General features: G+C 37.8%; 5 protein-coding genes across 8 annotated transcripts; 2 read left to right on the top strand and 3 right to left on the bottom strand.

The window, feature by feature from the left end:
• Positions 1 to 1,581: 1,581 nt before the first annotated feature.
• On the bottom strand, positions 1,582 to 28,242 carry LOC306869123 (synaptic vesicle membrane protein VAT-1 homolog). Its single transcript, XM_079415737.1, has 6 exons — positions 27,551 to 28,242; positions 19,765 to 19,972; positions 13,464 to 13,634; positions 11,225 to 11,314; positions 8,153 to 8,394; positions 1,582 to 4,277 (listed from the first exon to the last, which is right to left on the bottom strand). The coding sequence occupies exons 1-6, from the start codon at positions 28,001 to 28,003 to the stop codon at positions 4,020 to 4,022; spliced, it is 1,422 nt and encodes a 473-aa protein (XP_079271863.1). The 5' UTR covers positions 28,004 to 28,242; the 3' UTR covers positions 1,582 to 4,019.
• A 6,596-nt stretch (positions 28,243 to 34,838) lies between these two features.
• On the top strand, positions 34,839 to 56,964 carry rnd2 (Rho family GTPase 2). Its single transcript, XM_079409620.1, has 5 exons — positions 34,839 to 35,168; positions 41,421 to 41,508; positions 51,244 to 51,353; positions 55,258 to 55,392; positions 56,456 to 56,964. The coding sequence occupies exons 1-5, from the start codon at positions 35,064 to 35,066 to the stop codon at positions 56,723 to 56,725; spliced, it is 708 nt and encodes a 235-aa protein (XP_079265746.1). The 5' UTR covers positions 34,839 to 35,063; the 3' UTR covers positions 56,726 to 56,964.
• Positions 56,965 to 69,512: 12,548 nt separating this feature from the next.
• LOC306868979 (uncharacterized protein) lies at positions 69,513 to 73,419 on the top strand. Its single transcript, XM_079415491.1, has 4 exons — positions 69,513 to 70,283; positions 70,752 to 70,893; positions 71,058 to 71,182; positions 72,515 to 73,419. Exons 1-4 carry the CDS (start codon positions 70,119 to 70,121, stop codon positions 72,842 to 72,844), a joined length of 762 nt encoding a protein of 253 aa, XP_079271617.1. The 5' UTR covers positions 69,513 to 70,118; the 3' UTR covers positions 72,845 to 73,419.
• A 6,348-nt stretch (positions 73,420 to 79,767) lies between these two features.
• On the bottom strand, positions 79,768 to 112,141 carry mrc2 (mannose receptor, C-type 2). 2 transcript variants are annotated; one of them, XM_079402577.1, is made up of 28 exons: positions 111,690 to 112,141; positions 102,472 to 102,906; positions 98,628 to 98,801; positions 98,305 to 98,469; positions 98,013 to 98,126; positions 96,558 to 96,701; positions 96,082 to 96,273; positions 95,663 to 95,817; positions 93,318 to 93,422; positions 90,599 to 90,714; positions 90,340 to 90,488; positions 89,980 to 90,194; positions 88,485 to 88,627; positions 88,141 to 88,228; positions 87,556 to 87,718; positions 87,264 to 87,427; positions 86,332 to 86,500; positions 85,989 to 86,131; positions 85,247 to 85,361; positions 84,832 to 84,989; positions 84,607 to 84,715; positions 84,274 to 84,512; positions 84,031 to 84,196; positions 82,405 to 82,554; positions 82,161 to 82,280; positions 81,887 to 82,066; positions 80,791 to 80,820; positions 79,768 to 80,671 (listed from the first exon to the last, which is right to left on the bottom strand). In XM_079402577.1, exons 1-28 carry the CDS (start codon positions 111,808 to 111,810, stop codon positions 80,451 to 80,453), a joined length of 4,443 nt encoding a protein of 1,480 aa, XP_079258703.1. In that variant the 5' UTR covers positions 111,811 to 112,141; the 3' UTR covers positions 79,768 to 80,450. The 2 variants fall into 2 exon arrangements, with proteins under 2 accessions (XP_079258703.1, XP_079258704.1); XM_079402578.1 differs by having other exon boundaries at positions 80,041 to 80,671; positions 80,791 to 80,817.
• A 3,355-nt stretch (positions 112,142 to 115,496) lies between these two features.
• tlk2 (tousled-like kinase 2) lies at positions 115,497 to 141,777 on the bottom strand. 3 transcript variants are annotated; one of them, XM_079415080.1, is made up of 28 exons: positions 141,521 to 141,777; positions 140,822 to 140,910; positions 140,267 to 140,493; positions 139,870 to 139,919; positions 139,722 to 139,782; positions 139,482 to 139,621; positions 137,312 to 137,418; positions 136,518 to 136,583; positions 133,734 to 133,816; positions 129,259 to 129,330; positions 128,122 to 128,188; positions 127,951 to 127,994; positions 127,729 to 127,827; positions 125,575 to 125,682; positions 125,384 to 125,476; positions 124,790 to 124,900; positions 124,481 to 124,617; positions 122,843 to 122,995; positions 122,692 to 122,758; positions 122,498 to 122,595; positions 122,269 to 122,350; positions 121,796 to 121,887; positions 121,165 to 121,254; positions 120,811 to 120,980; positions 120,580 to 120,715; positions 120,313 to 120,424; positions 120,093 to 120,200; positions 115,497 to 116,972 (listed from the first exon to the last, which is right to left on the bottom strand). In XM_079415080.1, exons 1-28 carry the CDS (start codon positions 141,679 to 141,681, stop codon positions 116,799 to 116,801), a joined length of 2,997 nt encoding a protein of 998 aa, XP_079271206.1. In that variant the 5' UTR covers positions 141,682 to 141,777; the 3' UTR covers positions 115,497 to 116,798. The 3 variants fall into 3 exon arrangements, with proteins under 3 accessions (XP_079271206.1, XP_079271205.1, XP_079271204.1); XM_079415079.1 differs by lacking the exons at positions 136,518 to 136,583; positions 137,312 to 137,418; positions 139,482 to 139,621; ... (3 more) ...; positions 140,822 to 140,910; positions 141,521 to 141,777 and adding exons at positions 134,701 to 135,125; positions 135,312 to 135,335; XM_079415078.1 differs by lacking the exons at positions 136,518 to 136,583; positions 137,312 to 137,418; positions 139,482 to 139,621; ... (3 more) ...; positions 140,822 to 140,910; positions 141,521 to 141,777 and adding an exon at positions 134,701 to 135,270.
• Between the last annotated feature and the right edge of the window lie 2,402 nt (positions 141,778 to 144,179).

Here is a 144,179-nt window from a genome sequence, read left to right as displayed (position 1 = left end):
GGAAACGGTCCACAATGACTCACTGTTTCTCATGTGTGCCAGACAAAGAGGAGGCAAATACATCTGCTATATAAATTTAGAGCTAAAAGCCTTCCCAAACTTAATTTCATTAGTGGTTTCATTAACGCATAAATTAATAAATACATTTACGTATCTAACATCGTAAATAACGTTTAAGTGTGATGCGATTCAGCGCTGGTTAAGGCTGCATTTGCAGCAGGAATTCTGCACTCTGCAAACCTGAGGGGCGTTTCCGGTTCTGGCAAAGCTATTGGATTGAGAGACTGAGGAAGGAAGCAGCTTGGCTCGATCAGAGCCTCTCTCTGGCTCCCAGTCGCACAATTCCATATCCACGAGGGACACTCGCACCTGCAACTGAGCTCATTGTGGAGCCGTTGTGAGCTCCACCAAAAAAAAAAAAAAAAAAAAAAAAAAAAAAAAAAAAAAAGGGGGGGGGGGGGGGAATACTCCAAACCATTACACTATAATAATGTCTTAAACCTTGAGAGATTTAAAGTGAGCATTCCCAGCCCAGATGTCATTGTTTTTGGGTGTGGGTGCTCCGAACGGTCTCTGAATGGACCCAGCGGCCCGTAACGCTAGCCAATGCAAGACAAAACCGAATCGACAGCCGCTCTGATGTCATAAGCAGCCAAGATGAGTTCCAGAACCGGAATGTCGCTGCTGGATCGTCTGGAAATGAAAACACAGCAGGGCTTGCTCGTGAACGGACCTCTAAGACTAGATGTTACAGGCATAGTTCACCCAAAAATGAAAATTCTATGATTTACTCACCTTCATGCCGTTCCAAATCTGCATGACTCTTTTGCACAAAAATATATTTTAAAGAATGATGGGAACAAATCCTCTTTTGGTTACCATTGACTTCCATTGCATGAACAAATCTTATGCTTCACAGATAAAGTCTCCCAGGTTTGAAACGACACAAGGGTGAGTAAATGACAATTTTCATGTTTGGGTAAACCATCCTTTCAGGATCGCCATTAATTACGGTACATTTACTGAGAAACAAAACGACGAATAGCCAGCAAATCCTGAAACCGCTTGGAAAACTACACAGACATGAATCGTTCGTTCTGACTGCTGCAGGATCTTTTTGTCGGGTTATCAGGTCATAGGTTAGAAAATACGCCCGATTTCCTATTAACACCCACATGATACAAGAGTGCATCCGTAAACAACAGTACACCTGATCTTTTCCGATCAGTGGGAATGAGATTCCAGCCCTTCAGGACAGCAGAGCTGAGACGGCGTTAGGGATGAACTGTCTACGTGCGTGAATATGCATTCGCGTGTAAACATGCGTGGAGGCAATCTGGTGTTGGTCTGCGACTGAGGCACAGTGAGAACGAGAGGTTTTGCATGGATTCGAACGTTAGCGGAAAACAAAATTCAGAAATCAGTCAGCACCAATAATATTCAGGGCATAGTCGACCACACACGACAGGAGCGAATTCAGAATCTCAAGATCTTTTACTGCAAGGTCATTGACAAACCACAGACGATTAGGTTTTTTTTCTTCATCTTTCATTCTTTGTTTTTTTGTTTTTCCTTCAGTACAGAAAGCACAGTTATAGCGAAGGTCATGCCTTCACAAAAGTTTGGCACACTTGGTCAGGACCAACAAAATCACAATTCATCACATTTTAGAGGAACTGCAGCAAGCCTTTTGAACTCAAACTACTTAAATGCAGACCACAAAAACAAACAAACATACAACAACAAAAAAAAAAAAAACCAGAGAGGACGGATATTTTTCACTGAAGTGTTAGTTAGGGTCACTTGGTGCTCCGAGTCACCATCCACAGAAACACAGGAAGAGAAACAGAGGAACAAGAAACTTAAACTCAATCCCTCGGATACAGAACTCAAAACCGGATCGGGATTCAGCAAGTTGGAACACGGTGACTCCTCAGACTAGTATGGCTGTTCCACACCCACCCCAGTGCATTCTGGGCCTGAACGGTTATCTGCACTCATAGTGATTATGTAAACACGAGCATGCATCGAACAATGCGGCCTTCTGAGCATCTCCATGCACGTTCAAACACTTGTTTCTCGGTTTTAGAGGCGCATACAGAGCGAGTGCGTGTTGGGAGAATGAGAATGTGAAAACCCGGACGGGAGCCAGAGAGACGCTGGATCGGGTGTGGAACCGCCATTCTCTAAGTGCAAGCTGAGTGCAAATGATAGCAAACCAATGCAGGCCGTTCACAGGGGCTGGAATATTCAAGAGTGACTGTGAGAGTTAGAAACTGATGGAGAAGGAGAGAAAGAGACTGTTAAAATGCCAGACGGTAGCATAAGGTTGCATGAGGGAGGTAGAGAGACAGGAAGAAAGAACATTTGAATCCAATTCAGACAACAAACCTGAGGACAGACGGTCAAATACAGAAACACATACCTTGCACACAAACGCACATAAGAGGGGATCTGGTTTTGTTTCACAAACACTCACTGAAATGAACCAGACTCACAGTGTGAAAAGAAAGCGAGGTCAGCAGGTGTCTTGATTACTTGAATGATAGCACTGCAATGCATATAAATCACCAGCGGAGGCAGTAGACTACAGCTCTCTGAGAAATGGGAGGGGGAGGAGCCAGAGGGATTGACTGACATGTCTAAGAGGGTGTAGCCACATTCCTAAATGCATTCAAATAAAACCAAAGTTTATGGTATAAAAGAAGCTGTGAGTGCTTGTATGTTTGCGTCCGTCTGCAGTGTGGGGGGTGAGACCTAACGGTCTTCCCCAACTAGACTAACTGCTGTTGCTATGCCAACCACAATGACGAAATGGGTAGAGAGCGGAGTTAGAAAAGCCAGACGGAGCAGAGATCATATTTAAATGTGAGGTGTGGGTCAGCACGGTCGTGTGGTAAGCAGTCACGGGAACGAGGGGCAGAAAGCGTCAGGATCCTGAGGAATCCTGGAGAAGGTTCTGGAATGAAAGGCCACTCCTGTCTTTAGGAGTACACATCTGATACAAGAGAAACGATGGGAAAAACGCTGGGAGATTGTTCTCTATAATTGGTCCTGCTTGCCAAGCTAGACTCATTAAAACCCTGGTGCTTGCCCTGTTTCAATGACATGGCGCATTGATCAGCTGAAGCCTAAAACACCCTTGTTAGTTTTTGGGGTATCGTCTACGCAGTGCACATGTGTACACAAAAGAAGCCCGTTGTCCGTCTCGGCCAATCAGAAACCACCCTGACTCCTCCAGAGGGGCGGGGCTTGAGTGCATGTCAGTGAGTCTGGCCCAATGAGGGGAAAACAAACCATGGGAGTGTAGGTGGGTGCTCTCGTTTTTTGCATGCCATGGTGGGCAGAAAAAAATAAATAAAAATAAAATAAAAAGCTTTAACTTTTTATAACGTATGCAAATCAAACAAGTGCACCCACTTCAGAACAGAGACGGAAAGGGAACAGAAAAGCCAATCACACGGAGGGGTGTAGAGAGTGAATAAGGTGGTTTTTGGTTTGCGTCTACAAAAAAATATTTCAGTGGTATACAATAATTTTATAGTGCATTAGTTTGGCAGGAATAACGTTAGAGGATATGGTAGTACGATTTTAAAGGGTGCAGAGTAAGGTTATTTTGTTATATAATTAAAGACGTTGGTTGAGTAAACACTGCAGTGATAGTTATAAAAAGGATAATACTGTCCTAACACGCCTTGGTGGCATGCAGTCATAAGAAATAGTTAGAAAGGATGCAGCAGAACCGGGAATAAATACTACCGGGTAACAATAGAACGATAAAGTGGTGTGTTCCCTTGGTGTATAAAGTGTGTGTGTGAGTGTGTGTGTGGGTGAACATAAGTGGTGTGCGAATTCTGTTGATTGAATGATTGCAGAAATGCAGGTCTAATGTCAGGAATCAACTGGGGTTAAGCTAATTACACTATACACCCCTCCATACACACACACACACACACACACACAGACCACTCCCAAACCTCTGACACAGACACAAAAGCACATCCACAATGTTTCTCCACTCAGTCCTCCTCTTTCTTGGCTTCTTCCTTTTCTTCTGCTTTCTTGTCATCCTTCTTGGCCTCTTCCTTCTCCTTTTTCTCCTTCTTGGCATCGTCCTTCTTGTCTTCCTTCTTGTCATCCTTTTTCTTGTCATCTTTCTTCTTCTCCTCGTCTTTCTTGGCCTCCTCTTTCTTCTCCTCTTCCTTCATGGGCTCGGTGGTGAGGATGATTTTACCAATGTTGTTCCTCTCTTGCATCCTACGCATGGCATCACCAACCTGAGCAGGAGAGAGAGCGAGAGAGACTGGTGAGGATGCGGAACGCCAGAGAGAGCAGCCTGACTGGCCATTTGCAGTGGTAAGAATATCTAACAAGCTGTTGACAGTTTACTGCAACCAAAAGAAAAAAAGTTTGAAAACAAATTTTAGGCTGTCAGTTTATTTCAGAACCAACAATAGGCAAAATTATAATTTCTTTCAACTGGCAAATCAGACATTTATTTACAAATAGCAATAATCTCAACATGTCTGAATATCAGCGAATATTGTTCTATGTATTGTCCATCACTGTTCCTCAATGGCCAGGTCTCAAATCTAGATGGCGGTACGGCTTTAGTTTTAATAACATATGTATAACATTTTAGAATATAATGTATACAATTTTTATTTTATTATAAATTAATGACAATTACAGCTTCATAAAAAGTGTTAAATTTATTTTATATAATAAATGTTTTTTATATTCTAAAACTGATGAACATCTATTTACAGACAGATAGATGTGTGCATCTCTCTCTCACTCATATATAAATGGCAGTGTGGGCAGGTGCCAAGTCCTGCTGGAAAATGAAATCAGCATCTCCATAAAGCTTGTCAGCAGAAGGAAGCATAAAGTGCTATAAAATTTCCTGGTAGATGGCTGCGTTGACTGGACTTAAGAAAAAAAAAATATATATATATATATATATAGATCTGCTTCCAGTTCCTCACACATACACCACTCAAACCTTCCGTAAAATAATCTTTCATAAAGTTTGAAAAGGTTGAAGCGAATTACAACGACATTCACGGGCTTCATTGCACAGGATCGCTCGTCGGTATTTTCCTTCCAAATGCTCTACGAAGTCATCATTTATGTGGTTTGGAATGCAGTGGACTTTTTTAAAATATGAACCTCACTAACAGAAGGCTGCTTTCAATTTCAAACGCGGATGCGCGCTTTGTGTAGACTGCTCGCGACTCCGTGTAACGCCGGTTTCACACTGCAAGCGTAAGTGGTTTAATGTACTTGCGTCTCAAAATGGTTTTGACGCAAAATTCATGTAAACACAGCCAGTTATGTCTTAAGGGATTAAACGGACAGGACAAAGCACATTACTTCTCATATTTCAAGAGAGATCCGTGCGTGAATGCAGCTTAATAGATCTCCCGCGGTCTATGATGTCATAGTTCTTGAATGCAAAACCTTCAGATAATCTTAAATACTGAAAGCACTTGGTTTCTATGCTCCTCTTTATTATTTGCTACTTGCTTGTATGTTTTGAAGTTAGTTTAAAATTGTTAACATACAACTGTTAATTATTTTTTTATTTGTAATTATTTTTAAAAAGTAGGCTACTTAATTACTTCTGTAAGGATATGTAAATGTAAGGATTTTAAAATTCTTAAGTAGGTAAACTAATTAATAAGGGGGGGAAAGGTAGATCACAAATAGTTCTGGAATTGGATCGTGACTCCCAGAATCGGATCCGGATCAAATCGTGAGGTGACTAAAGATTCCCACCCTCTACACAGACAGACACAGAATATTTTTTGTCACTCATTTCAGAAAGTGAAACCCATATATTATATAGGATTACACAGAGTGAAATATTTCAAGCCTTTATTTCTTGAAATTGATTATTATGGCTTACAGATAATGAAACCCCAAAATTCAGAGTGTCAGAAAATGTAAATATTACATAAGATTAATAAAACAAAAGGATATTTTAAACAAATGTCAGGTTTCTGAAAAGTATGTTCATTTCTATGCACTCAATACATGGTAGGGCCTCCTTTTTCATGAATTACTGCATCAATGCGGCGTGGCATGGAGGCAATCAGCCTGTGGCACTGCTCAGGTGTAATGGAAGCCCAGGTTGCTTTGATAGCGGCCTTCAGGTCATCTGCATTGTTGGGTCTGGTGTCTCATCTTCCTCTTGACAATACCCCAGATTCTCTATGGGGTTCAGGTCAGGCGAGTTTGCTGGCCAATCAAGCACAGTAACACCATGGTCACTGAACCAGCTTTTGGTATCTTTGGCAGTGTGGACAGGTGCCAAGTCCTGCTGGAAAATAAAATGAGCATCTCCATAAAGCTTGTCAGCAGGAGGAAGCATGAAGTGCTCTAAAATTTCCTGGTAGATGGCTGCGTTGACTGTGGACTTCAGAAAACACAGTGGACCAACACCAGCAGATGACATGGCAGACCAAATCAGCACTGACTGTGGAAACTTCACACTGGACTTCAAGCAACATGGATTCTGTGCCTCTCCACTCTTCCTCCAGACTCTGGGACCTTGATTTCCAAATGAAATGCTAAATTTACTATAATCTGAAAAGAGGACTTTGGACCACTGAGCAACAGTCCAGTTCTTTTTCTCTTTAAGACGCATCTGACGTTGTTTCTGGTTCAGAAGTGGCTTGGTAGCCCTTTTCCTGAAGACGTCTGAGCTGGTGACTCTTGATGCACTGACTCCAGCTTCAGTCCACTCCTTGTGAAGCTCTCCTAAGTGTTTGAATCAGCTTTGCTTGACAATATTCTCAAGCTTGCGGTCATTCCTGTTGCTTGTGCACCTTTTCCAACCCAAATTCTTCCTTCCAGTCAACTTTACATTTAATATGCTTTGATACAGCACTCTGTGAACAGCCACACCTTTCAGTAATGACCCTCTGTGACTTACCCTCTTTGTGGAGGGCGTCAATGTTCGTCTTCTGGATCATTGCCAAGTCAGCAGTCTTCTCCATTATCGTGGTTTCAAAGAACAAGAGTTACCCTGAATTTATACTGTAGAGATGGTCATTAATAGAAACTCAAATGTAAATATTCTAATATTTTGAGATACTGATTTTTGACTTTCATGAGCTGTAATCTCTAAATCAAAAAAAAAAAAAAAACGAAATGTTTTACTTTACATGCAATGAATCTAAAATAAATTAAAGTTTCACTTTTTGAAATAAGTTACAAAAAAAAAAAAAAAAACACATTTTTTAGCTGTACCTGTATATACACATACACACACACACACACACACACACACAGGACAAGACTAGATAAAATAACGGCAATCATAATGGATTAACATGGACAATTGCATAGAAATGAAAACTATGTTTAATTAGCTAAGCAACTATAGTTTGATGTCAATATAGCCACCTATCAAACATATAATGCTAAAATGAAGATGACGATGAGTTGGTGTTCTTCCTCTTTCAGTGTTCAGTATCTCAGCTAGTCTCTGGTTAGTCCACCTGTCTCCCGCTGTTTTTCCCCCCAGTTCACCTCTCCTTTATCACTCTACCTAACAACCAGTGCCACGGCAACAGCGAGCCATCTCCTAGCAACGGGGAAAAGCAACCTGGCCCTGACGATTGACTTGTGGACAGATTGAGGAAAGAGAATGAGACAGGAAATGAGAGCGAAGGACAGGGAGATCAACATACACAGCAGCGCTTCAAACAGCTCTTCTGAAATCTTCAGTCTTGTGAAATATTTGCTTCAGTTGAATGCGAAAGCACTTAATTCCTTTTACGAATTTTCAATAACACCAAAGTCTGACGAGGCTGATAAAAGCCCGCATCGTCATAAAAGCATTAGCTCACAGTCGCACTCACTTACTGCAAGCAGGAAGAGACGTCTCCATAGCAACAGGAGAGATAAGAAAGAAGAAATAATAGGGAAAGATGGATGAAAGAACAAGTGAGGGATGAGGCAAGAAGGATTGATCAAAGTGTGGAGTACAAGGCATGGGTGGTGGTTGAGGTGACCCCCGCATATTTAATCTCAATGGATTTCATCTTCCTGGCATAAATACACTTCCAGATACAGTTATACTCATGTTCTTTTGCCCACACACAAACACATACGCGTGCTCCCATCCGACACATTCATTCACCTGTTCTAGATGGTAGGTGGAGTCAATTCGGGGCTTGATCTTGCCCTCTCTGTACAGGTCCAGAACGGCTGCCATGGCCTGAGCGATGAGCTCGGTCTCAGAGTCCAGGTACCCCAGGTGAAATCCACACACCGAGCGGTTTCCCTGGATCAGGCTCAGGGTGTGTACGGAGAACTGCTGGTACCAGGTCTTAGCCACCGCAAACAGGTTCTTCTTCTGACCTGCCAACATGTTAGCGGCACCTGTAGGGTGCAAACACAAACATCAAGTTGACACAGAAGACAGATATACATCAGTGCATTAACATCTGGATTTTGGATCCATTCCCACCAGATGTTACTATAATTTATGGGATGGGAGGCATGACAACTATTACAGCATGAGTAATATTCTATAAAAGTAACAGAAAATATCATAACACTAATATATACACGCGCACACATATACATTAGTCCATTGAGTTTTAATAGACCCCCAATGGCATGCGATGAGTTTGGTGGGGGATAGCTGAGAATGAATGGGAGAATGTTACGAGAGAGGAGACAATGCCTCCAATCGCGATATGACTGGATTATTTTGGCTGTAATTGGTTCATGTGATAAATCCTGCCTCTTGTGATCGCGAACACGCACGAATCAGTCTGAATGAACAATATAATGAAGTTAATGGGAAGACCAATTAAAAAAAAAACAAAAAAAAAAAAACACAGATGACCACTATGTCAACATATGATTTGAAATGTATGGTGGCCAAGAGAGCTCAACGCGTTGCAAATAGAAAAAACACCAGCAAATTAAGAAAACTACTTCCTCAATTTGACAAGGCACGCGCTGCAAATACTCCAACACAACCAAACAAAGAAACGCGCTGCAAATAAAACACTTCATTTGGTTGTGTTGTGAGCATTTGCAGCACCTGCTGTCAAATGGATGAGGTTTTCTTGATTTGCTGGTGCTTTTTCTATTTGCATGCGTTTTCTGAAGTTGCAGCCATTGAGCTCTCTCGGCCACCGCAGAAACGGCCCGAAAACTTGATCTGTGGGAATTTTTTGTAAGTAGTCAACTTAAATCTCCTATTGGTCTGTGACTGATGTCCCGAGAAATTCAGAAATAGTCAAGTTAACTTAAAAAGAACAGCTGAACATAAATTCACAAATAAAATATATTGTATAAATTGTTACTACCTTGAGTTATTTAGAATGTAAAATGTTAAAAACACGAACTTGAAGAGATTCATATTTGGCTTTGATAAATAGAATATTGATTACATTGTTAAAAGTAAAATTATAAAATTGCTTATTTTATTTTTCCTGAATGTAATTAACGTTTATTTAAAAACAAGAAAATGTGAGAGTGACATGAATTTATAATGTATATTTTTTGTTCAGCAAGGACGAATTGATCACAAGTGACAGTAAAAACATGTTAAAAAAAATCTCTAATCCAAATAAAATGCTGCTCTTTTGAATTTAAGAATCGTGAAATAGTTTCATGGTTCCTAAAATAGTGTTGTAAACTGCTTTCAACACTTATAAAAAGAAATGCATCTTGAGCACCAAATCAGCATATTAGAATGACTTCTGAATGATCATGTGACACTGAAGACTGGAGTAATGGCTACTGAAAATTAAATTGTAATATTTCACAACATTACCATTTTACTGTATTAAATACCCTGGAGAGTGCAAGAGACCTATTTCAAGAATATTAATCAACAAAAACAAATGGGAATGGTTTTATATTTTAGATAACAGTTTGTCAATGGCTGCTTTAAATCAGTCAATTAAATACTTAAGGCATTTTGTCTCCAATTCAATTAGAAAAGAAAGATTTAACAAAAGAATGGTATGTTTCTGAAGCATAAAATAAGCTTCTTAAGTTTAAAACTTTGTTTAATAGCTGCACTAGTAAACAAACCCAAACATTTTAGCACCAATTAATAAGTTATTCCTTGTGTAAATCCTAATTTTCTTTGTATTTTTCCATGCATCTTCTCTGCCCTTACATGTAGGCTAAATAACAAACCGCCAAACATAAGGCAGAATAAACATCGTTTCACAAAATCTCTCAACACATTTCTACCATCATACCACCCATTCCTACATCCTATAGCATGTAAAAATCTTTGTGTGTGTGTGTGTGTGTGTGTGTATATATGTGCGCATGAATAGATATTTGTGTGAGTTTTCTGCATGTAAAATGTGTGTGTGGTTGACCGAAGGGTGAATTACTGCTTAAATGGCTCCCACAGTGAGCGTTCTTCATTTACAGAGGAATGACATGCCTCTCTGGCCCTCCTTCTCGCTCTTTCTCCCTTTTCCAACACTGCACTCTTTGATCCGTCTTCATTTCGCTCACTGGCCGCAAATCCTCTCGCGACGCTTCCCATGTCTGTCACTCCCTCGCTTGTTTTCTCCCTCTCGTTTTAGCATCTCTCCACACGTTTATCCCCTTCATTTCGCACATCTTCCCTTTCATTTCCTAACAGTCTTACTATAATTCTCTTAGTTCACTTCAAAAGGTGGCTTATTAGCATGAAATAAGTTCAAAACGCCACATATTGGGACGACAAAGGGTATTAGAGTAAATTACACTATTGTACCATTAGAGAGGGAGAAATGTACACAAAGCAATGACAACCCTCTCTGTCTCACACACATATATTCACACAAAGCGAGCTCTGAGTTGGCCTGTGATTTGGACCTGACCCAGTCTGCTACATTCGGACACATTCTGGGTTCTGTCTCAGATAGAGGAGCCATTGTTCTGATAAAGCAGGATAGAGGAAGAGAGTGAGCTAGAGAGAGAGACGGGACAACGACAGTTGGGTGGGACTTCAGGACGCCATGTTTAAGGGGTCTTGTTCCAGGTATTGTGTTTCTGAAGTTGATTTACTGTAATACGTCAGTCAAGCTACTCCGATTTGTCTGCTGGGCTTTATTCAATTTACCCAGCAAAACCTCAGCCCTACAGATTGAAACTGTAGCATTTGGTCGAAGTGACATGAAAAAAAAAAAAAAAACATAAGCGGAGTGAACGCAAACTGATGCTCAGTGTGTCCATCAAGGCTCACCGTAGCTGATGAGCTTGCCCATTGGTTTCAGTAGGTTGTAGCCCTTTTGGGTGTCAGAGCCTCCCAGAGGATCCAGAACAATATCCAAGCCTAAAACACACAAGAAAAGACATAGATGGTGAAGAACCAAATCAAAATGTTGTTCTTGCATTTATTCATATACACTGAATCTATAAGACTAACTGCTTAGCCAATTAACAGAGGTCTTAGATTAAATGAGTGCATCAGTTTTCGGTTTTAATATATTGTGAGAATTACAAGTGAATATTGTGTAAATTAAATGAACATTTAATTTTCGCTATTTTGTGGCTTTCATTAACATGGTAAAAAAAAAAATATATATATATATATATATATATATACACACATACATATACACACACACACTCTTTAAAATAAATCAGCATGTTTATTTTGCAAGGATACATTAATTTCATTTTATATAAAAAAAAAAAAACAAAAAAAAAAAAACACACAACACTTTAAAACTAAGACTTGAACTGTTACAAAAGCACCAAATCAGCATACTAGAATGATTTCTGAAAGATCATGCAACATTAAAGATGGAAAAAAAAAAAAAAAAAAAAAATTACGTATCAAAGAATCTTTATTTTATAAGAATGTTTATTTTATTATTTTGATGTTCTCAGCAATGCATGTTGATTATGCTGTGTTTTAGAGGTTAGATTGAAGTTCCTTATTCAACAGTTCTTTATGGGTTAACCCTGTTCTCCTGTTGACTGGAGTGGAATGTCATCGATGTGATACAGTGTTTCTAAATGTCTAAGACTGTTATGGTCAGAGGAGTACAGCAAATAAAATGTTCCGTCATGGAAAAGAGCTAAAAAAAAAAAAAAGGAATCGTTTTGTACATTATGATAAGATAAGAGTAAACAATGTTTTATCAGACACTGTGTTAGGGGTTACAGCTGACAAAAAAAAAAAAAAAAAAAAAAAAAAAAAAAAAAAAAAAACTCAGATATACAACCAAAAACACATGTGAAAAGGCAGAGTGGACAGATGGACTTCAAGGTTTAAGAAACACAAACGGTCTGCTAACAGCAAAGCAGAAAACCTTAAAGTCTTGTTAGATTTCCATTTCTGGCACTATATTTACTAGGCTATTTGCGCAAATAGCACCCAAAAGCAAAAACAACAAACAAACAATTTACATAGATTTATGTGTGGTGAAAGTCTTTTATGCTCACTAAGGCGGCATTTATTTGATAAAAAAAAAAAAAAAAAAAAAAATCAGTAAGAACTGTAATACTGTGAAATGCTATTACAAATACTACAATTTAAATAATTTTCCATTTAAGCATAATTTAAAATGTAATTTATTCCTGTGGTGGCAAAGCTGAATTGTCAGCATCATTACTCCAGTCTTCAGAGTCACATGATCCTTCAGAAATCATAACATGCTGATTTGCTGCACAAGAAACAATTATCAAGGTTTAAATCAGCTGTGCTGCTTATTACTTGTGGAAACATTTTTCCAGGATTCTTTGATCAATAGAAAGCTCAAATATTTAGTCTCAGTGTTTAGCGCATTTGCCGTTGCTAGGAAACGCTTATTTTGTTTACTAGGATGAGAGTTGCTGAAATCGCGTTTGGTCTCGTACTGTATCGTGTATCTTGTCAGTGTGTGCACTTGCTTGGCCATTTGTAGTTGATAAACAGGAAAGTGGGTCCAGCTGAATTGAAATGATCATTTGTTGGTTTGGTATAATAAAGGTTATTATACCGCGGCAGCGGTCGCGGCAGTCGTCGTGTGAAGCCCTCTTAGTGTGAAGACCAAAGAGTGTAAAGACCATCGACTCTACCGTGCGACTCCACCGGGCAGGGACACCGGCAAGGGATAGTAGTAGCTTTTTATTTAATTTTTTCATTGATGTGTTTATTATTGAAATGTTGTTGTTATATGCATGTGTTAATTTTATTTAATTTCTTTATTTTCTTAAATATGTGGGTATATAGTATTTATAGAGTTGTAACTTTTTAGTTTTAGTTACTTTTTCTTATTTGTAAGTTGCTTTGGACAAAAGCGTCTGCTAAATGACAAAAGTAAAGTAAGTAAAGTAAATATCTTCACGGATATCTTTACGGTCACTTTGATCATTTGAATTTGAAAGAAATTTACACTTATTCAGTAAGGACAAAAAAAAATAAAAATCTTGACCCCAAACTTGGTCAATGGTTGATTATGTTGATAAAGCTGGTTTACTGTGTCAGTGCTCACCTTTGGAGCTGATTTTTCGGATCTCCTCCACATAATCACGTGTCCGGTAGTCAATGGGGTGCGTGACTCCGCCCTGGCTGATGACCTCGTGCTTGCTGGCCGAGGCGGTGCCAAACACTGTGACATCATTTACAGTTTTACACAACTGAGTGGCAGCGATGCCCACCCCACCTAGACAGGAAACAAGTTATGAAATGAGAAGAGCTCTGAACAACTTATTTTCAGCATTCATCTCAAAACAAAAACAGAACCATGTAAGAAGGGTACGGCAGGACAAAACTCAGTGCAGCCATGACCTTAAAGACAAGCACCCACCCACCCACGTACAAACATTAGGACCACTGTAGCAACGCCATTATCCTTGTTTAACTTACAAGTGCTTTCAAAAGACAAATAACTTGATCAACTTAATGGATTTTTTATTTTTTCTGTCGAGAAACAAATGAATCAGAAAGAATCTCAGACTCTTGAACATAAAGAGCCTAATGTTTAAGTGTGGTGGTTTATGGTGAAAGTTTTATGAGAACCGTTTACTGCATACACAGTCTGCTACCGTTACTACTGAAAAACAGCAACAGCAAACATCTTTAAATCATTTCAAAGCATAGTATTTTTGGTGACAAGATTTAACTTCAAGACAGAGGCTCAAGGACAGCAGGTCACCAATCATGAGCTCTGTCTGGGGTTTTAAAGATGCCATTTACATCAGACATAGATTGTGAGCAGATCCATTTAATCTCAATGTATTTCAAAGCGTTTCAAAGGGAGACGCAGAGCTCTGTCTTGAAAGGTCACTAGTGCATGAACCTATAAAGGGTAAAGCTTATCCAATGACAAAATTAATAGAGCGCACATACAGTGATATTCATAAAATGTGATCAAGTGCTCTAGGCTTTGGATTGTGAGAAAGTCATCATACGTACTGGCACTTGTAATGAATAGGATACAAAATTAGAGGCTTGATACTTTTAAAAAAAAAAAAAAAAAAAAGCCAGAATGAGTAACAGCATGCAAAAACAGCTTAGTCCAGAAACAATCTATTAAAAAGGTAAAAATAAAAATCCATGGATATGATACAAAATAAAGCCTGATGCTCTTAAGTAAATTCAGTAGCTTAAACAAAAAAAAAAAAGCCTGAATAAGTCAGTCAATTTTCAGAGACTTAATAAAAAGTAAAAAAAAATAAACCCAATGACAGTGTGCAAATATAAGGTAGATGAGACCAAATTCAGTAAAAAAAAAAAACCCAAACGGTAGCAGGCATGCAAAATTAGCCTAAAATAATTGTACATCCCTAACTCTGTACAGGCTACCTAGTTTGTAAAAAAAAAAAAATTTGTTCTTGATAAACTTTGTACAATAACACTAATAGCAGTTGCATGGTCAAACTATTTGCGTAAAAATTAAGAATATTTACTTTTCTTCCCACTATGCTGTAGAAAGGTACAAATTGTTAATCTGTCCACAACATAGCTAAATAAAACCATGTACACTGCAAGTTAATTAGCTTTTACTCGGCCAGAGTAAATCAAATGAGTTCAGAATGGGGCGACACTGAATCTCTGTAGTGCTCATATACAGTATCTTCTTCTGTTCCATCACTTCATTAAACTGGCCCTCTCTTCCTCTCGCTAGTGAATGAAGTTTGTGTTGCCATGGTGACTCAACGGGGCTGCCATTTTCTCTGTCAGAGAGCTCACAATGCATGAGAACACACGTCTTTCACATCACGCTTTTAACCTGCTGTCTCTCCAGTCTCGTCTCCTGGACCTCGTGTGGGGGGTGCAGTGCCAGGCTGCCCCATGACCACTGCGCTCCGATCACAAGACCTGTAGTAGAGCTGCCAAGAGATCCCCTGAACCTCACACATACAAAATGAGCCTCTTTCATGGGTGCTCATATCTGCTAATCTCCAAAAATATGTGCACTTTACTCTCCCTCACTCAGTCTCGAGCACTCGCTAAATCTTTTGCATGAATTTGACCATTTCTGCACAGGTACAAAAGCCACACTAAGCTTTGGCCATGGCAAATTACATCGGATCAAAGGTCTAATAACTGGCGTGTATTATATAATTTATTCATTCAAATAAAAAATAAAGAATAAAAAAAAATTATCTTCTTCTAACAGTAATGTTTGCGCCATACTAATTGTGTTCACAAAACATCAGTGGTAAGGAAGAGTCTTATTAATTTCATTTAATTTTTGAAACTCTCTTCACTGGTCTATTATGGTGTTATATTACAGATAAACCCACCCCTAAATAGCATGCTAAATCAAAAACTGTAGTTGTCACTTCAGGCGGTCTCTTTCGATCCAAGTGGGCAGTTCTTGGCCAGAATAAGCTGCAGCGAGGACCAGACCATATGTAGTTTAGTCAAAGGTCTGGCTATAAGGGAGACGACTTCTGCAACACTGCTATTGAAAAGTAATCCAAACAAAGTGTTTCTGAATAAAATATAAGTGCACTGATCAAACTGACTCAGGGCTTGTGGAGAGCAAGAGAACATAGGAGAATCTGCTTCTTTGTTTAATTCCATTTGTTGCGCTTGGGACTGTGTGGCATTTTTATTTAAGAAAATTAAATACAATGTTCATCTAAATCAGGCCGTTTTACACAAGGGCAAACCAGGGTGAAACGCATGCACAGTGAACTCTTTATGCTTGCTTCCATCCACATTCAAACACGCGCACACACAGACTCGGCAGCCAACAATCTCGGCCACAACAATATTACCCTCCCAGTATCACCCTCCTCTAGCAAGAGGGAATTTTCCCCCCAAAACACTGAGGAATTCTGCAGATTCCCAACATACAAGCACTCAGCCCACACCCTCAGTGCAAATAGAGGACAGAGAGACAGCTGTTTGACAGGATTCTAAGTCGAGGCAGTAAATTGGTGCTAATCTATAAACAGTTTCTTGTATCTGATTCTTACGGTTGAATTCTTCAAAACGGATCTCAAATCAGCACTAAAGGCAAAGGTCCAGCAACCCAAATAAAACAGATTGTGACCGGTCAGGCAGCTAATGGTGTAGTATTTGGCATGAGGTGCGGTCACAATGAAGAGGCTGTACTCTGCTCTGATTTGTTCTGGCCGTTTATAAAATCAGCAATAAGCTACTATATCATTTCCAACCTTATAGGGGAGTGAGCTTATGCTAACAAACTGGAATGCTAGAGATGTAAATGTAATAAGGAAAATTTCACCGAAAAGTGAAAGTGTCAATTCCGACACATCAAGTTTAAAATGTAAAAGGTGCAAGTAAAAACTTGACAGCTGTGCAGTGTTGTCATTGTGAACTAAAACTACATCGGTTATATTAGATAAAAAGCATACACAAATTCAATGAAAAAAAAAAAAAAATAAACTGAAAATATTTAAAAAAATAAAAAAAAGAGTTAATTCAAAACATTAACACTGTGGTTATTTTCCTCACAAAAGGCTATTGCATGACTTTAGAAGACTAGAAGAATTGAACCCACAAGTCATGCAGTCTACTTTGACAAAAGGACACTGTGTGGAAAAGAGCAGAGTGAATATTCAACATCTTGTGTGTTCCATACAAGAAACCAAGGTCTAAAGTGACATGAGGGTGAATAAATGACTAATTATTTTGATTAATCTCTTAAATTACAGTGGAAGTGGACAGTAAAAGATCATTAGAAAATCGACTTCATAAACCGTAGCAGATGGCGACTGCTCTTCCTGGATGCTGTAATCCTGGAATGCTGTTTTATTTTACAAGCGAAGTGCCCATTGACATCCGTGGCTTTCCTTTAAGGCTTTCCAGATACAAACTATTATAACAAGTAGGCGGTTCTTTACAGTTTATCACTCTTTAAGCACTTACACTACAAATGCACTATTTATACGCACTTTCAAACACCTTTGATCCGGTCACACCTGTATTTATCAATGTCTGTTTGTGATCAGATACTTTCATGCAGCCTTATAGCCAGACCGCTTCAGTTCCCTTGCTCGGTTACTGAATGGAAAAGAGTGACAAGCATCAACTAATAACTAAAAACAATTGAGGAAAGTTATTCCTTTGAAGAAAACACTTCAGTATTTGCCTAAAATCATGCACCACATATGAAGGTGCAGTGTCATTCCTCACTCTCAGTGAAACTCAGGAAACACATTTCCATTTTTACAGCAAATTCAAAAAACATCCTGTGCACTGAGATACCATGGGCTTCCTGAGCACCCACACACACACACACGAGAATTCACACGCACAAACAATCTTAACAAGAAAACATACAAGCTGAAACAAAGACTGATGGTTATAATTACGAGAAACACGATGTGCTACATAACTACAGACTACTCATCTGTGGTTGACGCCCCCACTCCAGAAGTGACAGACCAGAGACCTCCATTTATTATGGGGGTTTTGGTTTGATTTCTCTTAAGTAGATCATAAGTAGTTTGTTTACATTACCTAAAATGTGTAATGTAGTGGATAACATTAACTACAATTTTTGTTGTGAAACTTGGAATCAGAAATGGACTACCGTTTCAAAATAATGTACCCAGCTCTGCATGTAACATCAAGCCAGGCATTGTAAGCCAAAATGACAATTGTCTTTTTTACCAGTAGTTAGTGCGGTGAACATGGGGTGCTTGGCTCTAATTACACTTACAATCAATGGCTTTAACAGTTCTCTTACAATCTATCAATCTCTTTAGCGGGTTCAAACAGTACCAAGCATAAATACTTAGACATCGAATACTTCAATTATGAACAATGTTTGCCATTTTTCATTATTAAAATACTTGAAGTGGATGAATTTGAGTTGTCTGTATGGTTTCGAAGCAGTGCTGTCAGACAGGAAACGGCTGCGTGTTAGGCCTACTTTTCATTATGACGTTGGCATTTTAAATGCTAGTATTTCTTGAGTATATGGAGGGCATACCATACCAGAGCAGTTTGGTCAAGGTTTACAGATTTTTATCAGCAATTGATGCATTTACTCCCCTCAGTCTAATTCCAGCTACTTCACTAGCTTCCCCAACATTTTCTCTCACAGGCAGATGTGAGATCACCTAGGATTTTTAGAAGCGTATTTTTTCATATTGATACCACAAATGTTCACTTTGAAACAGTTTTTCCCCTCACTTTGGCTATTAAATAACTAAAAAAAAAAAAAAAAAAAAAAAGACCCTCATTAATAAAAATGCTCACTTAAAAACCCAACACCGCAAAATACACACGCCATTCTATTCCGACTAGAAAACCCTTAAACGTTGCATAATTAAATGAATGGTGTAAACCAAATAACTATCCTAAAATCTGTCACTGTTTTCTAAGGCCGGATTACACTAGTGCGTTTACCTTTAAAACGCATTACTTGTGTAACGAATAAGCCTAATCGTTTAAACTACTCCGGCGTTTTCAACCCTCGAAAACGCTGCAGACCCAGTTTTAGTTTGAAAATTCTGGGGTAGTGTTTCAGTGTAAACGGACCAAAACAGAGTCTTTTGACGTGGCTGCCCACATTTGGCTCTGTGTATCCTTGATGACTGTAAACAATTACATCATGCTCATTGTTGTATGACAATTCGACCTCTCCAAGCACGCAGACGCGTCTCCCCCCCCCCCCCCCATCTAAATATGGAATCTACCTATACATATCTATGGTTGCACCTGCATGAATGGTTTCGGTTGTGTAGTGTAGACTAGGATCATTTTCATTCTAAAACGCCTTTTTAAAACTAAAGTGCACTAGTGTAAACGGGGCCTAATAAAGCCAGAGCGCAGTCTTCACTGCGAGCAGAACAAGGCCTAAAAGTTTATACGCCAAACAGCTGCCAAGGGACTCGCTCGTATCGATAAGAGATGTTTGACACCTACAGGAATATCCTCTGAGAAATAATAAACTATTCAATCCTGCACTTACAGTGTCTCCCAAAGTTCATTATTTAGAGAGCACGGATTCCCAACACACCCCCATACATACACACACCTGCACAGCGAGTAAGAAATCCCTCTGGGTCGACACTTGGAAACAGTTAATTGCCACAAGGGACTCGCTGATCCACTCCCACGAATGACGATGGGAGCGCGCAAGTAAAATGTAAGCCACTGCTGTACTCCCTCGCCGCTGTAAAAAGCCCCAAGGCTCCCTTTTGGACAGCTGCAAGAAGCGTATATACACAAACACTAACGCACACCTGCACATGGTGTCCATTGTGCTGTAGCTCATGAAAATATAACTACATTAGCCTGCATGTAATCCCAGTTGTGAAGCCTGTAATAGATTTGCATAATCTCCACAGTGCATGCACACTTACCTGCAGCCATATGGACGAGTACGCTCTGGTTCGGACGCAGGTGCCCAAAGTCAAAAAGCATCAAGTAGGCGGTGATGTAATTGACAGGAATTGCCGCTGCCTCCTCAAAGCTCATGCCCTCAGGCATCAGGAAGGTGTGTGTGGTCGCCACCACTACTACTTCCTGCCACATACTGCTCCTGTTCAGAACCAGGACCTTATCACCCACCTACAGACAAGGAAACAGAAACGTTCAAGGAACATTTGGACAACAGCCCTGGAATGTTTCAGCAACAATGTGCCCTTCAGTGTTTCATCCCAAAGTCACTATAGCAGTGCTGCAGCAATGTTGAATATACATCAATAAACATTAAGAGTGCATCCGAGAAGATGTGATAATGATCAGCAGATCTGTATGGTTATTTATTCATTTGCTGTTTTGCGTAGCAGTTTTTTTTTTTTTTAAACAGTTTTTTGGCAAGACAATCGCCCAGCTGCACAGATCTGGGGGATCTCTTATGTATGTTTTGTTGTCATTATCCTTCAAGACAGTTAGCATACCTCAACAAAATATTTGAACCTGTACTGTTGGCAAGCTGGACTGTTTTGCTAATCTTTATCTTGGAGCAGATAAATGTGCTCCGTTTAGAGTTGTTTGAAGGATTTTCAGTTACAACTGATATTATCAATTACCTTGGCGAAGCGCACACACACACACAGGAAAACTCGAACAGACTTCCACTAATTCCTTTGGAATGAAGAGATATAAAAAGGAATGCAAACACATTTGTAGCACATAAATCTGAACCACCATAAGGGAGTTTGGGCAGTTGAAATTGAGCTAAAGTGGTTTGTTGCACAGCCAAACCTATACAAGACAATGCATAATCGAATATTACATGAACTGGAAATTCACTGTTTCCTGCACGCTATTAGAAGCAAATCTATGCCTTTTTTTTTTTTTTTTTAAATTGAGCTTGTGATTTTTAGTCAAAATTGACTTTCAAAACTTGACCTCCCAATGAAAGGATAGATTTCTTTTTGGTGTAGTATGCTGGACTTCTTCATTCAGGTATTTTAAGACCTCAATCCAATCAACAACCGATGGATAGAACCAAATCCCCACCCTATTTATTTATTTTTTTCAATAAGCCGTTTCTTTCGGTTGTATGTTACAATTCAGAAGAAAAGGTCTGACACGAATTCCATTACATCTCAATTTTAGGTGTACACATGTCGGACAAAGCCAAGTTACAATTGTATTATCTAGGTCTGTTAGTCTGACCTCACAAAAACCTGACCAATACCATTTTAACTGGACTAATGCATTTACGTGGCATTTTATGGTCACATCTTTTACTTTTACTCCAGTATTATTTTGGACCCCATTGCCTTTCACTGTATTGGCAAAAACAGTTAAAATATTCAAAATATCTTCGTGTTCCACAGAAGAAAATGACAGCTTTGGAGCTACATGAAGCAGAGTAAATGACAATTTTCATTTTTGGGTGAACTATCCCTTTAAATACAGTATGATCAATAGGAGCTACCACTAGTAAACCTCTAAAAGGAATTGCACCGTATAATAACTGCACCACTAATGGTCCATGTTTTCAAATCAATGGTTGAGCCAGTGTTATATCCAACCCAGTCAAGCCGCTCAAAAAACAGACAAACGGCACACTTCACCTTTAAGCGGTTTACAAAATTCATAAAATGCAGTGACACTGACTGGTCCGACCTTTGCAAAATGCACAAAAACTCAACACTTATGTCCCCTCCTCCACTTGTGCATTTTCTCAATCACTAGCATCACAAACATCCCACTTCCTCCACCACTCTCTCCATCCATCCCTCATCTCCCCCTCTACCGTAGTCGCTCTTTATTTCTAAAAGATCAGTTCCTCTCAACGGGGGGCAGGCAGATCCTTCAGCCTCAATGAGTTGAGAGAGGACAACGCACACCCAGAAAAACATCCTCTCTCTTTAGTTCTCTGAGGACACACAAACTTGGCATAAATGTCTAACAGAGCTTCAGGAACCACACACACATAAGCTTTTCGCAAAAGCAAAATCTAATATACCCAGCGCTTCCCTCACAGACAGGAAGAGACACACAGTCTAATAGGCCCAAGGGACGCATAGGCATCTTTGTCTATACGGTCCAATTAGAGAGCGGGACTACTCCCAAGCCAATACGTCTGTGCCCCACTTCATCTCTCCTCACGGTTTGCAGTCTCGCTTCTCGTCTTCCACGTCTCAGTCTTGCTTTCTGCCATTCCTCTTCTTTCTCCTTTAATTGGACTTTCTGCACATCACAGATCAAGGGACATTTAAGTCATTAATTAAGGGTGGTGATGGCGCAGTGGATAAGACACATGCCTTTGGTGTGAGAGACCCGGGTTCGAATCCACTGTGAGACACCAATGTGTCCCTGAGCAAGACACTTAACCCCTAGTTGCTCCAGAGGCGTGCGACCTCTGACATATATAGCAATTGTAAGTCGCTTTGGATAAAAGCGTCAGCTAAATGAATAAATGTAGATGTAAGTCTCGGCCAGGAACTCTGATCATGACTCATCATACGGCGAAAATCAGCCCTCTTCCCCCTCCTTTTTTCTCTCCCTCTCTCCTTCTTCGTCAGACTTGCAAAACAGTCACTTGTGTCACTAACTCATCATACTTTGTATTCTGTGCTTGCGCTGAACAAACACTTTTCAGCTGAGATTTCAAAGATCAAGGCCAGCTGAAGGTCTTGCGAGATGTCTGTCACTGGCTGTGATCCTCTCCCATGTCTCTCTAGTCTCTTCCTGTCCTGTATGCATGCACGTACACACAGACTTTGAAGGGTAAAGTGGCTCTCGCTAATGCATTTGGCTCGTGGCAATACATCTATTGGTGAACTTCTAATCTTGTTGCTGTGGAAATGAGCAGGATTCTGCTCCATAAAACTTTGCTGTCTCCCAGCACTGATTCTGTCTATTTTATCTGTTTGTTTGTTTTGTATGTGGTGGCAGTAGATCTGTGGTTGAGGCTCTGGGCTGCTAACACAAAGGACGGCAGCTCAAAATCCCACATGGGGCAGAGAGATATTGAGATCACAATCCTGTTTTATCACCACTGTGCCTTTGAGCAAGACACTTAACCCCATTGCGCAGTCCATGCAAAAATACACTGTTGCTTTAAATTGGAAGCATCTATGAATTATTATTAATTACTAAATTATTACTAAACATTTCTGCTATATATTTTAGCTATACTTTATTCTGATTGATTATCTAATGATCATTTTTTTTTATATTAATATGAAAAAAAGCTTATTTTCCACCAAGCGTTGTAAAGAAAAGAGTAAAACATGGGGAAAAAGTTATTGTACTGACATGTCCCGTTATGTGAACATGCTTTACTCTACTTTTTTTACTAAAAGTTATTTTAAATAGCTTTATTTTTAATAGCACAATTTTATAATTACTATTCGTGCAGCTTAATGACCTCATATTAATGGAGCGGTTACATGGAATACTTTTTTTTTTTTTGGACCTGCAGAGATCCTAACCCTAACACTATGAACTAGAAAAGGCAACAAAGCGACAAATTGTGACCAGTACAAGACTTAAGATATACAATGTCCCCATTATAGATTAATATTACATATTGCGCATTTTTCCATTAATAAATTCCTATAAAAGAAAAATTGACCACCGACTTGCCATTTAGCAACAATGCTACCATCATTTAATGGGAAATAATAGGTGCTATTTTTGGAACTTTTTCCCCCCCACGTACAAATATAAAAGCTCTTTTTATACTTTAAGCTATTAAAGTATTAAATGTTTAAAAAAAAAAAAAAAAAAAAAAAAAAAAAAAAACGACATTTAAATAATGTTAAAATACTTCACGCACAGCAACTTCATCCACTTATTATTGCTTGTTTTTACGCTGCACTGGATAAAACTGAGCTTCTAGAGTCATTTTATTCTCAGCCGCATTGTTTATACCCCACAATTGTCAAATTAGGTCATACTTCCATCACAGCACCAGTACGGTTTCCATTTCTGTAACCACTCTCTACACATTGTGCAACACGGTTACCTCTCGTTGTATTGTGACATTACGGCTCAGTAAATGTTTGTTATTTTTCCACATTGATGCAGCTCTGTTGATCAATCTAATAGTACCACTAACTGAACAGATCTCAGCCTACGACTCAAACCCATAACTCTTCCTTTATGGCGCCGTTAAACTGCTCTTAAATGCTGCTACTTGAAACCACGTCAGGTTTCCATGTCAAAAACATTTATGGTTAAAACGTTTTTTTCAATCAGAAGTTACACTGCACCAACAGATTCAGCTATAGAGGCTCGTGTCCTTGCTGTTCACTTACTGATATTCACTGCATCGCTGTTTATCATCGACCCGTCAAATCTCACACACACACACAGAGAGAGAGAGAGCCAGAGAGAGAGACACAGAGACTCTCGTCAACATTTACATCAACCAATTGGCCAACATATTAGAACACGCTCCCTTTCAAGGTCTCACTCTACACGACACAGAGATCAAGTGTCTTCTCTACGCAGATGACCTGATCCTCCTGTCGCCCACTGAAGAGGGGCTTCAGGACAGTCTGAATCTGCTGGAGGATTACGGTCAGACCTGGGCCCTGACGGTCAACCTCCTAAAAACTAGAGTAATGATGTTCCAGAAACGCTCCAGATCTCAGGGACCAACACACACATTCACATTATCACACAGAACCATTGAAACCACAAAAACACACACTTACCTCGGCCTGAAAATAACTCCAACCGGTAATTTTGCTTTGGCTATGATTGATCTCAAAGAGAAAGCTCAAAGGGGTTTCTATGCCATAAAAAGATCCATTAAAATCGACATCCCAATCCAAATCTGGCTCAAACTTATAATTGAACCAATTGTTTTATATGGCAGGGAAGTGTGGGGTCCTATAAAATTTGACTTCTTAAATTGGGAAAAACACCCGATCGAAACTCTACATTTAGATTTCTGTAAAAGAATACTCAAAGTCCAAAGAAAAACTCCAAACAACGGATGCAGAGCAGAATTAGGCCAATACCCTCTGCTTCTAAACATTCAAAAAAGAGCCCTGAAATTCTGGAAACACCTAAAAACAAGTGACCCCAACACATACCATTACAAAGCCCTAAAACACCAAGAGCTGAGCGCAAGTAAGAGTCCCCTGTGCCAGCTGGTGCTGAGACTGACTGAGCTCACACACACAGAGATCAGCCAGCCTCAGGACACACACACACAGAAAAAAAACAAGTACATCACCCATTGGACAAACACCATTAAAAACCAGCACAAACTGGAATGTTATTCAGCCTTAAATCGAGAATACACTGTTGCAATCTACCCGAGCGCCGTGAGTGATGTGAGACTCAGGAAAACACTGACGATGTACAGACTCCCTGAACACAGTCTGCCGTAGAGACGGGCCGGCGCAGACAGACCTGGCTCTCTCGTGAGGACAGCCTCTGCTCGCACTGCATCCTGGGAGTGACGGAGACAGAGCTGCACTTCCTCACAGAATGCACAAAATATAAAGTTATCAGAGACCACTACTACCCCAAAATTAATAAAATATTCCCCCAGTTTAGCACCTGTAATCCAACCCAAAAACTCGGTTTCATTCTTGGCGAAGAAGCCAAATGTTCTAATATAGCTGCAAGATTTGTAGCATCTTGTCATCTCCTGAGGGACAGCCAGAGAGAAACAAACAGCCAATAAACACTCACAGCCCAAACACACACCCATTAGAGCTACACACATCTATATAGTGTATACAATGTTCAAATTTCTAAGTTCAGTTGTTACATGTCTGTAGTATAATCTTTTTTTATTATTATAATTATTTATTTTATTAACACTATTAGCATTTTTTTTTTTTTTTTTGCTATAACTAGCCATGCGTTTACGTAATAATGCCTTTAGTTTCATTATTACTATTAATTTTCTCTAGGCTTTACTAAATGTTCAGATATTCTAAATCACTTTCTATGCATGTTTTAATGCTTTGGCAATACAAAATGTATGTTTTTGTCATGCCAATAAAGCTTTCTGAATTGAATTGAGAGGAAATTCCAGGCTGACAATGTGGTCCAGAGGAAGATAATTGTGAACAGATGCATCTGATCCACACAGCAGAACTGATAAATATTGTGTGTGTGCACAAGCAACAAGTTACATTAATTATTCATGAGAAAAGTGCTAATATAGACAGAGAGTGGGCACAAGAGAGCAGTTTCAGAATAACATCTGTCAGGTCATGTGAGAGGATGTCACGGCCTTTAGCATCCACCTCTACAGCATCTCCATCTCTTCCTCCAAGAAAGAGTCAATCAGCAGATTCCTCTCCTCACATGCTCACCAAACAATGTCTGCTTTGCCAAGCACTATCAGGTCTCCCAATGTGAGAAGCAGCAATTGTTTGCTTGCTGACATGGTAATACACACACAGCCGGTGACCTTTTAAATTCAATATCGGTGACAGAGGAGGCTGAGGAAGGGCTGGACCATTATCTTCCTCTGCATCACCCACCAGCCAACGCCTAGTGCTAGCTCCATCTTTCCCTCTCTGGCGTTAACACGCGCTCAGGCTTTAATCTGCATTTCACACAATTCTTCAACATCTTACCTCGACTGGTTCTCATTAAACGCGTTTATTCTGGGAATACAACCATCAAACCCTTTCAACAAACTCCCACAGAGAGCCGGTGCATGACGTTGCCATGATACGTTGCCATGGAGACCAGCGCAGCTACCACCAGGCATGACTCATTGATTTGTTCATATGGAGCACATAGAAAGTCAATAAGTGCACATCACACTAGACTCCGCCGTTTTCTATGGAGCTGAAAAAGTAACCCGAGAATTAGATTGATCATTTAATTGCGTAGATATCCGCCGGCCAACTGTATCAAATATGGTAATAAGAAATTGTATTGCATTGGCGCCGTGCCTACAGAAACAGGCGTTGACGTTTATATGAAGGGAAGTAAAACTTTAATTATTGTTTAGAACGAAGAGAGAGAAAATCTGGCATGAATGATGAATGTTACAGTATGTCGGTGTCACAATGCTTGAGGCAGATGACAAAGGGCGCGTGCGATTAGCATTTCCCCCTCTCGCGCCTCGCCCTTTTTTTCTGCGCGTGGTGAGTCTTCCACGCGCCCACTTGACACCGCTCGCACACACACCGCTAAAAGTGCATTAAACCCATCGAGAGCATAATTTCGCTACTTTTTAGAAAGTCCAGAATCAAACGCGCACGTGCGCGGATGCGGCGCGTCTCCGGTGCGACTTCGCGAGCGCTGAGAGAAAGAGGGGCGGTGGTTCATCCACACGGACGAGATAAACGCAACGCTTCCAGTCTAGGAAACGATGGAAGCTGTGAACGCTGTGTTTGCATAACTGTGTACAAACAGTATCATAGGGCGGTGTGTTACTTTCAGCTCGCCGCGTACAGAAGCAAAGCTCGCTCTCCGGTGAACGGTTAGCGTTGCGGCCCATTGCTCGGGTCAGCGCGACAAGAGCCCCGGTGATTCTGAAATGAGGCTGTCGGTGCCCCTCCCGTTCCTCTTTTGTCTCCGGTGGCGAGTGAATGTGACAGGAGTTGGAGTACGAGCTGTCTCTTTGAACGACTGACATTATTTTTGCACAGAGTATGAACTGGAAACATTTTCATAACAAACGCGTTAAATGGGCAATGAAATGAACACGGTTAATGAATAAATGGCTATATACATGAAAGCGATGAGTTTACTCACTTTTCTGTCGGTCACGTCTTCGCCGACAGCCTCGATGATCCCGGAGCACTCCATGCCCGGGGTTACCGGCGGGGACGGGAGACGGTCGTACAGTCCCTGTCTCGCCATCAGATCGGCGAAGTTCAGCCCGCACATTTTTACGCGCACCATCACCTCGCCACTCTTGAGAGCTGGCTTCCCCTTCTTCACTTGGAGCTTCACCTTATCATAGCCGCCGTAGCCGGTGAGCACCAGAGCCCGGTAGCTGAACGTGTCCTCCTCTGGGACTTTCTCCGCGGCGGGCGCTGGGGTGTCGGCGGCGGCGGCGGCGGCCTCGGTGGAGGCGCTGCTGGGCGGTGGGTCTGGTTTGCTCTCGGTTTTTGGGGACTCGGCGGGCGTCTTGGTCTCTTGCTGCTGCTGCTGCTTCTGCTCCTCGGCGTTTTGCTGCTGGGCAGGTGCGTCCTCGCCGGACATGGTCGGAGTTTGAGTCGAGTACTTTAGAGGAGAAAAGACTTTGCGTTTGTTTTCCTGCCTCGGGTAATGCAGCGCTCAAACGATCTCGAGTATACGAGCTGCTTCGCGGTCCACTGTTTTCTCAGCCTTTGCAAAAAAGGATGCTGGAGCCTGAGAAGGTGGAGGACAGGGAGACAGAGAGAGAGAAAGAAAGTGAATGGAAGATGCCTCACGACGACTATTGAGTGACCCGAAGCTCTGACAACTATTGAGAAAAAACGAGGCGTGGCGTGGCGAGCTGCAAAGCCCGGAGAAATGGATTTAAGGGTGTGGGGAGAGCATAATGGATTGAAGAGTCCAATGAGGGAGCTTGTGTGCTGACAGACAGCTGTGCTGACTTCAATTTAGTAAATGCAGTAAAGCTGTTTTTACTACTCAGCTGAAATTCACACAAGAGAATGAGAGGAATTCTGGCTGATTGTTAAATACACTTTCACAAATTAATCTTTTTCTTCATTAGGAATGTGTGGCGTTAGTATTAAATAAGCAGAAGCTGTTTTTTATCATAATTTTTTTAATATATGCTTCGTGATATTTTAGTAGTATACATTTATGCATTTAGCAGACGCTTTTATCCAAAGCGACTTACATTGCATTCAAGTTACAGTTTTTCCATTTCATCAGCAGTAAAGTGGTTTGTTGCTTTTAATTAAGCTTTAGAAATTAATCTGTTTTGTTTAAAGATCTATCAAAAAAAATTAATAAAATAAATTTGGTAACAAAATCATTTAAAAAAATCTTCCATCCCCTTATGTCACTTCATAAAATAACTGTTTTAGTTATTGACGTTAAAACAAAAATAAATAAACATAATCAAAATCACACAAGCAAGAATTCAGTGATTCAGCCGCAAACAGGAGGCTGGATAAGTAAATATAGAGTCGTTTAAATTTCATACAACATTTTGTCCAGTTAAATGGTTTATTTCTTCTCTGGAAAAATAAATATAGTTCCAAGAGAAGCCAAAGCATTTGATTTTTATGTTGCTATAGCTACACATGGACTGGAACAATTTATGTACATGAAGCTCCAATTGAAGTCAAAGTGTATAATCATATTTTATTATATTTTAAGACAATACACGACACAGCATTACAATTACTAGCTTAAGGCCATTTTTAAAAATGCAAATATGGTACTTAGGTCTTGATGTATTGACATTGCATGTTTTTTTTTTCCTCAAGCCATCAGTGCAAACCTGATATTCCTCCCAATAAAACTTAAACTCAATTTAATGTAAACCCAAACCAATAAAGCTTTTTATTGGCTAACTCAATCATCTGCCAACAAATCAGAGCAGACTGTGACAAACAGTTTCGTTATCTTTTTGTTAGAGCAGGGGTGCCAAACCCAGTCCCTGGAGGGCCGCAGCCCTGCAGAGTTTAGTTCCAACCCTGCTCCAACACACAAACCATGTAGTTTTCAATTAAACCTGAAGGACGTGATTAGCTGGATCAGGTGTGTTTAATTAGGGTTGCATCTAAACTCTGCAGGGCTGTGACCCTCCAGGAACTGAGTTTGACACCTCTGAGTTAGAGGTTAGTATTTGTTTCAGTTTTGTGTAGGCTAGGGGTTTTCAAACCTGTCCTGGAGGAGCCCCTGCCCTGCACATTTTGTATGTCTCCCTTATCAGACACAGCCAATTCAGGTTTTGCAGTGTCTACTAATGAGCTAATGAGTGGAATCAGGTGTGACATGCAAAATGCGCAGGGTTGGAGGTCCTCCAAGACAGGTTTGTTGGCAATCAGCACTGTGATTGACCAACGAAATCCTCAGAATCAGATGTGGGGCGGGTTTTGTGCTGGTTTGAGGGGGGGAGTCACATATTCATATTTCTGTCAATGTGAGGAGAGAAAAAATATGCTTTCATATTAATCAAAATGGTGCACAATGCCGGGGTGTTATTTGTGTAAAAAAATGAGGTGTGATTGTGCACAGCTCATAGCAGCTACACTGTCTAAGTTTCAAGTGTTATTTTTGTTAGCATGAATGTAGCAGAACGGATGTGTGCATCTGCTAGCATGTGTTTAGAGGCGTGTACATCCTTCTCATGGCTGTGGAGGCATGCTTATGAGCATGTTTGTGTGCAACCAGAAGGCCAAGAGGAAATGTCTATTTATTCCTTCTATTCTCCAAGACCGATCTGGAAATCACAGTAAATTCACAAACCATTGTTAACACTTGAAGGTGGTGCTTTGGACTCATGTGTTTGTGAGTGCTCTGACAGAAAATAACCGTGCTTGGAACAACTCTGGCCAAAGCAGGCATGCTTTTTCACTCTAAATCAACCTCCACACCCCATCACACTCACACAAACATGCATACAGCCTAACACTGCAATAATAAAGGTCACTGAAACTGCACTCTGACTCATCTACAAGCGCAAAGGAAGTGCTTTAAGAGAAACAGGAAGTGAACTCTGGGTCACGGGGCTGAATGAGTTTAGAAGCTATGCGTATCACGCTATAAGAAAAAGATTAAATACGTGGAATTCTATTTCCTTTTATCACTTCACTGGCAAATGCTGGCAAAAATATACATTGCTTTAGAAATCTGAAAACTAGTGATCTTGGAAAACACCCAATGTCTTGCTAACTGCGGCTTAGCTGCTTGAGCTCTGGTCCTAAATCTTTGCAAATAATGTCTGGTGTTTGTGTGCCAGTCTTGCCGTACCCGCCAATGGTGACATAAATCCTCTAATGGCTAAAGAGTCAGGCAAACCCTGCTTGCCAAATGATATGAAAGTCAATTGCCTCAAGCAGTAAAATATAAACAACTAGTAAATGGATGTCTCATATATACTGGATTTCATTCTTTTTTTTCATTTTTATAAACCATGCTTTTATCAACATCTGTCTACATTTAATCATAAATATAATCGTTTTAATCATAAATGTAATAAATTATCATTTTAATTATGCTTATTTTATTTATTATCTATCAATGCAAAATAATTGTTAATCATAATTTTATTATGCTTATTTTAACACTATGCAAAATAATTATTAATCATACATATAATTGCAATTTATTATTATAATTTTAATTATACTTATTTTAACAATATGCATAATAATTGTTTCAATTATAAATACAATCATAAATTAATTGCATTTAATAATAATTGTTTTATTAATATTTTTTCTATGCAATATAATTAATAATAAACAGAATCGCAAAATGCAAAAATTATTGTTTTAATTCTAAATGTGATCATAAATTATCATTTTATTTCATTATGCTTATTTTGTCAATATTTATATTTTCAAATAATGGTGATTCAATCCTAAAGATAATTATTAATTATTATTATCGTTGTTCTTATTTTATCAATATCTATGCAAAATAATTGTGTTATAATCATAAATTAAATTCTAAATGCTAAAGCCTAAGTGCTGTTTGAAATTTTCCTCTAAAATGAGCATTTTTATCAGGTTGCTATAGGTTCAGTCATTTTATTCTAATGGCAATGTATAGGTCCTATATGCAATTAATCTGAAATAACAATGTTTAAAAAAAATGCTCATTTTAGAAGAAAATTTCAGATGACTCTTAGAGGCTTTTGCATCTGAACTCTTCATAAATTCGTAATTTCTTCTATACTTGTGTGTCACAATGGTCTGAGCTATAAAAGTGCATCCTCTGAGCAATAACTTTCTCAATGTAACCTTCTGGTAATTAATACATCGAGCTCAAGCTCTTTCCCTGGTGATATATAAGAGGTAATAAAAGTTTACAAGGGCATTTGATATGGAGAAGATTGAATGGGAATAGAGACAGAGTTATCCTGACCATAGTTAACCTTAGACTAAAGTTGTGTGTGAATAGGCTCCCTTTGCAGTCTGGTTAAGCTGTAAGTGGGTTAGGCTGTGTGCATCTGATGCATTCTGGGCCTGATATAGGCTGCGCACACAAAGCAAGACAGAGAGAATGAGGCTGAGTGCTGGATGAAAATTAGCTTTCCTTGGCCCCTTGAGATCCAGACGCGAGGTACATGCACACACGTACACTTCAATTGTAAATTAAGTGGACTGCTTGTTTAAACTTGCTCAGACTTGTGCCAGATTCACATACACAACAAAAAGAGGATGGTGCTACTGTTTATAAGATGCTAAGACTCCAAGATACCCACTGACTGCTCTTCCACTGACCCTGAATATGACCAACAGCCCAGCAGAAATGCTCCTGTGTGTCCAACAGGAATATATTTAGGGAGACAGTCCTTTATGTAACCAGGTCCACTGCACACTCACATATTAAGTGCTTGACTGGAAAAAAAGCATAGGAAATTGACATGACATTTTAAGTGTTGACAGGAGTTTCCTTCAGTGTGACATGCTGTGATACTGTACGTTAAAAGAATAGTTCATCCAACAATGGATTCTTATCTTGTGAAGCAGAAAGCTGAATGTTTGTTGGAAACAAATCCATAAATTGTGATGTTTTTATCACTCTCATTTTGAAGGCACCCATTCACTGCAGAGGATCCATTGGTGAGCAAATGATTTTAATTCTAAATTTCTCCAAAATGGTTTCCAGTGAAGAACCAAACATTCTCATCTGAAGGAGAGTAAACTTTAAGATAATTTTAATTTTTGGGTGACCCATTCCTTTAAAAAATAATCCGCTTGTGAAGGGGATTATTATACGTCACACATCACTGTTTCTGGGACCAAATGCTCCTTCAGATCCAAAAAGGAGTTACCTAACAATCACTCAAAACACCCAACCACATCGAAATGCAGTAAAAAAAGAAATACACTTAAAACACCTTAACAACTGCATAGCAATGCCCTAGCAACCCTAGGGCATTCAAAAAACACACACATAAAAAAAAAAAAGAATTGTCACAACAGAGGACCATAAAAATGAACTTCCCTCAAAAGAAAACCCTCAAAATTTTAGTGTGAAGAACCACACTAAAATGTATACTTTGTGTTATACATTATACAAAATTGTAACCTGTGATTTTGATATAACATCCATATTATTGTTCACACTATCCAAAGTTCTTGCTTTTCATGGGATTATGTGCAAAACTGAAGTATTACAATAATCTAGATAGCAATGAGAGCATATTAACATTGTTCTCCTTCTTTCTATTTTTGTTAATCCACAAATGTATGCAACATCTGCATGTAGGAAACTCAAAAACATATTTATGCTTGTTTCTTTGTTTTCAGGGATTTATAATGAAACTCTCACATACCAGGAACCGATGCCACAAGGTGCAACTGGCTTTACAAACAACAAACCAAGCAGACTGCACAAGAAATAACGCTAAAATAAATTTTAGAAAGAAACGTTCAGAAGGTCATAAACCCATTGTGTGAAAGTAAACATCCATGGACAGCAGGAATGCAGTAACCTCCTGTGGTTAGTAATGGACCATTTCTTCTAGTTTCAAAAATATCTTGCGACTACAAAATGATATAATTATGTGGTTTTTCGGTGCTAAATAAAACGACATAAACTGTCAGGCTAACGTGTAACGCACTAACATGACAGGCGTGCTCGGTCTGGTGGTATTTGTGTCCCCCTGCTGGTAAAAGCGGGACAGCTACTTGTTATTCTATCCTTATACTTGTTATTCTATACCCAAATTCACAAAGTGAGCCCATGTCCACCACTCAAAAAAAAAAAAAAAATTACCATCATGTATTAATAAATCGGAAGACCAACACCTTTAAACAGTGAAAAACCTACAGTACCGACATTCAACAGCAGATGGCGGCATTACATAAATGAAAAAAATTAAGAAATCAATTCTTTGACAGAAACATACATGAATTAAGACTATTGAAAAGTTTAAAAGCCATGGAACCAAAACGGTAACTTTTTTTAACATGCTGTTAAAAAAGTAAAATAATAGCCAATACAATTTAAATATTATACAGAAAAAGTGTACAAATTGTATAATTTAAATATAAATTGTAAAAGTGTAAATATATACGTTAATATTATTAATAATAATAATAATTAATGTTATTAATATTTCATAATTAAATATTTAAAAAATCACTAACGAGATTCTATTTTTGTATTTGAAGATTTTTTTTGCTACTTTTTTAAATTTATGCTCACATCATTATTCTCAGTAACAAAGTAAACTGGTAGCTAAGTCAACTAAAAATATAGCAGTTCAATGTCTTGCAAAATAAAACCACATCTCTAGCCAACATTTTTTATCAATTTAGCTTTTTTATTTTATTTTATTTTTTCCTTGGGTTCTAGGAAGATCATTTTATCACCAAAATGTGCTGAAAAAGCAATTAAATCCATCAAAGACAGACAAAAGGTTTTCAGATGACTCGTGCTGTTCTCTGACAAATTGCCATTTTCCACTCAAAGAGATTCAGGAAGGCCTAATTGCAAACTTTCCTAATCTAATATAGGCTCTTACCTGGTTTCTAAGGTAACCTCACCTGAACTTTCTCAACACACTGAAGCTAACACAAAACATTAAAGCATTTTTACATTAACATTTAGAAACAGAAATATCATTTTTAATGTATAATACGAATTCAAAATCAATTTATTTGAACAAGCAATGAAATGTCCTCCCAACGAAATTGTGACTTTTTGACATTTTATTAAATTGCCCTAATGTTCCAAGTGCATGGCTTTTAATTTAATGACATTTCTTGATATTTTTCATGACCTTGGGAACCCCGGATGGGCGACTCAGTGATGTGTTAAATCGCATCGTTAAAACACAATTTCCATACACGAGCCAGAGGGGTCACTTAATTTACACCATGCCCAAACCACAGCAGGAAGGCAACACAACCACATCGTGTCTTTAGAAATCAAGGCTACTGAGTCCAGAGGGGAGAGCCTCGGCGCGTGGAGTCACCGTGGGAACCAGAGACTGACAGGCGGACAGGGGAGGGGACTCTCTCCCTGCCATACCCGTCCACTCACTCAGAGGCACTCTGAATCATTCATTCAGCGTAATAAAGGAGCGTTATCAGGCGGCGGATGGTGCTCGTTAAGCGCTAGGACAGAGCTGACTCCGGTGATGATGGAGGGACAGTGCAGCCGCTGTAAGATCGTGGTGGTCGGTGACACTCAGTGTGGAAAGACGGCGCTGCTGCATGTCTTCGCCAAGGACAGCTACCCAGAGGTGAACGCATCATGCTATTTATCATTCTTACTGTTACAAACAGAAAACAAGTTACTAAATATGATGAACGGAGTGGTGGTTAGAGTAGAATAATAGTATGACTGTTTTAAACCAATGAACGTAGTTTGCATTAAAAGTTGTGTGATTTAAGTTCGAGTTCAATAAACTGCATGCTTGTCTTAATTAAGGGACTGGTCACACTAGAGTGCAAATGCATAGAAAGATGAGCAGGAGCCTCGCGTTTCTATAACTTGGCACGGAGGCGTTCACTGCACGAGACGCTGAAGTGAGACTGCTAGTAACCAGGGTGCGAATTAAGATGGTCTCAAAAAAAAAAACACATTTACGTAATATTTTAACCGCGTTTTAAAATAACATTTCACTGCAAAACTACAAAAGTTATTGGCTTTTACAAGATGCAAATTATATAATTATAAATTGTTTCAAATTAGACTAGACCAGGGTTTTTTTGTTTTTTGTAACTGTCTTAAGAAAAGAATGAAAAAAATAATAATAATTTGTAAATTGTAATAATAACCAGCGCACTATAACAGAAACAAAGAGTACAGAAGAAATCGCGGTAAACGTAGCAACTAACTAACTAACATAGCAGGCCCTTTCTCTCGAACATGCAACACAACTCCTTGTTCAGGCTCTTGTTCTGTCCAGACTTGACTATTGCAATGCTCTCTTGGCAGGTCTTCCAGCCAATTCTATTAAACCTCTACAATAAATCCAAAATGCTGCAGCAAGATTAATCTTTAATGAGCCGAAAAGAACGCACGTCACGCCTCTGTTCATCAATTTGCACTGGCTACCAATAGCTGCTCGCATTAAATTCAAGGCATTAATGTTTGCCTACAGAACCACCTCTGGCTCTGCACCCCTTTACCTAAATTCATTACTTCAGACTTATATGCCCTCTAGAAGCTTGCGTTCTTCAAGTGAACGATGCATTATTGTACCATCCCAAAGACACACAAAAACACTTTCACAGACTTTTTCATTAACTGTTCCCATCTGGTGGAATGACCTGCCCAACTCAATCCGTGTAGCCGAATCCTTCAAGAAACGGCTAAAAACTCATCTGTTCCATCTTTACTTGACCCTCTAACCCTAGCACTCTCTATTCTAATTTTATTTTAACTATATGTCTTTTTATTTAAAAAATAATTAAATAAATAATAATAATAATAATCATCTGTACTGCGTTAGGCTAACTGAGACTTGTAATAGCACTTGCACGTTGTTGCTCTTTTGTTGGTTTTGATTGCTTCTTATGTCCTCATTTGTAAATCGCTTTGGATAAAAGTATCTGCTAAATGACTAAATAAATAAATGACTAAATAACGCGATGATTAGTATCGAAGGTACAACAATAAAACGTAAACCGTCATTATTTAGGCCTGTTGGTTAATTATTCATTCATAGCAAAGGGGATCACACAAAATAGTTGATGTTTTGTTATACTGGACTAAGTAGTAAGTGCAAAATGTTCCTAGAACAACATTCCAAGCAACCAATCAGAATTGAGGGACAAGTTTGCAGGAAATGTCAGTTTTAGCCTTCCAACCAGAGTTGGGTGCTTATACACCCTTGTTATTCAACTATAATTTCCCTCTGATTTTAGGGATAATTTATGGGTAGGGTTAGAGGTAGGAATAGGGACTGCGGTCAGGCCAACCTCCACTTTGAAAAACACGGTCATTCTAGCCGCCACGTTATTTTGTGGTGCGTGCATATACTACGCGTTACGTAATAGCTTGTTAAACCAGATCAGAGGAAAAGCATCTCTGGCATTCATTTATTAAGCCAGTTTCTCTGTCAATAATGAATGAATGAACAAATAAATAAATAAATAAATTGACCAATTAATATGAAAAAAACTGTCTGATGAGAAATAAAGACTTTTACAACTTGCATATAACCATTTTGTATCTGTAAATTCACATAGTTATATATATAAAAAAAAAACTGTCTCCACAAAAAACTCCCTGTTTCCACACACCACTTTTAATTCAGATTAGTAGATCAGTCAGTTTTAGGACTGTCTGATGTAGCATTACATAGTAAAAGCCCTACAAAAACCTCATATATGACCAGTTATGTCTTTAAATTGAGATATTTCTAAAAAGAAACTCCCTGTTTCCACAGAGCAGTTTTAATTCAGATTGAGAGCCCACTACCCCAGGGTTTTACTTAGCCAATTTCAGGATGGTCTGGTGTAGCATTACATAATAAAAGCCCTCCAAAACTCATATATGAGCAGTTTTGTCATTAATTTTGAATAGCTCTAAAAAGGACACTCCCTGTTTCCACAGACCAGTTTCAATTCAGATTAATAGTCCACTGCCCCCGTCACTCAGGCAGTTTCAAGACGATCCGATGTTGCATTACATAATAAAAGCCATCCAAATCTCACATTCTATCTGTTCTGCCTGTGATTTTGGATAGCTCTAAAAATGAAACTCCCTGTTTCCACAGACCAGTTTTAATTCAGATTGACAGCCCACTACCCCACGGTGTTACTTAACCAGTTTCAGGATGGTCTGATGTAGCATTACAGAATAAAAGCCCTCCAAAAACTCATATATAACCAGTTTTGTCTAATTTTGAATAGCTCTAAAAACGAGACTCCCTGTTTCGACAGTTTTACTTTTGACTGACAGTATACCTCATCAGAGTGTCACTCACACATTGACTAGACTTTCTGATGTATAATTTCAAAACGAAAGCCCTCTAAAAATGCTCATATATGCTGTTTGTTCTGTGAATTCAGATTAGGTAATAAAGGAAACTCCTTGTTTACACAGACCACTTTGGAATTCAGATTCATAGTACACCACTACAGAGTGTCACACCAGCAACGTCAGGATTGGCTGATGTTGAACTGCAAAATAAAGTCCTACAAATATTCATATATAAGCTAGGTTGTTTATATATTCAGATAGTTCTAAAAAGGAAACTCTCTGTTTCCTCAGACCACATTCAGTTCAGATTGATAGAAAACTCTCTCAGTGAACTTTTAGATGTCACTCACCCAAAGTCAAGACTATCTGATATTACATTTACAAAATTTAAGCTGTCCAAAAGCTCATACACGTCTTGTTTTCAAAGACCCCGTTCATTTCAGACTGATATTACAGTACACAGAATCACTCAGCCAATGGCTGATGATGAATTACACAATAAAAATTTATATAAAACACCCATAAAATGTCATATGGGTACATAGTGCTTTCCACTTTTTTCTGATTAATAATAAATAATTAATAATATAAGTTTTCTTGTTTTTACAGATGAGTATATTTTAAAATGATATAGCGTCTGTTCAACTAAAAGTCGGCTAATAGTTTATTTCCAACAACAAGACACTCAAAAACGTGGAGATGACAGAGGATGCACAAGGAAGAAGTCATTCTTATGATCTGAAGTGCAACACTTAAATCAACTCTGCTGTAAAGACAACTCTGGAAGAGACATATTCCTATGGCCTCTGCCTATATGTTCTGCCATTTCATGGAGTTTGGGGGCATACGTTTTTCATCTGTGTTGGACATCATTCTTAAATATATTAATTTAATTGTGCAATACAAATGTATATATATATATATATATATATATATATATATAAAATTTCTGAGTTTTTGGAGGGATTACATGTACATTCCATCTGATATGAAAGGGGTCTGTGGAAATAGGGAGTTTAATTTCTGTTGCAACCTGAACGAATAGACAAAACAGCATATTTGTTTTAGAGGTAGTTTATTTTGAAATGACACATCAGTTAAAACAGTTGGAGTTCACCATGGGGTGGTGTATTTATTTTGTAAGGCAACATCAGATCGTCTTGAAACTGGTTGAGTGACACCCTGGGGCAGTGGACTATTAATCTGAATTGAAATTGTATATTTAATATATTTAATATATATATAATGTAATTGGGGTTTTAGCTGTGACTTTATTGACTTTTTTATTGACTGTTATGTTTACTACTTATTTTATTTTGATGCTGTAAAGCACATTGGTCAGATGCTGCTGTTGTAAATGGTGCTATATAAATAAATTTAACTTGAAACTTAAAAATATACAACTGTTAGGTCATGTTAGCTCAGGTTCATTAAATAATATATTAAAATTTAGCTTTTAATGTGTTAAATGTTGAAATTAATAAAAATTAGTGAATGCTTAGAACAATTTTTCATTGAAAGTGAAAAAAGTGAAAGTGACGTGACATAAGGCCAAATATGGTGACCCATACTCGGAATTCGTGCTCTGCATTTAACCCATACAAAGTGCACACACACACCGTGAACACACACCCAGAGCAGTGGGCAGCCATTTATGCTGCGGCGCCCGGGGAGCAGTTGGGGGTTTGGTGCCTTGCTCAAAGGCACCTCAGTCGTGGTATTGAGGGTGGAGAGAGCGCTGGACATTCACTCCTCCCACCGACAATCCCTGCCGGCCCGAGAGTTTATAACAATACGATAACAATATTGCGAATGTTTATTGTGGTTATATATTACATTAGTGAATACTGGCACATGTTGAGTGGAAACAGGGAGTTTACTTTTTAATCTGAATTGTCAGACAAAATAAAAAAATTCTGAGTTTTTGGAGGGATTACATGTACATTCCATCTGATATGAAAGGGGTCTGTGGAAATAGGGAGTTTAATTTCTGTTGCAACCTGAACGAATAGACAAAACAGCATATTTGTTTTAGAGGAAGTTTATTTTGAAATGACACATCAGTTAAAACAGTTGGAGTTCACCATGGGGTGGTGTATTTATTTTGTAAGGCAACATCAGATCGTCTTGAAACTGGTTGAGTGAAACCCTGGGGCAGTGGACTATTAATCTGAATTGAAATTGTTCTGTGGAAACAGGGAGTTTCCTTTTTAGAGCTATCCAAAATCAAAGACAAAACTGGTCATATATGAGATTGTGAGGGCTTTTATTTTGTATTACAACATCAGATCGTCTTGAAACTGGTTGAGTGACACCCTGGGGTAGTGGACTCTTAATCTGAATTGAAACTGGTCTGTGGAAATGGAGTTTCCTTTTTAGAGCTATCCAAGACAAAATAGCTCATATATGAATTTTGGAGGGCTTTTATTTTGTAATGCAACATCAGATCGTCTTGAAACTGGTTGAGTGACACCCTGGGGTAGTGGACTATTAGTCTGAATTGAAACTGGTCTGTGGAAATAGGGAGGTTTCTTTTTAGGGCTATCCAAAATCACAGGCAGGACAGGTAGAATATGAGATTTGGATGGCTTTTATTTTGTATTGCAACATCAGATCGTCTTGAAACTGGTTGAGTGACACCCTGGGGCAGTGGACTATTAATCTGAATTGAAATTGTTCTGTGGAAACGGAGTTTCCTTTTTAGAGCTATCCAAGACAAAATAGCTCATATATGAATGTTTGGAGGGCTTTTATTTTGTAAGGCAACATCAGATCATCTTGAAACTGGTTGAGTGACACCCTGGGGTAGTGGACTATTAATCTGAATTGAAACTGGTCAGTGGAAACAGGGAGGTTTCTTTTTAGGGCTATCCAAAATCACAGGCAGGACAGGTAGAATATGAGATTTGGATGGCTTTTACTTTGTAATAGGAAATCAGACAGTCCTGACATTGGGCAAATGACTTTCTGGAGTGGTGTACTGTTAATCAAAAGTGAAACTTTTTTGTGGAAACTGAGTTTTCTTTTTATAACTATGTGAATTTACAGATAAATATGGTTATATGCAAGTTAATGAAATGCTTTTATTTTGTTATTTCTCATCAGACAGTTATTTTCTTATTATTTGGAAATTGTACATTTAATATTACTCAACATTTGAAGTCATTTTCATTTTGTCAGACCATTTTTTAAATATGTGTATTATTTCAAATTTATTTATTTATTTATTCGTTCATTCATTCATTTATTTATTCATTATTGACAGAGAAACTGGCTTAATAAATGAATGCCAGAGATCGCTTTTCCTTTATAGTGAGTTTTTACACGCTATTACTGCAACGCCTAGTATATGCGCGCACCCCAAAATAACGTGGCGGCTAGAATGACAATTTTTTTCAAAGTGGAGGTTGGCCTGACCGCAGTGAATAGGGTTAAGTCTATGTTCTGGACAATAATGTTGATCCAGGATAAACAAAAAAATGTTGATCCAGGAACATGTCTTATTTGGCAAAATCATAGCAACCGTGGACTAAATGGGTATTATGATTTTTTTGCATTGCAGAATTACGTGCCCACAGTGTTTGAGAACTACACGGCGAGCTTTGAGATCGACAAGCACCGCATCGAGCTGAACATGTGGGACACATCAGGTGAGATCCGGCTTGGCTTCAAAATTAAACAGTTGCTCAGAATATCATGCTACCATACTACATATAATATTTCTGCAGTGTGTATACTGTACATAGTAAGCAAAATTTTATTTAGGCTACCTATTTTTTAAAAATCTTATTTTTACCAAATGGTGCAGTATACCACAGGGCATATGGTTGTATACTATATCACTTAACATGACCAAAAAGTAATGTCAATGTGATTTTTAAGCTTTATCTTTTGAGTCATTATCAACTCACACAGTCAAAACACAAATTTGGATTGAAAATTTAAATGTGCATGACTCATTTAAAGGAGTAGTTCACTCCAAAATAAAAATTGTCATCATTAAGTCACCCTCATGTTGTTCCAAACCTGTGTAATTTCTTTCTTATGTTGAACACAAAAGAAGATATTTTGAAGAATTCTGAAGAATCAAATAGTTGTTGGTCCCCATTGTCTTCCATAGTAGGGAAAGAAATACGGATGTCAGTGGGGACCATCAACAGTTTGATTACCAGCATTCTTCAAAATATCTTATTTTATGTTCAACATAAGAAAGAAACTCATATAGGTTTGGAATTTTGGTCCAATTTTGGTGAGCTCGTGCAAATTGTAGCCTCTTTTTCCTATTTGTAGTGGAGATGAGTGGTACCCGGTGGGGTCTTCTGCTGTTGTAGCCCATCCGCCTCAAGGTTGTGCGTGTTGTGGCTTCACAAATGCTTTGCTGCATACCTCGGTTGTAACGAGTGGTTATTTCAGTCAAAGTTGCTCTTCTATCAGATTGAATCAGTCGGCCCATTCTCCTCTGACCTCTAGCATCAACAAGGCATTTTCGCCCACAGGACTGCCGCATACTGGATGTTTTTCCCTTTTCACACCATTCTTTGTAAACCCTAGAAATGGTTGTGCGTGAAAATCCCAGTAACTGAGCAGATTGTGAAATACTCAGACCGGCCCGTCTGGCACCAACAACCATGCCACGCTCAAAATTAAATCACCTTTCTTTCCCATTCTGACATTCAGTTTGGAGTTCAGGAGATTGTCTTGACCAGGACCACACCCCTAAATGCATTGAAGCAACTGCCATGTGATTGGTTGATTAGATAATTGCATTAATGAGAAATTGAACAGGTGTTCCTAATAATCCTTTAGGTGAGTGTGTATATATATATATATATATATAGTCTTATTAGGCTATGTTAAAATCCATATAAAGTCAGGCAGAATGCAAAAGGTAGTATTCCAGTCCAAACATAGCCAGTGATGTACTGTGACTCAAGCATTGTGCTCTTTAGTGGCGTCAAACTAATTTGGACAGTCTGGGAGTGTACATTTTGAAACCTCTGCTTGGATAGATAAACAGATAGATGCAATTGCACAAGTTCTACTGTAACAAATCGTGGTGCCAGTCTCGTCTATGCATGGACACGGTTCATTCCTGTCCCTCCTGGCTGTTGACCGCTCCCATGGCCTGGCTGACCCTTCGTGAATTTGTATGAGAATAATTGAACGTGGCTTTTTGGTTCTCTGGAGTGACTCACAAGAGAATGTTGTTTCATCAACACAATAGACAATGCAGGGTTTATGAATACAGAGTATAATTCGATCCTGTTATATTGCTCTTGAGTTGTGGACTGTATCTATGGATGAGATCTCTAATATAAATGGCTTTTTGTGGATTCAAGCTTCTCGTCTATAAAACAAGCCAACAAGTTAGCCGGAACTCCAGTAATATGTTCAAGGCTGTGTATGCGTGTTTGGACAGTGCTGTCAGTGTGGATTTTAGCACACTTAGTGTTAAGCTACACCACTGCTGACACACACTTCAGGGGTTTCTCAGCAAGCATAACCCATAAATCCCCCGCTCTAGGCCTCTGCATGTTTCCCCACCCTGCTATAAAAGTCCTTTATGGGAATTTCTTTTCTTGTCATATCCATTTTTAAGTTCCTATGGGAATATTTTCCTCTCCTGCTGTTGTTGTTGGTCTGTGGGGTTGTGCTGGGTCAGACTGTAACCCTGTAGAGAGTAAATCTTCGCTTTACTGTAAGCGATCTCATACCACGGTCTGGGACACAAGAGTCTGTTTCAGCGTGGACTGTGTGATAATAAAGTTCAGCTGGTTATGAACTTTATCACTGTTTAGAAACGTATTGAGTAAGCCCTCTTGACAACAGCCAGGCACCCAGCAGCTTTGTGTGCAAAAAGTATATGTGTATTTACATCTATTTTATTGACTGATACTGTCATACCAAAGTGACCTAAAATTATTCAATCTGTAAATTGGTGGAACAACTTAAGATGAAATTTAATGCAAACAGAACCAAAGTATTTGAATGCTAAACTTAAGCATTTCCCAATGTATGGCCACATACAGTACATTACATGTGACCCTGGACCACAAAACCGGTCATAAGTCGCATGGGTATAGCCTTACGGCTTCTTTTATTAAGTAAAGATCATGTTCCATTAAGATATTTTGTAAATTTCCTACCATAAATATATCAAAACTTAATTTTTGATTGGTAATATACATTGCTAAGAACTTAATTTGGACAACTTTAAAGGTGATTTTCTAAATATTTCGATTTTTTTTGTTTGTTTTTGTTCATTGCAGCCTCAGATTCCAGATTTTCAAATAGTTGTATCTCGGCAAAATATCTTCCTATCCTAATAAACCATACACCAATGGAAAGCTTATTTATTCAGCATTCAGATTATGTATAAATCTCAGTTTGAAAAAAATGACCCTTATGACTGGTCATAAATGTGATTTCTGTATCAGTTTTGCCACCAGATGCATTTCAAAAACAACGGCTCTTGCTATTTCAGTAGTATGTATACTCTGCATAGAATACCCAGATGACCTTCTACATTTGAGAAAATGTGCAGCATACAACAGAGCTCACTGCATGAAATACTGTATCCCACAATGCAATGAACTTGTCTTGACCTTCCAGGGATGAACGAGCCAGACACAGAATAAGCTATAAAATCTTTTTCTTGACAAATGTTAGTAGCTGGGATAAAAGGAAGCATTTTTACATAAAATAATTAGCTTTAAGTGCTAGAAAATTATATAACCATAACTATATTTTTTGTACCATTTTTTTCCTAAAAGTGTGATAAAAGGAAATATTTTGACATGAAAGCTACAAAATGATGTAACTGTGGATAAATCTTAATTTGTCACTTTTTTATGGATTTGTAATGAATGCGTGTGAATTTGCAGCTTGTAAAATGGAGAGCTGGATGAGTGTTTTGGCCTTATGAGAAATGAGTAATGAGAATGTTGAATAGTAATGAGAGGCTCCCTTTGTTTAACTCTGTGATTTGTTTTGTTTATGTTGTGTATGCTTTCTGCAGCATTTTCCTCAGAATTTTCTGTAATTTTGAACTGTCCTTCAGTTTGTATAACCAAACAAACAACATGCTGACAGAAATCCACTTACAAGAAAGTGTATAATCATACAATGGCCATTGTATTCACATATCTGTCAGTACAGTTTTTGTTTGTTTTGAGATACTGAGAGTTGAGTTGAAAATGTTAATCGACAGCATGCTACATATGTTGTTGTTAGAGCTTAAAGGCAAAATTAAAACGATATTTCGCTCATTCCAGAGCTGTGTGACTTACTGTCTTCTGTGGAATGCAGTATATAGTCATGGCCAAAAATATCGGCACCCTTGGTAAATATGATCACAGAAGGCTGCAATAATGAATCTGCATTGTTAATCCTTTTGATCTTTTATTAAAAAAATTCACAAAAATCTAACCTTTCATTGGATAATAAGAATTTAAAATGGGGGGAAATATCATTATGAAATAAATGTTTTTCTCAAAGACACGTGGAACACAATTATTGACACCCCTAGATATTCTTATGAGTAAAATATCTCTGTAGTATATTCCCATTCATATTCACAATTTTGAGCACTCTAGGGTGATTATGAACATGAAATTATCCAACCATGGCTTCCCGTTTCACAGAAATCATCAATCACAATGAGAAAAACCAAAGAATATATTTTTGATGTGCAGCAAAATTCCCATTTCCATCATCAGGGCAATAATTTATAATTTCCAATCAACAGAAAATGTTATGAAACTGCCTGGAAGAGGACGTGTGTCTATATCGTCCTAATGCCCGGTGAGAAGGAGAGTTTGAGTGTCTAAAGACTTTTCAAGGACCACAGCTGGAGAATTGCAGCAAGTAGTTAAGTCTTGGGGTCAGAAAACCTTAAAAAAAGAAAAAAAAAGGTCAAACAACCCCTACATCAGCACATGTTGTTTGGGAGGGTTTCAAGAATAATTCTCCTAGCTCATCCAAAAACAAACTACAGCATATTCAGTTGTCAGACACGACTGGAGCTTCAAATGGGACTGGCTTCTATGGTCAGATGAAATAAAAAAAAATAGCTTTTTAGCAGCAAACACTCAAGATGGGTTTGGTGAACACAGGGATAAAAAGTACCCCATGTTTACAATGAATTTGTTACATGTTCTGTTTTAGTTGTGTTTTGCCATGTCTTCCGATTAGTTAATTAGCTCCTCACCTGTTTCTGTTTCCCGATGATTAAGTTTAGTATTTAAAGCCTGTGTTCTCCCATGTTCTTTTGTCTGCTATTATTTGGGATTTACGTTTGGTTGTGCCCTTCTCAGTCAGTGAATTATTAAAAGAACTCCTTTCGTACTCCTTCGTCGTGCTCTTTGTTTTAACACACCAGACAACCATAACAGAAATATACTGCTGTATTTTTGATGTTGTGGGCCTATATTTCTGCTTGAGGTCCTGGATATTTTGTTTAGACACATGGCATCATGGATTCTATCAAATACCAACAGATAAAAAAATCAATAAGTGACTGATTCTGTTAGAAATCTTATAATGGGCCATGTTTGCATCGTCCAACCGGACAATAATCCAAAAACCTTAAAAACAACACAAAACCAAGCTTCTGCTGGCCATTCCAGTCCTCTGACCTGAACCCTGTAGAAAATGAGTGAGGTGAACTGAAGAGAAGAAGCACCGTCATGGAGCTGTGAATCTAAAGGGTCTGGAGTGATTCTGGATGAAGGAATGGTCTCTGATCTCTTGTCAGGTGTTCTCTAACCTCATCAGGCATTATAGGAGAACATTTAGAGCTGTTAAACTGGCAAATGGAGGTTTCAAAAAGTATTGAATAAAAGGGTGCCGTTAATTGTGGCCAATGTGTATTAGAGAAAAACATTTATTTCATAATTATGTTTCCCCCCATTTTAAATTCGTATTCTCCAATGAAAGGTTAGATTTTTGTGAATTTTTTAAATAAAAGATCAAAAGGATTAACAATGCTGATTAATTTTCACAGTCTTCTTTGATCATATTTACCAAGTGTGCCAATATTTTTGGCCATGACTCTATATATTTTTTACATGTCGTTAACACTGTCGCTAAAACTTTTTTCTAGTACATATAAACATTATAAACATTCTACTAACTATAAGTAACTTTGCAGTACTTATTCTACTAATCCTAACCTAACAGTTTACTAAAACTCTAATGAGACTTAGTTGACATGTACTTGCAAAGTTACTTATAGTTAGTAATGTCTAAAGTTGAAGAAATAATGTGTAACCAAAATGTCTATACAGTGACTTTTACTGTACAGGCAAAAACAGTTCAAAATATCAAACAAGCCATATAGGTTTGGAATGACATAAAAGTCAGCAAATGATGAAAGAATTAAAAAATTCAGATGACTTGTATCCATTTAGGTACATTTCCTTAAGTTTATTCAAATTTCTAAATTTTTAAATTTAGATCAGTTGAACAAAAATAGGCCACGCACTGCATTGTCAATTCATCTTTTAGTGCTTAATTCTGTTCTGGACACACATATTTAAGTCATTTACAGGAGTGACAATCGCATTTTACAACCAAATTGACTCCCAAAAAATGCAGGTAGTGACAACCGCATTTTCAGACATTTGACACAGTGTGTACTGAACTGAACCAGTAGCGGTTATTGATGTATTTAATGAGTTGTGTCTCTCTTCTGTATGCACGGTGCAAGAAATCACAGATATTGCCAGATCTTGCTATAAAACCAGCAAATAAGAACAAGTTCATAATAAGCAAATCCAAACTTGCTATCTTTGAAATAAGCCACATAACAAAATATTGCAACCTGCACCTGCCTACTTTATTGACTCCCAAATATGTTTAATAAGCATCCCTTATAATAAGTGGACATGGCATGCCTTGAAGAGCACACTCTGTAAAGCAACATTCCAAACATAAACAAAACATATTGGCTCTGTCGACAGTGGTTTAGTTCAAATCGCTGAACATAATAGAATCTTTGGTCGTTGAGTGCTTAGGTCAAAAATAGCGAATACCAAATGCATAAGATGGCAAATCACAGCTGTGGTTACCACTGTGTCAGTCATCCTAGTCTTGAGTTCTCTTTTCTCATCCTAGAGTTCTGTTCTGTATACACGAGACTGTAATTTAGAAGATTCAATTCCATATTTAAATGCGGTTGAAACGCTACAGTGTGTATGTGGCCATTGATAACTCCTGCACACTGGTAATCATATTTTAATGCAACATTTCAGTCATACAACCTTCAGGCATTGTTTCTGCCGGCATAACATCCTTCTTTTCAGTTTAACCTTTTCATGCATTGCCCTTAGGGCTGTTTAGATCTAGAAAAATGCAAACATAAATACACATTCACACAGGTAATAACGCTGTGTCTCTGATGGGTCTTAATAAGGTGTCTGTCGATGTTTGTGTGAGCATATGTGTGCTGCTACTGAGCTAACTGACACTCTTGTGCTTACGGCTACATCTTCAACAATCTGTAATGACATCCCATAGAGTTCTGCTTCATCTACACACACACACACACACACACAGCTGCACAGCTGGCGAGAGGTGAATCTAGGGACTGGAAGAGGAGAGTGTTTACTGGCAAACATTCAGGTCAGCGTTTCATACAGACACACTCTTCTTAACAAGTCGCAAATTATGTCTAGCACTACAGACGTAATCACAGTAATAAAGTCTCGAAAATAAAACAAAGAAAACGACCGGCTGAGAACTCTGTGGAGACATGTAACACCCACAGCAAACAAAAGGAAATGAATGTTTTGTTGTTGTTGTTGTTTTTAACATGGCATGAATGTTTTTGGATTGACAGAGGAGAATGACCATAAATGAGAAGCACTTCAAATTATTTAATAGAAAAACTGATAAAAAAAGAAAAGAAAAGAAAACAAGAGTGTTAATAAAAGAGCACACACACATACAAATACACAGAGGCTGAGATGCGGAGCAGCTGTACAGTAAACACTGTTTCTGTGTGTGTGTGTGTGTGTGTGTGTGTGTGTGTGTGTGTGTGTGTTTGGGTTTATCGAGCTATACTTTTGGGGGCAAATCTGTCCCGAGAAGTGAGCTAAATCTGGTATGAAACAAATTTGACAATGTCCATTAGGGGCATTTGTATGAAATAATAATAATACTTTATATTATTATTATTATTATTTCATACATTATTACGTTAAATTTTATTACAATTTATAAAAATAATTTTACCTTTTGTTATTATTACTCTGTGGTTAAAGAGATTTCCCCCTCCAAATGTGTCAAGAAAAAGCACTATATAAATGTCATTCATTATTATTATGATTTTTATTATTGGAATGTATGTACATGGAATGTATTATTATTTGTAATAATTGTAAATACAATTTATATGCAAGGAATGAAAGGAAAATAATTCATACACAAAATAAATTAATAATAGTAATTATTGTTATTATTATTATTATTATTATTATTATTAGATAGATGATTAAATTAAATTGTATTAAAATTTTATAAATATTAATTTCCCTTTTGTTATTATTATTATTACTTTCTCTCTCTCTCTCTCTCTCTCTCTCTCTCTCTATATATATATATATATATAGTCTATGGTATGTCCTCATTTAAATAGCTAAATAAACAAGTTTATTTTAAAATCTGTTTTATGGAGAATAGATTAAAGTGCTTCTGTGTCCCTGTGGACTAGCACACTCAACTTGGTGACAAATAACAAACAAGAGATATGATGACAAAATATGCCTTTTTTCATTCCAGTCTGTCTCTCTGAACACTTTTATTAGTTTTGTAATATCCTTATTTGCACTCTCATCTAGGAAATTAGATTTGACCATCTTTCCCTGGCTGTGGTTGACAGACCTGCCAGAGGGGATTGTGGGACATGCAGCTCATAGGGTGGCTCCGGAGGCCAGCCCATAATAACTGATAGCTTTGATCAGAGCTTCAAACACTCATTGTCACTCTCACACTTCCTCTCTCTCTCTCTCTTTCCCTCCCTATCACTCTCTGTCTATGTCTGGATTTGTGTCCTCACTCGAGGGAAGGACAGGAGAGTGAGAGATGAATGCAAAGTTCGAGAGAAGAGATCAGGAAAGACAGAGAGTATGCCAATTTTAGACAGTGACAGTTCACAATGCTATTCAAAGTACTGTGCAAACTATGTGCATTTTCTATATGTATACCAAAATATTATGAGCTCGACCTGACCGTCTTCTATTTTCAACATCACAAATGAAACTGATTTTTTTTTACATCTTTTTTTGCACTACCAAACAAATTAGCCAGTATTACACAAAATGTTTTTTTTTTCTGTGATAATGACTGGACAAATTCAGTAAGGTCATGTGACAACAATAGCATAATACTGTACTAATATGCTACTGTAACAGATATGTCTATAACCATAGAAAAAATGTTTTTGTTTACTGAAAATATTAACTAAAATACAAAACTTTATATAAAAAGTCTGTTGGCCTGTTTTCATTTAATTACTTTATCACTTAATGTTCTCTATATATAAAATTACTAAATGTTTAACTAAAATTTAAGTTAAAAATGAAAATATAAAAATAAAAATGTATTCAAAATATTAATACAAATATATAATAGTATCTCAGTGTTACTAAAATAACACTGGTGATGACTTCATCACATTGCATCAATGATGTCCAATTATTATCTTGGAAATAGAACAAGTTAAAATTGAATTACAAATGCAAAATGTGTAAAATGAGACATTACAAATCTCTGGTGTATTAATTTTGGCTCATTTCCATACACTAGACATGGAAGCATTGAGTCGGGCGCATTGCATTGTGGGAAACACAACCATTTCTGAACTAACACAGAACTAACCTGAGCTGAGTTATGACCCAGCTGTCTTTTTAGAGCTGTCTAACAGCAGCATTTGGATTTGTTTGCATCGAGTCTGTTATTTTCCTGTGTGTTACTGTGAAGCTGCTTTGAAACTTTATAGATATAAAGGTGACTTGACTTGACTGAGCCCTGAGACAAGGGTGGCTTAGAAAATTCACAATGTGCACAGTATACAGTATGCATACTTTATTCTGCAGAAGTAGTATGGATGCTAATGTTAAAAATGCTATTCCAAACACAGCCAAAGAGAAAGAATTTACCGTGCTGGAATTAGACTGACCTATCCTTCCTGTTCAGGCACTCGCCACTGTAGAAACATCAGTCTTTTATATCATCTGCCCTGCTGTATGACCCACTGTACATAATTTGTACGTGTCACAGCATTCGCAAACACCATTAGCAGTGTTTCCTCTTTGATTAGAACATCAGCTTTATCGTAATGAAGCGTTTTCATCCTGACCCCTCACTGTGCTTGTGTTCTGCAGGGTCCTCGTATTATGATAATGTACGGCCCCTGGCGTATCCAGACTGTGATGCTGTGCTCATCTGTTTTGATATCAGCAGACCAGAGACGCTGGACAGCATCCCTAAGAAGGTAAGAATCTCCTCTTATTTCCTTTTTTTTTCCTTTTCTCTTATCCTAAAAAGGAGATTTATCAGTATATACTTGAAACAGTGCATGTTGGAATGACATTATAAGCTGTAAACACGCACATACTTGCAGCATTAGTCTCTCACTGTGAAAACACAAAGTAATTGTCGACTAGTTTTTGTTTGTGGCTGTTTAGCAGTGGGAATATGACGGCATTGTGGATTTACACAAAAACACAACCTAAACACAGATGCCAACAATTATGTGGTGATGAGGGTGTGAGCCTAGCGCTGAAGGGTTTCAATGTGTTTTTTGATTTGAAGTCTTTTGAGTATATGTCTGGTGAGAAAAAGATATTCAGATGATATAGGAAAAAGTGGGCAATATTATAAAATATCACACATTTATATCACAGAAACGGTTAACACTACCAGTTAGAAGTTTGAGGACAGTAAGTTTTAGGGGTGGGCGATAAACCGGTAGACATGATTAACCGGAAAGAAATTTGTCAACCGGTAGAGATTTCGTCTCTATCGCAATTACACGCTCACGTGATGTTGCAGTGCTATTTGGTCAGCAAAAGAGAACTCATTTCGCTATAAGCACTGTCTGAGAGGCACGCACACATGAAGATGGGGCATATAGAGCATGGGAGTATTGAGTTATTTTTGCCTCTTTATAGGCCTTCAACGATTAAATGCACACACTTGTTTGTGTCAAAATGCCCATTTTTGCAAGTATCCTCTTTTTGCAAGTATCGTCTTCAGTGAGCTTGAGTTTTTTATTTATTTATTTTTTTTAGGCTGTATTTTTGTGATATTGACACTGGTGACAAGAATTATGAAATTTCTATGGTATCAAAAGTTTTGTTATCATTAAGACTTTATTTAAAGCAAAAATAACTATATTGTGATTAGGTCATGGCACCCATTCAAGTTTTATTATTTTAAAGAAATTAATTATTTTATTCAGTAAGCATGCATTATATTGACCAAAAGTGACAGTGACATTTTATTTTTTACAATTTTACAAAAGATTTCTATTTGAACTTTCTGTTCACCAAAAATGACCAACATTTATCATAGCATATTAAATGTATCACACAAATATTAAGCAGCACACAAGTTGCTGACAGTGATAACAAGAAATGTGACACTAAAACTGGAGTAATGATCCTGAAAATTTAGCTTTGTATCACAGGAATAAATTACATTTTAAAATACATTAAAATAGAAAACAGTTATTTTAAATAGTAATAATATTTCAAAATATTACTGTTTAAATTGTGTTTTTAATCAAATAAATGTAGCCTTTGTGACCATAAGAGACTTTTTTTTCAAAAACATTAAAAAGATTAACCTAAACTTTTAAACAATATAACTTTTTTTTTATTATAAAAGAGTGGTTTAATTTTGATGTAATTATCCCAAAATTTCTCCGAACGCCTTTCATCTCTAAACCATCACTGTTGTTCTGCTAACCCTGTTACAGCAGACACACTGAATGTCTTTACACCAATGACTTCAGCATGTCACCTCTGAGGCCACAGAGGCGGAGCTAAAGGCTGTTGTGGAATGTTGAGAGGCAAGTGGTGACCTCCGATTGGCCAGTTAACGGTGGCATATAAGGTTAAAGATCACAGCACTGTTTGATGGATGGTTGAACACATTCAGAACCTGTGAAATGGTGCCATAGCTGAAATAGCTGAACCTTTGCAGGGGCTGGTGAACAACACATGCACAAATACACCATTCTTACACACACAAGCTGTACGTCTGTCTTTGGATGGTTCTGCATTAGCAGGAATGTTCCTGAAAAAGGGTCTTGTCAGGGTCATTTTAAGCTATGTTGATGTGAAAGGAGATTTAAAGCTGTTGTTGTTTACTATGCTGTATAGGTAATTGCTCAAAACTGTTGTAAATATTGTGCGATTTTGATTTGAATGAGTGTGAGTGTTTGTAAGTAATCATACAATTACTGGTCAAATTGCTTCCCTAATTCTCTCTCAGATGTATGCACAACTACATTATGCACTCATTATGCACTGCAAACGATCTGGATGAGCTCACCGAGACTGTAACATCTTAAATCAGTTTCTGTGAGGATATGTGCATTCCTACCAGGACTCATCTAACTTACAACAACGACAAACCATGGTTCACTGCAAAACTCAGACAGCTCCGTCAGGCCAAAGAAGATGCTTACAGAAAAGGGGATAAAGTCTTGTATAAACAGGCCAAATACACACTGGAAAAGGAGATCAGAGTGGCAAAGAGGAATTATTCTGACAAGCTCAGGAACAAATTATCTTCCAGTGATTCTGCTTCAGTGTGGAAAGGTATGAAAGATATCACCAGTTACAAGACACCATCCCCCAGCACTTTGGAGAATCAACAGCTGGCAGACGATCTGAATGAGTTCTACTGTAGGTTTGAAAAATCACCCCACACCCACTCTGAACACCTCTCCACACAACCATTCACACCTCCAACAAACCCCCTCTCCCCCACACCTACAATTCAGATCAGCGAAGATGACGTGCGCCAGGTCTTCAGAAAGAACAAGAGAAGGAAGGCACCAGGCCCAGGCGGTGTGTCACCAGCCTGCCTAAAAATCTGTGCTGACCAGCTGGCCCCCAACTTCACACAGATCTTCAACAGATCACTGGAGCTTTGCGAAGTCCCCTCATGCTTTAAACGCTCCACCATCATCCCCCTCCACTGGACCCCCTGCAGTTTGCCTACAGAGCAGACAGGTCTGTGGATGATGCTGTCAGTATGGGACTGCACTTCATCCTTCAGCATCTGGACAGACCAGGGACTTATGTGAGGATCCTGTTTGTGGACTTCAGCTCCGCTTTTAACACCATCATCACGGACACCCTTCAGAATAAACTAACCCAGCTCTCCGTCCCCACCTCCGTCTGTCAGTGGATCAACAGCTTTCTGACAGACAGGCAGCAGCTAGTGAGGCTGGGAAAATACACATCCAGCACCCGCACCATCAGCACTGCCATCTGCCATCATTGAATCTGTCCTCTGCACTTCAATAACTGTCTGGTTCAGCTCAGCTACCAAATCTGACCTCAGAAGACTACAGAAGGTAGTCCGGACTTCTGAGCGAATCATTGGTACAACCCTCCCCACTCTCCAAGAACTGTACTCATCCAGAGTGAGCAAAAGGGCTGGTAAAATCACTCTGGACCCCTCACATCCATCACACTACCTCTTTGAACTGTTACCGTCTGGTCGACGCTACAGAGCTCTGAGAACCAGAACGGCCAGACACAGAAACAGTTTCTTCCTTCAGGCAATCCATCTCATGAACACTTGACAATAAACGCGGAACACACAACACTATTATACATTATTTATTCACCACACATACTTATTTTTTCATTTCAAATTTGCACATATCAGACCTGTACACACATAAGTGTCTATATTATATATTGTGTTTTTGCTGTTTTGTTCATTGCCTATTTGTATATTTGTATTTTTTTATCTGTGTCCTGTCCTATTGCTGTCTTTCGAAAGTGGCAAGTATAGTGACCCATACTCGGAATTCGTGCTCTGCATTTAACCCATCCAAAGTGCACACACACACTGTTTCTGGTTATTAATGCTGAAAACACTTGTGCTGCATAATATTTTTGTGGAAACCATGAAATATTTCTTCAGGACTCTATGGTGATTAGAAAGAATTTATTTGAAATAGCAACTTATTTGTAACAACGCAAATCAGATTGGTCAATTTCATGCATTCTTGCTGAATAAAAAGTATTAAAAAAAAATTATGTGACCCCAAACTTTTGAACTGTAGTGTAAATCAGTAGGTAGGTAAGTAGATGGATAGATTTTATCTAACATGACTTACATGTGACAGATTCTTTCTTTTCTTCTTTCAGTGGCAGGTGGAGGCTCAAGAGTATTGTCCTAATGTAAAGTTGGTGCTGGTTGGCTGTAAGTTGGATATGAGAACAGATGTCAGCACCTTACGAGAACTGTCCAAACAGAAACTCATACCTGTCACTCATGAACAGGTGAGCGTACACACACTTACACACACAGGGGACTGGAACATAAAGAGAAAAGAGAGATTGTGTTAGGACATTAGTGTTTATTCAACTGCTGCTACACAAACATGAGAACAAAGACACATAGAATTACACAAATTCTGGAAGTCTGCTAGCAAGTTAACAGTACAAATATACCTTGTAGGCTGTCAATTCAAGGTCAAAAATAGATGTGTGTTGTTTAGGAGCATGTGTAAATAAAAAAGTCTCCTTTAAAAGTCTAAAAAAAATATTTTTTTATTAAGGTTAAGCCCTGCTTTCCTCAATGACAATACGAAAATACTGTCTAAAATATTTTTAGATGGAAGTATAGCATCTCACACTGCAGTTGACTGATGGCACAGTTTGAAATGTCATGTCAGCCGCTCTTATATTGTGTTTGAAACAATTTCTTAAGCATGCACAGACACTAAAAGAAAGCTCTATAATTACACACAGAAACCGAACTACAGAGAGAGCAGTAGAAAATTTTCCCTCTATTACGTCAATGCCCTGAGCGGGTCAACTCGCTGTAGCAACATTTCATTATAAAACACCTAGTTCTCTCTATAATTCTGTTCTGTAATGAGAAGAATATACGTCACTTCACATGAAAATGGTGCAATTCTGTGTCCCGCTACTTTTATTTTCAAAGGCATTAGAGGCACAAATTACGTTTTTGTTGTGAGGCCTATTATATGTTCATGTACTTTCACTGACCTTTTGTTGTAGAAACAAAATTACAATTTGGCAGTTTCAGGTATTATTTGTGCACCCTTTTCAAGAAAAATAGCATTAGCTGACATGAACAAAAAGCGCAAGAAGGGAGGGGATGAAAAAACAGTTGAGTGGCGTGTTTATTTTTGCTTTGACATTTGGTTCAGCTTTTGCTGTAATTCATATGAACAACAAAAAAGAGTTTCCATTAAAGAGCGCGAGAGAGAAAGGAATGACAAGGAAATTGATGAACGTATCAAATGAGAACGTAAATTCTCTTGGATATTTCGGACAGAGTACAATTAAGATGACTTTGTTTCTTTCCGTCTATCAGGGGAGCTCACGAGCACGCGAGCTGGGTGCAGTTGCGTATGTGGAATGCTCATCCCGAATGTGCGTGAACAGCGTCCGGGACGTCTTTCACATCACCACGCTGGTGTCCGTCAGACCTGAGGCCATCCCGAGCCTCAAGAGAAGCTCCTCGCGCCACGCTCTCAAGCGCATATCTAACCAGCCTCTACTGCCAGTCAGCTCACAAGTCACGCCCCTTGAACCCACCCCGACCCTCAGGGAGGACAGAGCCAAGAGCTGCACAATCATGTAGACTAATGCACATGCACAGTCACAGTGGTGTGTGTGTGTGTGTGTGTGTGTGAATGAAGAGATGTGCACAAAAAAAACAGACAGATACTCTGTATTTATGGGAGAGTCATATGGGATTGTACAGCTGTGTGAATACATTATACAGAGGAGTTCTATTTATTAACTTCAAGTTTGCTTTTATTTTTATTATTGTGGTATTGCTTAGCTGACCTAAGTGTCACAAACTATGTAAAGCAGATGAAAAAACAATAAAAAAAATTTAAAAAAAGGGTTTGGAATTTTCTGTGTGTACAACTTCAATTTACCTTTAATGACACTTCTTTTTGCTTTTTTTTTTTTTTCAGTGTCATGCTTTAATTTTCTCTCTTGGGTCACACTTCTCTAGAGATCGCAGATCTGTAGCAAGCTCATTTGTGTGGAACTAAATCCCCGGAATTCTGGAGTTCTGAGAATCTTTCCCCAGCTTTAGCCATGATTAGCATTAGCGTTAGCTGAACAAAGACATCTGTGACTTCTGCTGTTCGCTCCTTTACATGTGTGACAGCACCATCAGTCATGCTCCGTGACATTACAAAGACTTCATTCACACTATAGTGAAACACCAACGCAAATGCTGTCTAAATAGACATTGTATATTTTTGTGAGCCAGAATTTCTGAAGTTAATGTGGGAAGTTGGAGTTTTCTAGGTTACACACAAGGGATAGTTGGCCCCAAAATGAGAATTCTGTCATTATTTAATCACCCTCATGTCATTCCAAGCCTTTATGACTTTCACTGTATGGATTGAAGAGCACAAGGACATTTTTCAGTATATTTACTTCTGTGATCCACAAAAGAAAGGGAAGTCATACAGGTTTGGAGCGACATGGGGGTGAGTAAATGGGTAAATTTGACCAATTGCATTGTTGGGTGAACTATCCCTTTGAACTCTGTTGATTGCAATAGAAAATAAATTGAACATGTCATTCAGTTGTAAAAATAAGCTCTTTACACTTATGTATACTCATTTTGAACAATGCATTTACAATGACAGTTCACTGGGGTAAAACATTATATACATTACAATACACAGTTTCAAAATACTAGTGTGATAAAATCACTTTTCTGTGCAACATTGTGGTCTGATGTCAACCCATACCAGAACCATACACTACCAATGAAAAGTCTGGATTGTTGATAAATTAATACTTTTAGTCAGCAAGGTGGCATTAAGGGAGCATTACATTTCTATTTCAAATAAATGCTGTTCTTTTAAACTTTCTACAAGGATCCTGAAAGTAATTGTCACAGTTTTGACAAATATATTAAGTACAACTGTTTCTTGAGCAAAAGAAGCAAAAATATTTCACAATATTCATGAAAATCAGACTTTTTAAGTGTTTAAGTGCTATAATTGGGTCCCTGGTGCATCTACCAACCCAAAAAACAGACAACCCAAGGACAACTTTTTTTTTGGTAAGCCTTTCTCTGCAAGCATGTGAAAAAACCGTGCCGCTAATATTTCGTTCCCCATGTGACGTAGAAAGGAAAGGGGATGTTATTATAATATTACCGCCCCTTAATCTGCACGTTTCCACCCACAGCTAGGCCATTGTGTTTTTCACAAGTGACAACGGTGTACCAGTTCAAACACCATGGCGAAAGTTTGAGCAAAGCATGTTAACTCTGTTTAGAGTCCCAACCTCAGAGGACACAAGAGAGCAGTAGATTTATTCATTTATTTACTGTATATTACGCTGTGATTTCTTGCCCAGCTGTTTTCCTTAACTGACTTAACTGACTCTTTTTGTGTCACTCTTTTTGTGTACGCTTATGCAATAAGACATGAAAGAGAACCTAGTTTAGTACTCACATGTCATGTGACAGCCGCTTTCTGTGCGTGTACTCCAGATGTGTGCGTTCAGAAAACCGTATATCAGAAATTTAAACTGAAATGACTTTAAAACGCCTGATTTCAGCCCAATAGACATGATAATCAAAACCAAACAGATGTTTTTTAGCAGAGTATCCGAGGTATGAGCTATAAAGGCACGGCCCTATTCTGGAAAAGGGGCCAGGGAGCAGCAGCTTGCATTTAAAGAGACATGCACGAAAACAGCATGCTTCTGCTTCCACTCAAAATAGGTATTTTCAAAACAATATACTTACAATCTGGGTTATTTTGAGTTGAAACGTCACAGACACATTCTGGGGACACCTGAGACTTATATTACATTTTGTAAAAAGAGGCAAAATAGGTCACCTTTAATAAAAAAAGAAAGAAAGAAATAGTACTAAAAAAGAATACATCTTGAGATAACCTCAAGATGGCGTCGCGCATGGCAGCCATTGTGCTTGGTTCTCCAGTTGATTTAGTGTTTTTGTTAGTTTTTCCTGTTTTTTTCTTTGTCAAACACGATCAGTTTCACCAGGGAAGAACTGCTGAACATTCCGCAAGAACACCACAAAATCTCCAACCGGTTTTCGATTATACAGATGTTTTGCTAAACATAGTAGTCTGTGGGGCTGCAGCGCTCTTTAGACTCTTCAGGACGCGCAGACGGGGAAGTGAGCCAGTGCGCTCGCTCACCATCATGAACAGCACTGTGACTGCAGTGGAGTCATTCAGATTCCTGGGCAGCACCATCACTCAGGACCTGAAGTGGGACAATCACATTGACTCTATTGTCAAAAAGGCCCAGCAGAGGTTGTAATTCCTTTGCCAGCTGATGAAGTTCAACCTGCCACAGGAGCTGCTGAAACAGTTCTACTCTGCCATCATTGAATCTGTCCTCTGCACTTCAATAACTGTCTGGTTCAGCTCAGCTACCAAATCTGACCTCAGAAGACTACAGAAGGTAGTCCGGACTGCTGAGTGAATCATTGATACAACCCTCCCCACTCTCCAAGAACTGTACTTATCCAGAGTGAGCAAAAGGGCTGGTAAAATCACTCTGGACCCCTCACATCCAGCACACTCCCTCTTTGAACTGTTACCGTCTGGTCGACGCTACAGAGCTCTGAGAACCAGAACGACCAGACACAGGAACAGTTTCTTCCCTCAGGCAATCCATCTCATGAACACTTGAACTCTTAACAATAAGCATGAAACACACAACTCTATCATATTTTAAATTTTTTTATTTAACATGCATACTTATTGCATTTCAAATTTGCACCTAACATACCTGTACATACTGAATTGTCTATTTTGTATATTGTGTTTGTGCTATTTTGCATATTGTCCATTTTTTATATTTGTACATTATTTTGTTTTTATTATCTGTGTCCTGTCCTGTCGCTGTCATTCTGTCGCACTGTGGAGCTACTGTCACTAAAACAAATTCCTCGTATGTGCAAACATACCTGGCAATAAAGCTAAAGCTAATTCTGATTCTGAATTCATATGACTTTATAAAAAAGTGATTTATGCTTTACCAAATATAAGAATTGACATTGCTTTTAAACTCTCTATGCCTTGCCCAATAGATTTCCATTGTAAGTGTGATTCCACAGAATTTATCAAAAATAAACAATTGTTCCTAGTGGGATTTAAAGTGTGTGGAAACAGTTATGATTTGTTTCGATGTATTTCACTCTAATTTATATTGTACAGGCCAGGAGAATATTGTGCTTTATATGTCTATTCCAATTTGGAATAAAACCATAATCCAACCTCAAAGAGAAGCAACTCAAGAAATCCGGCTTTGTGCAGCATTACAATGTTCTGGATACAACAAACAGTGGTTATTTCTGTATGCAAATTCTCTTGGAGCCAGTTAGATGCACAAAAAAATCACTAGGGCTTCATATCAGAAATATGCAGTCATTACCAAGGCAACTGTGTACAGCCTTTGTGACATCACAGCACAGTCTAGCATCAGGGGATGCTGTTGCCGTGGTTTCTGGAAGGTCTATGAAGAAGTCCATCTATTTGAACAAACAGAGAAATACATTCGAACACACACACAAACTGAGGTCATGCCTCCAAATCCCGAATGACGGATGTGTCAGAATTAGTCGTGTTTGATTAATTTTACATGTTCCGTGTTATTGAACATTGGACACAATCACGTTCACTTACCACCTTATGCCTCAGAGACACACACACACACACACACACATACAAAAACATGTGGCATGATGAGCTCCTGACAGCAGCAGGTAGATGAGGCTGCCAGCAACAGTCATGACCAGCCGAGCCTACAGCTCAGGCTGAGTGTAAGAGGATTAGTCAACATGTGTGTGTGTGTGTGTGTGTGTGTCTGACAGTTAGTCATCATGTGCTCTCTGAATATTCAAAGACACATTCTTCCCTTCAAAGTCCTAACACTGTTTTGACTCTGGAATGCGAAATTGCCCGTTTGCTGAGCAAAACAAAAACGATGAACTAAAAACAAGCATGTAAATGCATACAGTCCTAAAATGATTCACAAGCCAAAGGAGATGATCAAGTGTGTCTCTAGAGTGTGTTTATGAGTGTATCCATTAGGTTTTGGCAGTATTATGGGAACTAAATGTCCCTATGAGCATAGTTAAACCTTCAATCAGGAACCAGTTGGCCACACAATGGTCCCTGTAAGAAAAATCACTTCATAAACATATTAAACAATTGTTAATGACTATATAAAAATGCTGATTGATTTGCAGCAGGTTTAGGGAATGCAATGTCAGGTTAATGTCAGTGTAAAGACCCTACTATGATGAGAAATCAAACGTGTGAGTGTGTGTGTGGCTGGCAGATCTTGTTGAATGGCAAAATGCCCTTTTGTCTGCGGGTAACCAAATGAACAGACAACAGTGAATTAGCATTCACATTAGTATTCCAGACTTAAATTCACTATTTCAACTGAGAGTTCACAGGTGCGACGAAAGGCAAAACAAACACAGAACTAAATATAAAATCCTGTGTGACAAGGTGACGTTTTTGTTTATTTGCCGTGCTCCGATTGGTCTCATGATTTAAGTTATGCTAACTCCAACCATTCTTGTAAAGCAGTAGTTACAACAAAGTGGTCCGCAAGTTGTTTGACTGACAATAATACATTAATAAAATTATAATTGACAAAAAGCAGCCATAACTTCATACAACCCAAATTCCGGAAATGTTGGAACGTTTTTTAAATTTGAATAAAATAAAAACTAAAAGACTTTCAAATCACATGAGCCAATATTTTATTCACAATAGAACACAGAGAACATAAAAAATGTGTAAACAGAGAAATTATACACTTATATCCACTAAGTGAGCTCATTTCAAATTTGATGCCTTCTACAGGTCTCAAAAAAGTTGGCACGGGGGCAACAAAGGGCTGAAAAAGCAAGACATTTTGAAAAGATTCAGCTGGGAGAACATTTAGCAACTAATTAAGTTAATTGACATCAGGTCTGTAGCATGATTAGCTATAAAAGGGATGTCTTAGAGAGTCTCTCAGAAGTAAAGATGGGCAGAGGCTCTCCAATCTGTGAAAGAGTGCCTAAAAAGATTGTGGAATACTTTAAAAACAACGTTCCTCAACGTCAAATTGCAAAGGCTTTGCAAATCTACATCTTCATCTACAGTGCATAACATCATCAAGAGATTCAGAGAAATCTCTGTGCATAAGGGACAAGGCCAAAGATCTTTGTTGAATGCCTGTGGTCTTCAGGCCCTCAGACGACATTGCATCACTCATCGGCATGATTCTGTCATTAACATTACTAAATGGGCCCAGGAATACTTCCAGAAACCACTGTCGGTAAACACAATCGGCCGTGCCATCTACAGATGCCAACTAAAGCTCTATCATGCAAAAAGGAAGCCATATGTGAACATGGTCCAGAAGCCCCGCCATGTCCTGTGGGCCAAGGCTCATTTAAAATGGACTGTTTCAAAGTGGAAAAGTGTTCTATAGTCAGATGAGTCCAAATTTGACATTCTTGTTGGAATTCACAGACGCCGTGTCCTCTGGGCTAAAGAGGAGGGAGACCTTCCAGCGTGTTATCAGCGTTCAGTTCAAAAGCCAGCATCTCTGATGGTATGGGGGTGCATAAGTGCATACGGTATGGGCAGCTTGCATGTTTTGGAAGGCATTATGACTGTTGGTATGTAAAGGTTTTAGAGCAACATGTGCTCCCCTCCAGACGACGTCTATTTCAGGGAAGGCCTTGTGTATTTCATCAGGACAATGCAAAACCACATACTGCAGCTATTACAACAGCATGACTTCGTAGTAGAAGAGTCCTGGTGCTGAATTGGCCTACCTGCAGTCCAGATCTTTCACCTGTAGAGAACATTTGGCGCATCATTAAATAAAAAATACATCAAAGACAACCACAAACTCTTCAGCAGCTGGAAACCTTATATCAGGCAAGAATGGGACCAAATTCCAACACCAAAACTCCAGAAACTCATAACCTCGATGCCCAGACGTCTTCAAACAGTTTTGAAAAGAAGAGATGCTACACCATGATAAACATGCCCCCGTCCCAACAATTTTGAGACCTGTAGCAGGCGTCAAATTTGAAATGAGCTCATTTTGTGCATAAAATTGAAAAATGTCTTAGTTTAAACATGTTATCTATGTTCTATTGTGAATAAAATATTGGCTCATGTGATTTGAAATTCTTTTAGTTTTCATTTTATTCAAATTAAAAAAAAACATCCCAACATTTCCGGAATTCGGGTTGTAATAAGCAACATCAAAAAAGAATGCTGTTTGATATTAGCAGGACTATGATTTGGTCACAGGTAATCACAGACGTGCTCATTTTCAGACCAGCAGTAGTATGCGTTTAACACAACAGTTCAACAAACAATACTGAGTAACTCACATTTTAGACACAATATTGTCAATTAATTTGTATATTTGTGCTCCGGCAACAAACGAATCAAGCCTCTAATCACAGTAGCAGTGTTCTTGAAAGAATCAATGTGAAACGAATCTGTTCCATGAGTGATTCATTGACTTGCTTGGTTACAAAGTTTCCTGAAGGATTCAGTGTGTTTGAACGAATCAAATGGCAGGATAAATGAATAAATGATTCACTCATATAGATATCACTTGTCGCCACCTATTGTCCTAACATGTAACCGATATAAAAATAAAATAACTTATTGTGTTCATATTCATATCATAATTTCAAATAACAATGAACATTCAACTTCGAACAGTCTAGTCAGCTTATTAGCAGTCTAGTTCATTTCAGTGAAATAAAAACAAAACAACAGTCTCAGACTTATAGATTGGTGACTGTAGACTTTGATTTACTACTTAAAGTTGCAGTCACATTTACCACTGTTCAGCGAATTTTTGTGAAAATATAGTCAGTTCTATAGAAATCCATACAATCATTAATTTTGTGTTGACCAAAAGAAAACGGCTTGTTTTGAAAGTGGAAAGATGTGCTTCATACATTGCTACATCATTGAAAATAGCCAAAAATTTAGCCACAATTGAACTAAAATGTGATGCACCTTAAGTAAGTTTCCTGAACATTGAAGTTTAAGTTCATGTGTACTGAGGAAAAAAAAATATCAACCAGCCTAAAGTGGTTTACTAGTCTTGGTTTAGCAGCCTGGTCAGACTGATATTTAGCTGGCAGCCAGCCAGTTAGGCTTGGAGACCAGCTGGCTACTAGCTAAAGACCAGTTCGTGCCAAACGCCCCTATAAAACCAACAAAACAGACAATCTAACCACTGTAGGCTGGTCTAGGCTGTTCTTTTCAGCAGAGTTTGTGCATGTTCACCCGTGACAGATTTTGTGACTGATTTTGTCAGTGTTTTGGTTTATTTGTCATATAAACACAGAGCTTGTGGAACACTCGCTGGTCAGACTGAGCTCACTGACACTAAGTGAGTCTCTAAGCGCACTTTGCTCTCTGCATGTGTCCACAAATACACACAAACACACTTACAGGGTAAATAAATACTGATGAAACACTTGCTTTGGTGTTGCCTAAGAAACTTTCTGTCTGTAGTACTGTGTGTGTGTGTGTGTGTGTGTGCGTGTGTGCATGCCTTGACATTGGAGTTCAGAAGCTGAATGATGGATAAGAATGTTGATGTGTTTTCCAGATGCGTTTTGCTGCTTCTGCTTTTTAAGTATGCAAAGAAGGTTTACTGGTGTCGCCCAGGCAAGAGGCCAAACCTGGTGTAGAAAGAGACAAAACAAAAGGAGAAAAAGGGACACGAGCGAGAGATGAAAATTAAGTCTTTGAAGAGTGACATGCACACTTGGCATGCACAAACACTGTCAACATGCACAAACATTCACAAGCAAATATTTATCCTCTCCCTCTTAGCCGTAGCACTGATTGGTTCACACAGATGCTCTCGCTGTCTCTATCTATGTGGTGAGAGCGAGCGGTTAAAGGTGAAGGCTCAGTGAGATTCTTTCTAGTCTTTCACCAGCTTGTCTGACTCCTGAGACCGGTCAGAAATAAGTCAGGGGTTAAAATGCTCTGTTTGATTTGGTCTGATGATGTAACAGAGAGAGGTCTATATTACCTGGGGAAAGCGATCAGTTAGCATTACCATTCATCTCAGCAGCAGCTGCTCGACTTGCCATCTGAGTTTAGTTCTAGATGCATTTTTTTTTAGCCAATCAGCTGAGCCATAAATGCCATGTGACTAATTACTCAGGAGATGATGTCACAAAAATGCTGATTGGTGAATAATACTTTGAAAAAGGAAAAATCTACAATAGAACGATGGTTTTTGGCCTCATAATTACAGCATCTGCCAGCAGGGGCAAATTGTTGATGCTAACTAGACAAAACTTCATTAGCAATGGCTTTGTCCAAAATCGCATACTCTCTTTAGTAGGTATAACTAACTAATCTCTTTAGTAGCCCACAGGGCTGTGTCATGAGTCCCCTGCTCTACTCTCTCTACACGCATGACTGCGTGTCCTCTCACAGCTCCACATCTATTATCAAATTCGCTGATGATACTGTGGTTCTGGGCCTCATCTCCAACAACGATGAGACCGCATACTTGGATGAGGTAGAGAGACTCACATCATGGTGCCAGGACAACTGTCTCTCTCTGAATGTGAGCAAAACTAAAGAGCTGATCATGGACTTTAGGAAGAGACAGCAGCAGCCCTACACTCCTCTTATGATCAGTGGGACCCCTGTGGAGAGGGTGAGTAGCTTCAAGTACCTCGGCGTAAACATCTCAGAGAACCTGACTTGGACTACACACATCCAAACACAGGTTAAGAAAGCCAGGCAAAGACTGTACCATCTGCAACAGCTGAGGAAATTCAGGGTCTCACCAGCAATCCTGAAAACATTCTATTCAGGGACCATAGAAAGTGTATTGACTCAGTGCATCTCAGTGTGGTATGGAAACAGCTCCAATCAGGACTGCAAAGCACTACAGAGAGTTGTGCGCTTAGCTGAGCACATCTCAGGGTCTGCTCTCCCCTCTCTGCAGGACATCTACCTCAAACGCTGCAAAAATAGAGCTGTCAAAATCATCAAGGACTCTAATCACCCTGGTAACCGTCTATTCACTTTGCTTCCATCTGGTAAGCGCTTCCGTAGCCTGATGGCAAAAACTGAGAGACTTAGGAGGAGCTTCTTCCCCCAGGCCACCAGGCTCCTAAACTCTAACTTTGTGTCATAAAATCTCACGACTCCATGTAAATATCACTATCAATAAGTTATTCATAATTTTTTCTACCTCGTATTGCTGCTATGTAAATACCCTGTACAACTTTTTTGCACATTCTTTTGCACATTCCTCTTTATTACTATTTAAGTCAACAACATACTGACCTGCACATTCATATTTATATTTTTTTTATCTTTTATTTTATTTTATTCTTTTATTGTTTCTACTTTTCTTTTTCTTAATATTTATGTACATTCGGTGTTTTGTATTCTATATAATTGCACTGTCCTTGGAGCGGACCTGACTTACATTTCACTGCTGGTTATACTCTGTATAATTGTGTATGTGACAAATAAAAATCTTGAATCTTGAATCTACTTTTTTGAATAAGTAATTACTTCACGACAACAAAAAGAGTACATGATAAATGTGTAGTATGTATGGAATCTGGATGTACTACATTTGCCATGTTGTCATTGTCACATGACCTATCAGCGTCAGTTACATCGCATCACTGCCATTCATAAATCTTCTCCCCGTTCCCTCATGAGATAGTAAAGTGTCCATCGTATGCACACTTCAGAATCACACCGGAAGTAATACGTCAATCTGTCTACTCTTTTATGACTACTGTGAATTCAGACATACTTCTTTTGTCACATACTGTCTTTCACCTACTAGTAGGAAAGTATGTGATTTCGGATGCAGCCCTTGTCCCCTTTTTCAAGTTGTGTTGAAAAGGAATTAGCAACAGACATTTTTTTCCATATCTGAGTGAAACGGATTATTGAAAAAGAAAAAAAAAGTAAGTTGGGGACCATCTTCCATTGGTTGATTAGATGGAGGCAGATTTTGCCTTCAAAGTGGCAGAGTTTAGGTGGAATTGAATTATTGGAGAAGTTTGTCGTTTTACTGGAAGACTGAGCTTACAATTTGATTAAACATTACGAGGATGATTCTTTTGCATGAATTACTGCATCAATGCGGCGTGGCATGGAGGCAATCAGCCTGTGGCACTGCTCAGGTGGTATGGAAGCCCAGGTTGCTTTGATAGTGGCCTCCAGGTCATCTGCATTGTTGGGTCTGGTGTCTCTCATCTTCCTCTTGATAATACCCCAGATTCTCTATGGGGTTCAGGTCAGGCAAGTTCAATCAAGCACAGTAACACCATGGTCATTGAACCAGCTTTTGGTACCTTTGGCAGTGTGGACAGGTGCCAAGTCCTGCTGGAAAATGAAATCAGCATCTCCATAAAGCTTGTCAGCAGAAGGAAGCATGAAGTGCTCTAAAATGTCCTGGTAGATGGCTGTGTTGACTGTGGACTTCAGAAAACACAGTGGACCAACACCAGCAGATGACATGGCAGCCCAAATCATCACTGACTGTGGAAACTTCACACTGGACTTCAAGCAACATGGATTCTGTGCCTCTCCACTCTTCCTCCAGACTCTGGGACCTTGATTTCCAAATTAAATGCTAAATTTACTTTCATCTGAAAAGAGGACTTTGGACCACTGAGCAACAGTCCAGTTCTTTTTCTCCACAGCCCAGGTAAGACGCTTCTGACGTTGTCTCTGGTTCAGAAGTGGCTTGGTAGCCCTTTTCCTGAAGACGTCTGAGCTGGTGACTCTTGATGCACTGACTCCAGCTTCAGTCCACTCCTTGTGAAGCTCTCCCAAGTGTTTGAATCAGCTTTGCTTGACAGTATTCTAAAGCGTGCGGTCATCCCTGTTGCTTGTGCACCTTTTCCTACCCAAATTCTTCCTTCCAGTCAACTTTGCATTTAATATGCTTTGATACAGCACTCTGTGAACAGCCACACCTTTCAGTAATGACCCTCTGTGACTTACCCTCTTTGTGGAGGGCGTCAATGTTCGTCTTCTGGATCATTGCCAAGTCAGCAGTCTTCTCCATTATTGTGGTTTCAAAGAACAAGAGATACCCGTAATTTATACTGTAGGGATGGTCATTAATTGAAACTCAAATGTAAATATTGTAATATTTTGAGATACTGATTTTTGACTTTCATGAGCTGTAAGCTCTAATCATCAAAACTAAAACAAAATAACTTTTGAAATGTTTTACTTTACATGCAATGAATCTAAAAATATATGAAAGTTTCACTTTTTGAAATAACTTGCAAGAAAAAAAAAACTTTTTCACGATATGCTAATTTTTTTAGATGTACCTGTGTGTGTGTGTGTGTGTGTGTGTGTATATATATATATATATATATATATATATATATATATATATATATATATATATATATTCAAGTTTGTCCAGTGTAGGAAACAAATCCCACAAAAAACAGACAAAGACTTTTTTAAAAGCCTATTTTAATTTGAAGGCTTTCTTTCATTTGTCTGAGTGCTCTCTCTTTTCCTCCTCATATTGTCTCTGCTAATTGTACAGAATCCGAGGCAAGATAAACAGACACACATTACAGCGAAAACTGACTGCGCACATTGTTGACTGAATAATTATTGGAGGCTGATGCTAATGTTAGTAGGCCTACTAATTAACATTTTGCATTTAATTGCTGCTGTTGTATGCTTTTGCTGACCTGTTAGGAATAGTTCATCCAGAAGTGAAAATTCTATCATCATTTACTCGTTTTGTTCCAAACCCGTATGACTTTATGAAACACAAGAGAAGAATGTTGAGGCTGCTCTTTTATGAACAATGAGAATGAAAAGTGAACGGTGAAAGTGAACCATTCAATCTCCAAAAAAAATTAGGCTAATCTAATTTTGGAACAAAAATTAAAGTTTCAATTTTGGGTTAGATGCTAATGTAAGTGTTCTTGTTTAGCTCATCACTCTCAAAAAGGATGTGTTAATTAATAACACATTTTTTGTGTTATGGCTATTTTAACACATTTTGTGTAATTTTAAGTTGATCATGTGTAAGAGAGAGAGAGAGAGAGAAAGAGAGAAACAACACAGTGTGTCCAACACAACATGTGTTAACTATCATCCAATCACATTGCTGCTACGTCACTCCGCAAGCCGTTAAGCAATTTCGCGCCTCTATCTCCATCCATGGGTGACTTGGATGCACATGTCAGGTATTTGGATTTATTATTTTTAATTATTAGAAACTGTCATATATATGTTTAATGTGAATTTTTTAGACGGTCAAATGTGCGTTTAGTTAGCAGCCTCTAGTCGTGCATACGGGTATTTTCGGTAGTCACGAGAGGCGGTGTTGAACAGGGCGAAAACGGCGTCAGATAGTTAATGCTTCACACATTATTATTTCTTTACATTTTGGTAAGTTTGTTCCTCGCTTTCTGGAGAGAACTTATTTTTAACGAGTTTTATGTTTTTCTTTGCTTGATTTGTTGCCAATTATATGACGTCCGATAAAACGCTGCGGCCATGGCAGGATTGTCGTTAATGAGTTTGACAAAGCGGTAGCTGCTAGCAGCTAGCAGCTAACTCTTATCACTTTCACTGCTATCCGTCGCCTTTCTTTCATTAAACAACATAATGTATTGATGTCTTGTTAAATGTCTTTAAATAATACTATGATGTATTACTGTAACGTTTAACATTTGATTGACTTCGACATTCGCATGTCTTTATCTCAAAAAGGATGTGTTTAGGTTTATATCTTGAAGGTTTATCTAGCTTTTGTTAGCTGTTTTTGTAATAAATATTCATTATAACACTGTTTGTTAACTACATTTTACATTATGAATGTATGTGTAATCAGTATATGTATATAACAGATTGGTGTTTTTCTTTGCCTTTTTTACTTTGGATATAACATATGCTGAAGGGGAGGAGGACTCCACTCAGGAGTGGATGACTGTGATCAAAAGGATGAAACCATCTCCAGAAAACCTCAATACCATCAAATTGGGCATGGAGAAAACATACAGTAATCGCAGGTTATGGATTGCAAACACGTCCCCAACAGTGCAAGAGATTTTTGAACAATATCCTCGATTTGTAGACATGCCATACTTGGTAAGAACATCTTGTGTTTTGCATCTTGTGTTTTGTGTTTTTTTCTTCTAGCTAGGTATAAATAGACTTGTCAGTACAGGGACAAGGCTGCTAAATATTAACATTTAAAGTCCAAATGAATTCAAAATGTTTTTTTTATATACTTTGTTAGTGCACATTACTAATCTTGTGATGAAAAATTCTATGCAATTTAATTAAAATAAAGTATAAAATAAAATAAAGTCCTTTAAACATCCTTTAACCACTCCCCTCCAACCATCAGTCTGCTGCAAGCTAGAGATTGTAAGGTGCACTGAAATCAAGCTCCACCATTTATTTTACTTCAATCAGTTTAATTCAAATCATAAAACTGAAGTATAGTAGTTTTTTTTTTACTGTTATGATTGCATAAACTTAGATTTGATCATTTGTGAACATACTGAGAAAACACGGTAGTGTTGTAATTGTGTATTGTATCCTATGTTGTAGCTTGACACTGAGTTTGGAAAAATGTTTCCTGGGAAGGCTGACCTCTTTCTTCGAAAATGGGAAGGAAATATTGTTCCGAAGTTGCAAAAGATGTCCACAGTGAAAGATCCTCTGGTCATGCCAACTGATAATGAGAGTGAAGGTAGGCTACTTTGCTTGTTCTGTCAAACCGTTGTTTTTCTTTCAGTGGACACCATTAGTTTTACTAGTTCTCTGAAGGCAAAGTTGGAGATCAAAGTCTGCCATTATTTCAGCCATTTGAAAAATGCCATTATATTTTGTGTTTTTTTTTTTATTATACTACAGAGTCATGTTACAGAGCTCTTCAAATTCTTACTACACTGCTGCCCCCCACTGCGTCCGGAAGGAGCAAAGGTTGGGCCAAATGCAGTACAAAGTCAGCCCTTTCTTACCTCTTGGACATTAAGCCGGTAAGCAGCTTGATTGCCCTAATATGTTTATGTTTTAGTTTGTTAGTTTTCTGTGCAAGCACTTTGTGATGTTACTTAATTACATGACTCTCTAATTTACATAAAACTATACTGTTTTCATTTTGTTTTCTTTTAGGGATGCACAATATTAGGTTTTTGTCAGTATTTTTTAGCTCACTTTGGCTAAGTATCTTAAGGTTATTTGTGCATTTTACTTTTTATTTTGTTATAAATAGACCAACAGCGGCCACTAAACAAAAAAAAAAACGTCTTACCGAATGAACATTAGTACCAAAGGGAGGCTGTTGTCACTGCACGCTATCACACTAAACACATCATTCTGTATGTGCATTCTCAAATGAAATGCAGTGATACAAAACAGTGAAGTGATAATATTGTGCATTCCTATTTTCTTTTGAACATAAATAAGAAAATATCCCTGGCCTTCAGTTCAATGAATGCAAATGAATTAAAGAGATAGTTCATCCAAAAAAGTTTTATTACTTAGTCAGTAATTATTCACCCTCATGTCGTTCCAAACCCGTAACACCTTCATTCAACTTTGCAAACACAAATTAAGATATTTTTGATGAAATTCAAAAGCTTTCGGACCCTCCATAAACAGCAACACACCTGAAATGTTCCCAAGCACAGAAATGTAGGATATAGGTAAAAGAGTCCATGTGACATCAGGGGTTCAGTTGTGCTGATATGAAGCTATGATACATTTGTGCTCAAAGAAAACAAAAATAACAGCTTTATTCAACAACTCTTCTCTTTATCATCTGCCGTGGTGTGCTGCAGTTTTGGAGAGAGTATCACGACGTATGCACAGGCTTTCCTGTCCATGTAAACAAAGCACTCGTCGTGTTTTGTTTATGAGCAGAGGACAGCAAATGCATGCCTTGTTTACATCAAGCGGAAGCAAGTACATGCGTCATGATACTCTCTTCACAATGGCGGCATACAGGCAGCAGATGGAATGAGGAGGAAAAAGTTGTTGAATTTGTAAAATTACAGATGAATCACTGATGTCACAGACAATTTTACTGATGTCCTTTCTACGTTTCTGCATTTGGGAACATTTCAGTTTTGTGTCAGTTTTGTTTCTGTTGCTGTTTATGAAGAGTCAGACAGTTCTCAGATTTCATCAAAAATATCTTAATTTGTGTTCCGAAGATAATAGAAGGTCTTACGGTTTTGGAACGACATGAGGGTGAGTAATTACTGACAGAATTCAAATTTTTGGGTGAACTATCCCTTTAAGAAAACCTTCAGTCACTTGAATTGTTTTAATAATAGCTTTTAAAAAATGTACTTTTATGTTTACAGGCTGGAACCAGCATCTCCAGCCTCCTGGATCATTCCCAGACAATGGTGGAAAACCATCAACCCCACATTGTCTGTTTAGGAGCCCGCAGTTCTACAGCGCAATACATCATTGTGGCCGAGAATGACAAAGTCACCATTCCACTCAACGATAACAGTCTGACGTGTGCCATTGACAAGCTGTTCAAAACGTATTGGGTTTGCAATGTACAATATCCTGTCCAACTTACATCGGTCTTTAATTTCCTTGAAAATGTATATGACATTCCTTTCTCTGGTGGGAAGAGATCCAAAGTTGTGGAGCTTATTTCGAAGCTTCAAGCACTATCCTAAATTGTACCACCATGTACATATGTCCAAGGTGTAAAAAATCAACTTCAAAAGACGTCCGGAAACTCATAATTCATCTTGGGCATGTCCATGCACTTTCTGATGGACAGGATTATACAATTGTTTGTAGTCAAAACAATTGCCAACGAACATACCATAACTTCAATTCTTATACTAAACATCTCAATAGAGAGCATGCTCAGGTTGCAAACCCATTACATTTAGAACAAGACCGTGACACCAGCACGAGTGAGGACTTTCCAGCTCCATCTTGCTCTGCTGCTGTTGATATTCCAGAAACTAATTTTGATGGCTCCAGTACTTGCAGCACCTCTGACTACCAAAGCTGTGCAGCAGCATTTGTTGCAAAAATGTACTCCTCTTCAAATTGTACTCTGACTGATGTGCAAAGAAGCATCACATGCACAAAAGAACTGCTCTGCGAAACCCTGGACTGTTTGCAAGAGAAAACCACATCTCTGCTTAATCGTTACTCTATACCCAGTGATGAATTGCAGACTTTGATGGATGAATTTGAAAGAGGACGACATATGTTTGAGGAAGTTGATACCCCCTACAAAATGACCAAATATTTTGCAGCAAACCACTCATCAAGCCAATAGAAATCTTCCTTGGAAACAGAGGTGATACTGCAAGAAAGCAAGGTACATTAACTCAAGTGTTAATAGCAGATACATGTCAGTACATATCTATTATTGATACTCTGAAGTTTCTTTTTGACAATGAACAAATGCAAAAGCTCTTTGTGGATTCAACCGAAAGTGACGACAAATTGCGTGATTACTGTGATGGCTCACATTTTAGAAATCACAAATTGTACAGCAGATATACTCAAGCTTTGGCTATGAACTTGACACATGTAGCACTGTTCTCGTTTCTCACTCTGTTAATGCGTTCGGTCAGACTTTTCAAACTGGTTGTGTAATTGCTTTAAACCGTGACTTAAGAGAAGAGCGTCTCTTTGGTGACGTTTTACACATAGTTCCACAATGTGAAAAAGAAAGGGTTGTAGTTTTTCTTAGTTCTATCTCAACTGTATTTTCACCCACACTTGTATGCATATGCTGTCCAAAGAACAAATGAATATAAAGTCATTAATTTAAGCAATGCTGCTGATGTAAAACCACTTCACATGATTTCTAACAAAGAAAACCTTTTTGTAAATCCAAGATATAAAATTGTTTAAAAATCTTTATGAAATTCAAATGACATGTGAATATTGCCTTTGTGAAAATTCAGAAGTGAAGTTTTAATAAATATGTATATATTTGAAAGAAAAAAGTTGTTTTTTGTATTGCATTCATTGTAACTGGTAAAAAATAGCACATCTATGACACAAATTGTGTTATCAATGACACATTAGTGTGTTAAATATTTTAACACACTGAATGTGTAAAGAAGAATAACACACTGGTTGAGTTAAAAGTAACACAAAATGTGTTGTCCTTAACTAGACACACAGGTGTGTTAAGATATAACACAGGTTGTGTTGTTTTTAACACATCTGTTTTAAGATTAACATAGTGCAAACAGCACCACGGCAAGCCATTTTGGGTGAAATCGTTTTTGCCCGAGGTTGAATGTAGTTGGGCAGAATGCCCCGCCCATCATGGCTTTCAGCCAATCAGATTCCCTCTGCTTGGTGATTGACGCAGCAGGAGTGCAGACGCGTCCTCATCTCGGCTGACACCTGCTGCTTTACAATATGTCTTCCTGTTCCTCTGAGAGCACAAGAAAAACAACACTCATTCACACTACAGACCTTCCTCTTATTTTATGCTCACTCTGTGCTGTTTTCTCACCTCCCGCCTCTCTCTCTGCATATGCACACACACATTTGCCTGTAAATCTCATAGTGGCAAAACACCAGGGAAATTAAAGCAAATCAGTCAGCCTTCACACCTATGCTTGAACGCAGCCTAAATCATCACCCATCTCACTGCCTTTCTAAACACACGCGCACATTCTCCTTCAAACCTGCACACGCAATCAGATTTGCCCTGCGCAAGCCTCTAATTCAATCAGTCTGCCTCATTTCTGTTTGCCTTCGATTACACCCTTGAGACAAACAGAAGGAGACACATACAGTGTGCAGTATTGTGCAGCAGGGCTTTAGGGCTGAGTTGACAACCACAACTGCAGTCAGTGGGCAGCAGCTGCTATCATACAAATGTACAGTTATCTGCTTTGGGACAAGAAAACATTTATATCAATCTACGAAAAGCTGAACAGCTCTTTTTCTTTTCTTTTTTCCCCCTCAATCTTTGCTGATACACAGGAGAAGATGTGCTCAGTGAAATGCAGTGGTCTGGTAAGGCAGCTTATGTTGGCAGAGCATCTAATCTAACTTTACTCTTTACTTATACACTTTCACTTCTTAGTTTCCAACTATATCAGACATGCAAAGCAACAAAAGGTATATATATAATTATAAATAAATGATTAGTATAATATTTTTACATTTTGTATTATAATTATATAAATATGGTCTGACCTCTGTGATTGCCAACAAGGTTTTTGCCACCAAATACTAAGTCGTGTTTTGCGATACTTATTTTACTCATTAAAATGCAAATCAATTTATAAATCAATTTATAACACACACACAGACATATACATATACACACACACACACATACATATATATATATATATATATATATATATATATATATATATATATATATAGATAGATATACAGTAGTCTTTATACTGCATATACACACACTATTTTAAACAATTTTACATCATATTACTCTTTTTGGTAACACTTTATTTTAAGGTGTCCATACTACAGAGTATTTACCTAGTTAAGTACTTAGTAGTAGCCGTTGTACTTACATGAAACAAAAATGCACACTAAATACTTAGATAATTACTCTGTATTATGACACCATAAAATAAAGTGTTACCTAGTTTTTTTTTATAATACATAAATATAAAAGGGGTGAATTGCAAACATAATAAAGCAGAACACTGATCCCTAGGTTCCTTTAGTTTTTTCCCAACTTCGAGATTTTGTTGACATGAGCTAACATTGTTATGTCTAGCCAAGTCCATTTGGTACCACTAATAGTGCAGAATTTCCACATCAACTTTAAAAAAATAAGGTTTAAAAAAAACAAAAAACAAAAAGGGTGAACATCCGTTATATTAGACCAGTTTGTTGAGAGAAAGAGACCAGAGCTGATCAAGCGCCCTCTCTCTATCCCTCTCAACACAAGTCTCTATTTACACTCGTAACCCCTCAGCTGGGCTGTTATTCACCACTTCACTTGATGAATTCTATTCACTTCTGTTCAACAGTTCTCTCTCCTCATCCTCCCTCTCCCTCTCGTTCACCATTCATTGTCCAGGTCTCTGTGGATGTGTGTTGGCGCATATGTATGTAATCATATCTATATAGACTGCTAATGAGCTTATTGGAGCACAGACAACACACAGCGTATGCTGGCACACACGCGCCTCAGGGGCCGCCACTGGGAAGGGTGAAATTAACATAATATATCCTATTCACACTCACATTCTCCTCTTTGTTTGCAGTAAATGAACTCTAACCCTTGACACCATGACTGTAAAACACCCACATACAGCCCTGCTTCACAAACAACAATCAGACATGAAACTTTCATTAAACTGACAGAAGAGCAGCAATTAGATGTGATAACAGTGAGACTAAATATTTGGCTAATTTGAATGTCAGTCAAAAAACCTTGCGGGCTTTGCAGATTCACCGAATGGTCAAAGTTTGGCTGGTTAGCATAGCCCTTGCTGCTAAATGCCATATAGGCTAATTGCTACATATTTTGGCAGCTACAGGTTTAGGAATGACTCATAAAGCGAGCACTCTTTTTCTGCCGGCAGAACTGTGACCCTGTGAGCTGCACTGATATTATCACTGCACTCTGGGTATTGTGTGATTCTCTGGATGAAAATCATCTTCCAAATGAAAGAGAATAAAGGAAGCTCAGCACTTTTTCTGGGAACCTACACAGTGCTGAAACAGGCACCTCTGTTTGATTGCTTTCGAGATTTGGGAATATAGCACAGATACACACACACACACACACACACACACACAAGGAAGACAAATCTGAAATTAAGTGTCACTCAGGCAAGAAGATGTGTCTTGCTGTCACACACAAAGCATGTTTACTCAGGCATCTAAATAACTAATTGCTATAAACTATTCAAAATTTTAATCTTATCTGTAAAATAAAATTCTCATAAAAAAAGTGTTTAAATAAACTTTTTAGTAAAATAAAAAAATTTTGAATATTAAATATGCACATTTTATATACATATTTAATATTATAGTAAATGATTACCATTTGCTGTTTTTTTATATTTGAATATATTTTAAAATGTAATTTATTTCCTTTTGATCCTTCAGAAATCATTCTTTCATTAGCCTGTTTGATGCTCAGGAAACATTTATCATTATTATCAATGTGAAACATAGTTGTTCTGTATTTTCATCCTGATGAGAATATTTAAAAGCAAAGTCTGCCCCCTAGCGACACATTCGGTTTAGTGCAATAGCTCAAAAGCATTTGGAGATTCACATTCCACAAGCATTCATGTAAAGTTTCAAAAGATCATTCTAAAGATTTTCAGAATCACTGAAACGCATCTTTGGATACTTTGTCAAGACAAACTGTTTTTTTCCCCTAGCAGTCACATAGCAAACATATTCTTTATTATTTTTTAAAGCAACTTCATAAAACAAAATATTCAAAACAAACATAAAAATGAACATTTTTCATTGTCTTCACAGGGACTGAAGATGATTCATTTCTTTCAATCATTCAGTCATAAAAATATCCCATTCTCTATTTGTTGAGGGCTAATTCAATCTGAACCGCTCTTACAAACTGTTTCACAAATCTTAAGAATGACTATTGCATAATCGTATGACCATGTGAAATGTCCTGATGGCTGTGTGTGATATCATAGGCTATATATGTGGTGAAATCACATAATCTGATGCTCTATATAATCTATAAAGTCAAACATTTCAGAGTTGAGAAACAACCGCCTGATGTTATACTGCATATTACGCTTTACTTCCGCTCAGATTAACCGCACGATCATATCATTCCTTAAAACAATATTAAAGGCCATTTCATACAAATCTATTGTCATAGATATAACTGAAATGCTAAGCAAAAACGATGTTTTAACAGTGAGCGAGAAAGTTTAAAGTGAAGAATAGTCTATAGCTAAGTGCTGAACTGGCGTCACCTAGCTCTCTAAAAACAAAGGCTTGCGAGTAAAGTTAGTATGGATATATGGAAGCACTGGTTACGGATTATTAATGGTGTTTGCTAAAACAAGAATTACTAATATTATTCCTCACACTTAGGGTTAGGGATCTGAACAAACTCTTAACCCTAGATATTACACTTCAAATCTATCATAGGAACTTGGAGTTGAGCTCTTTTCAGTAAGCAGCTGCATAGAAATGCACTAAAAAAACCTTAGCAACCACATATCAACATCCTAGCAACTGCTGACAAATCCTGTCATCGCTGTGATGAGTTTTGCACTGGCAAGCACTAATTACTTTTCACCCCAAAATTAAAATTTGCTGAAAATCTACTCATCCACAGGCCATCCAAGATGTAGAAGAGTTTGTTTCTTCATCAGAACAGATTTGGAGGAATTTATCTTTTAACTGAGCAATTTAGCTCATCAGCAGATCCTCTGCAGTGAATGGGTGCCGTCAGAATGAGAGTCCAAACAGCTGATAAAAACATTACAATAATTCACTACTAGTAATCCACATGACTCCAGTCCATCAAGTTATCTCTTGTGAAGCGAAAAACTGTGTTTGTAAGAAACAAATTCATCATTACGATGTTTTAACTTCAAATGTTGCTTTCGAAGTACTCTTACCCATAATATTGCTTTAAAAAAGGCCTTGTTTCTTACAAACATGCAGCTTTTTCAGTTCACGTGATGTTAAATGATGGACAGGATCAGCTGTTTGGACTCTCATTCTGACGGCACCCATTCACTGCAGAGGATCCATTGATGTACAAGTGATGCAATGCTAAATTTCTCCAAATCTGTTCCGATATTCATCTACATCTCGCATGGCCTGAGGAAGAGATCAATTTTGAACAAATTTTCATTTTTGAGTGAACTATCCCTTTAAGGCAATATACAAAACACATATTATTCCTTAAATCCTTGAGAAATAAATGTATAAAGAATGTAACGGCAACAATCTGTACGACTGGACCCATTTGTAACAACATTTAGACTTGGTTTCTTTGGCCAACCTATTCACAGCACTAAAAATGCTCTTAGATAAGCTATTTGTGCAAATATCCAGCAGAGAGCAGTAACGTAACTCCCCTTTCGGTCGCTAGTGCTTCCAGTAAATCCTGCTCACCTAACGTCCCTTTCCCTTGCAAGTCCCACCTCTTACAGTCTCCTTCTCTCCGTCTTCTCCTCCCTTATCCCTTTTTGTAAAACCCAGTCAACTTTCACTATTCGCTCTCTCTCCTGCCTTGCCCTCGTCGCTTCTGTGTCCTGATTGGTTCCAGATCTGCTCCACTCGCTGACTCGACATTCCACAGCTGGCACTGTTTCACCTCGAGGCCTTGCCAAGAGCCGAAGGAAAAAAAGGAAGGCAAGAAAATGGGGAAAAGTTAAGAGCTGAAAAGAATGAGAGAAAGTAGAGATGAACAAAGTTTACGTTTCATTCCCTGTACTGTTTGGATTCAGCTTTTACATGAGCTCATCGTACCGGCTGAGATCAAGCAAAGTGAGGTCAGACTTCCTGTTGGGCAGCTCTGTGTCCAGCATGTGATTAGGGAGAGAGATACTGCGGTGCTTGTGACAGGCTCATTCTCATGCACTTTCATCTGTCTATTTCTGTCTGCAGCTCTTTTTTTGGTTCCGCATCACTGAACTTCAAACATACTATCGTTTCATCTGATGTGTAATTATCATGATTATCATTCTCAGATTGATGCATGGGGGACCTGAATTCTGACCCAGAGAACATCAAATTCAGCTGCACAAATTTTGAAAAACAGCAACAAATAAATCACAAAAAATAACTTCAAAAGTCACAGTCTGAAAAAAAATACTGTTGTGGTGTTACCTTGTAGTTCGTGTGATTGCGCGCGCTCATAGTCTGGAAGTTCAATGTGATTTTTTTTGGAGGGGGGGGGGGGGGGGTGCTTTGTTCCCTTTTGGCACTAAAGGATAACTAGAATACTTTTTTTCATAAAGGACATAAAAAAAATATGCATATAAACTGGATTTCCAAAACTGGATAAAGACAAACAAAAAAAAATAATCTTCCACACTAGCCAATTCAAATAGCACCTCTGAGATGGTGGAATGTGATTGGTTGACATGCTTTAGATGGATGTGAAAGAGTTCGGTCTCTGTTGATTTCGGTTGATCATCTGCTGCGCTCCACACAGCTCTCACAATATCTCTGGAAAAATAAACACAAAAACAAAACCGCAGCTCATTTTTCTTTCCTTAAACGTAAATTCTCTGTCAGTTGCTGGCGTAGCAGATTTGTTTCCCTTGGTGTTTCGAATCAGTTTGAACATATCCAGCATTATTCGCCCTGTTCGTTTAACTCCATGTCTGAAACTAGAATGTTTTTTTCAGCTTCTTCAGAGGGGGCGGAGTTAGTGCGGCTGTACCGAGCGCTCTCATAGGTGCCCATGGAGCTGAAGCTCCGCCTACGATACAGATAAATCCCTCCCACCACCAGAGCAATCAGAACGAGGGCTGCAACCAGGACCTGAATCAATACATGGAGATGGTTGTCACCAGCTGGAAGAAAGAGAAAATAACTATTCAAACAAAACATTCATGGGTGTTCATTTAATACATTTCTCAACTTTGTCAACATATTTTAGGTAAATTTGAGGTTAAAAATGATTAGAACTTACAATGAACTACAGGCTCTGCTGTGGCTCCTACTGAAAAGAAAAGAAAGAGGAAAATTGGGCTCAAAATTTGAATTATTATACTGTATATTAGGATTTCTGTCATACATTCTCATTCTTTTTTCCCTGAGGTCAACTTTCCCTGAGGTTTTTTGTACATTTCTCATCATGACCTTGGCCATTTTCACCTGTTTACTGATACTTACTGCAATACTGTGTTTTTATTGCAGTGCCTCCTATGCAAAATTGTAATTTGAATATTATTTATTTACTTACTTTATTTACTCATTCCTTTTGAATAAATAGCTGTGGCCAAAATTATTAGAATTGTAGTATTTTCACCAGCTAAAAAATGGTTTTAAGGTTTCTTGTAGCATTTTGGAGACGTTGCCACAGTTCTTCAGGATTTAGTCTGTCTAAGTTTGTTCTGTTTCTTCATGTCATTCCAGACAGACTGGATGATGATCAGATGAGATCAGATCTCTGTGTGGAGCACAGGCTGTTATCAGACTCCTTGTGCAAACAAAAATCTCACTGGATTATTACAATTAATAGCAAAATCAATGTTTGGACACATAAACTGATATTTCCTACTGACACACTACAGAAAACGTTTAGCTGGTGAGTGTTCGAATATATATTGGTGTGTCTATATATATATACATATATAGCCTTAAATCATTTTTAGTCATTTTAGTACTTCAACTTATTTACAGTATTTCATTTAGTTGCCAATCAACATTTCTAATTTTTATTTTAAGTTGATTAAGATGAGGTTTTTCATCTAATATTTATATAACATTTTTTGTCAGCTTTATGTCAATTTCTGATTTTTTACAGTTTTAGTTTTATTTAACAATAACAACATTGGTGTTAACTTTTGTTTCAACCAAAAATGAGCAACAGCGGTTTGCTGAGCTTAAACATGAGCTATGGGTTAGTTTGTGTTGCTTCATCCTTCAATGAACAACCTCTTCACAAAGTCTGAATGAGATTGTGATTACGGACAGGAATGTTTTAATTCGTTTGTGTAGCTTTTACCCCAGTTGTATATGGAAATATATATGATATGTTTCTGTATGTATGTGACGCTCCATACCTCGTGGTCGTTTACAGATGACCCCATGTGTGCGGTTTTTGCAGGACCCAGGCCTCCAGAGGCCCGTGTTGCTCTGAACCCAGAAGCAGCTGTTGACGGACAGCATGCTCAGATTAGCGTCCTGCTGCTCCCAGTTACTGTAGTCCACCGCTTGACTGTCTGACCACTCCAGACTGCCTTCTGTAGAATCGAACATATACACACAGGTCTAGATAAAGGAGATCCAAACTGCAGGTCAATAAAGGAAACAAGTGTTGTTTATTAAACTTCTTGCCTTTGGAGTTAAAGATCATTCCAAGCCAAGCGCCGTGGGCCTGTTGTTGAAAACTCTGCATGTGCTCCCATACAAAACTGTTCTCGTTTTCATCTAATATTGACAACAGCTTAGCTCCCACTGAGAAAGGAAAAACAAGATTACTTAAGTTATTGTGTATTATATACATTATTACATATTACAATTCATTGTGTGTAATATGTTCCTGTGTTGAGTTAATTTTTTTCCCATGTGTAAACATTACCTTTGTTACACATGCGTATGGCCTCGTGTTTAAATTGTAGCTCGTGGAGGATGAATGAGTAGCAGTGATTTCTGAAAGGAACCCAGGACCAATTACCTACAGGATGTGGGCAAAAACCCGGATACATCCACCTGTGTTCTATCGTTCTCTCTGATACAAAAACACAACAAGCAAAAGGCTGTTAGAACACACCTGCAAAATTTGTGCAAAAAAACACCACAGACGGATCCAAATACACACAGGTTATATCTAAAATGGAAAACTAGCATAGCCTACTGCTCTGTATGTTTTAGTTTACAATAACAGCAATAGTGTATACACCTAAAACTATTAAAAATCATTTTTGGTAAGTTAAGTTGAAATATAAATATGAACATTAGATGAAAATTTGATTTGAACTGAAAAAAAAACATAAAAATTAGAAATGTTATCATAATGTTTAATAATGCTATATTAATATATAAATAATTCACGTGCCCCCTCAGATTTTTGAGCCAAGTTGATTTTGAATGCAGCTTCCAAATGACAAAACAATAGCTGAATATTATTTTCTATATTTGATACACCAGCGTGATTAATTATCAGCTGCTAAATTCAAATCTGCGTTTGCTGGCTGGCGCTGAGCCAGATACAGATGCGTTTGTACCAGCGCTGCATTATAACCAATCACACACGATGCTGTTGAGTTTATGAATGCAATGACCAATCAGAGGGGTTCAGATGAGTCATCGCTAAAATGCGGGTGTTTTCTTCACTTGCTCGTTGACTGAATACCTCTTTCTGGCTAATTCTTTAGTTAGAAACAGCAACAACGTGCAGATGTGTGTATGAATCCGTAAGTTAGATATTCATTTCACAGTGTAAACAGCTTCAGTGATTTTAATGGGAGTTTTTGAGAGTGCTTGAACTCTAGACTGCCAGTGAAAATGTTCTTTGATAATGTAAATGCTCTCTTTCTGTACAATGAAATTGTTATGATAAGTAGCCTAACTTACAATGTTTTTATTCACATTAACTTTCAATGTTAAATTCACATTCATTTTAAAGTCAGTCGTATTAAAACTATTATGGCATGACACCCATATCTGTTACAGGTTTTTATGCATAGTTAATAGTCTATTGACCATCGCCCATTATAACTAACAATCAATAAAGGTGAGAATTGAGATATTTCATGATATAGTTCATGCGTTTGGGAATGTTTCGAATAAAAAGGAAAAATAAAATAAAATAAAACAAGAACATAAGTGCTATTGTGAGATGGTCCTCACTGCAGAACACAAGATCCAGGGGATCCCTAAACCCACCCATCTCTACCCCGCCCCCTGGATCTTTGTTCTGCAGTGAGGGGCTACTGCGGCTGCTGTGTGTCACATGACGCACAGCAGCCCCCCCCCCCCCCCCCCCCCCCGGAACTCGTGGTTATATAACACACATATATTATATAAACAAAAACTTTTATTTTGGACGCAATTAATCATTGCCCAGAACTTTTTAAAATAGTATAAGAAAATCTGTCAAATAATGAGTCAACCTTGGACGTATACTGAACTTCATTTGGAAATTCAATGCAAATAAATACCACTAGTAGTATGAAAGTAGAAGCATACTTTAACACTTTCTTACCTGTGTTAATTTCACAGATGGCAGCATTTAATTTTGTATTACAAGCAGCCACAGTCCACTGGCCTTCAACGGTCATGTGACCACATCCATACATTTGATTAGGCTCTTCATCCCGCCAGTCAGTGAATGTGAGCTCTTCTTCACCCAACCACGTGTAGCTCCGAGCCTGGAAATACAAGAAGCTTTTGCTGAAGCTCTGACATGTCAGAGGAAGAGACACACAAGTCGCACACAATGTCTCACCCCGTCATTGTGTAGCCCGATCCAGGCGGGTTTGCGGAGTGTGCTGAGGAGGAGGGTCAGGTAGGCATGCTGCCGAGGATCCCGCACTGCTGCCAGCGTTCCGTTAATGGAATCACACAGATGCACAGCTGTGATCCAGTCCAGAGTCTTCTGCAAGATCCGGTACTGCACGCCATTAAATTCTAATGGGACACCTAATAATGGGGGAAGAGGGTCCACACCAGGGGGCAAGGAAGGATCTGGAAACATATGCGCACAGGATATTTTAGTGGTTCAGGGTATATAGTACAATGCATATTTGTGTGAGCATGTGAATTTAAGATATTCCTGTACCTTTATCCTTCATACAGATGAAGCCATGTTTCTCTGCATCACACCTGCGAGATGCCCACATGCCCATCATCCGGGGAGGACTACCATGGAGAAGCACTATGCAGTTACCCTAATGGGACACACATATAAATATAAATGAAAGATAATGTAGACGGACAAACAGAGAGAGAGAGCGCGATAGAGAGACAGACAGACGGATAGACAGATAGATGGATAGATAGATACCGGGCTTTTCATTTGTCTGTTGTCCACTGGTTCTCCAGGGGCCCAGTTAGTATAGCTAAGGAACCCACGTTCAAACCAACTGAACTGAGCCTGTGATTCTGAAGTGAGCCCCACCCACACATGGAAACTGCTGTTGGGCAGCAGAGTCACAAGGAACGCTGAAGAGAGAGAAAGAAATAGATCAAATGCAGAGCTTAGTCTGTTTCCATTCACACAAATTAATGCAACACAAAACAAATTGAGAGCTGTAAGAGACATTGGAGCATGTCAGTCACAATATTCATAAAAGTTGTCAATGATTCTTATACTTTCACATTTTTATCAAATTTTTTGTGTGTGAACTATCAATTTAATGTAACCTAGATTCCCTTCTGTGGTGTGTGTGTGTATGTCTGTGTATATGAGTTTGATTTACCCTGAACTCTGTGGTTTGGCACTGTCACTAGCGTGGCTCTATGTGTCAGACACGTCTTGGAGGCAGATTCCCAAGTGCTACGACTCGACAGCTCTTCTCCAAACACCTTATAACACTGTTAGAATGAGGGGGAAAACAGAATGCAGAGATTACTGATATAAGAAAATTAATATTTCTGTACGAAAGTAATTTTCAAAATCATAATGTTTGCTAGATCTTTATTTTCTTAGATTCCAAATGTAAAAAATTTAATCACAATGTAATATCTTGCATCATCACAAGAAGAATAATTATCCTTTTTGGCTGCTGTTACCAAGCAATCAGATTTTTACAACCCCTCCAAAAAATCTGTCAAATATAGATAACTTTTCATGATCTAATCAATTCCTGGCAGAAACAAGTTCCACCTAATATTTCTCAATGAATATCCCATTTCACAGAAATATTTCACATTAGAAAAGTAAAATGAAATGTGAGACTGTTTCACAATTATTTTAGGTAGATTTTGAAAGACAAACAATTGCATTTAAGCCAATGTAATCTTTAATTTCTTAGAAAAAGTATAACGTTTATATATAGTATATAAATAAAGAGATGATCCAAAATGGTTAAAAAAATGAGCAAAACTAAATTTGAATGCAAACTGAACTAACTACAACAAAAATAAAAATTGTCACTACAGTGCAGCCTTTCAAGTGTAATAATGTATCAAATCAGACAGCCTGTGGGAGTGAGTTTTCACCTTGTGTAGAAAAGGACTCCAGCCCTGGGGGCAGCCGGCAGGTATGAGAGGAGGAGCGGGTGTGGGAGGGATGGTACCCGTCACATTCACCCTCTTACACACATATGGAAGATCAACACGACACCTCTGATCTGACCAGTCACCTGAGAGAACATTTAATTCACTGAACTCACTGCTGTTGAATCACATATTCCACAAAATAACATCAAAAAGTCTGAACATAAAATCTGTGCACTCCTTTCTTATGTTTATTTAAAATGTGCAGTCAAAAACCGGTGCATGTCAAATTCAAGGTGAAGATGACATACTTTCTGTTTCTATATGCGTGTAAAAGGGACCAAACCTTTTGAGGAGGAGATTTGGACACATTTGGGCTCTTTGCTGATTGGTCGAGGCTGTCCTAGTCCCCAGGACACATAATTGAGCACCGAATGATCAGACCACCTTAATCTTCCATCGTTCTTAAAACTGTGCAAGCCAATCCACCACAGGTCATTTTCTTTGCGGGACATCTGACACAGTAAACAAGCAATTCTTGGTTAGCATTAAGACTTAAATAAACCTCTTTATGCAAAATATTCATCCCAAAATGGAATTGACTGTTTACTTTTTAATTTCTATTACTTTCTATCTTCAGTAACACATACAATGATATTTTTTTATGATACTTATAAACTCAGAGGAAAAGGTACAAAATCTGTCACTGGTGTTGCACCCTTTCAAAATGTACTAATCTGTATCTTTTAGTAGAGCCCTGCATGAGTCTCAAATATAGGCCCTAGCCCGGCCCTGGCCCGAGATGCTCAGGCCCTAGCCCGGCCCGTGTCCGACAGCTTATCAGAATTACCCCCCGCCCCGAGAGTACAAGCTAAAGCACGCTTTGCAGGACATGGAGGCGCCAGCACAATCACTTGCATTTTTTTCAGTGGATACAGCGTAATTTGAACTATGACGTGAAAATTGGCCCGAAGCCCAGCCCTAGGGGTGTAAAAAAGTCGGGCTGAAATGCAGGGCTCTACCTTTTAGGTACTAATATTTCCCCTTAGGTATTAATATGTACCTTTAAGGTACTAATATGCATAATTTTGTGGTAAATAAAACAAACAAAAACAAAAGTGTGCCTTTAAAAAAGATACCACCACAGCTTTTGTACCGTACACCTTTAGTATCTTACCTTTTTGGGTGAACTGATCCTTTAACCGCTGTTAATTTAATGTCATAAGCATACCTCTAAGACTAGGATGGTGTGTGGTTGTGTCTGCTATGTGTGCTTACCTTGCGTAAAGTGCTAACCAAAAACTGATTCTCCTTAGGAGAGTGCATGGAGACCAGGGAGGCGTCGAACCAGGAGCAGATCCTCTGAGCCTGGTCCCACGTGGAGCGATGTTCAAACATTTTATACTGGGCCTCTTCAAAATCGACCCACTCTAAACCGGTGTCTACACACACAAAGGTATAATAATGTCACATTACTGAGATTCAGAATCATACTCAGTTCACAAATAGACTTGTCAAGCTTTTTTTTTTTTTGATAATATTACAGTCTTAAGAGTGCACTGCCACAGACCTTCATGGCTCTCAGGTTCCTCTTCCATCTTCCCTTTTGGTATTTTGCAGATCCAGTCTAGCTCAGACTCGCAGTGTGATACCAGCCAGTTGGTGTCAGCCATGTTAGCTGCTCCACACTCAGCAGACCCATAATTCCCCCTGCCGAAGTTCTGATAGGACACCTGAAAGACATAAAAATAGACTTTACATGTTAGAATCGCTAACAAAAAGCTACTATGTAAGTACAATGTTGAAGAAACGGCAGCAGAAAACAATACTATATTACTGTGATATTTGTGCTAGTAGTGAAGTTTTTTTATGGCAGTGGTTCTCTACCTGGGGACCAGGGACCACTAGGGGGCATCAGCATACTTACAAAGCACCCTCAAGATTACTTAAAATGATTTAAAATGACACAAAACAAGCATTAAAACCTTAAAAACTTTATCATTAAAAAACGTTGTCATGATCTTTCTTATCTTGATTTACTCCTCCAAAAACCTCAGTTTTTATCTTTGAAGAACCAGGATTCTCATGGTCTTATATACACATACTGTGCACACTGGTCTAGTATAATAAAAATGAAGTATTTCAAGAAACTCACAGCTGATCCGTCACTCCATGTCCAACTGCCACTATTCCTGCGGGAAATTCCGATCCACAGCCAGTGCTGCTCATGATCCTCCGCCTCCCTGCTCACACAGCCAATCAGGAGGCAGAGCGGTTAGACACTACTGTACTTTTAACAGGATCCCATGATGCATTTGAATCATAAAGTCAAACTTATCTTAAACCGAACAAACATAACCACTAATCTATTCTGACTAGGGGTATTTGAGTGTAAAAACTGATAAATAAAGGAAATTTGATTCATTCTCACACAAATCACACCTTCAAACATTACTAACACACACAGTGTTGCTTTAGGGCTGGATTTTAGAATCTTACCCGAAGGCCTCATGGAGGATCTGGAAGACATAGGTCTCTTCCTCTGGCGTGCTGAAGCTGGCGAGCTGAGCTCCATGTTTCTGGCAGAACTTGTGAGCTTGAATCCAAGTCAGTCTCTTCTCCAGTGCACCTGCATGAAAGACCTACAAAAGCACAGCGATGAGTGGACCACACACACCCCAATACAGACAAACACACAGACGCCACACCAGGACTGACCAAAATTCAAAATGTATGAATTTGTTCACTTCATGAATTGAATGGACACACTCACAGGATGCTTAACTGGATTTGTAATGGAATAACAGGAAGAAGAATTTACTGAATTGTAACTCAGAAGTAAAAACTTTTGTGGTTATTAATTTTGTGATGAATTTGAAATAATTTATTATGCATTTTTATGCCCTGATTTGTAAAATCGATTAAACTGATTTGATTACTGTCAAAAAAATGTATACATCCACCAAAGAAAAAATAGATTTTAATGCATCATTTGCCTTCTTGAGCATCAGTGAATGTTTGCAGCTTCTGTAATAGTTGTGTACGAATCGCTCAATTGTCCTCTGAGTGAAAACATGGATCTCAAAATTTACAGCCACAGCTGGAAAGGAGTCAAATATGCAGAAGATGCAGAAGAATGTGCAGGGCCTGGAGGATTTTTCTCATGAACAACCATCAGAAAACATGAAAACAGTCATGGATCATCCAGGTAACAACAGAGTATTAAGAATCAAAGGTATGCAAACTTTACAACGGGGTCATTTTTTTTACTAAATTCAGCAATTATTTAGTTTTTTGGACTTTATGTAAACACTGGTTACGTGAAGTAGCTTATTCATGACAGTACTAAATAAAAAATAAAATGCCTTCTTATTTTGTCAAAATTATTAACATTTTCATAGATTCTGCAAGGGGTGTGCAAACTTTTGAGCAGAACTGTTCAACTAGAGCCATCTGCGAAAATTACCGTTTTCTTTTACCAGTTTTAAAAAATAAATGTTAAATTAATAAAAATATAATATATGAATCTATAGGTGAAATTTACACCATGTTTAATCATAAATGTTTGAATTGTTAATACAGAAAATCATGTTGTGAATTTTTATAGTATCTTCATGTCTTATAGTCACATTTAGCAGATTAGAGCTGGGTGATAATATAGTTTACATTTTGCAATGATACAAGCAATCAAGTACTTAAGATTTGATATATAGCATAGCATTTATCGCTCTATGTGAGTATACTGTGAATAAAGTTGGATATAATATAAATAATATATACCTAACTTAATTTTAAAAGAGCTGGGTGTTACTGTATGTATGCATAAAAATCTGGATATAATATATATTCAACTTTATGCATAGAGCTGGGTAATAATATGATTTACATTTTGCAACGATATTTATTACATTTAAGGTGACAGTTCTGCAAATTCAACTCAAATTGTAATTTAGAAAGTATTTCAATTTTGAATGGCGCACAATGACAAACACACCTTGTAGCAGTAGCGGAACTTATTGGTGCTTTTCCATCCCGATGGGCATGATCCTGTTAGAGAGGGCGTGGGCTGAGGAACAGGGGGGCTGGGGATGAGAGAGTCCTGATTCTGTTTGCAAATGTATTTGGAGCGGACACTGGCACAGTCCTTCACCTCCCACAGACCCATAGCCTGCCCCGCCACCATCACCACACAACCTCCCTTTATCTGTGCTGCAACACCACAAGACAAAAGGCAAGTTCATCCTCAGAATTTTTCTGGATTAGCACCAAATGATAAAAGGAATGATAAACAGAAACAAATTATTCAGGTGCACACATGGTCATGCCATACACAAGCTTGTGTGTGTTTCTGTACCTGGCTGGTCTCTGTTCCAGTTGGTGTATGTGAGCTCCTCTCCCGTTATCCAGCTAAACGTGCCGGTTCTGTTCTCATTATACAAGCCGAGCCAGAACTGATCGGCAGATCGTCCAAACACCAGGCTGCTCACAAAGGCCTGCTCAAACCTGGAAACACGCACATATGCACCTCATAAGTTACTTCATAATTCATCGATTTTGGGAAAGAGCATTACAAGCTGAATACAAATCCATGTTGCTAGGCTTGTGTCCAGTACCTGTTATTAATAATGACGAGTGTGGCATTGTTGCTAGCGCACATTCCTTTTGCATCATTAAAGGTTAGAGATTCTTCTCCAACCTTGAAGCAGGAAGGACTATGCCATCTCCAACCCTGAGAAGATTCACCAGAGGGAGAGAGAAAGTGTGCTGTGTTATAATGCGTGAAAAATAATGCATTGGGTAAATGTTTCTGAACAGTTCAGCATATTTTTTTAGACTAGTTCTTTTTTTGCTAAATGTTAAATGTACAGTGACAACTGTAAAGCATCTGGAAATTCATTTGAAATTGTATTTATTTATTTACTTACATTTTCTTATTAAATGCATGAACACCAGCATAAACCAATCTGGACTAGCTAGGAATTCAAGCTGGTCTAAAAACTGGTTCTGTCAATAGGTGAATTTACGCTGTATGCATAACCTATATGAATTAGACCAATGGCAAAACAATTAAATTCGCAGGCACAAAACATGCACACACATGCATGCATTCACACACGGACACCCATGTTTTAAGGAATGTATCTAAATTACACGTCAGCACTAGGCATGAGGCAGTAACTTGACCTGTCTGCCGGCTGTCTGTTCTACTGTTTAAGACATTACAGAGAGGCAGATGTGTTCTCTCATTGTCTGACAATGATATACTCACTATGACTCCAAATTTAGCAGTCTGTTCCAAAAATGAAGATTAAATTGTTAAAACTAGATTTTCATATACAGAAAGGGCTGCAATGCAGCAAAAGAATAGTCTTAATGCCTTACAAAATTATTGTAATTTGCAAATCCAAAGACCAGAAAAAAGAGGGGGGAGATTAATAATAATATGCAAAGTAGATACAGTATAGTAAGGTTTTTAACATGATTCTGACAGTTCTACAGGGATAAAGTCTGCTGCATTAACACTTGGCACTGACTCAAACATATGCAAGAATCCCACAAAACCTCTTAAGAACATGTCTGGCTATTTCATAAAATGATACTTTTGTCATTATTATTATTATTTATTTATTTTTATTTTTTGCCATATTTTCTTGACAATTAAGCTAATTCTATCTACATCACCGTTTGAAAGTTCTTGAAAGACGATTTTATTCTTACTAAGTCTGTATTTATTTGATCAAAACTACAGTAAAACAGTAATATTTGAATATATTTTAAAATGTAGTTTATTCCTGTGATAGTAAAGCTGAATTTTCAGCATCATTACTCCAGTCTTCAGTGTCACATGATCTTTCAGGAATCATGCTAATATGCTGATTTGCTGCTCAAGATTTGTTTTGTTCAATGTTGAGCTAATTAATATCTTTGTTGAAACTGTGATTTTGTTCAGAATTCTTTGAAGCATTTATTTTAAATAACTTTTCACTGTATTTATTTATATATACTCTGTCTATTGAAGAAATGAATGCATACTTGCTGAATAGAAGTATTAACTGAAAATTATTAAATATTACTGACCCCAAACTTTGAATGGTGGTGTAAATAAATCAGTTTCACAAAAGAAAGAAATATATACAATTCTTTATGCAAATATTATGTTAATGAGTTTGATGACACTTTAGTACTGAACATTCCATCAGTGTAAGTCAAACTACACTGATGGACTAAAAAACTAAAAATGAAGTTTGAATGGGGCTAAATTAACTGACAGAAAATTGCGAAGAAGAAAAATTAAAAGAAGTAATATAAAGTATTTGAAAAAGTTGTATGAAGTAGATGCAGCATGTATTACTTTTACTATTTATTCTTTCACTATTTTTACTCTCTTTTGATTAAAATGGACACATAACTTATCAAATAGTGTGGCTTATGGAAGAAACGTGTGCTATTAGTTCTTTAAGTTATAGGACTTAATTTGTTTTTGCCTGGTGGTCGATAATCACCGGGGGGGGGGGGGGGGGGGCAGCATAGACCTAAATTAATCTTATCTCTGAAGCAAAACACCACATAGCAACCACCCAGAACACCCAAGCAACTCATAAAATCAGAAATCAGAACACCTTTACAATCAAACAGCAACATCCTGGTAACCCAAAGCACCCTGGTTTTGCATAGGTGAGATGAGTTTTCTTTAGGGGAAAAAGTAACTTAGTCAAACAAACTGTTTTAAAGCTTTAGTATATCCACTAGTAACCTCTGAACTCTGACCTAGGCGATGGCATCCAAGGTCACGGCTCTTATTTAACAGATGCCTATTAACAGGGTCACAGCAAGGTAACAGCAACACTCATTTAAAACAAAGACGGTTTCATGTAGAGCTGCTGTAGATCTGGATGAATGTGAATGAAATGTAGCCAAATATGCATATTTTGTTTCTGTGTGCTTTCTAGAGTAACTTGGTCCATGACCTACAATTTTTTGTCCTCTGGGAGCAAACAGTTATGAGTTATGAAGACTAGCGTGCGTGAGCCAGACTTCTCTGTTTACTGTGTGCTTGTGGCAGGTCTGGGTCTACTGACCACATCTGGAGTTTTAACAGCATGACACAGCGGTGACTGTGAATAGAGTCTTTATGCCGAGAGAAAGAGAGCAACAGAAAGTATGTAGGGGGAGAAATCCAGCTAAAAAGAGGTAACAAACAGAAAACTGCAGGAGCTGCATAGAACAAAACAAGAAAGGGTAATTAGAGCATTAATGAAAAAGGAAGAATAACAAAGATGAATGAGAAGCATGAGGAGAAAGGCAACAGAGTGAAAAACCAGAGTGATTTACCCGTTTGCAGCCGTGGTCCTCTATCCGGTCATCAGCCTTCTGTGCTGGTTTCTTACAGATCGAGGGCAGCGAGTAATTGCATGGGCTATCGTTCCAGCGGCCCTCCTACAAACACACACACATGCTGTATAATGAGGGGTTATCATTATGAAGCTGCCATAAATTTAGACTTTTGGGATCACTGTCTTAATTACAAGTATAAAGAAAAGTAGATTCATATTCATTAACATCATTCTGACAGTTGAAAAAGGATAAGGTTTGCTACAAAACAGAGTGTAAAGACCATCGACTCTATGTAAAAGCGATATAAGTATCGCTTTTTATTTTTATTTTATTTTTTTTCCCTTTTTATGTTTACTATTGAAATGTTGTTGTATGCATTTGTCAATTTTATTTAATTTCTGTATTTTCTTAAATGGGTGTGTACAGAGTGTTAATTTTTAGTTTTAGTTACTTTTTCTTATTTGTAAGTCGCTTTGGATAAAAGCGTCTGCTAAATGACTAAAAGTAAAGCAAGTAAGTAAAGTAAAACACACTTGGCATTAACTCACTGTACCTTTAACTCAATCCTCACAAAACCACTTCTGGCTGTTTCACCCTAAAATTATACTTTTGTCATGATTTGTTTTTTAAAATGTATTTTTTGCAATATGTTCTTGACAAGCTCGTTCTACACGATCGTTTAAAAGTTTGGGGTTCAACTATGCTAAAGTCACCTATGCATATCTGAAGTCTGCGTTTATGCAAAATATTATTACAATTTAAAACAACCGTTTTCTATTTTAATCGTTTTGAATGTAATTTATTCCTGTGATGGCAAAGTTGAATTTTCAGCAGCCATTACTAAAGTCTTCAGTGTCGCATGATCCTTCAGAAATCATTTTAAAATGCCGATTTGCTACTCAAGAAACATGTCTTATTATTATCAATGTTGAAAACAGTTGTGCTGCTTAAAATCTTTGCTGAAAGCATGATACATTCATTTCAGGATTCTTTGATGAATAGAAAGTTTAAAAGAACAGAATTTATTTCAAATAGAAATCTTTGGTAAAATGTATTTGGTAAATGTTTTACTATCATTTTCAATCAATTTAATGTGAATAAATATATTAATTTATTTAAAAATTCATTCTGCATTTCTCCTCTTCTATAGCTTGTTTCCCAAACTAGCTGTCCAATAAATCTGTATTTTTTGGCTCCTTATCAAATTGCTTTTTATAGTTGAAAACAGCATTGGTCTTAAAATTCACCTTAGGTCTAATTAAAGTGATTATAAATTATTAATCTTGTGTTTGTAATTAATGACGTCAAACTCCAGGGAATCCAGGGATTTGAACGAATCGGTTGAGTGATTCAGTGGCCCATTCTTGCTTGTTCATGAACGAATCAACTGTTTTGAATGAATCAGTTCAGTGTACGCTTCTGTGATAAAGCAGTGATTTGCCACCACTTACTGGTGGCATTAATGTCATAGAGTCGGTCTATCATTTAATTTCATATTTCTATATTCAATTTTTTTAATAGTTTTTTTTTATTCCAACAGAACAAACAGAAAACAAAAACAAAACAAAACAAAAAGCTTAGGCAGACCTTAGCTGTCAATTTAGTTCTTATTAAGATCAAATCAAAGAAATCGATAAGTTACAGGGGAAGATACATAAACATTAACAGCAATAGGCTTCTTGTTTTGAGTCATGATGACAATAGTTTTCAAGAACAATGTAGGCAATCATGCAAAGTGAAAGAAACAGTCCAAATAGGGTGTCTATAGCCGATGAAAATTTTGAGTCCATTTTATTTCTGATATAAGGGGTGATTTGTAGTCAGCATATTATTTTAAATTGAATAGCATGTTTTGCTACACACTGAAATTCTTTAGCATGCTCCCAGACTGAATCCCAGTCTTCGCTGGAGATATTTAGTGCAAAATCATTTTCAAACATCTGTTAAATATTCTCCGTGTCTCCTAGGATGGTCAAACTCAATATAACATAAATATGAGATACATATTTTTATCTTGTATTCTTATCAATATTTTCTCAATTACAGACTTATATAACAAAATAGTATTTTACCTATTTTCTAAATGTTTTATTTAAAACATTATTATTTAAAATGTATAATTAAAAAGTAAATTTCTAAGGAAAAATTAATAAGGTCGTGTGACAAAAATAAATTTGTTCCTGTTTGATACTGTGACTTGACTTGACCCTTATCAGGACTCGACTTGACTTGCTTCATTAGTTTGTACTGTGACTTGAGACTTGCTTGAGACTTGAACATGTGTGACTTGCCCCCAACTCTGATATATATATTTATATGCATATATATTTATATATACTCACAGGCCCCCAGATGGTGACACAATCCTCATTTACATTTCGAAAATTGTTGGGTTCAAATGGATGCCAGTAAGTGAAGATGACAGGAGTGTGATCCGTCCATTCAAAATTCATCTGCATAGCTGTATCGTGTAGGCCAATCCATAACTCCTCTATATCTAAAAGACAGGAAGATAGAGAGTCTGAAACATCGCAGAGATTTTGCCAAATGATTTAAAATATTAAGACTTGTTGCCAGAGAATATATCTTGAATTAAGTTTACTTTTACCCCATTGGCAAATTGTATTATTTATAAAACTGAATGAGGTTTATGCTCAAGAAAAAGAAAAAAGAAGTTCTGTTTTTACTGGAAAGACAAAAATACTGAAAGCAAACGTGTTTCTGTACATTTATGAATAGGCATTTATTTGCACGTGTATACCTTTCTTCATATGCTTAGTGATGAATTCAAGCTCTGGGAGGGTGTGGATGCTGACGAGGTTAGCCTCCATCTTTTGACACATTTTGTGGGCAGAGCTCCAGTCCAGGTCGTCTGAGTTCAACCTATAGCAGCCCGCCTGGAAGTTTTGCCAGCCTACATCACACTGGTACCGCCCATCATCTGCCCAGGAGTCTGTTTCACACACAGACACAGGTGAGATCCTCAAGACTGAAGCAGACTTTCAGGTACATCAGCAGAATATAAAAGCTAAAAACGTCTCGACTTGCTGAAAAACATGCGATTTTGGGGCAAGATACTCAAATTGCATGGCTGGACCAGACAAGGTTTACCTCTGAAATAAATCAAGTCATATTTAATCATTTAAAGTATACGTGTAAGCAGCGGTAATATTTCTCTGTACATTTATATGTGAACCACAAGCCAAAAATGTTCGCGCACACACACTGCACGCATACCTGTGGTGAAGGGGTCGAGTGTGGCGTTGGGTCGCTTCTTGCAAATGTAAGGCAGAGCCACTGAACAGTCCCGGTTGTGCCAGCGACCCTGAGCATCGGTACTGATCACTCCACAGTTTTCCTCCTCGTCATAGCTTGGCATTTCTACAACACACACACACATCCGTGAGATAAATCAGATAAAAATACATCCTAACTAATTAGTGCTGTCAAACGATTAATCGCGATTAATCGCATCCAAAATAAAAGTTTTTGTTTACATAATATATGTATGTTTTCTGTGTATATTTATTATGTATATACAAATACACACACATACATGTATATATTTCAGAAAAATGTTATTTTTATATATTTAAATATATTTATTTATAATATTAATTACATGAATATAAATTTAGACATGTAAATACATCTAAATATTTTCAAAATATATACTGTATGTGTGTGTATTTATATATACATAATAAATATACACAGAACACACACACATATCGTATGCAAACAAAAACTTTTATTTTGGATGCGATTAATCACGATTAATCATTTGACAGCACTACTCCTAATGCAAATGAGCTCTAAGAACACTGACAGCAGAAACATTTAGAAAAAGTCTTAATGTAAAATACTGTTTCATATGTAAAAAAATATATACAGTCAGCTAGTCATTACTGGTTTATTGTTTGATCACTGGTCATAATCAGAGGGCTAATAATGCAAAGTAAATAAGTAAATAAACATAAATTCACTACTGTTCAAAAATACAGTAAAAGAATTATACTGTTGAAATATTATCACAATTTAAAATAACTGTTTTCTATTTATAATATATTTAAAAATGCTATTTATGTCTGTGATGGCTGAATTTTCAGCATCATTACTCCAGTCTTCAGTGTCACATGATCCTTCAGAAATTATTCTAATGTACCGACTTCATGCTCAAGATTTCTTACTTTTATCACTGTTGATAAAAGCTGTGCTGCTTAATATTTTTTGAAATCATGATCTCAGAACAACATTCAGAAATCTTTTGTAACATTATAAATGAATGGGACTTTTTAGCAATTTAATTTATGTTTTCTGATTAAAAGTATTAATTTCTTGCAAAAAGAATCTAACTGACCCAAAACTTTTGAACAACAGTGTAAAAAAAAAAAAAAAAAAAAATTTTTTTACATGAATTAATGACAAAAAGGCAGGACATTGATTCAGTTGAAATAATTTAATTGCCGTATGTGAGAAGAAATTATGAAGAGCTAAAAGACAAAAATATTGAATGCTCCAATTGTACAGAATTAATTATTCAGCTTTTAATAGCTGAAGCGTATGGTTAGCTAAAGTTTATAAAATTGCTAAAGTTTTGAAGTCTTTTTCAAAATTTTCTAATAAATACTAATTCAATGTCCAAGTGAGTGCTGATATATGAGGGTGTGGCTGTAAGGGGTGTGGCCTTACCTGTTTCCCAGTTTAGATATTTCAGAGGGGCGGAGTCAGCCCACTGCCAGCCTCCATTGAGATCTAAATCATTGAGGCCCATCCACAGGGTGGCGCTGTACCCAGTAAGCAAACCTACAGTACACACACACTTCATAAACCCATTCCACTGAGTTTTAAACAAAAATGAGATCAGTAATTTCTGCCTTGTTTGTTCTGCATTTACCAGAATCCTTTCATTTTAATCCCTTTGCAAAACAAATCATTTTTAAAGTAATGAATATAACCATGTTTATATCCCTCCATCTCTCACCGTTGATAAAGATTTGTTCCTCTACTTTAATGATGCTGAGCAGGTCCGCTCCCTGTTGTTGGCAACTGGTCCGTGCTTCACTCCAGGACAGCGTGGCCTGAAAGTTAAACTGGTAACAGTTATCCATCAAAGGGTTTATGTCCCAAAACGTCTCACAGTCAGTACCTTTGGAAAGAGAGAAAGATGCATTTTAGTGAGCAGGAAGATGTTCTGTATAATGTAGAGTAGTCTCACATTCCAGCTTCCAGACAGTGAAAGAACGTTCTGAATTCAACAGGTCAGCTCTATGAGTGACGTGAGCAGCATCAGCTGGATTCACTCACTCTTCACTGGGCAGAAGCCCCAGCGCTGGTCCTTTCCGTAATCATGAGTAGTGGCACACCAGTGAAAGCCATCCTCCCTGCCCACGCTGGTGCAGCTGTGGAACCACTGGCCATCGTACAGGAAGGGGAAGTAGCATGGGCTGCCGTGAGAGTTTCCTTGGATGGTGTAGATTTCTATGGAGACGAAGAGACACATATAAAGATCCCTAACTTCTAGAAGGAATTCATGATTACCAAGGAAGACAGATAATGATAAATACACAGTTTTAACATGGATGCAAACATCTGCCAAATTAATAAATGAAAATGTAGGAGAGGGAGTGTTTTACCATGAAGGACAGATGAACAGATGTAAATTTTATTTCTGTCTACTATTTTTATGCGATATTCAGTATCAACAGCCCATGCCACCAGTGGGGGGGGGGGGGGGGGGGGGGGGTCTGGTCTACTTGCCCCCGGTCCGCGATTTCTGCCGAGGAGGAAACAACCCCCCACCCCACTGGTCCGCGATTGTGCCCTCGTAAGTCGTAACCCCATTTCACCCCTGCCCCTTCGGTGGCCGCCATAAAGCAGTTATCCCAGAGGTAACCTGGCAGTTCTGGGTGAAAACTTCTTTTCATTTAGTCAGACTGGTGCGGCTGGACATAAGCACATAACTGTGTTAAAATAGCTTCTAAAACCACTTCAGTTGTGCATTGTCATGCTACCCAAGAAAACGCATGGATATAGTCAGTAGACAGAAACAATGATTTTCATTTTACAGACAGATAGACAGAAGGACAGAAAAGACAGATAGAGCAATGGATAAACAGAATGAATAACAGTAGATAGACAGAAAAATAGACAGATATAAAGACAGAAAAATTGACAGACAGTCAGAACAATAACTAGAACAAACAAATAACCAATAGATAGGCAGAAAGATGTACAGACAGATAGATGCTGTGAAATATATGATAATTGACAGTCAGTTCATGTCTATGTGAAACTTCTGCCTCTCTTCCTGAACTCTGTTACCCCTCCTCTCTCCTTCCCTCTTTGCATTTTCACACTTTTTTCCTCTCAATTGCCCCTCGGTTGGAATGCAGCTGTTACTATAGAAACCCCTGGGCATTCTGACTGTACAGATTAGCTCTCAGTCTGCAAGGAGAGAAAACGGGGGGGGGGGGGGGGGGGGGGGGGGGGGGGGGGGTATGCTAAGACAAAAAGAGAGATAGCTATATAGGAAGAAGAGAGAGCACATGTCAGACTGGAGAGAGAGTGTGTAGCTGTGTTACAGTTCTGCTGCTGCTGTAGTTCAGAGCTGTGGAAAAGTAGGACACATACACACATCCAAAAACCTCACTCTCAGCTGAACTTCGGAATGCAGTTTCATTCTTGTATACGCAAACACACACACACACACACACACACACAAAAGCATAAAAACAGCTCTGTGTTGGGACATATCTGTGGCAACTTTCTTCTGTCAGGAACTCTCCAGAACTCTCTCTTTCCACAGCTCTCACTGAGACCACGAAACACAGAGGTGAGAGAAAAGAGAGGGGAGGAATATTTGCTGTGGATATTTTCTGAAATAGTTTAACAGTTCTGGTTTCAATTAAATTGCCATTCCAATTAATTATTCCGGTTCCTTTACGAATCCATTGACAATTTCTGCTAGTTCTTTTTAAGGCCCCAATAATTATGTATACTAAACAAAAATGCTATAAAAATAATTTTCTGTAAAATATTTTAATACAATATTTTTTTAATATTGTTCTCTTCATTTAATATAATAATATTTTTAATTAAAATGTAATTTTATTGTAAATAAATTCTCTTCTGAATGTAAAATACTTTAATATAACAATATTCATTATATTCAGTGATGAAGAAAATGCATCTAAATACTGTTCTGAATTTGTATATAGATTTAATATAATAGTATTTTTAAGGTATCATTCTGTGCTAAATGTGTATAACTATTCACTGTCATATAAACAACCAGTATACTGATTTAATAGGATAGTTCACCACAAAATGAAAATTTTGTCATTAATTACTCACCCTCATGTCGTTCCAACACGGAAGACCTTTGTTCCCTTGAAGTCTATAGAGGGTCAGAGATTTTCATCGCTCAGATTTCATCAAAAATATCTTAATTTGTGTTGCAAAGATGAATGAAGGTCTTACTGGTTTGGAACGACATTAGCGTGAGTAATTAATGACAGAATTTTCATTTTGGAGTGAACTAACGCTTTAAGACTCAAGTCTTAAGTACACATAAACCGATAACTCATGAGGTGGAGAAGGATTCATTCAAAAGAATTGTCTCATAAGAGTCATTTGTTAATGAATCGGACTACAGTGGTCTTGCTGTATGCTTGTGTTTGCGTGCAACCAGCGAAGAGTGTTATAGACAGATATGTTAATTTATTGTCTTGGTATTATTGTCTTTTTGTATTATTTTGTGGCACCCATTATCCCATCACATGTAATGCAATCTCAGCACCAAGCCGAAACATCACTTGCATCAGCGTTCAGTAGCATCAAAGCGGTTGTGGCTAGAAGGGATACAGCTCTGACCGTAAATGAACAATGAAATTAATTTTCTACCAATTAGATTGTGTTTTATTAACGTCTACTCCTACCCCAACCCTAAAGCTACCTTTACAAGAATGAAAAAATTGTAATTATTGTTGTACAGTTTGACAAAAATTACGCTGCATTGATGTGCGCATACCCAGTAGCGTCATACGTATCCCTTCTAGCCTTAACCCATCAAAGCACACCCGCTAAATAACAGTGCAGGAAACACTCTCAAGAGTATTTTTGTACATGAGAGAAACATTAAAGAATTGTTAACATAACCAAACGTCACTAAATTAAAAAAAAAATCTAATGGCTCTTAGCCTTCTATAAAAACCACAATGTCCATCAGTAATGTTATGACATAAAATAAATTAAACCTAGTCCTTCTGAAAGAATTTTCGTAGCATTACAAAAAATCCTCAGTCATTGTGAACTAACTAAAACACAAATTAAGTACTTTGGACCAATGAATGGCTGTTATTTCAAAACTAAATTAGTCACTATGAGACAGCTTGTCTGATGGGACTCAGACTGAGAGACGACTGGGCCTCAGCACTGTATACAAACACTGGCCAGACTTTTTAATTGGCTTCTTTTTTGGTGAGAAGCCAGTCAGGACAAATTTAGAGTTGCCCTTGGCAAAAAACATCCAGAAAACCCTAGTCTAAATATCACTGAGGTCCAAAAGACATGTGGCCTAGTTTAAACATCCTTTACTCTGTCCGGACTACCTTCCTTGCCCTTTGTTTTTTGTTTTTTTTTTCTTTCCATGATCGTTAATTTCTCTATTTTCAATAACACTGCATCAATGAGTAAATAAATATGTGTGACAGCAACAAAAACAAAAACAAGTGGCAGGACATTTTGTTGATTGCTTGGTTTCTTATTGGATCTTATTGGTCCACATAGCTGTACTCTACCCTTCAAAAGTTTGTTGTTCTTTTTCCTTTTTTCTTTTTTTTTAAATAATGCTTTTATTGAGCAAAGACTTGATCACAAGAGACAGTAAAGATATAATAATGTTACAAAATATTTATATTTTAAGAATCTATTTTTCTATTTCTAGCCATCATGGAATCCTAAAATAAATGCATCATGGTTTCCACAGAAATATTAAGCAGCACAACAAAATCTTACCAACCCCAAACATTTGAAAGGTAATGTATATTAAACATCAAATAAATGCTGACTGGATGCAATTCCCTTTAGTGTGAACAGGCAAATTACTGATATTATGTAACTGTGAGAACGAGAGAAAGAAAGTGCTGACCTCGGTATGACTTGCCACAAAGGTCTTGATTGTCATAGACTCGCCACAGAGACTTTTGGGAAGGGGATCTTGAAGGCGGGGAGCCGGCGGCTGAGACATTGACGGTGTTGAGGTGTAATTTAGGGGAGGGCAAGTAATTTTCAAGTATCTCCAAGAACTTGCTGCAGCTCCAGGTCCAGCGCACTCGCGGAGGCTCATAGTCGCACCGAAACACGCCCAATGGTGACTTGTCGCCAAATGTGCTCACATTGCCCATGGTGACGCCCAGGCAGAGGGAGGAGCCAATGTTGAAGAGCCGCCCCCTGGTCACCCATTTCCACAGCTGGGCGTCACCCTTGCAGGAAGAAGAGAGGTAGAGCATGTGATCTCGCACCCCCAGGCAGCCCTGCGCTCCCTCGTGGAAAAACGCAAAAGTGTCCAATTCATCTGTATGTGCTGTTGCAGAAAGAGAAAGAGAGAGAGAGAGAGAGAGAGAGAGAGAGAAGTTATTTACGTGACACTGACAAACTGTACGAAATCTGTACATATTCTGTACATATCATATTCTGTATGTGCGGCTTTCATAATGGCTGCGCTCTATGGTATAATATGGCCTGCAATTAGAACTTTTCTTTTTTTTTTTATCTCAGCATGCTTTGGTTTTCGAACACATCATATGTCTGACTGCAAATAGATAGTAATTTACAAAAACAAAACAGAAAAGCCCAACAGAAACTGCCCTGAGAGAATGCAGACATTGGCAATATTCCTCTTTTGTGTGAGCACACACATTTATCCCGGTTTCATCATAACTGCACTCAACAGTGGCTTGTGGTGGTCTTCTGAATCTGTCTATTATATACATCAATACACATTATTTATTTATTTATTTTGAAGAATTCTCTTATGCTCATCAATTATCAAAATGCCAAAATACAGTAAAACAGTAATATTGTGAATTATTGTTACAACTTAAAAATAACTATTTTCTATTTGAATATATTTTCAAATGTAATTTATTCAAGTGAAAAAAGTTGAATTTTCAGCATCATTACTCCAGTCCTCAGTGTCACATGATCCTTCAGAAATCAATCTACAACCCGAATTCCAGAAATGTAGGGACGTTTTTTAAATTTGAATAAAATGAAAACTAAAAGACTTTCAAATTTTATGAGCCAATACTTTATTCACGATAGAACATAAATAACATAACAAATGTTTAAATGGAGAAATTTTACACTTTTATCCACTAAATGAGTTCATTTCAAATTCGATGCCTGCTACAGGTCTCAAAAAAGTTGGCACAGGGGTAACAAAGGGCTGAAAAAGAAAGACATTTTGAAAAGATTCAGCTGGGAGAACATCTAGCAACTAATTAAGTTAATTGACATCAGGTCTGTAACATGATTAGCTATAATAGGGATGTCTTAGAGAGGCAGAGTCTCTCAGAAGTAAAGATGGGCAGAGGCGCTCCAATCTGTAAAAGAGTGCATAAAAAGATTGTGGAATACTTTAAAAACAACGTTCCTCCACCTCAAATTGCAAAGGCTTTGCAGATCTCATTATCTACAGTGCATAACATCATCAAAAGATTCAGAGAAACTGGAGAAATCTCTGTGCGTAAGGGACAAGGCCGAAGACCTTTGTTGGATGCCTGTGGTCTTCAGGCCCTCAGATGACACTGCATCACTCATCGGCATGATTCTGTCATTGACATTACTAAATGGGCCCAGGAATACTTCCAGAAACCACTGTCGGTAAACACAATCGGCCGTGCCATCTACAGATGCCAACTAAAGCTCTATCATGCAAAAAGGAAGCCATATGTGAACATGGTCCAGAAGCGCCGTCATGTCCTGTGGGCCAAGGCTCATTTAAAATGGACCGTTTCAAAGTGCAAAAGTGTATGGTCAGACGAGTCCAAATTTGACATTCTTGTTGGAAATCACAGACGCCGTGTCCTCCGGGCTAAAGAGGAGGGAGACCTTCCAGCGTGTTATCAGCGTTCAGTTCAAAAGCCAGCATATCTGATGGTATGGGGGTGCATAAGTGCATACGGTATGGGCAGCTTGCCTGTTTTGGAAGGCACTATGAATGCTGAAAGATAAATAAATGTTTTAGAGCAACATATGCAGACAACGTCTATTTCAGCAGGACAATGCAAAGAAGAGTCCGGGTACTGAATTGGCCTAGCTGCAGTCCAGAACTTTCACCAAAAGAGAACATTTGGCGCATCATTAAACGAAAAATACGTCAAAGATGACCACAAACTCTATTCTACGGCTGGGGACTTTGGAGGATAATGTGGGGCTTAATAACTGCATGCACGCTCCTGGCGGGTCTGCTTATCTGGTTGCCTAACCAAGTTCACATCAGAGACAGTAGGTCTGTTTACGATTCATTCTTAATGTGCAATTCACCATCTGCACATGTCGACAGTTGGATACGCAGCGGACTGTCTACAGACACTGTTCCATTCAAACAATATTGTTTTAAGTTGTATCCTCTTTTTATATATGTAGATCTCATAAGGTGTGCTCTAACTAAGGAAGAGAACTACTGTATTAATTATTCTCTCCATGTGGGTCCAACTATAAGAAATTATGTAGTAAGTAAATCAGCTAGACGTAAGAGCTTTATAGTTCTTATGCTACTAATATCTGGAAATGTACTGCCAAATCCAGGTCCATATAATAGAAGTGCCCCAACTTTTACTACTCCAACTGAACTAAGATCTAGGTCAGGCTTGGGTTTTATCCATGTTAACATTCATAGTTTGTTGCTTAAATTGGATATGGTTCATATCTGGGCAAGAAACACAAATGTAGATGTTATAATAATATCTGAATCTTGGCTCAACAAAACTATTTTAGATATAGAGGTCAGCATCACTGGTTATAATGTTTTTAGAGCGGATAGACCAAAAAGGGGTGGGGGGGTCATAATTTACATTAAAGAATGCTTTGAGACAGCTATGCTACTTTCAGAATCTATAGCTAAACAGCATGAACTATTAGCTCTTAATCTGTCTGTTTCAAAGACATGTCAACTCACTATAGTAGGTTGTTATAGACCTCCATCGGCTAATAGTAATACGTTGACCAAAACCTAACAAAGTTTCCAGAAAAATCCAAATGATTAGATCTTGTTCTCACAAATGCCCCTCATAAATATTCTCTAGCTTCCGTATTGGCAAATGATATTAGTGATCATTGTGTTGTTGCAGTAGCAAGAGGTATAAAAATGTCTAAGCAGAAACTGTAGCTTCGGAAAATTGTGGTTGAACTACTGATGTCACATGGACTTTACAGATGTCCTTACTATGTTTCTGGGTCTGGGGACATTTCAGCTGTATTGCTGTCTATAGATGGTCAGAAAGCTCTTGGATTTCATCAAAAATATCTTAATTTGTGTTCCAAAGATGGAACGAAAGGTGAGTGATTAATCACAAAATTTTCATTTTTGGGTGAACTATCACTTTAAGCCCTGTTAAATTAAATAGTAATGTAAATTTACAAATTCAATTCAACCTCTAAAACGTTCAGCTGATATTCTGCCCTGAATAACCTGCTGATAAACCACTCTGGAAGTTATGATGTTAAAATTAAAGTACTACAGTGTTTTAAATGGGCACATACCTTATTGAATAAACACTTCTCTGATCCTTCACACCTTTGTCATTTATGAACATTTTAATATGATATTTTATATGATAATATTTTTTACTGCATTTAGAAAAGGGAGCCTGATCAGGTGCTGAAGGCAGCTGTCACCATTTTTGCTGTTAAGGAGGAAGAAGGAACATTGTCTTTAAACCCACTGGATGTTTTAATTGCATCTGAAGATGATGTCTGCAAAGTCTTGGGTCAGTTTACAGGTGCTTTTATTGCACTGATGTATTCCCTTATTTACAGTATACAAACCTCTTAAAGTTTGAATAGAATGTGCTGTTAAATGGTTTAAGGCAATCGGTTTCCTCAAATGGTTTGAGTTAACATAACTTGTCGGGTTATACATTGAATATTAGATAAACATGGACTGCCTCTGTGTTTTGTGTTTAAAAATGGTTAACAAAATGCTCACAAAGCCTAATGCTTCTGAAGCAATTAAATCACCCCATGCAAGTGTACTTTTTCACTCAGAAATATTACGTTTTTTAGGACAAATCAGTTCAGCAGAACATTAGTGAAATGGGAAAATATCAGGATGTAATTTTAAACCATACCAGGACACAAAGGTACATTTCTATCACTAGGGGTGCATAAATGTTCTTTTAGAGGTACAAACAAGAAGGTACAAAAATGTACCAACGTTCCGAGGTACATTGTTGTACCCTACTAGGTACTACTAATGCGACAAAGCATTTATACCTTTTTAGGTACATTCCTGTACCTTGATTTTTCTGTGTGTATAAAGCTGCTACCAGATACTCACAGACAGTACAGTAAGAATAAATAAATATATTGGTATTTGACTAGGTATATGTTGTTTAGTGAGAGAAGGACAGGGAAAAGACATGGCTAGGAGGAGAGTCAAGCAGAAGGCAGAAGAGCCAAACCCAGCAGCGTTCCCAAACACCAGTCTGGTTTCTTTTTTTTAAAACTTCCATTCTGCTTTTTTCTCTCTTTATCTGTCTCTCTCGTGCACCCTCTCATTCCTGCAGGGGGGAATGCAAGGTTACAACGTCAGAGAGAAATAAAATCAGAGCAAAAGAAAGAGACAGAAAAAAGAGCCTGAAGAAAGACCCGAGAGAAACACAGCTGTGTTTCCAAACAGAGTAGTTCTAAAGCAGGGAAATGGGAAATGGGATCAATCCAAAAACAAACAGGACCTTCTCTACTTTGAAAACAAAGGAGAGACAGAAAGTTGACTGAGACCCTGGGAGACTTTCTGAACATCAATGCTCAAACAAATATTTCCATAAGTAAGAATGCGGTCTAAAATAACTTCTGACAATGTAAAATAAAGTACATCATATGCAGTGGTTCCGAAAAGCATTTGAACAGTTTTTACCAGGATCTGGCAACAGAACATGGAAAATCCAAGATCAAGTTTTTAACTAGTGAGATGTAAAATAACAAGAGCTGAAAATGTGAACAAATGTAACTAGGACAATTCTTTCCATGAGGTCCTGATTCCACTTATTAATGACACGCAATCTGTTTCAAACCAGGATTAAAACAAGTCTTTCCATCTTCCTGCAGAACAGCAGAAGAATTTGAGGGCATCATGTGATCTGAGTGAGTCATATAATTGGTGGAGGTAAGACCCTGGGGATTTCAGGAGAAGGATGGCACAGACATGCATCTTCACACAAACATCAAAGAGTTTCTCTCCACTTCTGACAGATAAAAGGCAAAGCAGGCTCAGGCATTTCATGAGCATCATCTTAATGCCTTCAATATAAATCAAGGCTTTACTTAAATGACTAATTGCGGGCGTTTCAATAAAAACAAAAAGATGAATGACAGTGTTTCAGTCTAATAATTTATGATCCACCTTCAGTTTTTCATTTGATCAGGTCAGGAATACATTTTCAGATTTTGTCTGAAACTATATATATATATATAGGCCAAATTAATTCATTTTAAATTGAAAAATATAATGAGGACACTTACAACTTGCAAGGTAAGTTACTTAAAACAAGGTTGCTGCAAGGGAATCATTGCTTTGAATAAAAGCATCTGCTAAATGACGACTTACTTCCAGAACTACTGCATAACATAAAACAGAAACAAATCCCATGACAACTGCCATAGGATGTCAGTAAATAATGCATTAAAGAGCATGATGTGATAAATAAAAAACAGTAGACAGATTGCAGTGAAAAGCGTCTGCAGATCAGCAGTGGATGTGTGATTAAAGAGAAATGAGTGGCTATGGGTGATTTGTCTGAAGTGCTGTTAGAGCACTAAAAGGAAGAATACCATCCATTAGAAGCTTGCCGGACAGTTATTGAGTAGGCTGACAGCTTACAGGAAGGAACTTTTTTCAGCCTGTGGTTTTGGCACGAATGCTCCTGAACCACCTTCTTCCAGATGGTAGAGATGAGAACAGACCATGGCACAGATCAGGCTGCGCAGCTAAACGAATTGTTTTTGCGATCACTGGTTACATAATGCTGATGATGACATTGATATGACTAGTGTGGGGGCGAAATTTGTCTCTGCATCGGAGACTGTGGAATGTCTCCAATTAATTGTTTTCATAAGTTTTAAAGTGGGCCTAAAACATGCCTGATTCAAAACTTGTCATCTGAAACAGTTAACCACACAAACACCAACTCAGAGCTCCAGGCTAACTAACACAGGAGAGATTGCTACGATAATGATATTCCACCACAAGCAATAACCAGTTGTTGTTATCTTAGCAATTAGCAGTGTTCTGATTAGTGTTGTTTACAGTTAGTTTTCTAACAGCCTATGTGCAGAGTGGCTGATTTAATGCTAACATATACACTTATACAATACTATGCACTGATGCCAAATAGGATGTACACAAAATTATGAGAACGCAGAGGACACTTATTTTATATACTCATTTAACCAAAATGAATGAATGATTTATCAGGATTTATCGGTCAGTTTGTCTGTTTTACAGACTCCATACAGAGCGATTTAAAACTTTTAAAAACAAAAGGTTCTTTTTTTGACATATGGTTCCATGAAGAACTTTCAACATACTTTCCAGAGCACAAAATTGGCTCTTTTTGGCAGAAAAAAGTTCTTTAGATTCTTCAAAGGTTCTTCCAAGGGTTGTTCACTGAAAGACTCTTTATAGAACCAAAATGGTTCTTCTATATGATCACTGCAAAACCCCTCTTTTAGGACTTTTATTTTTAGGAGTGCACTTCGGTACGTTTTTCAAATCTGCTATCGCCAACATATTAGAAACTGGTCGATGGCTTTGGAATTTGGAGAGTAAATCCCCATGAAAAAGGACAAAGGATACCAGAAAATGGAAAAGGCAGAAGAAACAGGCGCTCGGTGGGGGGGACTCCACTCCTTGAAAGGGTGTGTGAGCGTAGTCATGTGGTGGTATGTGGTTTTCCTGAACCCTGATTCTAAGCTACCAAAGCTAAACGTTTATTATTATGACAGATGTATTTTTGTTTCTCCCTTCCCCTTTTTGGAGGAGGGTAATGAGTAAGGGATATGAGAGAGAGAGAGATGGAGAGAGATGGAGTTAGGGGGAGGAAGGTAACAAACCAGCTGGGAGACAGGGAGGAAAAAAGGAAGGGTGCAGAGAGAGGTCAGGGTTTTGTAGATGATTCTTTTATTCTGTAAACACAGAGATTGACCAACACACAGGAAATTCCAGCCGGTATTTGTTTCTCGGCTCCCGTTACTGGGCCCTTAACCTAGCCAGAGCTGTGACCTGAGATCCAACCCCAACTGAGACAGAAACAGATATAATATAAGCGTCTGCTCCCAGTTTTTTACTGTACTGGCATGTTTTTGACACAAAATTTTAAAAAGCATTATCAATAATAATAGTAAAAAAGCTAGAGAAAAAGCTAAAAACATGCAAAAAATAATGATATTACAACAATAATAAATTCCAAATATTAAAAAAATTATTTTCTATTTTAAAGTGTCAATGGGCCAAAAAGCACTTATATTAAATATATAATTAAAGCACTGAATGATCAGTAGAAAGCTGCTAAATTAACAAAATATGCATGCCATTTAAAATATAAAAAATGACAAAAATTTATAGAAAAAGAAAAAGATAATGACAGACTGGGTAACCAGATACAAAATTGAGCATTACATATCAAATATAGAAATGCAATAATTTGATGATGAAAATATCAAATTTTTAGTCATTTAAATATTTAATTAAAAAATATTTAATACAAAAATTGAAAACTGATTCAGTTGATTGTTGTTGTGATTAAACAAAACACTCAAAAGACCTGAGGGGACACTGGCATTTTGCGTCAGGTCTTTGGTGACGTATTTTTAGCTTGTTCAACAACACTGCTCTGTTCTTCTAAACTTTTTTTTCTTTTTAATAAGGTTGTGACAGCCCCTGACACAGAGGTGCAAAAACCTATCCGGTCTCTGCTGGACTGTGAAGTTGAGAGAAGCACTAAAAACTATACAAGACCACCGAGACGTAGACAGCCCTCGGCTACGGTTCGTTATTGTGTAACCGAATATATTTAGGGCACATCTGCTTACGGGGTGAGAATCAAGGGAAGTGTGGCCAAGTATGGTGGAATTTGTGCTCTGCATTTAACCCATCCAAGTGTAGCCTACACACAGTAGTGAACATACACCCGGAGCAGTGGGCAGCCAATGATAATGACTGTCCCTTTATAACAAAAAAATTTCCCTTCGGCCACCAAAGTTGTGCTATAAAACATAAAAGCTGTGCTGATGGTGCTGCATCTGTGAACGAGTTCCTGAATGAATCTTTTAGGCTAAGTGAACGAATCAGTCTCCTTATTCATACACTGACTAGTTCACAAACTCTCCCTTTTAAAGCAAGTACTTATTATCTGTTCTGAATATATACAGTATGAGCAAATATCATTAGAGTGTGCGAACTATAAATAAGCATATCATTTGTTGGTCTTACTGAACCCAATGAAGGAGACCGAAGCAGCATTTAAGACATGTTTAGAAAATGAACCAAGTGTCTTGTTTCTATTTTTTGCTAAAAGAAAGTAGCCTATGCAGACATGACACAGCTGGCAAAATGATGGAAAATTTTCAAATGGCTTTGCTTTGTTACGCTTTTGTTTAAACACCATTTTTACCAGTTTCGTCTTTTATAGTTAAACCAGGTAAGTTAACAAAGCTTTCATTCATTAAAAGCATCATGTTTATAATGAATCATTCAAGTAAACCATTCAATGACTCAAAAATACCACGCAAAAGGTCGCCACCTACTGGCGTAACCTGCAGAAAGTTCTCTTAGTGAATCGATTCAAATGATCCGAGTCACTGGAACGATTCAATAGCCCCAGCACCAGCGCTCGCACTCCCCTCCCCCGGTCTCTCTTGCTCTTCTCACATCTGGTTCCACTCAGAGTTTGGACTTTCGTGGCATTCCTTCACATCAGTGCAGCCGGAGCCAACATAACACAACAGCAACCCCAAATAAAACCAAGCCTCACATTATTAGTATTATTTTTAAATCACATAACACGTCTATAATCATGACAACAAAGCAGTCAGAAAAAGGCATAACGAAATAAAAAGTGATAACGAAGCGTAAATGTTTCCTACCTGAGTGCACGGTGCTCCGCTCCAGGCTTAATAGTAGAAATAAATATAAAGTGCATCTGCAAACATTTATCCAAGCGCGACTCCAACAGCCCTCCCGGTGCCCGCCACCGTGCTGATGCATGCTCGCGGAGAGAAAAACGGAGGATTTCCCTCTTTCCCGCAGAGAGAGAAGCAGGAACGGTGAAGAACAGACAGGCTTTGAGAGAGTCAGTGTCGCTGTGTGCGTGGACGGTGATGAGTTCAGAGTGAATGAGAGGGGCAGACAGCTCACTTTCACTGCACACGTCCCAGGAAAGTGAAGCAGAAGAAGGCGGAGAAATAGCCGAAGTTTGAATGACTACCCGATACCCGGGAGAAGTGTCCAGGGCTGAGAATTTACTAAAGTTCGCAGCTCTTTGCTCTGAGGGAAGAGAAGCACGCCATTGTTCATTCTTTGTGTATATTTCAGCACTAGTCAGCTATACTTGGGGAAAGAAACAGAAAGTATCCTCTGACGATATCAAGTAAATATTCTACCCTGCATGTTTTCTGACGTTAGCACTTAGACTAATAACACAAAAAATGCATTACAGACCAATAGTTTGCATACACATATATGACACTGACTCCATACCTTCAATCTAGGGCCTAAAAACCCAAATGGATAATTGAAGGAAGCTTAACCTCAGGAGGTCAAACTAAATATTTTGTTTATTAAACATTTTTCAATTTATTTCATCCAAAAAATTAAAGTATTATTATTAATGTATTATTATTAATTTTTTTTTTATTAATTAGCTGTTGACCAAAATATATTCAAGTTAAAGTTATATAATGAATATGAGCTGAAGCAAAGCAAATGGAGCAAAGTTGATGGACGGCGCTTCATAGTACAAGTGGATGATGACCCAAAACATACAGCAAAATCAACCCAGGTGTTTTTGTAGGTAAAAAAGGGGAATATTCTGCAATGGCCAAGTCAATCTCTTGATCTCAACCCGACTGAGCATGCATTTCACTTGCTGAAGACAAAACTAAAGGCAGACAGACCCACAAACAAACAACTGAAGGCAGCTGTAGTAAAGGCCTGGCAAAGCATCATAAAGGAAAAAAACCCAGTCTCTGGTGTTTTCCATGAGATCCAGACTTAAGACAGTCAGTGCCTGCAAATGATTCTCAACAACATATTAAAAATGAACATTTATGTCATATTACATTTGAGCCCCTGAAAATGGGGGGGGGGGGGTCTCTGTATAAAAATGGTTGTAATTCCTAAGAATTTTTTTATATTTTTGTTCAATCCCTTGAATTAAAGCTTAAAGTCTGCATTTCAATTTCATCTTGATTGTTCTATTTTAATTCTATTCTGGTGGCATGCAGAGCCAAAATTATGAAAATTGTATCAGTGTCCAAATATATGGACCTAACAGTATGTGTACACACACACACACACACACACACACACACACACGTCTTTTACAAAAACATTTTCGTAACATGTTTCTTGCTGGTGGAATGATCTTCTCAACCCCATCCAGAAAGCTGAATCCCTGACAACATTAAAGAGACAGCTGAAAACGGATCATGTTTGACTGCATCCTACTGAAAAAAAAAAAAAAAATCCCCAGATCATTTCTCTATGGTTTCACTTTTCCTTGCTCCCTCCCTGTTGTAGCAAGCACTTCTCGTCTTTATGATGAATCCCTTTTTGTGTTCCTCATAAGTCTCTTTGGATAAAAGCATCAGTGAAATAATTAAATGTAAATGACACAAAAAAAGAAAAACATGTTACTTTTAATGCAAAATGAATGTAATTGTTATATAAAAGTTTATCAAAGATGTCACACCAAAAAAATATATATATACATTTTTCAAGATTTGCTCCTCTAATGGATTAAAGTCATGTGACCACATTCATTCAGTCATTTGTCTTTGCTCCAAGCTGACACAGTACCCTCTTAAAATGTACTAATATTTAGGTATTAATAATTACACTTTAGGTACTAATATGTAACTTAATGGTAGTAATATAATGCCCCAGACACAGCTTTACTTACTGCCAGTAGAAACACAATTGGACAAACTTTGTGAGAGTCTGAGATATGACAGGAGAATACTTTAATTCAAGCTGTGGATGTTTCTGACACTCCTTGTACTGTTTGGCAATCCAGGACAGGTTCTGTAATGTAATCGCGCATGAGATCACTAGGCCAGGGTAAATAAGTGGGTGGAGTGGTTGGGTTGGAATAGTTAGACAGGCCTGGTTTGGTAAAGCAATCAACCACAGGTTCTAGCTGCTGCTTGCCTATGTTTGTCCAAAACACTTCCCAAAAGGTGAGTCACCAAGACTGGAAGTCTGCTTAAGATGTAAATGAGAGTGCTTTTTTGTAACACAGTTGTGTAAAAATTTTATAAAAAAGAATAAAGTAATAGTTGCATATATAATGCATATTATTAAGATATTTGCAGACTGTGGGTGACTAGTCAATGATTGTTCAAGTCGGGTTCAAAATAACTTTAATCCCTGTAATTGATTTTGACCATGAAAAATATTTTTGATCGGTCCAAAAGCATTTGGCTCTGCTTCAGTCTGAATAGGTCTATGATCCATCCGGCATCCATCCAAACTATCGGTTTCTGATTGAATAGAAAATGATAGGCTTTCAGAGATTTCACAACCCATTCCAAAGCACTGCATACTAACAAATCCACACTTTCTCGAACATCGAAATCCACAGACTGTAAGTCTAATGCCTTGCCTTTTCAACGTTACTCCAGCAGCTTTCATATTGAAGTTGACTTCAACGCAGCCATTCTGCAAAGGTCATGCAGTGGGCACAATTGCACATCTTGGCGTACAACTGATAAATACTGCAAATCCAGCTTTGCTGAGGAGCAGGAAGGAAAACACAGACAGATACCCTGAGGTGAGATGCAACCTGGATAAGTCAGAAGCAGGTACTGAACGAATGTGAGACAAATAACAAAAAGGCACTGCTCTACCCACATTTGAGAGCATTTCAAAACAGCAAGCGAGTTATCAAGAAGTCTGTTGGGAATTTATCAGCTCTGATAATCAACTTGAAAAATGGGTTGTGTTCACATGCAAGTACTGTGACATGAAAACACTGCGGTTTTGCATTGTTAGGTCTTTGGTACAGACCAGACGCAAGTAAACAAAGCCCAAACTGCTTTATGTTTTATATTTATTTGGAACATTGAATTACTAAATTGACTAAAATACACAACTATAATGACTTATTTTGATAAAATGATCATCCTAACACAAAATTTTTTTTTACCAAATACCAAACTACCTGCTATTAATTGTAATGAAAACATCGTTTCCAGTGCAGCGTTACTTCAGTATAATTTACAGGAATATTTTGAAATCAATTTTTATTAAATTTTAGTTTATAATCTAATGATATGCTTTTGATATATATATATAAAAATAAATAGTTCTATTTAGCCTTTTTATTTTTGTATAATTCTTCAGCTTACTTATATTAAACATTTCTAAATGTTAGGTTTCTTAGTGCATTTAATTTTACAATATTATTTTTATACAATTATAGCATTTATTAATATTTTAATTAGCTTTTATTTTTTATTTTTTCAATAAAAATTAACCACAAAAATTAACAAAAATTAAGTTTCATTATATTTTAAAGTTTCAACTTTGGGCTTTTTTCCATTTTATTAGTTATTAGTAAATATTTCTATTTTTATTTATTTTTTTATAAATGGCCAATTCAAACCTTTTTAGACAGCATCGGTAAACATCAAGCCATATATAAGACAAATAAAGCAGACAACACAATGTATTAATAACCAATAGTATTTAATGATCGCTCCAAGTTCTGCCCTGTACCCCTGAACTAGCTCCGTCCCCTCGAGAGAGTTCTTTCCCACAAACAGTAAAACAGGAACAGGCAATCAGCCGTATCACCAGACCTAAACATATATGACTGTGTGTCATTTTTGAATGCATGTGTGTCTGTGGGTTTCTATGTGAGGCACAAGACTTAATTAATGAAAAATAAAATCTAACTTCATCTCATTTTTCAACGTTAGATTCGGTCCAAAGACACGATGAGAAACAAGAACATACTTGGGGGTTGGGTGGGGGGGGGGGGGGGTAATCCGTTAGTGTCGCTAAATCTAAAAGAATATGCTTCCTAAAAACGCATTTTCAAAAAAGCATAAAGCAAAAACGGAAAGAAAAAAAAATAAAACACTCAAGTCAAACAGCACCACCTACTGGTAGAGCTCAGCTTTGGTCATAGAATAGGGGTGAAAGTGAGCAGGACATACAGACAAACACCTCCAGAGACAAACGTCTGGGCTAGACCTGTCCATTACATCTCTCACACAGTACAAACATCTGATTCCCAGCATAGAAGATCAACTAACCTAGAGGTCCTGAAGCTGATTTGGCCTCAGCAATTATTATGTGATCTGACAGCAGTTCAGAAAGGCGTTTAAACTAGGGTTAACTATTGTTGAAATGAACCCAATGACAGTATTGCTTCCAAAAGTAAATAGATCTGTTCCAGAGGCAAAAAAACGATAGGAGAGACAGAAGATGATGGGCCGGGACGGGCTTTGTGTCAGCAGGGAGCGTCTCCAGATTCTTTAGGAATATTGTACATTAGTATGAGCGGGCTTGTCCCATCAACGGTGTTGCCATGTAAGAAAAATCAAGCTGACCTCGTTATAAATGCGTGTTTATGTGTGTGTGTGTGTGTGCGCGCATGTGTTTGTGTGTTGTGGGGTGCAGGGCATATACCAGTCTCTTTCACCAGTCTGAGCCGTTGCAGTTCAGTCCTTCTCACAGGTAATGCACCCTCTCGCTCTGACTTGCTCATTGGGGCGCTTTTTAATCCCCTCCCATCCAAAAATAAAATAAAACTAAACAAATCAAGCCTCCAGATGCCTGGGAGAGGAAGAAGGGTGGAGGGGGTGTGTTTTGTCTCCATCCCTCTCTTACCCTTTCCTCCTGCTCCCTTGCTCGGCAGGTAAGGGGTATGAGACCCCTTCCAGTGCACTGCATAGAGGGGCAGGGCAAAATGTGAATGCCCCACACCGCCTGCTCTGGTCAAAACTAGCAAGGATGGGTCGGGGCTCTCAATTCGAGGCGCTGCTGTTGGAGGAGCTGGAGGTGGAGGCGACGGCCATGCTGGAGTTACCGGTGGCGGCCACTGACTTGCGTATGTGGGGGAGGAGGTAGGGATCACTGGCCAGCTGGTGAACATCGATGCGATCCTCCTTACGGTACACCAAGCATCTGCGAATGAAGGCCTGAAGTGGACAAGAAACTCATTAGAAAGGGTTCGGTTTATGTTCCAGTAGAAAAGCATCAACAGCCTTGTGTGGAAGTTGTTTAGGTAAAGAAGGGTTTGTGCAATTCATCTAAAAATCACACAGAACCCAGGATTTATATTAAAGGAGGCAGACAATAAACATTGTTCCATGAGCAAATATTAGCCAATCTGACTCACTAAGCGAACAGTCATTATTATGACAAGTTTCCTAGCATCACGAAACCACATTAATGACAGAATCTCACAACCTTTCCTGTGCCACTAAAGTTGCTTCCTAAAAGGTTAATACAAAGAGAGCAACAGAAGGAAAACAGCGAGCAAGACATGCATTTTATAATTATCAGAAATACAATTTTGGTATGATAAAATCAGCTGCAGCCCTAATTATTGCTCTGACTTTTTATTTTCCTGAAAATGGTTTAAAAGTCAAAGTAGTTGTTTATGACAACCTTATTATAAAACAATAATAACAAATGCATTAAACACGAAACAATCACAGACATGGTAATGTTTACGCGGTGCGATGCAACGCGACGCGTAAAAAGACAACACAAGTCATTATATCCAGTAATTTTGTCCCCACTGGATGCAACAAATGCCTCGTTTATATTGGGTTTTTATTGTTTTAGTCTCGTCGGGACACGGCATCACAATGCGGTGAGGGGCGTAACATTTCCGTCACACGCTTGAGATATTCGGCCAATCACAACGCACTAGATAGCCAATCAGAGCAGGCCTCGCTTCTCAGAACGATGAGCTTTGTAAAAATCGACACGTTTCAGAAAGGCAGGGCATTGAGGAGCAACAATAATGTACAGTATGTGGAAAATAATGTGTTTTTTGAACTTTAAACCACAAACACATTGCACCAAATACACAAAATAATATGCTTTTTAGCAACGTCATATGACCCCTTTAAAATACAGTAGAAACAGTAATACTGTGAAATATTATTGCAATTTTAAATCACCGATTTCAATTTCAAACTTTTATAAAAATGTAATTTATTCCTTTGATGACAAAGCAGATTTTTTTTTCAGCATCAATACTCCAGTCTTCAGTGTCACATGATCCTTCAGAAACATTTCCAATATCCTGATCTGGTGCTCAAGAAACATTATAAATGTTAAAACAGTTGTGTTGTTTAATATTTTTGGAAACAGTGATACATTTTTCTTTCATTTTCAATTATTTGCAGCATTTATTTGAAATAGAATTTTTTGTAACAAATGTCTCTGCTTTTGATCAATTTAATATGTCCTTGCTGAATAAAAGCATTAATTTCTTTACTGACAGTGCGGCTCAATGTTGAGCTCGGCTCTGATTGGCTAATCCATAGTGCGTCTCATTTCAGTAGCTCACACAGCAGGAAGGAAACACAGGGAAAATCTATATTTCAATACTTTCTCACGCAGTTATATCGTTGGGTAATTATACTGTATATAAAATGCAGGCATCACGGAGCCGCTATTAATATGCGGGGCATTGAAACTTTCATTGTTTAACTTTCACTTTCGAGATTCGCAACGTACTGTTTATACTATGGAGCGGCAGTACTTACCACACATTTTACAAGATCAGATGCTTGTCAGTGGTGCTCAGGATCTGTAAATCATTCGCCATCATACTCAGTCATCTCTCCTTACTCTGTTTATGGTAAGTGAAATCTTATGTACTGTAATGTAACAGGCTACCGCTAGCAACAATGTCCCCTTAGTGGCTCACGTTATTTTATTAGAACGTGTTATTTGCTTTCCATGCCTTTCTGAATATCGACACCAACCCAATCCCTGCACAGCCTGGAACATAACATTTATCTCCATGATCTGCCATTTTCGTCATTGCTTGTTTCTTCACAATACCTACAGAACAGATGGTTCGGCTGGCCTAGAACATGGGCGGGTATATGCAAATATTGGGGGCGCACATATTAGTGATCCCGACTGTAACGTCACAGTCGGTGTTATTTTCTAATTCGTCTATTTTTCAGTGGTCTTTTGCATTCACGGGATTTACATGAGGAGGAAACAATGGTGTTTGAGGCTCACGGTATGTCATTTCCATGTACAGAACTCTTATTATTCAACTATGCCAGGGTAAATACAGTTTTCCATTCTATGGCACCTTTAAATATTTTAACATGCGTGAATAAATCCAACCACCCCATTGATTTAAGTTTCACTTTCCATAATCCGTCACCGACAGAGGAGCATCTTGGCGGCAGGGATTTAAATTTTTAACAAGACTCAAATTGAAAGGCTGAGTGAAAGACTGGATTTTTTCGATCAGGTAGGGTACAAGTGATTGAGACTGTCATATACATAACATTATGATGAGAACACTATTATAATAAAACTGTGAATTTTTAGATTTTAGTTGCTGTGTTTCTGCACGTTGCTGCGTAAAGAATGTGTCCACAAAAGGAGTTCATTCAGAGCCGCGCAGACACGTTCATGTGCATTTTGTACAAATAGCCTGTACAGTAAGTCATAATATTAACATTATGTTGTATAAATAACGAAGCGTATTCTATATGAGATAAATGAGTTAAATACCATTGATTAAAACCTATATGCTTCAATCAACTGGTCATCTTCAGCGTGCACAGCTCAAAACAGAAATGCAGAACATTAATAACTACAGTCATATACATAACGTTTTAATGAGAGCATTATTGTAAAAAATTTTGTGAATTCTTAGGGTTTTGCTGACGTTTAAATGTTAACTATCTTTAAATCAAAATATAAAACATTATTTTGTATCTGCGAGGTGTCCGTTACAAATTTCCCGTGTGTTAACGTCAGTAATTATGACTTGACTCTTGGAAATGTATTTTGCCCCACCCCCAAATATATGATTTGTAAATCCTTAGTCAGGGGCACCCCTAATTTAAAGAACTTAAAGAAGAACTTACAATTCATAGTCAAATGTGGAAAAGAGGGAAAAAAAAATAATCCAAAACGTTCTATAGACTGTAAAAACGAGTGATGGGAGTTCAGGAAACCTTGTTTCATGATACTTCATCAATCCTGGGACTAAACTTCTCCGCTCTGGGATCACACCATGAAAGAAAACAGTGAACTGTCTGAAGAAGTACCTTAGCCTCAGGTGAGACTCCTGGTTTGGGAGGAAACTGCACCTCTGTGGCTTTGAGAATAGTGTTCTCCTGGAGGATGTCCTGCTGGGATTGATTATGACCGAACGGCTGTGTGGTGAAGAAAGAATAAAAAGATGAGAAAAGAAAGTACTAATACTTCAGCGGACAGTGACAACACAGCCAGTGTTAGAACATGTACATGTGTATGTGTGTCTTTTACCTTCTTCCCATAGAGGCACTGGTAAAAGATGACCCCAACTGACCAAACGTCCACTTTGTTGGAGATCTTAGGTGGCTCTTTTCCAACCACAAAGCATTCTGGGGGAAGATACCTGGAGCACAATAAGACAAGGGTTTTGCATTTTGGACTCAGCATATTCAGACTTTCAAACCATAAACTACTTAAATTTTGTGCTGAGGGAGATTACAGTTCATTTGATTAAATTCAAGTAGTATACAAATCCTGTAACAGTAACAGACCACTCACCAGTATGTCCCCGCCCCCTGTGATGTCAGCTCCATGCCGTCCACCCCGTAGTTGTCGTCGTCCATGATCTTGGACAGCCCAAAGTCTGTGATTTTTATTTCTCCACATGCTGTGCCATTCACCAGCAGGATGTTACCTAGACAAACAAAAGAATCAGTGTTCAACAGTCCCGTCTTGCACTCATTTAAAATGGTGCCAATTCTTCAGTTTAGTGGTCTGTGCATGTCATACCTGGTTTGAGGTCGTAATGGATGATTGGTGGGCGGATCTCATTTAAGTACTTGAGGGCATTGACGACCTGCATTATGATGGATCGGGCCTCTTTCTCTGACATTAGCTTGTGCTGCTTCAGGTAGAAATCCAGATCGTTCCCCTCACAGTACTCCAGAACAGTGCAGAATCTAGAAACAATCCCACATAAAACATGACCTCTTTCGTCCCTGCACTTTTAAGGAGTGAAGTAATGGAAAACAAAACTGCACCAACAAATATGTTGATTGCAAAACTTTCCAATTAACACAAAATTAGTGAAAATGACTGAACACTTGAAAGTGTTCACATTTCAATAAGAGCAAGTTTACTCACGAGTCGGTATCCAGGGAGAAGTAGTCATACAATTTGACTATTCTAGGATGGTCCAGCTCTTTATGGATCCTATATTCTCGACAGGCATGCCTATAAAACATTTCATGACCAACCATCTTCATTCAACAAACAGTCCAATAAATAGCACCAAACAAACTTTGCATTGACAACCATGTAACTTTCCCCCTAGTTCCTTTCAATCTATAGTCAAACGCAAAAATCAGAGGCCTCATGTATAAAAGGTGTGGAACAAATCAGGATTTATAACAGCAAAAACCGATGTGAAATGTTGGCGTACACCAACTGCAAAGCATGCCTTCAAAATTTTTGCGCACATATATCCCAGAAATTAAGCCAACATTGTTTATTGAAATTTAAAGGTAAATTATATGCGCAAATGATGTACATTTAGATGTTTTCTGAACTGTTCATAGGAATATTTTGAAAACTGATGTACATTTACAATAAGGACGATTCTAAGCACATCTTTATGAATGAGGCCCTGATTTCCACAGGTTGGTTCATTGAGAATAATGCATTCTGCGAAAACACGCACACTTGGCTCCTAATGTTAAATTGAAACATGCATTAGCCTTTAAGAAACAAGGCTGGAAAAGGTGTTTAAGCTCACTTGTGATAGTTCTCCTTCTTCTCATCTCTCCAGTTCTTATTCAGCTGGTGAATCTTCACCGCCACGTACCTCTGCTCAGTCAAATCAAAGGCCTGGAGAAACAGAAAAGATCAGAATTAAAGTAACCATGCCAGAATGGTTGACTAGTCGATTAGTAACTAATTTAATCTAATTTTCTTCTCCTATTTTCATTTTATTTCACTCCCGCCAGCTGTTTTTAAAACAAAGAATGTGTCCCATTTGAACGTCCCATGATTTTATGCCCCATTCACGCGGGGCGATGGCGTCGTCAACGCTTGACGGAGGGCACGTGCGTCTAAAGCTTGGTGCTGACGCGACCGTCATAGTGACAACAGTTAAATGGGGCGTTACAGGTCTTCCAGTCAACCCACAGACTACTTGATTATGAAAATATGAAGATTTGTACATCCCTAAAGTAAAACATACACTCTTTCCAATCACAGATCTGTTACCTTATAGACCTCACTGAAGCCTCCTCTACCCAGCAGATGCAAGAGCAAGTAACGGTCATTTAGCGTGGGATGATCTTTAAACCTGACAATCGGAGAGACAATCGCACAATAACTTAAATCAACCACAGACATTTTTAAACTCTGAAAAATGCTCAAAAGCCCTCTAAAAATAAACTCTACTGAAACCAAAAAAGGCACAAGTGTGGAAATAAACTTTGAAAGTGCATACTGGGAGTTATCTTCATTGTGGATTCTTTTGAGCTCTCGGATGTGAAGATTACGCACACGCTCCAACCGTTCCAGCTCCACTTGAATCTCTGCTTCCTCCTGGCCCACACACACACAGACACACATAACACCATAACACTAAGACCCCTTTCCATGACAACAAATTTAACCACATGAATCTGACGATATGAATACCTTCTTCAGGTGTCCAAGTCTCAGTTTGAAGATTTCTTCTTGCTCATGGTATTCTGCTAAAGATAACCTGTGCGAACAAACAAATTAGGACAAAATCCAATTAAGTTGAATTCCTAAACTACTCAAAGCCTGACATGACAGAAGAACTTACATCTCGTTCTCGGCGCCGTTGCTCTTGCTCTTGCGTTTGTTGGGTTCTAGGTTGGGAGGAGGAGTCTGACTGGCGCTGGGGGGTTTCTTCTTCATCAGCAGTTTCCTCTGCCTTTCTATGTCCTCTCTCTGCCCATTGACTCTCTCTTGTTGTCTATACAAAGACATTTTTATTTTTCCATATTGTTTCAAAGTACTGTCACTCGAAAAGTTCTTCACATTCTCTGTGCATGTTTGTTTATTAAATACGTTTAAATATTTTCATATACCAATAAAAGGCCCGTTCACACAAAGTTAAATGCCTGGTAAATTAAACATTTCAATTGGAATGAATGGACAGTGCAGACTGACACAAACATTTGCGCACACTAAATGTAACAGGTTTTTTTTTATTTTATTTAAAAGGAGAGGCATTCCAATCTCTTTTCCGTCGCACTGTCCAACTAATAAGATTAATGCTTTTGTTTGTGCCCAGAGCTGCCACTGCTGTTACATAAAACTGTGACTTGGTGGTCCTCCTAAACAGCTAAGTGAAAGAAAATAGCACAGGAAGAATCCGGAACAAGCTATCTTGTCTTTCTACTGCTGTTGGTGCTGTTTGATAAACACAACAGAATATAAATATCTGAATGACAGTTTGAAAACATGGAAATTGCGTTTGACTGCCTTCCTTCTCTTTGTCAAGCAGGTGTCAGAAACGGAACGCTGTGCAGTTATTTGTGTACCGGGGGTACTTTTACTTTTCTAAAAGCGTCACCTACTGTCAGAGAAAGTGCATTTTCATTCAGCCAGTCTGTTGATTATTATTATTATTTTTATTTATTTTTTAAATCACAGACCAAATTTTTATACCAAAATCATTGCAAAGAATGTGGAGAAAAAAAATGATCAATAAATATGGAGCTGGTGATAACCCAAACAATGCTACATACAATGAATAAGTTTAAAAACAAACATTTAAAATTGCTTATAATTTTACTTAACATTTCTATGACTATTTGTATTTGAACATTCAAGTATATTGCAATTTATTTATTATAATTTATCTTTATTTTTAAATCTGCTAGAAAAACAAAAACATGGGGACACTTTTTTTAGTTGACAATAACTGTGTCTACACTGGACACAAGCGGTGTGATAAAACACAATAGAAACTATTTAATCAGTGATGTTGTCTACACTGGATGTGGTGTGGCATGACATGACAAATCCCTGACAGCAAACTGACGACTCATTCCATTTATGACGTACTGACACAAAGTTCAAATGATTTTAATGGACGCTTTGTCGCGTCCAATGTTGAGACGGTGTAACCGTTACTTTGATTCTGAAACAAGTCACATTTCTGATACTGAATGCAACCAATCAATTTCTCATAAAACCGTAAAAGTGACAGAATAAAACTTGTGTATATCAAGTTCATGTTAGAAGAATCTGAAGGTCTGAGCACATGTGAGCACCCAGCAAGATCCTGAAAGCAGCACATTCATTCATCATGAGTCTTTTATGGCTAGCTCTCCACAAGCACATGTGTGGAGTGAAACTGACCATATTCTGTCAGCGCGTGTTAAGTGTGTGTGTGTGTGACATCTGACTAGGCTCTGAAGTTTGAGAGAGTGTGGATGTGCAGCTCACATACTTGACTAGATTCTGAAAGGCATAGCCATCTGTCCACTGCTCGGTAAATGAGGCTCCGTGCCGTACGGTGGTAAAATGGCCCAGACGTAGCCGGTCCTGCATGCTCTTTTCTCTGCATGCAATCTTCTCCTGCTTGGACTGAAAACATACCCAAAATTCAGCAACTATAGAAAACAATACCATAGATATGCAATACACTGCTCAAACTGGATAAAAACTACACATCCATCATCATCATTATAAAAACATAAAAATGTGCATTCACACCACCACACATTTACCACTGCATATACTCCGAACATACATTTACCTTTTCAATTAGCAGTTTCTTACTCATGGTAACACATTTATTGAGTCGTTCTTTACATCGTTCCAGCATCTTCTGCTGCTCATCGATCTGTCTGCGCAGGTCACAGTTTACCTGCAGCACACAAAAACACCAAAACTGTATTCTCAGCAGTAAAACATTTGATAAGTGAAAGTCACAACTCTGGGCATCTCATAATAGGGGTAATTAATTTCTTTTTTTTGTTAACAACTGTTTATTAAGTTGTATTTTGTGGAACAGTAGTACAAAACAAAAAGCAGCTGAACTAGGTCCTTAATTTCGTGTTTATGAAAGAAGTCTCTTATAAATCACCAAGTCTCCAGTGTCGCATGATCCTTCAGAAATCATTCTTATATGTTGATTTGGTGCTCACGAAACAGGTCTAATTTTTATAAATGCTGTGCTGCTTAATATAATGGAAACAATAAATTTTTTCAGGATGCTTTATTGAATAGCAAGTTCAAAAGAATGGAGTTTACTTGAGCTTTTGATCAGAAGTGCAAATTTCACAGGCTCTATTCTCAAAAAGGGTTTCCACATCTCAAGATTTCAATACTGATGTGAACAAAGTCGTACCCTAAGCAGGTCGTCAATACGTCCTTCTTTCTTCTCCAGATCCGAGCTCTTACTGCTCTCCAGCGCTGCTAACTTCTCCATTGTCAACTCAGACTGAGAAGGATATCCAAATGATAGTGGATGTCAAAGTGAGGATCTGAAAGTGTCTGCAAAGGTGCAAGACTGCGAGTGTGTTTTTTGTGGTGCGTTACCTGTGTGGCTCGGTGCTGAGTGTGTGTAGAAGCTGGCTTGTGGGAACAGGAGGAGTGGGAGTGGTCTGCGTTTACTGAGCTAATGGAGGAGGGGCTTCCTTGCTGCACCTGTCAATCAAAACCAAAAAGACATTTACATCAACGCAAAATGCAACCATAAAGGTCACTGTTAATAAGAGCGCCATTTTGCACTTCTGCCAGTTCTCTGCACTGCTACTCTATAATCATGTTTTATTATAATAATTACTGCTACTGCGACAGTAAATGAACACAAATATAATTATAACTCCTATGATAATGCTTGTACTGAACTGCTTATACACAGCTACAGCAATCAAAGCATCAGCTACAGCAGTATACAATTTGCAATGCAATTTTTTTTATTATTATTATCTTTAGTTTTAGTGCTGTTTTGACTGCCCAAATGCAAGTTGCACAGAACAAGTTGAACATTCAACTGTATATGTATATGTATATATATAGCGAAAATTACATAACATCGATCAAGAGATAGTTCACCCAAAAATGAAAATTCTATCATCATTTACTCACCCCCGTGAGACTTAATCTTTAAAACACAAACTTAAATATTCATGAAACCTGAGAAGTTTCTGTCTCTACATGGAAAGTCCAGGTAACCTTCACAAAGGTGTTGTAAAATAAATCCATATGAAACGCGATATTCAATCCAAGTGAAATGATTGCTCTATGATGAACAGATATAATTTAGGTTTTTTTATCTAAACAATGATCGACACGCATACACAGGTCACATCACATCTGGTGAATACATGTGTGTGATGTATGAAAACCAATGAGAATTGTTCTAGCGCATGACGCACATGTTCTCTACATGTGAATGAATGATGCATTTATATAGCGCTTTATTGTGTATTGCTGTACACCCAAAGCGCTTTACAATCATGTGGGGGGGTCTCTCCTCAACCACCACCAGTGTGCAGCATCCACTTGGATGATGTTTCTGCATGTTTCTGCATTAACTTGTGATGTACTATGTACATGTGCTTACATGTGAATAAAATCTGTTCTTCATATAAAGCTATCATATCTCTTTTCAAGAGCTTGATTAAGCCACTTGATACTAGTGGTCGACCGATATATCGCCAAGGCCGATATATCAGCTGATTTTTGGCATTTTTCAAATATCGTCATTGGCCGATAAGTTTTCGTGTTTGGCCGATGCGTTCGAGGTGGGACTTTTATTTTGACCGCGCTGAGATCGGCAGCACCTGAGCACACAGTGCTCACATTCTCCATAACATTAAATGAAAACAAAAAGTATTATAACGATTGCTTTTATATTACTTTCTTGTTTGCCATCAGCATTCCGCAAATACGCATTTATATCATTTAAACAAATCTTTGAATGACTAGTCAACATTTTAGTTTCACAAACTTAGTTGAATCCAGTTGTGAGATCTTGTGAAGTGTGCATTTGTATCTGCGAATTGAATGCAGACACGAGGAAACGCGCGATCAACAAACTTTAAACTCGTGATTTCAAACTATGCTGCGCTTTATGCATTTGCCCACTATCATATTCATGTCATTTTCACTGTGTGCTGTATGTAAAACAACTGTTACCTTGGCTTTATTGATTATGATTCCCAATGCACACAAACTGTGCCCTATTAGTTACAGTGTTTACTTCCTTTTTAATTATATTTTTATTAAATATTTATTTGTGAAAAATACATTGTCATCTAAAGAATGTTTATTTTACACATTAATTTTTTTATCCAATTTCAAATGATTTCAAATTTCTTAAATATTAATTAAGATAAATAAAATATATATTGACTATATATTGGCCATCTTGCTTTCCAAGATCGGCTGTCAAAAAAACCCAATATCGGTCGACCAATACTTGATACTTATGAATTAATTTAACAATGTCTTTGTGACATTTCTGGATCTTCTACGTTTTGGTTACTTGGACTTTCAATGGAGGGACAGAAACCTCAGGTTTTAATAAAAATATTTTAATTTGTGCATAGATGATTAACCAGTCTGATGAGTTTGGAACAACATGACAGTGAGTATATGACAATTCACATATTTGGGTGAACTATCCCTTTAATAGTTATATCAACAAGAGGTAATGAGAGGTTTGGCAGTAAGAAAGAGACTCACGGCAGCAGGAGGGTTTGAGAGAGAGTGCTGTGGAGAGGACCGTGCCACTGGCGGAATGCCACGAGCTGGACTGGTACCAGTACCACTACCCCCTGCAAACTACACACAAACAAATGATTTGAAGTTAAATCAGAAAACAAAAGCGTATGAAAACAAAAATTTAACCCAGAATGGGGATCTAATGGATACTAATAAAAGAATGAATGAACTACATGCGCCTACCTCAAAATAATCACTAATTTTATGTCCTCTCCCTCCTCCTTTGCCTAGGGTAAAAAAATTAAAAATAAATATCACAACCATAGTTATTATGAGAAACAAAAGACGCGACATGCACCTGCTGAGAACCAGTGCATTCAGCTTCATTCACAACACAGTGTTACTCAAACTCACCCTGGTTGTCAAAAGGGTCTCCTTTCCTTTTACGTGTTCTCTGGTCATTAGATTTCTTCTCTGGGGTCTGAGTAGGAAGAGAGAGGGAGGGATAGAAACAGAAAGTGAGAGAGAGATTGTAAGTTGCCAGGCAAAAGCAAGAATCCATGACATCACCTCATTCCACAACCCCATTCATTTCAGAAGTTTCCATTGAAATGTTAGAGGTTACGAGCTCATACAACCTGAAAGACTGAACAACAACATCCAAAGACTGCAGAGACACAACAAACTCTGCATGTCTGCTCGTTTTAAATAAACTGCACCTGATTTAGTTTGCAATGTCTTGTAATGCTCTTTTTGAACAACATGGTTTATTGTTCTTAATATTCTTTTTTATTTCATCAGGTCTTAAAAAAAAAAAAGGAATTATCATAATTGCCAATTGTTTTAATCTAATTCTATGAGAATAGGCAAGTCCACATAACAGCTATAATGATTAAGACATCGAAATAAGATTTATTTCTTCTCCAGCTGATAGCACTGACAGCCAATCAGAATCCATCTAACTTAAAGAGCCATCAGACATCATAACTGCAGCATGTGGTTAGTATATCAGCTGCTGATGTGGACTCTATTAAAGCTTAGTGATGTTACATGTTACAACTCTAAAGCGAACAACAATAATCAGTTTATTACTTTAACAATACATTTTCAGAAATATGTAAATGCTGTGCTTCTTTCTGTTTGACCATCATGCCGTGCTGTCTGTTTGTCTGACCAATGGCAGACATGGTCATTATTCCTGAAGTTTCATTCATTGATACTATCTGGCCAGAAATGACAAACCTAACCTTTGTCTGACTGCAACACAAGAAGTAAACAATTACAGATGTGCGTTTCACTGATTAAAAACATCCAGATGCCAAATATTAAAGAGAGGGCCCACTAAATCTAGAAGTGGAAAAACAAAACAAGTCTTTCCAACCAGAAAATAAAACATGGCGCCAACAACAACATTAGAACCTCCCTGACTCCCTGGACCTCCCTGACTGTCAATGTGAAACACATCAGTTGACAATTGCATCACCTACTTTAGGCAGAAACAGAGATATTTTAGTGTCTGAACAACCGTTTGAGCTTCAGATGTATACTAACCTCCAGCTCTTTGTCACTGAGGGAGCCCACGCTACATAAGCTCTGGTTAGACGACTCATTGTGTCCAGAACCCTGCATAGAGGAAGACAACAGATAACAGGATTTGCATTTCCTGAAGGATAGATCAGTGCTAGCAGTCTTCAGTTCAGTGAAAATAAAACTGAAGTGCATAAGCCATTTTCTTGTTATTACAAGTTCAAGTTCAAGTTGAGCTTTATTGTCATTCCGCTACACGTGGGGACATACAGTGGAACGAAATGTCGTGTCTCGCAGGACCACGGTGCTACATAAATACAGACATTACAACAATGAAGTAAAAAGCACTATAAACCTATACACTACTAACAGATTTATATATATATATAAGTATTTACCCTATACAAACTAAAAGAATAAAGGATAAAAAAATACAACTACAAGTTACAGTTATTGGCAATTGTGTATGAAGCAGTAAATGGATAAAATATGCAATAATACATCATGAATTATTCACTTGTGCATGTCATTCTAAATCATTTATTTTTAATTTAGCTTTTTTAGTAAGTTTCAGTTAAGTTGAAATCGCCTTGGAAATAACCTTTTATTTAATTTTTGGCCATTGCTTTTAGCTAATGGATTTTCACATTTAATCAGCACAAAAAAAAAAATTAAAAAAAATAATAATTATAATAATTTTGCAACTTTCCCCAATCAATGTGATGTCCTTCCTAATTGTGCCTCTAATTAGCCTAATTATCAGTTTTTGAATCATTATCTCAGTTGTATATGCATGTTATTAATAAGCCTTTGGTAACTCAAATAACGCTTGTCTAAATAAAGTCTTCCTGCTCGGAGCTAAACAGCCAATTATATTCAGAGAGAACGAGTGACAGATGCTGGTCAGGTCAGGCTAAAACCCTCCACAATCCAATAACACAGTGATAAATGCCCCCGTGCTGCTCACCTACTGATGGTTCTTTCAATCAATTCAGTGGTTCAAATTTCTCAGACCAAACCAAACAGATGTGGAGTAGAAGGTCCTTCTAAAAACATCCCACGTTGCTCAGACAGTGCAGTGCACTCTCTTGGCCATGGCAGTGACCAAAGAACATCATCTAACACTGAAAAACTGACAAATCATTGTCCTTGTGCTCGGAACTGATCCAAAGCGTTTCCTCAAAGACACATACTGCAAATGCTCATAGATATCTAGGGTCTTTCTGGAGTTTTCCATCACTTAACTTATCCAATAGGAAAACGGAGACACAAATGTTTATTACATATAGACGGTTATTCGATGTGAATGTTCTCATCTGCTTAATTTCAGACTCAGAAAATCATGTTTTTGAGAGATTCCAACGTAAAGAAAAGCTTTTATTTAAAACTGCAACATATTTTAACCATAATTATCCTGACTATGGAAAATTCTTTAAGTTTTGTAAAACAGGTCCATTTATTATGATGTGCACTCTTAAAAATAAAGGTACTTCAAAAGGTTCTTCAAGTGATGCCATAGAAGATCCATTTTTGGTTCCACAAAGAACCATTCAGTCAAAGGTTCTTTAAAGAACCATCTCTTTCTTACCTTTTTATAATCTGAAGAACCTTCTTTCACCACAAAGAACCTTTTGTGAAACAGAAAGGTTCTTTATGGAACCATTTAGACAGATTTTTAGATTTAGATTTAGAAGCACCTTTATTTTTAAGCGTGTGCATGCCCAAAAAGCACAAAAACATTTAAACAAATGGGGGGGGACAACAAGAGGTTGATTGTAGCAACAATTACAAGTCAATTCACTGAAATGATTTGTATAAGGTTATTAGTGAAATGAAATAAAAACAGAAAATGTCATTAATACATAATGTATGAATTATGTATGTATATGAAATTTAAGTAAATAATCTAATTTAATCTAATCTAATTCATTGTGCAACATTTTGAATAAACTCGGCAATACACAAAAAATGCACTTTATTTTCTCATTCATGCATATTCTTTTTCGAAAAACCAAAACATGAGACGGTCCTTTGCTTCCGTAGGACATACAAAACTTTTTATTAATACATAAGAGTCATTTAGTCTACAATATATATCTAGGCTATTCTTTTGTTTTTGACAGATCGACGCAGACTCGTTCACAGCATCGCGCTTCACTCAGATAGGAATTCATCAACACGCAGCATCAGCGTCATGATCAGCATCCAAAAAAACAATTATTTCGACACGCATCAGGCATAAAATGTCCTTAAATTGAGCTGATTATCTTGTCAGAATGTTGAGTAACGAAACAAATAGGCTGTTCTTGAAATTTCGGTGATGCCACGAAATAATCCACACAGAAATCGGAACCCGGCTAAAGTTGCAGTTTTCTTGCCTTTCCCAGCACTGACATGATTTTCGCTCTCGTGAATTGATATTACAGTCTGTTTGTAGTTTCTAATGATAGAAAAGAAGTTTCTGAATCGAATGATATGAGATTCAGCAGGTGTTTCTGCACCTAAAGTAAATTGAAATCAGTATTTAGGACGCAAACCTCCAGTATTTTTTTGCACAAAGTAATAAAACGTAGTGTCAATAAAGTTATTCATTTCAGCATTTATCATGTTAGAAAAGAAAATTAGAGAACTCTCTCGAACCCACTGATATAATCTATCATTTACAGCAATAAACACAAATTACCTATTTTCGTCATTTTTGTGTCTATCACAATTTTGACGCTCTTTATCTCAGAATTCGATTACAGACGGGGTCACCTTTGTTTACATGAGCTTGCACAGTGCCCCAGTCATGTCCTTCATAACTGGAGAAAGCCACTGCTATAATGTCACCAGAGCTACTGTGAGTTTAATAATCATTTTCACCTTGATTTAATGCCTAAATGGAAAGCTGACAAATGTCAAAAGTTTTTTAAGCAAATATTCAGTCTCCTCCACTGACCAGTTCATAAGCCGTTAATAAACACATACGTATTAGTACAGTAAGAAGTAAAAGTAGTATGTAAACAAAGATTATTTCAGGTCTACCCCACCCATTTCAATCCAATCGTAACTCCATTCGGATCAATCTCAGTCACATTGATTGAGGTGTTTACATTAAGGCTTTTCAATCTTACTGAGCCATCAATCCGATTACTAACAGATTGTTTGGGTGCACAGGAATGTAGCTAATGACATTTATTAGCGTTTCTACAATTGCATGTGTCTATTTCGTGCACACAAAGCTACAGCAGGGGCACGTTCAAGCTCACACCGGTGCACAACGTTTCTCTACGGTTTCCAGGTTGAACGACATGTTTCCTGGAAACGGTGTGCAACGGGGTTTGAGATACGTTTGGTGTGAGTGTCAAAAATGTCAGCCCAATCAGCAGCAACATGTATTCAAACGACACGGTATTAAAGAGACACAATGCACAATGAGTCCAAGTGATTAATGCAACATAAAAATACTATACATAGGCCCTATTTATATATTTTGCTATTGTATTGTGGAGTGACATACTTTCATAAACATTTCTATACTCTGATTATATAATGGTAAATATTACAATTTCACAGGACAACAACAGTGATCAGCAAAAATGATAAGTCTAATACTCGCAATAAAATAATCATGTAGATCATAACACAGTCTCGGAGGTAAGAAATGAGAGGCAAATGTTGGATCCCAATAATTAGGAACCACAGTTTCCACAAATCCCTTCACTCGACTGGGATGTTCTCTGTTATTCTGGACGGCAAGGGCAGTGACTGTAACCGAGTATTTTGCAGTATTAAACACGTATTTATACCGATTTAATCAGGCTCTGAAAATTCTTCAAAAAGAACACAAAGAATGGTCTTCTCAGCTGCCATAGTTGCAACTCTTGCATCATCAGAACAGGGTGTTTAACACACCACCGTTCCGTTTAATAAACGTTTTGCATCGTTTTGTCAGGCCTGAACGCAGCCCAGGTAAACTTGTTAGTTGTGTGGATGCAATTTACAGTGAATAAATGTACTTTTTGGGCTGAAATACCAAGAGGTATTTCAGTAGTTGCTAAAAAACTGTTTCTCGTCAACAAATGTAACTACCGAAACTTTGTTTGTGTTTTCTTGGATTTAGATCAATTTAATTCCGTTTGCAATCTTTCCATGAAAAATTTATTTAGTTGCATCAATATATGGAACACTGCCTCAACCCTGCAGCTAAATCTCTATTTTTTGTCCAAAAAGCTGATCTTCTTAGACTAATTGTAATAACAAGCATGAGCTTTCGTGGAAAATGATAGTAACAGCAGGTTGATTCAGACAACTGGGCAAAAGCAGGAGGAAAAAATGAACTTAACATGTAACTTAATGCATGAAAGCAGACAGGCCAAGGGCCAAGACAAACACACGAGTGAAGACCTCATACCAACGGATGAGGTCTAATGCGAGAATGTATGTGCAGGAATGACTGATTATCATAAACAAATAGAAATGGGGGCAGAAATATATCAGTTTGAGACCAGACAGACCTTTGCAACTCCGACTCCTGTGAAACGGGCCTCCAGAAGCTCCTGCCTGCGAGGATCCAAGCTGTGCAATTCCTCCATCATGGCTGCAAGAGAGAGGAAGAGTGTGCATGACATTATGTAGCCATAGTGATGCTGACAGACTGATGGTACAGTAATGTGTGTGACATGTTGAGTCATGTGTCCCCAATACATGTTTTCGAGAGCATTCTGAGATTCATGCCTCCCTACCACCACTCACTCAGTCATTAACTCACTCCCACCTGAAGCCATATCCTATAGATAACCTATGAGAAAAACACCATGATCATGCAAGATCTTCACAGATCAGTTCATATCAAACCACATGCAACACCTGACCTGCAGTGCATTTAACAAAGAAACATTGATTTTTAATCAATCAGACTTATTTTTTGACCAGAAAACAACTGCAATCAGTGCAAAATCACACACTATAATAGGACTATTAATATGATCTGAGAAAGTGGCTGAGGAGAAAGAAAAAAACATACATGCACAATGCTACCTGAACAACTCTAACGTTATATACTTCCTAACTAACCAGCCAACCAAACTATACACCGTTAGAGCAACCACCGATTTATGTGTTAGTTAAATCTCATCTGTTGCACGTCCAACATGATTTAAACACCTAATTCAATGGAATCTGTAATCGCTTGTTCCAGCATATTGTATATAATTTCAGGATAACATGATGAATTGGCCTGGGTTAATAAGTTATCATTCTGGCTCCATCATTAGATGTATGCGATTGATTGAAATAACGGATAACTTATAGAAAATCGGAAGAAACAACGTTTTAAAGGACAAAGAAAACAAAAGAAACTGCATCTAAATACCGTCTCAGTATCTCTTTACCCCTGGGTTTTGCTTCTATTGTCTGTCGTTTCTACACTGCCCTACAAATTCTTCTGCTAGCCTCCTTAAACTGCCACATTTGTCTTTGTACCTGTTTTATCGGGGTCTTTTCTCCCTCTTGCCGTTTTATCTGATCTCTTTTCTTCGACCGTTCTCCTCCTCTGGTCTCCCGTCTCAGCCTGACATCTCAGCGCTAGGCCTCAGCCGAATCCCCGACCCTCGCCTGCGCTCGGTGCCTGCTGTGTCGCTAGGGGACGCCAGCTCCGCGTCCTACCGTAGTCCGAGGACTGCGAGACCTCCGAGGCCTTGATCTCCCGAACCCGCCTTTCTCCGCTGGCCTTCTGCGATATCTATTTTCTACCAGATCTGAGGCATGTGGTACTTCGCTACAGATTCCTATCCGAAATGACGGTATTCGCTTCGAAGTTAGTTAACTGCTGTCTCGTGTGGAGATATTTAGTTTCTCTTGTTTGTCTTCGCAGCTCTGGGTCAGCAGCACCGAACCGGGATCAAGTCCTGGAATGATAAATCGGCTCTTTAAATTCCGTTCCACCCTAAAATCTCCTTTTACAAAGATTAGGTGATGTAGATGAAAAAATCCTTTTCCAAATCAGGCTAGTAAAATCAGATTCTCATTTTTTTTACAATGTAAACAATAATCGGTAAATCTCATATTTTCTCGTGAGATTGTGCAAGACATACCTTTCAACCACGCCCATTTCCACTAGCAAACACTTATCAATGAAAGGAAAAGTCAATTAATATTTTTTCTCTGTTTTTAGGGTTTAAAGCAGTGCACATGCAGCTTTATTAAATAAAATAGTGCCTACTATACCGTGGACAAGTTTTTTGCCCAGTCAAATATTAGTAAATAAAGCCTATAAAACCTGAAAAGGAAAAAAAGTGGACTGTGACTCAGATTATCCTGTATTATTGTGATTGTTTAGATGAAAGGACAGAAATGATTATTACCTCTATTGGTACCACATATCAAAGCATGCATAAAATGTAAATAAAGCTACAATGAAAATGTATTTACTACAATCAAGCAGGAGTCACTTTTAATAAAATAGTCTGATGACTAAAAAAATGTAGAAGTTCACATTTGATTTATTCATTTACATTTATCCAGTTTGCAGCGATGCCTGATATTTTCAGCTTTTCCATATATTCTGAAATTAAGCTTTATTTAGTGATCCCAAAATGAACAATAATAATTAATTAAAGAGCCATACATTAGCTTGGTAGCTGGTATAGGAGAAAACAGAAAAAAATGATAGTCTGCAAGAGGCTTTGTTTTAATACATCATGTAGTTTATTTATAAGTTTAAAAAAAGTCCCTAAAAACATCACTCAGTGTGATACACAGAAAGTGTCAAGTCCTCAAGTGCATCATGGGAACTCTTGTCCTCTGTCAACATTACCAAGTACGCTGCGTGAGATTGCGTCTCATACAGGTCACGTGTGTCAGCACTGCGATCCTCCATGGTGTTGTGACCTGTCCATCATCTTTAAAACAACCAAATCACAATACTCTTATGGTTCAGCCCAGATGTTCTCGATCTCTCCAAATAAGCAGTCTTGATTCTAAGTGGGCGCCAGGACCTTGCGATACTTGCACTGTACCCAGACTCTGTACATAGTCAGCTGCTTTCCTCTGTTCACCTGTAGGCGCCGGTCCACCATGTTCTGCACCTTCTCCAGGCCGGCATTGGAGAACAGATCATGCAGCTCATCTAGAGGAAAATGACAAAATTCAGACAAGAAACCCTGTAAATGTGTGGCATCCTCTTACTGTAGTATCATTTCATAATTACTTTTTCATGACATATAGTGCAACCAAAGTGTATTCATCAAATAGCGTTTTTATTACATAAGTGCACAATGCAAGTCTAAACGTGCATTTACCTTGTGTGAAAAAGTAGACGCGTGTTCCATCCCCTCTAACGTAGAAATTTTCAGACAAGCACCTCCCTGATTAAGAAAAGAACAAGCAATTAGGTTTTTGTTGTATTTAAGATAATTGCCATATCAGCTTCACAGGTTATTTCATGGCAGATAGAGATTAATCATTAAACAAACACTGCAATAAATACAAACATTTCAATAAATGTAAATTTATTTATTTTTTGTTTTACTGATTATTAGACATTTTCCACTGTACTTTAGGGCTGTCAAATGATTAATCATGTGTAATCGAATATGTATATATTATATGTACATATGAACACACATACATGTATATACTTAAGAAAATTTGTAATTTAGATATAAAATATTTATATAGAATGTAAACTTAAATATAAATATATTTTTAAATATATACACATGTACGTCTATAAATAATATATTATATACAAAAATATACATATTTTATGTGCGCACAAACTTTTACTCGCGATTAATCGTTTAACATCCCTAAAGTACTTGTGATAACAATGGTTAAAGTTTCTCTGGGTCCATCTTACAAGTGAACGCCTCCAAAGTTTGGCGTGATAAAAATCATTGTATTATGAGATTAAAATTGCGATACTGACATTTTGGTCTGCAAAATATGTAAACAGACACTTTTACTTTGTGTATTTTCAAGTGTTTCAAACACAATGCAAGACAACCGACTGCAATCCAGACATGACCTACAGATTTTCTTTTGAAAAATTATCTTGAAAGACATAGACTTTTCTCATGGATGTATCATCTACCTTTTTTGAAACGAAGCTGTGCCATGTCATAGCGGCCATAGTCTCTCAATAACAACACTCCTCCAGTTTTCAGCAGTCGTGCTAATCTATTAATACAGTTCTGCATCCTGAAAGAGACGGATTAAGAAGTTAATAGATTGTTAGTGGTCAACATCAAGAGAGCAGATAAAAATATGCAAGGGATAATGCAGACAGATTACTCTTATTTTGTGAAAACGTACTATACATTACCCTACTTTTACATTGTTACATATTGAATAAATAGACATGAAATAGTTGCTGGAGTTAAACATTTTCAAGAAGAAAAATTTATATGAGAGACATGAAATTATTACAGCAGTGTAGGAAAATCTGTTCAAACTGCAACAATAAAATAAATTGAAATTCAACAAACTGTAAAAAAACTGAAAATTGTAACAAAAAATTAAATTTAACTGAAAAAATAAAAAAAATTCTAATTATTTGATAATAGTGAAGTCCACATTACAGCTATAATGATAACAACACAGAACAACAATATAGTTGGAATCACTTTCAGAACATTTTTCTTTTCCAGTTGATTAACAATAAAAATACTGACAGCCAATCAGAATCCACCTGACTTTAAAGAGCTCAAGCATTTAAAGTGTTAGATGACAAAACTGCAGGTCGTGCTTATAATAAACAGAACGTTATCATTTGCTGGGTGGATGCTAATATCTTTATCATTAGTTATATTTATAGCTACTGTGTGTAAATGGGCCTTAATGGTCACTAAGCAAAAATAACTGAACAGAATAACAAAGGAATGCTTGACTGACCAATCAAGATTACATAACGCCTACCTAGGGGTGTGTGATATTGACAAAAAATAATATCTCAATATTTTCTAGGATTTTATTAATAGCGATAATTAGATGAAATTTTGCTGAGTGTGTTATTGTGCTGGTACTGACAAGCTACGCAATATCACGTTCAATATCGCAGGCGATTCATCTGCGATTCAGAGCGCGAACTGCTAGCTTGTCAGTGAACTACGGCTCTGTGTATTAAACGCCGCTCCATTTGAAAACAGATGATGGAGATTTAGTGCTAATCACGGAACAGTCTTTACTGATGAGATGCGCATGCAAAATATCGTGCAGCCCTAGTTTACACACTGTTTAATGCAGGACATGAATGCTTTTAACCTGCAGTTAAAAACATAAAATGTTGAATACTGATATTTGAAATTATTTAAATAATAAAAGATATTTTGAATGTGAAAATTAAAACCGCCAGTAGGTGGCAGCAACTGTTAAACATTTAAACGGTTGATTCATTCAGGAACAAAACACCGTCATTTGTTCATAGACGCAAAACAGTGCTGTGGCTGTGTTTGGAATTATTTTTGTTGTCGAAATTGTGCAAAAAAAAACAGGAAATATGGTGTCTTGAATAACTTGCTGCATTGCTGTGTCTTGAATAAATCGCTGCATTGCTGATCGTGGTTTCGAGTATATCAATACATCTGCCCTTTTCGAGGAACACAAGAACGCGCAGTAATCTTAGACAACTTAATCCAGATATTTTAATCAAATCCGTAAATTCGTTTGAAGAACCAAATTAGCCAGAGATCAGTTATCATGATTAGAAGATCTGGCCTCTTTCAAATCATCTCATTTAAAGATCTGTTTAAATCATATAAATGCATATTTGTTGAATGCTGATGGTTAACAAGAAAGTATTATGTTTGCTTTTCTATTACTAATGATATAAAAGCAATAAAAAATTACAGTACTTTTTTGTATACCTTTTAATTCTTGTTTAAAATTATATCTGATTATTTGACAGACTTCTGAACTATATAGAACTGTGCAGCCATAATAAACGTCCCACCTCAAAAACACCGACCAAACAGAAAAATGTATCGGCCAATGCCAATTTTTGAAAAGTGTCATATTTCAGTCCATTCAGTGTCAATATTTCGGTCGACCACTGCTTCTGGTGTTTATTGTTGTAATAAAAATACATTGAAAAATATGTCAGTTCATCTTTTTGAGTTTTTAATTTTTTATTTAAGATTATATTAGTATAACTTAATCATTTTAAGACTTACTGGGAAAGTTCTTTTAGTTGAGAAGCACTCTTTTAAAGGTTGCGTGCTTGATTTTATTCGTCACTGCTCACCCACAGTGTCATTAACACTCACTTCTGAGGATGCAGGGCGGACAGCACAAATATGAGGACAATGACGTCCAGACTGTGGTCTGGTATTGGATACTCTGAAGATGCATCACTCATATCATGGACGAACGCATGACAGCGTGACGGGTCATATTCAGGATTTGACTGCCAAAAAAAAGAAAAAGAAAAAAAAAGTCAAGAAAGATCAGCTATAAATGCAGATTTCTTAATTAAAAAAAAGATAATGAAGCTTCCTGTCACTTACTTTGACAAGGTCAACAGCCGTGCTGGAAAAATCACAACAGTAAACAAAGAGTCCTGGGTCACTGTAAAGCAAAAATAAAATAAGTTATTTCACCTATGTGAGTGGCAAACACTGTGGACAGCTCTGGTTGGTTTATATCTGGACTCACTTGTTGGTTTTTAAGATAGGAAAGACTGTATTGCCTACTCCACAGCCCACCTAAAGACCCCCAAAACACACACACACGAGAGAATGAGCATATTCAGAGGCTGGGGATTGCTACTGACAAGGCTTTCATTTTCATCAAGGGTTTCCATAACAGAACAGTTGACCCAAAAAATAAAACCATCATCCTTTACTTACTCTTTTTCCATATAATTAAAGTGAATGGTGAGTACAGCTGCCACTGGTCACTTTTCACTTTCATTGCACTTCAGGTTATTCAAAAATATCTCCTTTTGTGGTCGATGCCAGAATGAAAATGAGGGCAAGTAAATAATATGACAGGATTTTTGGGTGAACAATTCTTTTAAAAGTTTCTACCGTATTTTTAAAAAACAAATCACCTCCAGGATGCGATAGGATGCAGAGGCTCCAGGAAATTCAGTGCCAGTGTGAGTCGAGGGAACATCTTCACCATTTAATAGATTCTCCTCAGCTTCTCGTGGAGGCTTTTGTTGAGGGGCCAGCTCAGGAAACTCTGTAAACAGCCAATGGCGATCCTTGAAGAAGCGGTTCTCATGAATGGTGTAGAAATCGTTCCAGTACTCATTGGCCCGGTTGTCAAACTCTTCTGACGGAGATACAAACAAAGAGAATATTATATATAGGATGAATTTAAACAGCATGCCTTTGTAAGCAAGTAGGCGATCTACTGAAATAAAACTGAAACAAAAATCAAGCTAAACAGAGAATGTCAAAAGCACATAAAATTTAAATTAATAGTGAACGTATACAAATAAAAGCTAATTTAAAATAGTAACAGTACACAAATAATAATAAACTAACACTGGATACAGAGTTTGATCAGGAACAACTGTCTATTTATAGCTTAATTTAATTGTATGTACACATCATTACATTTTTACTATAAAGCAAATGTAGGCAGTAGACGGATGAACCTTGTTTCTCTGCTGGGAGAGGTTGACTGTTTTCCTGCACCTTCTTCTGTGCAGCCTCCTCCTGTTCTGCTGACCACTCCACATTATCCCTACAGGAGGTGTTACACAATCACAAATATCATTTAACAGTTCTGTTCTACATCACATACAGATGCTACAGCTAATCAATGCTTTATGCCATTCTTCTATATAGTCTGCACTCTGACACGCAATTTTAAATGCCACAAGCTTTTTGGAGTTTTTAGTTTTCCATTCGTTTGTGATCTAATAAATAATAATAATAATAATAATATTTTTATTAGGTGAACATTTTGACATATTATATATGCATTGAACAAGTCCATAGCTAATTCAATATTTCATTGAACACACACAGAATAATGTATATTCCCGTAATAATCATTATTATTTTTCAATTAAAAAAAAACATGTCAAAATCAAACTCGTAATTTTAAGACAGTCTGTTATTTCCAGCTTGGTAGCCTGCAGTTATTTCTGTACTACACACGCATTTCCTCCTCTGGTGTTACTTAGGAGAAAGACTCCTCTAAAAATCCAAGACAAACCTAATAGCTACTTGGTGAATTTAGCTTGGAAACACCTTATTAAAAACCAGACAGAGTGAGTGGCAAGCTGACAGCACGGTCAGAAAGCGTCAGGAGTGAGTGAATGAGGCAGACAGCCAGTCTAATAACACACCACGCGTTGTGCTGAAACACCTGCCGCGGGTCTGTGAGGAAGCGAGTGCCGAACTGCGGTCGTTTCTGGGCCTCGGCGGCACTCTCTGTGGCTCCAGCAGCAGTTTCTGGCATGTTTTCTGCGGAGGAAGGTCCAGCAGCAACCGCAGGAGCCGCCATCATCACGCGAACCGGATGCACATGGCTGTTCAGTATCAGTATCTGTCTCCGCCCAGTTCAGGAAATAACGCCACCTATCGACCATTCGCAGACATTTTCACTCCGTTGCGACAGGGTTTTTTATTTTTATTTTTATGTACTTTACCGGTGACACACACGGAGAACCTAAAAAAACAAAACAAAATATGTGGCATTAAACATAAGCATCATATAATATAACTTACGACACTCACAAAACATTTAAAATACAGAATCATATATGAACTAATTATTTATTTGTTCACATATGATCATTTGAACTAATAAACATTTATTATTAATAGTAATTTAATTACTATTACTATTAAAATTACTTTTTCTTTTATCACAATACCACAATTAAGTTGAGTTATGGGGTAAACTTAAATAATTTTTGCCATTTTTGGTTTCAGTGGTGCCATTAGCATCTAACAACTGGCTTCTGGTCATTTATTAATATATTTCAGATGTCTCTTTATTTTTCTTACTCTAATCAACATTTTTCAAACAAAGCATGTTTTCTTGGGAAAATAGTTTTAACTGGCATCCATTTCACAGATTCGTTTAATTTCATATATATATATATATATATATATATATATATATATATATATATATACAGTACTCTCCAAAAGTATTGGAACAGTAAAGAGAAAATTGCTCTGTTGACTGTGGAGTCAAGACATTTACAAATATGATTAAAAGATGAATATGAGACAAAACTGCAGAATGTCACATTTTATTATTGGGTGATTCAACACATAGATGTTTTCCCAGCTAAGAAGTTCAGCACTTTTAGAGTTTCATCCCTCTATCTGATGTGAGCATAAGTATTGGGACAGTTGCCTCACAGGCCTTTCTAATTGATCAGCTGTGTCCTGTTGCATTAATTCTTCAGATATTAAAAGCAGGGAACGTGTCGTATCAGTTATATTCATTACTTCTGTATTCTGAATCTTGCATTCGATGATGACACACACAAACCAGGATGAAGACGAGGGAGCTGACTTTGAGAGAAAAGCAATCAATTTGGATGCTAAAAGAAAAGAGGAAGTCAATTAGAGCTCTAGCAAAAACAAAGGGCATGGAGAAATCAAGAGTTTGGAAACCACCAGCGACACCAGCAACCAACAACGACCTGATCGGCTGAGAAAACAACAGTAGTTGATGACAGACAAATCATAAAAGCTGTGAAAATGAATCCTAAAAGACGTGTCTGTAAAATCACCAACAACTTCCAGAAAGCTGGGGTGATGCTCTGACAATCTACTGTCCTCAGGAGACTTTGACAGAATTACAGATGCTACACAGCAAGATGCAAACCTCTGACCAGCACCAAAAATAGAAAGGCAAGACTAGAGTTTGCAAAAAAGCACAAAGGTGAGCCAGAAGAATTTTGGAACTGTGTTTATGGACCGATGAGACAAAGATGAACCTTTATCTAAGTGATGGGAAAGCAAAAATGTGGAGAAAAAAAGGGAAGTGCAATGATCCCAAGCATACAGCCTCATCTGTAAAGCATGGTGGAGGTGGTGTCATGGCATGGGCATGCATGGCTGTCTCTGGAACAGGCCCTCTCAACTTTACTGATGACTTAATGTATGAAGACAGTAGCAGAATGAATTTGGAAGGGTACAAAATCATCTTGCTTACAATATTCGAGAAAATGCCACCAGATTCATTGGGGAGTGCTTCATATTGCATCAGGACAATGACCCAAAACACCCTGCCAGTTCAGTCAAGGAATTTATAAGGGCAGAGAAATGGAAAGTCTGAGATTGCCCAAGTCAATCTCCAGATTTAAATATGATTGAACATGAATTTCACCAGCTGAAGAGGAGAGTAAAGGCAGAAACTCCCCAAAACAAGCAACGATTGGAATTAGCTGCATTAAAGGCTGGGAAAAGTATTTCAAAGGATGAGACCAAGAGTCTGGTGATGTCTATGGGTCACAGACTCACTGCTGTGATTGTGCGCAAGGGATCTGCAACTAAATAATAGCTTTTAATCTTTTATATCTGCCTTATGTTCAACTGTCCCAATACTTATGCTCACATCAGTGAGTGGGATGAACTCTAAAAGTGCTGTTCTTTTTATTTGGTAAAACATATACAGTGCCCTCCAAAAGTATTGGAACAGTAAGGCCAATTCCTTTATTTTTGCTGTAGACTGAAAACATTTGGGTTTGACATCAAAATATGAATATGAGATGAGAGATTAACATTTCAGCTTTTATTTACAGGTATTTTCATCTGGATCTGATACACAACTTAGAAGATAGCACCTTTTGTTTGAACCCACCCATTTTCATGTTACCAAAAGTATTGGAACAGACAGAATTAACACAGATTAAAGTGAAAAAGACTTAATATTTAGTTGCAAATCTTTCAATAACTGCATCAAGCCTGTGACCCATTGACATCACCAAACATTTGCATTCTTCTTTTGTGATGCTTTTCCAGGCTTTCGCCGCAGCCTCTTTC

This window comes from Barbus barbus (assembly GCF_936440315.1).
Source record: "Barbus barbus genome assembly, chromosome: 4".
Taxonomy (NCBI): Eukaryota; Metazoa; Chordata; class Actinopteri; order Cypriniformes; family Cyprinidae; genus Barbus; species Barbus barbus.
The sequence above is the reverse complement of the archived record's forward strand: the minus strand, read 5'-3'. Positions and strand labels throughout refer to the sequence as shown.

Coding starts and splice junctions, on each gene's coding strand:
- LOC306869123 (XM_079415737.1), bottom strand. CDS start 28,003: ATGTCCGGCGAGGACGCACCTGCCCAGCAGCAAAACGCCGAGGAGCAG. Junction 13,635..19,764: donor ACTCGTCCATATGGCTGCAG/GTAAGTGTGCAT, acceptor TTTCCTGTCTAG/GTGGGGTGGGCATCGCTGCC. Junction 8,395..11,224: donor GGGCAAGCTCATCAGCTACG/GTGAGCCTTGAT, acceptor TGCACCCTACAG/GTGCCGCTAACATGTTGGCA.
- rnd2 (XM_079409620.1), top strand. CDS start 35,064: ATGATGGAGGGACAGTGCAGCCGCTGTAAGATCGTGGTGGTCGGTGAC. Junction 41,509..51,243: donor GAACATGTGGGACACATCAG/GTGAGATCCGGC, acceptor TGTGTTCTGCAG/GGTCCTCGTATTATGATAAT. Junction 55,393..56,455: donor TACCTGTCACTCATGAACAG/GTGAGCGTACAC, acceptor TCCGTCTATCAG/GGGAGCTCACGAGCACGCGA.
- LOC306868979 (XM_079415491.1), top strand. CDS start 70,119: ATGACTGTGATCAAAAGGATGAAACCATCTCCAGAAAACCTCAATACC. Junction 70,894..71,057: donor AACTGATAATGAGAGTGAAG/GTAGGCTACTTT, acceptor ATTATACTACAG/AGTCATGTTACAGAGCTCTT. Junction 71,183..72,514: donor ACCTCTTGGACATTAAGCCG/GTAAGCAGCTTG, acceptor TTATGTTTACAG/GCTGGAACCAGCATCTCCAG.
- mrc2 (XM_079402577.1), bottom strand. CDS start 111,810: ATGCATCAGCACGGTGGCGGGCACCGGGAGGGCTGTTGGAGTCGCGCT. Junction 87,428..87,555: donor GGAACCTGAGAGCCATGAAG/GTCTGTGGCAGT, acceptor TTGTGTGTGTAG/ACACCGGTTTAGAGTGGGTC. Junction 84,513..84,606: donor CATCTGTATGAAGGATAAAG/GTACAGGAATAT, acceptor ATATGTTTCCAG/ATCCTTCCTTGCCCCCTGGT.
- tlk2 (XM_079415080.1), bottom strand. CDS start 141,681: ATGATGGCGGCTCCTGCGGTTGCTGCTGGACCTTCCTCCGCAGAAAAC. Junction 136,584..137,311: donor ACAGCTTCGTTTCAAAAAAG/GTAGATGATACA, acceptor TTTCTTAATCAG/GGAGGTGCTTGTCTGAAAAT. Junction 120,716..120,810: donor CCATTACGACCTCAAACCAG/GTATGACATGCA, acceptor TTGTTTGTCTAG/GTAACATCCTGCTGGTGAAT.